General features: G+C 41.5%; 1 protein-coding gene, 1 long non-coding RNA gene and 1 pseudogene across 22 annotated transcripts; 2 read left to right on the top strand and 1 right to left on the bottom strand.

The window, feature by feature from the left end:
- The first annotated feature begins 509 nt into the window (after positions 1 to 509).
- Positions 510 to 101,866, top strand: TLCD4 (TLC domain containing 4). Of its 21 annotated transcripts, none has more exons than XM_051856240.2 (9): positions 510 to 722; positions 16,474 to 16,547; positions 52,976 to 53,035; positions 56,388 to 56,553; positions 64,289 to 64,378; positions 66,984 to 67,042; positions 70,207 to 70,301; positions 88,362 to 88,513; positions 96,116 to 101,866. In XM_051856240.2, exons 4-9 carry the CDS (start codon positions 56,399 to 56,401, stop codon positions 96,432 to 96,434), a joined length of 870 nt encoding a protein of 289 aa, XP_051712200.2. In that variant the 5' UTR covers positions 510 to 722; positions 16,474 to 16,547; positions 52,976 to 53,035; positions 56,388 to 56,398; the 3' UTR covers positions 96,435 to 101,866. The 21 variants fall into 21 exon arrangements, 19 of the variants coding, with proteins under 19 accessions (XP_051712200.2, XP_051712196.2, XP_051712201.2 ...); XR_011390564.1 differs by lacking the exons at positions 510 to 722; positions 16,474 to 16,547; positions 52,976 to 53,035 and adding an exon at positions 32,193 to 32,449 and having other exon boundaries at positions 96,116 to 96,436; positions 97,681 to 97,760; positions 100,565 to 101,866; XM_051856236.2 differs by lacking the exon at positions 52,976 to 53,035 and having other exon boundaries at positions 511 to 722.
- LOC138850596 (uncharacterized) lies at positions 27,854 to 31,846 on the bottom strand. Its single transcript, XR_011390565.1, has 2 exons — positions 31,726 to 31,846; positions 27,854 to 28,178 (listed from the first exon to the last, which is right to left on the bottom strand). It is a non-coding gene; the product is annotated as an uncharacterized lncRNA (long non-coding RNA).
- LOC138850749 (U2 spliceosomal RNA) lies at positions 81,656 to 81,780 on the top strand (annotated as a pseudogene).
- Positions 101,867 to 121,896: the final 20,030 nt, after the last annotated feature.

The following is a 121,896-nucleotide window of genomic DNA, read 5'->3' as shown; positions in this document are numbered from 1 at the left end:
ACAGGGTGGTACAACCACGTGACAAAAACTTCACAGGAACTGGAGTTGATGGTTTGGAGAGGAAGGTCCTCCTTACCTGTTGGGGTGTGACAGCCAAATAACCTCTATTTGAGAGACCTACTAGGGAAGTAAGGGAAAACAGGGCCTCATCCTAAGCAGGGAAGTGGTGAAGACATTCAAAGAGAAGTCAAAGATAACTGGGGAGTTTGCAGGTTATATACTAGGAGGTCCAAAGGGTTTGAAGGATGGTAAGGAAAGGGGATTAGGTTAGACTGGGGGATTAGTAAAAACCATGGAAATAAGAATCAGGACAAAAACAGATGATCTGTGAGGCGTCTGGGGAGTGAAGAACGTGGGGAGGCTCTCAATTCACTTTAGTTCTGCTGACACCTATCATATGCTTCACATTGGGCAGGCCACTGGGGGTCCTGTGATAAGGGAGTAACAGTTAACACCCAAGCAGTGACTTAACAATGAGCCTAACTGTGTGAACTGCAGGCCTCTTGAAAGGGCCTGCTACAGAAAAGCCACCCAACCAATTCTTTCATGGGGCTTCCTGGGAGTGCGGGCCGCTAGGGATCCTAGCAGCTAGGACTCTAACCACCAGAATCCAACCATCTTCAATCCTAATGAGGATTGAAAATTACGGGTAAAGAAGACTGAAGCTTTTCTACAAAAACCAGGAGCCCACTTTAGCCGGCATTATGCTTGTCCATGACAAGGTAGGATAAAGCTGGACAAGAGTTTTAGTCTGGGTCGGAGACGGAACTAGGGCCATGCGATCACCAGGACTAATGATTGCATGCCTTACAATTAAAGCTCTTCTAGAAGGCTAGGCAGGATGGGTAACAGAAATTGCCCCAGTACAATGCAAATAACCTTCCTTTATCAAATACACTGACATATAGGTATATGAGTCACAGCCTTTTCCTGAATGGAACTACTACCTAGGACTCTTTGAATCACTAACCCTTTGAAGGCTAAGGCAGCTATTTAATACTTATAATAATTGGCACTCACTGTGTGCCTACTGCATTCTAGTATTAACTAATTGAATTCATAATAATCCTATGAGGTGAACAGTATTATCATCCCTCTTTTACAAATAAAGACACTGAGGTACAGAGAGATCATGTTATTTGCCCTGGGTCACAAAGCCAAGAATTGATAGATTCAGAACTCAGTCTTAGTCCATTTGAGTATATAGTTCATACTTTTATCTTCTGCACTATCATTAAAACTATTGTATATTTATACCTGCTACTATGCCACATATTTAACAAAGCAAGATAGAAACATGATATTATTCACTATGTCTGACTTTTCACTTATAAAATGAAAACTAAATAGGAGGAAAAGGATGTTTTAAAGTAGTTTAGAACATTTTAGTAAATAATTAATTTTCGGTTTTCTAGATTTTTCTCCAAGTGTATACAAAAGATACTGTAAATCTACATATATAATCTTGATTTAAGACTTGTTTAATGTGAAATAACTAAGACAACATAATTTTATTCTCACATATTCACTTTATATCCATTTATCTCAGTTCCATCTTTTCAGATATGTTTAGAAATTCTGCCCCAACCTATACATATACAATGATTTATCATTTCTGTATTGTTAAATGTTTGTTTATTCATTTTCACTTATTTGAAAGGCAGAGCAGTAGAGAGACAGATCTTCCATCTGCTGGCTCACTTCCCAAATGCCTGAAATAGCCGGGGCTGAGGGCTGCTGAAGCCAGGAATCAGGAACTCCATCTGGGTGTCCCATGTGAGTGTCAGGGACTCAGGACTTGAGCCATCTTCTGCTGCCTCCCAGGCACATCAGCAGGAACCTGTTTCAGAAGCAGAGGCAGGACGCTACCCTGGACACTGCCAAGTGTAACTTAACCCACTGCTCCACAATGTCTGCCCCATGATTTCCATATCTAATGTATTAAAATCTTATTTAAAAATATATGTGCACCCTGGGAAGCAACAGGTTATGGCCCAAGTAGTTGGGTTCCTACCATCCTCATGGGAAACCCAGATTGAGTGACTGGCTCCTAGCTTCAGTCTGTCGCAGCCCCAGCTGTTGCAGGCCTTTGGGGGAGTGAATCAGTGGATAGGAGATTTTTTTTCTCTCTCTCCCTCTCTTTCTCTGTCTCTCAGATAAAATAAATAAGTTATTTTTAAATTAAAAGAAATACAAATTCAGCTTCAGACTATCATAGCATATTGTACTGATTGTTAATGATAGCCTTATTAATAGTAGCATTTTAAATTTCAAAAAGGCCATATTTTCTGGTTTTTGACCTATAAATTTGGAAATAATTACATTTCTGCACTAACAATTGTCTTTGGAATTCATCAAGTTAATTTTCTCCTTATATCAGTCCTCCTTCCCCTAAAACCTGTGACTGGCATCTCCACTGAGCCTTTTATCCTTTATCTTCACTGCTCTTCTGGTCTTTCTTCAGTTCTCTTCTATTGCCAGAGCTCCTTGTCCTTGATAGAAACACATGTGTCTTAACTGTTCTCTAACTATTCATTATTTCCTACCTTTCTATGAGGACAAAGTGCAGCAACTCCCCTGCCCCACTCCATTTCATAAACATATAATATGTGCTGTATACCATTGAGTAAGCATGTACACCTCTCAACTACCATCTTATGAATGTAAGCGCTGTTATTAGCTGCATTTTGTAGGTGAGGAAATGGGAGACTTGGCAATGCTAAATCACACTGCTGGCTCTTTGATCTTGACTTCCTGTGGATGTATTGTCACCTTCCTGGGAACTTCAGGGAGATAGTGATGTTACTTAGGGAAGGAACTTCCTGCAGAAAACATTTTACAGTAGGACGGCATAAGATAAATGAAATTTTACTTACTTAGAGGTTAGCATTATTTTTTTCTTAGAAGTTCTGTGTAAATAATCAACAACTGTACTCCACAACAGTGAATAGGTAGTAGCTTTTGCTGTGCCTGTTAGCCAGGCTTCTGCTCAGTGTCTCCATAGCTTACATAATATCCTGTTCATCATTTATCAGCATTAGGCGGCCTATTAATTGTGAATCCCTTCTCTGTTTGTTACAAAACGGACTTGTTAATTTACTGAAAAACTTTTTTTATATAAATCTCAGGCAACAACCATTTTCCAAAGGTAAGATGGCCTTCTCCTCCATACCAGTACTCAAGTGGGCTCTTTGCTGATATTTATTTTATATAAATGAGAAGGTAAATGAACCAAAGAAAGCCTTAACACTTTTTAATATTTGATTAATATTTGCCAGTGGAAGTGTGGAATAACTGTGTCTTAAATTAAAGCTTAGAAGAATCTAAATTTCCTTTTCTGAAAAGATATTATAAATTAAACAAAACCTTTCATGGTCAGTTTCTTCCAACAATTATCTCCTCTCTTTCCTGTGTTGAACCACTGACTCTCACTGCATCTTTACCCTTAGCTTATAAAACAAGCTCCAGTCTCTCCTATTAAAAAATAAAAGCAAAATCAATAAAAGTTCCCTCAATCAGTCTGGCTCAGCATAACTCCTTTAAACTACGCAACCCAACCGCATTAAAATGGCGATTGGGTCTCTAACCACACCTTTTATCCCTCTGCCAGAGTGCTTTCTTCTCCTGGTTTATTTTAATATTAAGGGTTGATGAATTAGGGTTTAGGTTTGATCCGATTTTGGTGTCTGAATGTGAATCCTTTGGGAAGTGGTTGGATTGGGTTAGGTTGCTAGGGTGGGTCTCCAGGATGGAATCATGATGGTTTTATAAGGAGAGAACAACACATAGAGGGTAGATAAACCATGGGCTCCCTGTGTCTCTGCTTCCTGGCTTTCTATGCACTTGTTCTACCATTGTCAGCCTCCACAAAACATCACATTAATGGGACCACCTGATCTTGATCACTGAGCCTCCAAAATGTAAGCTGAAATAAACCTTCCTTCCTAAATAGTTCCTCTCAAGTATTTGTTACGAACTAATGAAAAACTGACTAATACAGCCTCACAAAGCACACATTCCCTTTACTCCCCTAATGGCCCCTCCCCACCCTTGCATTTCTTTCTTCCAAACTTCTCAGTCTGGTGACTTGTCTCCCTCCTTCAGAAATATTAACCACTTCCCATAAAAGGAGGTTTCATCCTGTGGTTTCTTCTTCCCTGACACAGGCCTCATGTTTCATCTGATTCAGTACTAAGTCATTGGGGCTTCAGCGAATAATAGGGTCAAGTCCCATGAACAATGTAGAAAGTGAATCTTCCAATGGTAGTTAAGCACACATTGCACTAAGAAGCATTTAATTTCCTCAGAGACAGCACAATATTATCTTTTCTCATGAAATGATATTTCCTTTCCTAAAGGAATTTGGATCTATATAAAAATAAAAGATTCTTGATTTCCTTTATACTTTGAAGAAATAGTAGCAACTCCAAGTAAAATACAGTAACTTTATGTCTCTTCTAATGGGAGTTTGGAATGGAAGTTGGTCACATTTCCACTTTAGTCTGCCAAATACCAGTCCTCAGAATTTATAAGTTTCACTATTGCTGACTTATATCCCTCTTTAGATTTAGTGATGCATTGCACCCTCTTTCCCAGTTGATAGTCTAATGAGGTAGAGCTTTGCCCATGCTCCACCTGTGATTAACGTGTTTCACTTCATCTCTACACCTTGCTTGGATTCCTTGACTTTCTGGGAAACAAATCATCCATCTCAAGTGGGAGGGCAATTACAATATGCGAGTGGGTGTCTGGAGGCCCCAGGGCCTTGTGTCTATAGGATAAAACCATCACATCCAAGAGAATTTCTAAATTTTGGGAAAACTTCAACAGCCTAAGATGCAGAGGACTCTTTTGTTCAAATACACATTATATTTACTGAGTAGCTAGAAATGTGGACCACCCTGGTCTTTAAGAGTGGTTCTCCCAAACCAGCCCCTAGAAATGTTACTTATGTTAGTTCACACGCAGATGGAAACAGTCATAAGTAGTTACCATCTTTGTCAGTATTCTTAAAAAGAAAGTCTACTCTTGAAGTTTTCCTTTTCGTTGTTCGTCTTAATTTCTTAATTCATTGAAATATAGCGTTTGTCATAATTCTCCAATAACCTCTGAATTTGAAAGTTCAAGCAACATGTATTATCTTGGGTCATTGGAAAAATATTTTTAAGAATTTTTATCTCATTGACTATCATTTCTCCATTTTTTTCTGATTCTCACTGTTGTTCTATCTTCATATCTTCTTGGATATTTATTTTGCTACATGCTTTCCTTAAAACAAACAAAAAAATCCCCTTTATTCCTAAAATATATTTGCAATGTACTGAAAGTAATAAAATGAGCATTTGCATACCCCCACCAGTTCGATTGTTTTTTAAAAAAGATTTATTTATTTATTTGAAAGGCAGAATTACATGGAGAGAGGGAGATACAGACATCTTCCATCTGCTGGTTCACTCTCCAAATTGCCACAACAGCCAGGGCTGGGCAAGGCTGAAGCCAGGAGACTGGTACTCCATTTGGGTCTCCAGTGTGGGTGGCAGGGGCACAAGCACTTGGGTCTTCTGCCACAGGTTTCCCAGGCGCATTAGCAGGGAGCTGGATTGGAAGTGGAGCAGTCAAGGCTTGAACTAAAATTCAGAGGAGATGCTGGCATCACAGGTGGCTTAACCCACCGCACCACAGTGCCAGTCCCATGCCATATTTTTTTTTCAGACTCATTCTCTTTCCTTCTAAGAAACAAAATTCTTATTCCCTTTTGGTTCTTGTATTTCTAAGGATTTTAAACTGAGTATCTTTTTGCCTTTTGTGACAGAGTAACAGTTGCCATTGCCTGCTTTATCCTTTAGGGGCATGTCTATGACTAGCTTTGACAAACTCTGTCCAGGAATATCAGGAAGACAGTGTAGGAGAGGGAAGAACAAGACAGGAAGAACCTGGGTCCTGAGTGGCTTATGGAACAGAATTGCCTTGTCAGTCTAGGCTCCACTGTTACATGAGAGGGGCATACATTTCTATTTTCTCTATGTCCCTGAATTTTGGACTTTCTTTATAGTAGTAATTTAGCCTTTATTCTAATACAGAAATTGAGGATTTCTAACAAAATCTGAAAATATATAGCATTACCTAAGCAGTCAGACAATTGGTAATGAAGAGACAGGTCTATCATGCTGGAAAATTGGTGATCCTTATGATGTCTTGGCAAGATAGTGGGTAAGAGTTTCACCTGCTCAACATGGAAGGCTGACTCATATTTCTTCTACACCTAAAGTCTGGGAGAAGTGTTTAGAAAGAGCCAGAATACAGATATATAATAATTTCTCCTGGCTGAATTTAGCAGTGTTTTTCAAGAGAGAAATGAGCTTACCTAAGAAATACTGAAGTTGCAAGCAGAAATGGAAAGAAATGAAGAATGTACAGAAAAGTGGGGCTTCACCAGGTTGGCAAATCCAACCATTTCTGTAGTCCAAACAAGAGATAAAGATGTTTAAAGTCTTTCTTAAATTCCTCCCACTTTGATTCTTCAGCCGAAGAAAGAGTCTAACCTTGCAGGGAGAGCAAAGTGTAAACTTTCCCTCTGAAAGTTGATAATTTAAGCCTTTGAAAAAGACATGAAATAGGTCCATGTAAAAGCATACCAACTGTATAAACATATGGGAGCACTGGTGCCAAACACAGAGCGCGTGACTCAAAGAAAAGCTCAGGTGGTTGAAGCTTAAATACCCATTCACAGGGGGAGAGGGACGTGGGATATAGTACCTCCCTCTAAAACTATTTTGTTGGCAGATGATTGGGCCCAGAAAAGCAGAAAAGGGCCTGGGACAAAATTCTTCTCAGCTCAAGATGTGATGTTCGACTTTCGGTCTTCTTGCCATATGAGTTCACTCTTCTCTGGTGATGAAGTTTCAGTAGGAAGATTGAAAGCAATTGTGTTCCTCTGGTGGAACATCAGTCAGCTGGATAACAGAACTTTGGAGAAGGCCTCTCCTTGTGCTGGGAAGGGCTGGGGGAACCCTGAATCAGAGGTGGCGTCTTGAACACCTCAGCCTGTAGAAGTGCCAGTCCATGGCATGTCATTTTCTGAGCCCCAGCACAGCAAAGATCAGATTAAGGATATTGCCTACTTAAAGATTATCTGAAAGTAGCCACACAAAATACTGGAAAGAGGAATGAGTAGGGCATAAATACTGGATAATATGCAAGTTTAAAAGGTGGTTCCAGAGAAGAATTCTGGGTGTGGATCCTGGCTTGTATAAAGATGCTGCTCCACTCACCACTGTGTTAACATCCTGATAAACCTATCATTAGATGAAAATATCCTAAGTCAAAAATGCATTTTAGACACCTGATCTACTGAATGTCATGCTCAGCAACACAAGACCCTGTAGACTCTGGGATGTTTGTCCTCATGATTGTGTGGCTGACCAGAGCTGTGGCTCATTGCTGCTTCACAGTATTGTGAGAGAGGATCATACCACATATTTCTAGCCCTGGAAAAGGTCAAAATTCAAAGTACAATTGCTACTGAATGCATATCATTTTCATATCATTCTAAAACAAAAAGAAATTGTTAATTTGAATTGCTGGAAAGTCAGAGATCATCTGTAGACAAATAGCATACAATCCTATTTACTATTGTGTTGCTGAAGAAATCACAATTAAGACCCACAAGATCATTATTCATCTCCTGAAGCAGTCTTTAGGAAAGCATACTCTCTATCATCCACTTCAATTTTGAACTTGAGGAATAATGGGTAAGAAAGAACTTCCCAGAGGGTAAACCCAGGAACCCTGAGACTGTAGCAAAAAAGTATTCAGATGGGTTCATCAAGAAACTTCTTCCATGATTAGGGGAGAGATTTTTACTAATTGCTGAACATTTCCCATTCTTTTAAAATGGATACTTTTATTGTGGTTAATTCTATTTTTTTCCTACCCTTTCTCCATGAACACCTACCTCCTATGTGGTAGACTGCAATAAATGGTCACCAAAAGGGCATTCAGTAACTTTTTTTTATTGGTTTATAGGCCTTTGGACTATAACAAGTCATATCTGACCACTAGAGAAAAGGCTGCACTTCTCCATGGGTAGTGGACTTTGAGCTGGTTGCAGAGTTTATGGGACAATAGATGGTCTTCCTTGGAGGAGATTGAGGTATATGGGGAGAAGAGTCCACTCTGCTTTTTGAGTGCTCTGAGGGATTGACTGTGTCTCCTTATTAGTACTGACCTTCAATTATGCTGTTTCTGGGAATTCTGATCTGTTTATTCAGTAACTGATCATCTATGTGTTGACAGCTCCCAAATTTGCAGACAATATACGCATGTTGACATCAGCCAGAATTCTTTTTTTCACTCAAGACCCATATTATCCCAGATACTCAATACCTTTGTTTGGAGTTAACTCAACCACAACATGTCCAAAGCTGAAATTATTTCCTTTCTCCATAAACACCTTCCTCCTCTGTGGTAGACTGCAGTAAATGATTGCCAACTGAAATCATTCCCCTATACTCATATATAAATATGCCCCCTTTGCAATATGACTTTCCATTCTTCCCAGAAAGAGGTAGAATTCAAGTTTCCTCTCCTCATTTCTGGGTTGGACTGTGACTTAGTTTGACCAACAAAAGGCAGAAGTGTTGATGTGGGAATTCTAAGCCTAGACTTTTAGACACTTTGCTTTCATACTCTTAGAAAGTTCCTATAATTATGTTAAGAAATCTGAACTGACCTCTTTGAAGATGATAGACTGTATGAAGAAAGATGTCCAACTGACATCCAGCATCAACTGCCAGCAGGACAGGCAACATAATTTGGGAAGCTCAGTGGTTTTATACTTGTACCCTAAGTATTCAGAATTTTGACATGGCAACAGAATAGCAACAAACTAAGCTCAGAGCCCTTCTAAGAGAGGGCCTAGTGCAACTGCACAGGTCATAGTCTCATAAACTGGTACTGACCTCCAGGGACCATCTTGGGTCCTCAAGTCCCCACCAAACTGCCAGTTGACTGTCAACATAAGAGTGAGTACAGGTAAAAGCAGCAGAACCTCCTAGCTAAGTCCAGTCCAAATACTGACTGACATAATTAGTAGCTAATAAACTATTGTTGTTTAAAGCCACTAAATTTTGTAATTTTGATAGGCAGCAATACACAAGTGAGATATATTATCTTGTCTTTTATCCTGGATAACTGAAGCCTAGATCATTCAACTTTGCCCTATGAAGCCTGAGGAATTCTTTAGGCTATCTACTTTCCTGTGTGTTCTCTTTTTAGTCATGTATGGGTAAGAAAAGTATTGGTGTAGACTGCTTGGGTTTAAATTCTGTCTTATTATTTATACCTCTGAATGTCCCTACTTCTTCATATTTAACAGAGAGATAACCTTATCTTTCTTATTAGAGATGAAGCGTGAATGAGAAAGCTCACAGCGTTTAGCACAGGGACTGTGCTCAGTAAACAATGGTTACCAACCTTCCTGTCCATGAGATTCAGACTGAAACTTGCAGGTATACTACAGAAGACTTCTCGAGTGATACAGGAATACTATTCAGAGACATGAAAAGCAGACATGGTCCTGGAGAAACTATAAAGTGGTATGTGGCTACAAACTGGGGCTCTGGAGGCAGACTTTCTTCCTTCACATATCAGCCCTGCCACTTGTTTTGTTTCTTTATCACTCTACTTAATTTTGTCAACTATAAATAGGAATGCAAAAGGAAATCTCTTATTATGATTATAGGATTGAAGACTAAATGATGAAGTCCTGAAGGCCCTGTATATAGAATAATCCTGCTACATGATATTTAAAATGTGAATATTGGTCAGAAAGGCAAGCCAAGATCACTTTGCCAAATATAAAACATAGACTGCAAACAGGATTGACATAGGAGGTCAGGAACCAGAGAGAGGTAGAATAGGTTACATCGGGAGATCAAGGCAGGAGTAAAGCCATTCAAGACTTTGGCACTGCATTAGAAGTCTCGCAGATGTACTATGGGATTCCAAACCCTCTCTGCAAGCCACAATGGCAAAGCAGAAAATACCTTTGGATGAGCAGGAACAGGTCGAGAAATCCCTGTTTATTTTCCACTAGTTTGTCTTTGAGAGCCCACTCCATTTTTAGATTGGTTCTTGTTTTGTTCCTTATTCATGTCAATAATCCATTTATTTGCCAATTCTTTATTAAACAATTTGGAATTCAACAGTAAGTGAAAGACTCCTCTGGTTCTCATGGAAATTCAGACTCACAGGAGATTCAGACAACCGAATTCGCAGTGTCAACATTTTGTGAAAACTTAGAGAATCAAGGAAAGCTTCCTGAAGGAAATTACCTTTCAGGTGATATGGGTTGGGGAGGGGTGGGGTTAATGTGCTTGGTACTAGAGTGGCATATTCCAAGTTAAAACAAGAGCATCTGAAAATGTATAGAATGAGAGAAATAGGAACTTCAAGAATTTAAAGTAGTTCAATATTACTTAAAATGTGACTTAGAAGACAGAAATGGCTAGGGAGGAAGACAATGGAATTACGAATGTTTACCCAATTGAGGAATTTGAACTTTGACTTGAGGACAATGTATCTGAAGGGGGGTGGCATTTAGAGAGAACCCTGACCACTTGTGGAGAACAGAAGAGGTAGGACAAAAGGGACACCACCTGCTTTAGTTAATAAAGTTTTATTGGAATACACCATACCCATTCATTTATGTATTGTCTATAGCTGTTTCCAGGCCTTAAGTATAGAGTTGGGTACCTGTAACAACTGGCCCACACAAAGTCTGAGCTATTTACCCTCTGGCTCTTTAAGAAAATATTTACCAAACTCGAGCAGACGGTAGTAACAACCTGGAATATGACAATGTGGCTAGCTATGAGGAAGGGTTGATCGAGATTTTGGAAATGCAGACCTATGGGGTGTGTCAAATTGTCCATGACTGAGGAAATGTTGACCCAGATATCAGTTAAGATCATCTGTTTTAATTTTTAACTGAATTAAGATGGAATTGAGCCCCTATCACACAACCCTTATAAAGTGCAGAACTTCCTGAAGTATTCTGTCAATTTTCCAGACATCTGATTGTAGCATTATCTAGGGTCTACACTTCTGTTTCTTCCTCTTTCTCTCCCTTCCTTCCTTCCTTCCTTCCTTCCTTCCTTCCTTCCTTTCTTCTTCTTTTTTTTTTTTAAAGATTTTATTTATTTGAGAGGTAGAGTTATAGACAGAGAGAGGCAGAGACAGAAAGTCTTCCATCCACTGGTTCACTCCCCAAATGGCCCCAGTGTCTGGAGCTTGGCCCATCTGAAGCCAGGAGCCAGGAACTTCTTTCAGGTTTCCCATGTGGGTCAGGGGCCCAAAGACTTGGGCCATATTCCACTGCTTTCTCAGGAAATAGCAGAGAACAGAATTGGAAGAGGAGCAGTTGGGACTAGAACCTACCCATTTGGGTTGCCAGAGCTGCAGGTGGAGGCTTAGCCTACTATGCCTCAGCCCTGGCCTCGTGCCTCCGCTTCTGCTGTTGAGTTCAGTTTATCAGCTGTTTCTAACTCATTGGTCTGGATGTGACATTCTGTTCTTGGTTTGCATTCTTCATCTATTTGATCCAGCAGGGCAACTCGGCCCCATTCTATGATTTCTTCACTTACCACATTACCACCTCTCCTCCTGTTGTGTGTTTATTGTGGGGGTATGTTGAATTTAGGGGGAGTGGAAAGCCTATTGAAGATTCAGAGAAATTAGGAGAATTAAATACATAGGGGCAGACATTGTGGCACAGTTAACAGGGTTAAGCTTCTGTTTGGCATGGCTGCAACCCATATCTGAGTGTCTGGGATCAGATCCTGCCTCTGCTTTCAATACAGCTTCCTACTAATGCACACTAATGCAGATAGTCCAAGTACTTGGGTTCATGCTACCAATGTGGGAGATCCAGATGGAGTTCCTGGCTCCTGGCTTTGGCCTGGTTGTTGTGTTCATTTGAGGAGTGAATCATTGGATGGAAGATTCTCTCTCTCAGTTCTGTCACTCTGCCTTTCAAATAAATAAATAAAATCTTTAAAAAGAAATGCCAGTAACTTAGAATAGTACACATTTTTAAAAGTATTTTGGGTATACCATGAAGTTACTCTGCTTTCTATCTCTTTTCTCTTCTCTCTGGTCTCTCTTGATCCCAACTCCTTTCAGACCCCCAAGTTAATTTCTAATGTACAACAGTTCTTTTTGCTATCCATCTCTTATTAACCCAAGTTCCCAAGGCATACCATCTACACCTAATAATTCATCCAGATGTTTTCCTCTGAGAAGAATTCTCAGAGAATTATTTTTATTTCACTATTGCAGCAAGGTGTCTTAGAATCAGGATAGCATACTGAAGGCAGATTTGGAGCAGTCAAAGTGTAATCTGGTTCATCCTGCTGGAGTAGTTAGGAAAGGAGGTAATCCAAAATGGGGATAATGAAGTAGGGAAGTCAAGAAGATTCCCACTGGAGTAATATAAATACTTAAGGGGTGAGTATGATGCTGTAAATTAGAGAGGAGGTCAGGAATAAAGAACACAGAAAATTCACCAGAAGATCTATACTGTAGACTCTTGACTTCTAGATAATGAAAATTATAACTTAATTGTTTTGATACAAATATGTGGCTAGTTCAAAAACTTCATGGAAAGGTGGAATTAAAAAAAATAAATTTATTTTTGATGGAAAATTTTTATATCCATGCAAATTTTTTCATATTAGGCATTTTCGATGAAATTTTTGAAGACCTACTGTATGTACCATCTAATACAGAATTAACAAACAAGAAAAAATAAGAAATATTTAAATATTTAAGAAATGGAACCCTTGGCCGGCGCCGCGGCTCACTAGGCTAATCCTCCACCTTTTGGCGCCGGCACACTGGGTTCTAGTCCCAGTAGGGGCGCCGGATTCTGTCCTGGTTGCCCCTCTTCCAGGCCAGCTCTCTGCTGTGGCCCGGGAGTGCAGTGGAGGATGGCCCAAGTGCTTGGGCCCTGCACCCCATGGGAGACCAGGAGAAGCACCTGGCTCCTGGCTTCGGATCAGCGTGGTGCGCCGGCCGCAGTGGCCATTGGAGGGTGAACCAACGGCAAAGGAAGACCTTTCTCTCTGTCTCTCTCTCTCACTGTCCACTCTGCCTGTCAAAAAAAAAAAAAAAAAAAAAAAAAAAAAGAACTGGAACCCTTAACCTCACATCATTTCTGAAATCTGGTTTTCTTTATGGTTCATGGGATTATGCTGTTTTGACACAGTTCAATCAACTGTGCCTGAATCATTCAAGCAGCATTGGTTTCCTTTTAAAAAAAACTCAAGCATAAAAGAATTAGTAAATGTACTTAATATGTTCTCCAAAAAAAATCAACCAGGAAAGGCTTCAATATATTGGCATCAAAATAAATAACTTAGTATGACCACCATCACATATTGAGTGCCTACTAGATGTGAATTATAATTTCAGATGCTGGAGGGTTCTTTTACTTAAGCCTTATAATAACCCTATTATTATATTCATTTTACTGACGAGAAGGCTCTGGCTCAAAGAAGTTCTCTTTCCTGGGGTCATGATAAGTGCCAATTTGTCTGATTTCAAAACTCAATATTCAGATCATTTGTCCATTTTCTATATTGGGTTGTTTATATTCTGTATATTAATCATTTGTCCAGTGAGTTGTTTGCAAATGTTTCTCCCATTCTATATGTTGTCTCTTCACTCTGATGATTGTTTACTTTGCTGGGTGGAAGCTTCTTAGTCTCCTATAATACCATTTGTCTATTTTTGCTTTTGTTGTCTATGTCTTTGGAGCCTTATCCAGACATTTTTCCCCTATACTTATGTCTTAAAGCATTTACCCTGTTTTATTCTAGCATTTCACAGTTTCAGATCTTCCATTTAAGTCTTTGTTTCATTTTGAGTTCATTTTTCCTCAGGGTGAGAGGTTTGCAGGAATGGTCAAATGTCAGGCTTCTACATGTATGAAAGAGCTGATTTTTGTATGTTGATTTTATACTCTGACACTTAACTGAATTAATTTTTCAGTTCTAATAGTCTTTGATGGAGTCTTTAGATTTTTCTATATGTATCATCATCTCAAACAAGGATAGTTTGACTTCTTCCCTTCCTTTCTGTATGCTTTTTTATTTCTTTCTTTTGCTTAATTGCCCTAGCTAAAACTTCCAGTACCATATTGAATAGCATCAAAAGAAAATGCCTCTCCTTGTGTATGCTGTCACCTGGGTGTTTGTAATAGATGGCCTTTACTATGTTGAGTTATGCTCTATATCTAATTTGTTCAGAGTTTTTATCATGAGTGGATGTTGATTTTCTGCATCTACTTATAAGAGCATATGATTGTTATCTTTCACTCTTTTGGTATGATATATTTATTATAAATATACTATATTATTTAGTATGATATAATAATATTCATTATATTTAATATGATTTATTTAAATATATTTATTTGTGTTTGTCAAGCTATTCTTGCATCCCTGGGATAAAACCAACCTGATCATGATGAATAGTCTTTTTGATGTGGTGTTGGGTTCAATATGTCAGTGCTTTGTTGATAACTTTTGCATCTATGTTCATCAGGGACATTGGTCTACAGACTTTTTTGTTGTATCCTTGTCTGGTTTTGGTATCAAGGTAAAGCGGGCCTCATATGAGTTTAGAAGGGTTTCCTTCTTTTCAGCTTTTTGGAATAGCTTGAGAAGAAGTGATTTTAATTTTTCCTTAAAAGTTTGGTAGAATTTAGCATGAAGCCATCCAGTGCTGGGCTTTTTTTGTTTAGAGATGTTTTATTAGTGATTCAATTTCATTCCTTATTGGACTGATCAGGTTTCCTATGTCTTCATGGCTCAATTTTGGTAGTTATGTGTGACCAGAAATGTGTTTATTTCTTCCAGGTTTTCAATTTTGTTGGTTTATATTTGCTCATAATGGTCCCAAATGATCCACTGTATTTCTGCGGTATCAGTTCTAATATCAGGGAGAACTTTAGTATAAATTGGTATTTAGCAAACACTGCATGATTGATTAAATGGGCACATTCATTAATAAACAAGAATTAGTCTCAAGGGACTCATAGCTAGTAATACTACACTATTAATACCGCTATTACTGCTTAGCATTTATAAATATAATTTGTTTTACTCTGCTCAAAATTCTTAAGACCCATTAGCTCATTTACTTTTCATAACAACTGTATTATATCAGTATTATCCCCATGAAAATTTTTAAAATTATGAAATCTTATCACCATTTTTTAAGATAAAGTAACTGAGGGTCAGAATAGGTAATATTCTCAGACAGTAAGAGGTATTAAAGATTCATATTTCATAGGAAACTCTGCATTTCCTCGAGGACCTTCCAGGTCATTTTATTCCCACATTTCACTTTCTTTGGACCATTTTTCAACTCTGTATAAATGTGTCTTTTTCATATTCTCTTTAAAATAGGCTACAACATTTGCTTGGTTCCCCCAGTACATGAGTTAAATACCATCTTTCACTTTTTTTTTTCTTTTTATCTGTGGCAGAGGCATGTTTTTAGCTTTTTCTGAGAACTGTCTTTTGACAGAGATATAACTGGAATGCAACTTCCATTCTTACTCCAAGGCCCAATTCTGCAGGCCAAATATCTCCAACTTCATGGTGCATTTTATTCTGGAGCTGGCTTTTCAAGCAGTGTTCTGAGTCCTACCACAAAGGACTCTGATTTAGCATAGTTTTTGTTTTATTTAAGATTCTAGTTATTCTGTTGCAGGTGACCTGAAAAGCACTGCTTTGAACAACTTTATTGTAATTCTTTCCTGATAAGAGAAATAACATACATGTATAAAGCAAGTTAAAAACTTGCTCCACTCTCAAAGGAGAAAAGAAGAGAGAAATCCCATCTGTAGGAATCTCTGGGTTTCAGGAAGAAAGTGGCACAGTTATTCAATCTAGACCTTCCTTGTCAAAGGGTTTGGCAAGGAAGATGTAAGGAAAAGATACTGTGTGTTGGCAGCATGAGCAAAGCTGTGGAGACAGGAGAATTTTGAGGGGGTGGGGTGGAGGAATGACTAGTATTTTTATTTGGCTAGACTGAATACAGAGTATGAACCATGAGACAGGAAATGTAGATTCAAGTTAAAAGGGAAGACTTTAATGCTATGTATTTACTTAATAGGCAATAATAAGTACTGTAAAGCTTTTGAAGTGAGAGGATAAAGAAGATAACCAGTAGCATGTCAAAAGAATTCTGAAGAGTTATGAAGTTAGAGAGAGAAAGAGGGAGGTTGGGAGGGAGGGAGGGAAAGAGAGAGAGAGAGAGAGAATTGATGAATGACAAGGAGGGCAAAAATGTGAAGCCACAAGGATTTGTGAGTATTTATTTGGATTCTATTTTATGGGAAACATGTAATACTAAGCAATGGGAGAAGATACTCATTAAATTATTATCCTGGTATGATTCCAGGGAGACAAGACAACAGAAGTAAAAGATAGTGTATGGACCTACACTTGATGAGTGAAAGAGGAAGAACACAGAAGGTAAATAAATGAAAGACATTTAGGGAGTAGAATTGACAGTGTATCTGGATATATAAGGCAAAGAAAAGGGGGAGGGAAATTGAATCTTCTAGGTTGGGTTATTAAAGGTGAAATGGCTCCATAAACTGAGAAAGAAGAGAATGAAGAAAAGGGAAATAATCAGTTATATATTTTATTGCATTTGATTGACCTGAGAAAATATGGTAGGATCTTTGTGATGTAGATCTGGAGCTCAACAGTCTTAGATATATTGTCTGAGTGGAGTTCTGTCAAGTGGATTGCAGAAAGGGGAAGGACAGGGTTAAGGCACAGCAGAGATACAGTCTAAACTGGGTGAAGTTATTACCTGCAGTAGGTGGAAATGAATTGAGCAAAGGTTAATTGCAAAATTTATAGCTAAGAATCAAAACAGAAAAACCCATACATTCTCAGGTTCAAAGAACTATCAAAACCCTGAGATGAAAAGGTCAAGTGCTAGGGGAATGCAGCAAGAGCTTCTTGAGAAATGAGATCAAAGGTGGTAGAACAAGTTGAAGAATGTTTTCTGCAGAACTTCTTTTAGGGGGAGTGTTGTGTTTGGAAGAATTACTTTAGGTAAGCAGTGAAACTCCAATGCATTTAAGCAACAGAAGGTACTCAGTCAACCCCTATGAAGGGAAGAAGGAATAAGTGGAGCACAGAGCAGGTGGCAGGTCTATTCCACTCCTCAACAGCCGCTTAATCTTATGCAACACTGGGGAGAACCATGGAATGCTTGGAGATGATTTTCTACAGAATCCCGAAGAAGAGCTGAATTTTGGATTCAAGGTTATGAAGCAGCAGCAGGGAGGTCGGTGAGCTGTATTTTTATATTGATTTCCTTACAGTCAAAGAATGATTGCCATTACTGTTGTAATGGTCATTACAAACCAAGGAAGACCAAATTTACAAAGCCACATCTAAATTATTTAGAAGATTGATGGTTTTGAGCTTCAGCTCTATTTGTTTGTTCATCCCCTCCTGTCCAAATCAATATAAAAAAATGTCAAATTGAGCAAACTGGTGTTTTTAGCCATTGGTTATAGTTATTTATTTTTAAACATTTCTTGTACGCACAGAAATGAGAACATATGCAGTGGTTTTCAGAGGTTCCCACGATGTTCTTACAGTGTTAAGTCTTTGTTGACTTAATCTGGTTTAAGACAAAGTGAACTGAAATTGAGTTTCTTTCATATCTAGGTTGATAGATTAGGAGGACGACTTTTCCTTTTCGTACTAGTAGAATATTGTGTGTGTGTAACAGTGTTAAAAGCCGAATTTTGATAGCTTTTCAAATGTCCCCTGGTACAAGACTTTATGTACGAACCAGAGGGCTTTTCCTTTGTGGGGGTTCTAAAACGAAAGGCAGAGGCCTTTGCATCACTTGACTCCTTTTTATTAACTTTGGGTAATTGCTCAGGGTAAGAAATGAGGGCAAACATGGCATATTTTGCTCTTCTCTTTTCCAGAATGCAGATGACCATTTAAAACTCTCTCCTAGCCATAGGACTTTGAGGTGTCATAAATGAGATCCTTGACAAGCTGAAAAAAAGGGAGGATAGTACTTGGATAGCACCCACTCTACAAGGTTCATTGTAAGGTGCAAAGGTGTGTAAGACAGAAACTTGGTCACCAAACAACTTAAAATCCAGATGTGTTTAGAGATTTGACTCTCAGGATACAGTTGTGAGACAATCGTGCTTTGGAACCTATCTTACCATAATGTTACTGCCTACCTGGGTGTTAGGCTTTGGTCATTAGGCATTTGTCCAATAAAGCTGGACTTTGGATAAATGTATGATTTCATTTATTTCTAAATTCAGAAAATATTTATCATATTCTTATTGGTGTAGGCAATAGAGATTAATGAGAAGGGATGTGTGTGTGGGAACAAGACTACCGCAAAGGGGCTAGTTTGGAGGCAGTTGCTCTAATACAGACACTGAGTATAGAAATAAGTAAAGGGTGACTCTCAACTTTCTATGGTGGCTTGGTAGATCTCATGGTCATGTAGAGAGAGAGAGAACCACTGAGACAGTTATGCATCTGAAAACTGGTTGTTGCCAATACTTTAAATTCTGAAGACCTCAACTTCTACGTATAAATGTTAGGAGGTAAAGTTAATATTTTTCTGTTTTAAAATGTGTTATTAAATTTTTAATTGAAACATAATAACTGTATATATTTATGGGGCACAATTTGACATTTTAATATGTGTATACAATGTATAACATTTGGATCAGGGTAATTGGTTATATCCATCACTATAAATGATGTTTCTTATTTATATCAAAATAAATAATTCTAATATTCATCTCTAATTCATTTGAATTTGGTATATTTGTGAAATTCTTTATTTGTATTTAATTAGAAAAATAATCAATGGATTAAGTTTAATTTCCTGATCCTGATGTTTCCTGATCCTTTCTATAATATTATAGTTTCTGTTATACACAAACAGGATCAATAGTTAAAATTTTTCCTTACTCTACAATCCATTTTCCCCTCCTTTTTGGCTATTATATTATGTTAGCATTTTAGGGTACTACTTTTATTGGCATGTATTTGACAAAGTATGAGGACATTATTAACAGTATTTCCAAAGTGATTTTGAAAAATTTTTATTTACTAGAGAAATAAAGAGACATAGACATACAGAGAAAACTTATCCACTGGTTCACTTCCCAGTGCCCACTGCAGCCAGGTCTGGGTCAGGGTCACAGCCAGGAGGTTGGACACCATCCAGGATTCCCACATTGGTGGAAGGAACATAAAAATTCCTTGAGTCATCACTGACTTCCATTAGCAGGAAGCTGGAGTCAGGAGCCAAAGCCAAGAATTGAACTCAGGGACTCTGATTTGGGATGTGGGCGTCTTCTTTCTTTAAAAATTCATTTATTTATTTAGAAGTCAAGTTAGAGGGAGAGACAGGGAGAGAGAAAGAAAGATCGTCCATCTGCTGGTTCACTCTCCAAATGGCCACAATGGCCAGGGCTGGGCCAGGCCGAAGCCAGCAGTCAGGAGATTTGTTTAGGTCTCCCATGTGGGTGGCAAGGCCCTAGACACGTGGTGCTCTTTTGCTGCTTTACCCAGGCCATTAGCAGGGAGCTTGATTGGAAGTGGAGGAACAGGGACACAAACTGGGGCCCATATGCCAGTGGGGGCAGGCAGCAGCTTTTCCCAGTATACTACTGGGAATGGCCTCCGGGAATGTGGGTTTCTTAACCATTAGTTTTAACACTTGTGCCCCAAAGTGATCTCTCATCTTGTGTTTTCTACCAAGGAAAATTTTAAAATTTTATGGTTCCTGCTGGAACCATACCTTTCTTTGTAGAAAATAAGTCCCTGTAAGTAATACCTTTTTCACTAAAAACAGGTAGTCTCCTTCAAAAAATATGATTAGGGCAGGCCTTGTGGTGCAGCTGGTTAAGCCACTGCTTGGAAAATCCCCAATCGTAGCAAGGTGCTTGGGATCAAATCCTGCTGTCATTTCCAATTCAGCTTCATGTTAATTCATGTGGGAGGAAGCAAATGATGGTCCAAATGTGAGATACTAGATAGAGCTCTAGTTTCTTGATTTCTGCCCAGCTAGGCCCCTGCTATTGCAGGCTTTTGGGGTGTGAACCAGTAGATGAATGATCTCCTTCTCCCTGTTTCTCCCTCTCTCTGTCATTCTTTCAAATAAATAAATAAATCTTTAAAAATATTAGTATAGCAAAACTGTTTTGAAAAGAGATGTCCATAGGTAATTTCTCAAAACTATTACTTGCTAATGGGCAAAAATATTTTGTTTTTACTAAAATGAACAGAATACAGGCCCAAGGATCAAGAGGGAGATCTGAATACATAATACACATTTTCTATATAAATAGTAGCTATTCTTGGGGCAGGTATTTAACCTAGCAGTTAAAATGCTGGTTAAGATGCCTGCATTCCTTGTTGAGGTACTTGGTTTCATGAGCCAGCTCTGGTTCCTGATTCTAGCTTCCTGAAAATGCAAACCCTGAGAAGCTGCAAGTAATCTCTCAAGTAGTTGGGTCCCTGCCACCCACTTAAGACTCCTGGGATGGGTTCCCATCTCACAAATCCTGTCTTCAGCCTGGCCCAACCCTGACCACTACAGGAATCTGGGGAGTAAAACAGTGTACTGGAGCTCTGTGTGTATGTCTCTGTCTCTCTGCCTGTCAAATAATATTTTATTTTATTTTTTTGTTTTTTTATTTATTTTTTATGTGCAATTATTTTTAATGAAAAATGCCAGAATAGTTCTAAGTCATCATTCTTTTTTTTCTTTTTTTATTTAGTAAATATAAATTTCCAAAGTACAGTTTATGGATTACAATGGCTCCCCCCCCCCCCATAATTTCCCTCCTACTCACACCCCTCCCATCTCCTGCTCCCTCTCCCATTCCATTCACATCAAGATTCATTTTCAATGATCTTTATATACAGAAGATCGATTTAGTATATATTAAGTAAAGATTTCATCAGTTTGCACCCACACAGAAGCACAAAGTGTAAAATACTGTTTCAGTATTAGTTATAGCATTACTTCACATTGGACAACACATTAAGGACAGAGATCCCACGTGAGAAGTAAGTACACAGTGACTCCTGTTGTTGACTTAACAATTTGACACTCTTGTTTATGGCGTCAGTAATCTCCCTAGGCTCTAGTCATGAGTTGCCAAGGCTATGGAAGCCTTTTGAGTTGACTGACTTCGATCTTATTCCAACAGGGTCATAGTCAAAGTGGAAGTTCTCTTCTCCCTTCAGAGAAAGGTACCTCCTTCTTTGATGGCCCCGTTCTTTCCAATGGGATCTCACTCGCAGAGATCTTTCATTTAGGTCTTCTTTTTTTTTTTTTTTTCCAGGGTGTCTTGGCTTTCCATGCCTGAAATACTCTCATGGGCTCTTCAGCCATATCCGAATGCCTTAAGGGCTGGTTCTGAGGCCAGAGTGCTATTTAGGACAGCTGCCATTCTATGAATCTTCTGTGTATCCCGCTTCCCATGATGGATCTTTCTCTCCCTTTTTGATTCTATCAGTATTAGCAGACACTAGTCTTGTTTGTGTGATCCCTTTGACTCTTAGATCTATCAGTGTGATCAATTGTGAACTGAGATTGATCACTTGGACTAGTGAGATGGCATTGGTACATGCCACCTTGATGGGATTGTATTGGAATCCCCTGGCACGTTTCTAACTAAAAAAAATTATTCTTGATGCTTCTGACATCTCATATAGAGCATCTAAAGCAGGGACCTGATGATGAACATGATTCACATGTATAGGGTGGTTTGATTATAGTAAGACTATTGCATGAATAGTAGCTGTAGTGACATTTTGATTGGGAAAAAATAATTTATAAGAGAGATAATGTCTTTGAATGGTAAAGAGATTCTGTAATAAAAATTACTCATTTTCTTTTGTTATATTTAGGATAGTACCTCGTCTATATGACTAGTGAAGTGGTTAATTTATATCACTACAAAAATTTATTATTTTGGAATTGAATAAATTCAGTAGAGGATGGTGGTGAAGAAGGGGATGTTTATACTAGGGAATATTTCTATATTATAAAATTGTGTTTATAAGCTCTATGAACATTACTTATGAATAGTTCATCTCATTTTATGATTTTAAAAGCATATTTGTTATTCAGAATAGGATAGGGATCATATTAATTCTAATTTTTTTCATCTCTGTGCACTGTTTCTCCAAGATGTTTCAAAATGGTAAACATACATTTTACATGTTAATAAATAACATTCCATCTAAAGTAATGTGCCTTACTAACAAGGTATTTTGGACATAGAATTTGTTTTTTAAAAAAAGATAGCTTTCATAAATGTCACTTTTTTTTAAATTAGAGTGGTTAGAATGAATCTGAAAAGAGCATAATGAGACGTGAATGCCTCAGAATTAGAGAGTAGTGTAATGTGGAATAACAATCTGTTCATAGGATGAAATTGGTTGATTTTAACTTGAATGCCTTTTATGAATGAAGGTCATTTATAATGTATAAGGGTAATTAATATATTTTAAAAACTAATTAATTAATTAATTTAAAACTATTTATTTATTTGAAAGGTAAGCTGCAGAGAGGGAGGGAGAGACAGAGGGAGACACAGATCTTCTATCCGCTGGTTCACTCCCCAGATGGCTGCAACAACCAGATCTGGGTCAGGCTGAGCCAGGAACCAGGAATTCCATCCTAGTATCCCATGTGGGCTGCAGGGGCTCAGGTACTTGGGCCAAGCTCAGCTAACCCTTCCCAGGCACATTAGTAGGAAGCTGGATCGGAGTCTGGTATCCCAAGTAGTGGCTTATCCTGATGCATGACAACACAGGCCTCCTAATTTATTTATCTGAGAGCCAGAGAGAGAGAAAGAGAGAGAGAGAGAGAGCAAGAGTGAGAGCGAGAGCGATAGAGAGCTCTCATATGCTGGTTCATTCCCCAAATTCCCACAATGGCCAAGACTTGGCAGGACCAAAGCTGGGCTCTCAAATCAGGTCTCCCAGTGAACTACCACTGTTGCTTCCCGGGGTCTACATGAGCAGGAAGCTGGAGTCAGGAGCTGGAGCTGGGAACCACACCTAGATACTCCAATAAGGGATGTGAGTACCTTAATGGACTTATTAATACTAGGCTAAATGCCTGCCCCATATATTTTTATTCTGTGACATCTTTTAATACTCCTATTTTCTTTTGAGTGGCTGGTCTTTTTTTACATGATTTCTAAAAGCTTCTCATATATTAAGGAGGTTAGCCTTTTATCTGTGATTTGAATATCAAATACTTTTTTCCATTTTTAGTTTGTGCTTCTATTTTTCTTATGTTTTAGTTATATTTTGCTATGTAGTAGTTTTAAATTTTTGATTAGTAAGGTTTGTTAAACTTTTATGAGTTCTAGATTTTGAGTCACAATTAGAAAGGCCTTCCCATTCCAAGGTAAGAAGAAAATTCACCCATATTTTCTTATAGTGCATTTGTGCCTTTGTATTTTATACTTAAATCTTTAACCCATTTGGAATTTATCCTAATGTACTGTATGAGATATGTACTTAACTCTATTTTTTCCAGATGATATTCTTTTCTAAAAAATATATTTATTTATTTATTTATTTTGAAAAAGATACGGAGAGAAGGAGAGAGAGTGAACAGAGAGATAGGGCTAGGTCTTCCATCTGCTGGTTCACTCCCCAAATGGCTGCAATGGCCGAGACTGGGCCAGGCTGACGCCAGGACCCAGGAGCTTCTTCCAAGTCTCTCACATGAGTCAGGGGCCCAAGGACTTGGGCCATCTTCCACTGCTTTCCCATGTGCATTAGCAGAGAGCTGGATCAGAAGTGGAGCAGGTGGGACTCAAACCGATGCCTATATGGAATTCTGACACGGCAGGCAGAGGCTTAACTTTCTGTGCCACAGCACTGGCCTCAATGATATTCACTTTTTACCAAGTCCTTCTTATGCTGCTGATTTGAACTTGTGCTTATTTGGGTCTACTTCTCGACTTCCAATCCAATTCCATTATTTTATCTATTCCTATGGAAACCACAAAGTATTTCATTAGACAGCTTCTATATTATTTTCAATATATAGAAAGTTACACCTTCCTTCTTGACCTGATTGTTCTTGCTTATTTATCTTTCCATAAAATCAGCTTCTCCTATTCCAGAACGCAGCCTTAGTATTTTCATTCTGGTTGCAATAAATTTAGAAATTAAAATTTAGGAAGAATTGACATACATTGACTTTATCCAAGAACAAGGTCTGGCTTTTCATTAGTTCAAGTCTACTTTTTGGTCCAGCAGGTATGTTTTAAAGTTTTCCTCATTTAAGTTTTGCATATTACTTATTAAATTTATTGCTAGGCACTTTTTGTTTCAATTATAAATAGGGCCTTTTATTTGGCAAGGAAATATTGTATATATACACATATATAAACATACATATTACATATAATTTTGGAAAATTTATTTTATATCCTGCTCTCAATCTTAATTTTCTATTTTACATATATATTTTCTCATTGGTTTTCTTTGATATATATATGTTTACATATGTTAATTTAAAAACTGTATGTTTCAGTAATTTTCCAGACATATGATCACATTACCCATAAATACTGACAATTTTACACTCTTTTTCTAATAGTTATTTCTTTGCTTTCTCTCTTGCTTCTAGTTCTCTTGACTGATAACTCCCAGTACCAGTTTAGATTAGTAGTGGAAGAATGGGCATCCCCTTTGTCAATGCAATCTGCTAGTGTTTTCCTATTAAATTTGAAGCTTTGAATCATCAAATTAATTTTTAGTAAGACGCTTCTATTTTGTTTCAGTTAAATAACTGATTTGGTCCAACATAAGATCTCTAAATGTTCAACAATAAAGGGTTGGTGAAGTATGTTATGGTAGATCCATTGAATAGAAAGGTCAGAGTAGTTACAAAATAATATTTTCTGTTTTAACTCATTTTGTTGTTCAAAAACCTGAAGTATATGCAAGAAATATATTAGAAAGTATATTTAATACATGATCTAAAATTTATAAGTATGTAAACTGGTGACAGGTAACATCAACTTTTAATTAATTCATAATTTTTAAAATAAATCCATGATAACATTTTGGTACAATTAAAAAACTTAGAAATTTATTAAAAGTAGAACTGTGTTCTTTCTATTCTTTTCGGATCCCTTCCTGTTTTATTTTTAATTCTTTTTGTAATACAAAAGTAATGCTTTGCTATTTAAATATCACGAAATGATCATAATGTTTATCACTTATTCTTTCTCAAATGGCACTAAAATGATGGTGTAGAAAGAGGTTTGCAGGGAATGGTGCTGTGCACAGCAGTTTAAGCTACCACCTGCAATGCCGGCGTTGACTTCCAATCCAGCTCCCTGTTAATATGCCTCAAAAAGCTGCAGAAGACGGCCCAAGTCCTTGGCCCCTGCACCCATGTGGGAGACCTGAATGAAGCTCCTGGCTCCTGGCTTTAGTCTGGCCTAGCCCTGGCCATTGTGGTCATTTGAGGAATAAACGAGTGGATAGAAGATCTCTCTCTTTCTCTCTCTCTCTTCCTCTCTGTAACTCTGCCTTTCAAATACTTAAAATAGGAGCTGTCATTGTGGTGCAGTGGGTAAAGCCACTACCTGCAACACTGGCATCCCATATGGGCACCAGTTCGAAAACTGGCTGCTCTACTTCTGATGCAGTTCCCTGCTAATACACCTGGGAAAGCTGCAGAAGATGGCCCAAACACTTGGGCCTCAGCACCCAAGTGAGAGACCTGGCTTAGCCTGGCCCAGCTCAGCCATACAAAAGATCTTCCAGTGGATGGAAGATCTCTCTCCTTTTCTCTATAAACTCTGCCTTTCAAATAAATAAATACATCTTTATTAAAAAAAAAAGAAACAAAGAGGCTTGCAAGAAGGCCACAAGGAAAATGAGTACAATTGATTCTATTTGGTGGATTAAAAATTTTGACAACTAGCAACTCATTGAGAAAATTTACTTCATTAAACTTTTTTTTTGGCATTGTTTTCTTCCTTGTTTAAGTGTGCACAAAGTCTACAGCTTCAATAAATTACTGAATCCAGAAAGCAGATGAAGTAGTGATATTTGACTTGGCCAAGGGGAAGAGGGGCTAACTGAAGTGCTTGGATGGGAGTGGCACTTAGTGTTGCAATGCACTGTGCAAGGTGGTGACGGGGAGTAGGGTATAATGTTGAGCAAGGAGGATTGCCTCCAAGTTGTTCACTGACCTGTTGGACCCCTGGGTGCCCTTCCCACCACAGATAGACAACTGAACTGGTGTATTCCACTCTAATGGTGCCGTTAGCGATGCTATTTCTCGGTGAAGTCAAAAGTTACCTCTTTGGAGAAAATGTATTCTTTGATAAAGAGTTCCTATTAAAAAAAAAAAAAAGGAGGGGGGATTAGCCAGAAAATAGAAAAGAGCACTTGGGAATAAAAACTGTGTTTGAAATAGAAACTTGAGTAGAAAATTAGAAGATGAATTTAAAGAATTTTCCTGATCCAGGATTTTTCAATCTTGGCATTATTGACATTTGGAGCTGGAAATTCTTTGTTTGGAGGAGGCTGTTCTGTGTGTAAGATGATTGACAACATCCTTGGCCTCTATTCATTAGATGCCGGTGCAACCCCACTTCCCTGTAGTGAAAGCCAAAAATATCTCCAGATATTGCCACATGACCCTTGGGGCAGAGGAATCAACCCTGCCTCACCACTCCCTGCTTTTTGTACCTGTATCTCAGATAACACAAAAGGTAGAAGCAGACATAATAATCAGGTAAAAAGACAATAGATTTAGAGAATGATATAGATGTTTCAGTATCCTACTAAGAAGAACTCACAAAGAATGAACAAAGAAAATGGAAGGGAGGAAATTAATAGAGAAATCATAAAAATCAATTTGCAGATAAAATCAAAAGACCCCCTTAGTGTACAGCACAATTACTAACAAAAGAACCCATTCTAAGACACATCATCATGTAATTCCAGGCTAGTAGGTATAATGAAAATATTCTGGAAAGAAAAACAGACTAGATACAGAGTGGGAGCTAAAAAGGATTTAGAGGGATTGGCATTGTGGTGCAGTGGGTTAAGCTGCAGCCTTCGATGCTGGCATCCTGTATGGATACTAGTTCCAGTTCTGGCTGGTGCACTTCTGATCCAGCTCCCTGTTAATGTGCCTGGCAGCAGAAGATGACCCAAGTATTTGGGCCCTTGTACCCAGGTGGGAGACCAGAATGGATCGTCAGGCTTCTGCCTGGCCCAGTCCTGGCCATTGCAGTCATTTGACGAGTGAGCAGGTAGATGGAAGGTATCTGTCTCTATGGGCCTCTCCTTTCTTTTTCACTCTGCCTTTCAAATAAATTAGTGAATCCAAAAAAAAAATTAAAAAGGAAAAAGGCATTAAATGTTTCAATAGTAACACTGGAAGAATACTTTTAAAATGTTGAGGGAAAATGATTTTTCAACCACTCTAAGTTATCAAGCAGGAATATAAACAGAATGAAGACATTTTCAGACATGCAATACTCTAAAAATTTATCCCATATACACCCCTCCTGTGTAAGCTACTGGAGTTTGTTTCAGCAAAATAAGAAAGTTAATTGAAAATCATGTGTTTGAGTGTTGGAAGATAACATTGGTGGGCATCTGAAAAAAGTCTTGATGCTTTTGGATAATATTTAGGCTAGATTTTTTTTTAAATGTAAAAAAGCAAGACTATCATTAACTCTAGGGACAAAAGAACATTTTCTTCTTTCTTTTTTAGTATTTATTTATTTATTTGAGAGGCAGAGTTATGGACAAAGAGAGGGAGAAACAGAGAAAGAGGTCTTCTATCCAGTGGTTCATTCCCCAAATGGCAGCGATGGCTGGAACTGGGCTGATCCAAAGCCAAGAATACAGAGTTTCTTCTGGGTCTCCCACGTAGGTGCAGGGGCCCAAGCACTTGGGCCATCTTCCTTTAGCAGGGAATTGGATCAGAAGTAGAACAGCAGGTACTTGAACTGGCACCCACATGGAATGTCAGTGCCACAGGCAGAGGCTTAATCTACTATGCCACAGCACTGGCCCCTAGAACAGGACATATTCAAGAAGAATGTTATCATGAGACATTACTTGATTAAAAATGCATTATATTTATGTTATCACCATGATATAAACCCTAACTACTGATCTGAGTGGCTTTGTTGGAGGAAGGGTGAAGGCCAAGGGGTGGTGGCAGTGATGTGTAAAGAGCTGAATGCTGAAATGCCATGACAAGATGACAGTGAATAATGTCCAACACTGAAAATCAAGGCACATTGGCATATCATTTAGGAAATGAAGACTCCGCAGAAGAGTTGTATGTGGAACACAGGATGAAGATAGGTGAGGAAAAGTGGGGGAGGGGCTGAGAAAACTTATGGGTGGTTTTTTTTATAAGCTTGTAAATACCATGTGAATGTTCACTCATGTCTATTATTGTCATTAAAAACAAAAGCACAAAAAATAGCAATACACACACGTTACAGGAAAAAAGTCACAGAAAATCAGAAGCGATGTCCAGAATTTCACCCAGCAATATTAACTGTTGTTAATATTCCAAAATAGTTCTCTCCAGAAAAACTTTGAAAAAATATGAAAGTAGTTTTAAATATGAATAAAACCTTACAGAAAAAATGTTATTTTTAAAAATTTATTTGAAAGGCAGAGTGACAGAGATAGAGGGAGAAACCTAGAGAGAGAGAAAGAGATCTTCCTTCTATTGTTTCACTCCACATGTGACTGCAATGGCTGGGACTGAGCCAGGCAGAAGACAGGAGCCTGAAACTCCATCTGGGTCTCCCACATTGGTGGTAGGAACCCAATGCTGGTGTCTTATTCTGCTGTGACATTAGCAGGGAGCTAGATTGGAAGCAGAGCAGCTGAAACTCCAGCTGGATTTCTGACAGGAATGCCAGGATCACAGGTGTGTGCCACAATGCCAGCTCCTGAAAATTCTTGATATCTTAACACTATCAACACAGAAAAAAGTATTTCCTTGGGATTAATCTTTTTGATAAAATCAACTTTTCTGATCAAAATGTTTGGCATCATTTGAGTTATATTTCCACCAACAGCACAGTTGAGAATTAAGGCACTTTTGAAAAATACTTTAATTATCTTGTTACTTTAGAAAGAAGCAGCTTTGGGTTTTGATTTTCAAGTAATTGGCTCTATTTAGAAGTTTAAGAATTCTTGGTATTGTGGTGGAATGGGTACAGCTGGTGCCTGTGACGCCGGCATCCCACCAGGGAACTGGTTCGTGTCCCAGTTACTTCACTTTCCATCCAGCTCCCTGCTGATGGCCTGGGAGAGCAGTGGAAGGTGGCACAGGTCCTTGGGCACCTGCACCTGTGTGGAAGACTCGGAAGAAGCTCCTGGCTTCTGGCTTCAGTCTGGCCCAGTCTTGGCTGTTGCGGCCATTTGGGGAGTGACCCAGCAGATGGAAGATCTCTGTCTCTTTCTCTCTCTTTCTTGCCCTCTCTCTCTGTAACTCTGACTTTCAAACAAATAAATAAATCATTAAGAAAGGGAAGAATTCCGAAAACAAATTCATCAGGAACATTTGTAGCTTTTGTAGTTTTTCTCTTTTTAATTGTGGATGAATATTTCTCTGAACTTTTCTTGAACTGCTTCAATGAACAAAAATATAAAAGTACAATTCAGCCTTGATACTTCACATTTAAAATGCAGATAAACTTCAAAAATATAGAATTTGAAGGAAGCATTCTTAAAAAGAGAAAAAGGGGATATTGCTAAAACAAAGTTAAGAAAAATTAAGGATTTAAATGTGAATAATGAAATGGATGTGCTTCAAGAAATTAAACGCCATTAAAGTTTTCAAAAATATAGTTTATAAACCCTTTAACCTTCCAAGATCTCTGAGTGCTAATTAAAAGTTTCAACATTCAATTACTATTTATTGAATTCCTCTCATACCTCAGACCTTTCCTTGAAATAGTCCCTTATATTCTGTTTAATTTCAGAACAATAGGGCTTACTTAGTGAGGTATTTGTAGAGAGGCCTGCTACGAAGGAATGTAGTGGGATATAGTAGAGTGTGGTGGATTTCTGAGGGGTTCCTGGCCTTGGTTACTGCTGCTGGTGGTAGAGAATTATGCCCATGAAAGATAATGACGGTGCATTTATCAGGACAGAACAGAGCAACTGCCAGCCACCAGACAAGCACAGGAGAGTGCCGTGGGAGGTAGTCCTGATGCAGAGTCCTGAGGTGAGAGCTGTGCTTTCTGGGCTGACCTCATGAATGTCCACACATGACCATCTGGCCCACAGAGTTATGAAACAGCTGTGTGTGTGGGAGGCAGCTATAGGACAAAACAAAGTTTTCAGGTACCGTGCACATTATGAAGCAACTATGATGAAACAGACTGTGGTCAAAGAGCACTGGTGTTCTGGTATGCCTGGAGAATCTTGGGAGGAAAAGGGGAACAGGCCCTTGGGGCCAGTCAGATCTCCCTCCCTGCCTGCCTGCAGGCTTCTGTTCCTGCTTATGGCAGGAATAGGCTTTGTCTTCTCCAGGTCGGTCTGAGGTCCTTTTGCCACCACGCGGGTCTTCAGAGGTAACTGTGAATCAGTATTTCTGTCTAGCAGATGAATAAATTGCACTTCTCAGAGGCATGGAGAGCTAAAGTCGGGCTGCTCTAACACACGGACAGAATTCCAGGTTCTGATTTCAGTTCTACTGCTTGCCTCTGAAAGTGGACAGGTTGTGTGAGGGTTTCTGTGTGTGTATCCTGTGGTCCATATATGCAGCAGATACGTGTATATTTGTGTGCATGTTTTATATAAGGTCAAATATGTCAGCCCTGGATATTTATGGATATTTCTTTTTTTTAAGATTTATTTTATTTATCTGAAGACAGAGTTAGAGAGAGAGGTACAGCCAGAGAGAGAGAGAGGACTTCCATCCACTGGTTCACTTCCAAATTGGCCACAATGTTCTGAGCTGAGCTGAGCTGAGCTGATCTGAAGCCAGGAGCCAGGAGCTTCTTCCAGGTCTCCCACACAGGTGCCGGGGCCCAAGAACTTGGGCCATCTTCTGCTTTCCCATGCAATCAGCTGGAAGTTGGATCAGAAGTAGAGCAGTGGGGACTTGAACCCACGCACATATGGGATGCCAGTGATACAGGCCAGGGCTTTAACCCACTGAGTCTCAGCGCTGGCTCGTGGATATTTCTTACAAATAACTGTCCTGCATTATTAATGGTGGTGTTTACAAGTTATTTATTTAGAACTTATCTCTTTCCAAAAAAAAAAAAAGCCTTGTGATTGCTCTTCGCTAATTATGATTGCCTAAAAAAAATACCTTTTCATTATTTTTATTCCATTCAATGCAAGGGGCTCGATCCAGAACCCCTGATAGCTTTTCGAGTCTGTATGTAACAGGTCGGAAGGTGTATTTCGTTTCAAACTTTATGTGCTGGGCATTTTGGGACTCAGCCAGCTCCAAAAAATTTCCAAGTCCCACTTTCACACCCCGACAGCAGAGGGTGATTTTCCGGGATTCCGGACAACGCTGCTCCCGAGAGAGAACACGCCTCTTTCACACACGCCCCCTACCCAGTATGGAACGCACCTGCAGCCCCAAACGGGAACGGGGCGGGGCTCGACTTTGGCCATGTCAGACGTGGCAGGAAAAGTCAGCAGTCGCCCTTTCATCTCGTTTCTGATGATCACACCAGGCAGTGCTTCTATACAGTATTTGGGCATTTAGAGAAGAATGTAAATTCATGATCTAAAAAGGTTTTTGGTTACGTGGCGAGCCCAGGTACGGACGGGTGCGGGGGCTGACTCTCACAGCTCTCCCCACGCGTGAGCTTGCTGAAGGAAAGTCCGGGGGCCGCACGCTGTACCCCAGGAGAGGGTAATCTTCCAGGAGTCCACCGCACACCGCACCTCGAGTGTTCGCGATTTCGAGCCCTTTCCGGAACTCAAGTTCCAGCACCCGAAGGTCGGCCCCGCAGCCCCGCCCACTTTGGCCGGGGGTCGGAGCCGCGCGGAGCCGGAGCCGGAGCCCGAGCGGCCGCGGTCCCTTTAAGGAGCCGCTCTGCGGTAACCCGAGCCCGCAGTCCGGGCGGGCGCGGCGGCCGCGGCGGTAGCTGAATCCTCAGCCACTGCTCCTCCAAGCGGCCCGGAGCCCGCGGCTTCCCTGGCTCCCGCGAGCATCTCGTGGGGGTGGTTCTGGCCGGCGCCAGCCCTCGGGCCGGGCTGGATGACCAGGCGCCTGTAACCACCCGCCGCCCTTACCCGGCCAGGCGCAGCCGCCGCCCGGGCGCGACTCGCCCGGGGACCCTGCACAGGTGACGCCTTTTGCCCGGGGGCTTGGGGAGGAGGGCGGGCTCGCTATGCCCCAAGGTTCCCCAGCGCCTCAGAGCGCAGCCCGGCTGGAAGGGGCGCCGCGGCTTCCCGCCCCCGGCCTAGCGCGGCCGAGGGCTCCTGCTCCTGGAGGCTGGGTGGGCGTCCCGCACGCGGGTGTCGGCCCGGCTCCGGGGCGGGCTCCAGCAGGTGTGCGTGGCGGGCGCAGCATCCTCCCTGCCCGGCGGGCCCCAGCGGTGCTCCCGGAGCAGGTGGTGTCCCGGGCCCGAGGCCCCCGCGTTCCACTCGCGTTTCCCGGCTGCGCGATTGAGCTGTCCTGTCTGGCAGCATCTCGCGGGTCTGAGCTCAAACGGGGTGGGTGCAAGCCTTTGGGCGTCCAGGGAGCGCATTCTTGTTAAGAGACCCGCACACCATCCGGCGCATCAAGTGGGTAAGTCCCCTTCCCCCGCGCCGCTGCCCTCTCAAACAAGTGGCTTTTATTTACCCTTGCAGTTCTCAAGTGGGTCCCATTTTTAGCTATCGAGTGCTGGAGTCTAGTGGGAAAGGGTTTGGGCGAAGAGTCAGGGAGAAATCGGTTTCTATTTCCAGCTCTACCATTGTCACCCCTGGCAAGTTTATGAAACTCAGTGCCTCCGTGTACCCCGCCATGAAATGGGCTGCGTGATGTCAGCGTTTTCCTACTGCCCCCTAAACGAGAGGACAACCTCTGTGGCAGCGTTGTGCGTTGACCAAGTTTATTTCAGAGACACTGGCTGCTCTACATTTTCTTGATGGTACATGCTGGAGTGTTGTGGCACGTTGTGGCGCGTTATGAAATTACAGAGTGATCCTTGACTCTGTAGAAGCTAATCCAGATTCCAGTTTGGGGACGGGATGGAAGAATCTGTGTGGATGTTAACGACTGACGTGCCAAGTAAGAAAACAGTGGTCATTTTCGTGAAGTCTTGTGGAGACAAATGGCCCTTGGGTGGTGGTGGTTTCAAGCCGGAGGCTGCTGTGGGAGCACCTGGTATAAATTGGAGTGCAGCTTCACTTTAGTGTAGCCAGTTACCAGACCCTTGTTCCCTTTGCAGTGTGCTGTGTATCAGGTGGAGAACTTGCTCCCCACACCTCTCCTTGTGAGTGCTTGCATTTTCCTTCAATTGTATGGGTGGCACAGAGTTAGAAACATGTACTCCTACCATCTTGGAAAATTTGAAAGAATGGCTGCAGGGACCTTGGGTTTTAGCGAATTTGTCACCCCGCTCCGTGATTCAGAAAATAGCTTTGAGAGTGTTTTGTTTTCCCTGCTCCTGCAACTCCAGAGTGGGGACCTTTCCCGTGTGATCTTGCGTGAGGTTTACCTGTCTTGGCTGGATGCCTGGGATCCAGCTGCTCAGTCAGTCATTCTTGTTTACACTATTAGCTTTCTGTTTCTGTTCATTTCCCTTTACACTCTCTTGACCCTGGTGGAAGGACTAACAGCTTTTTTGCTTCTAAAGCCACGTGCTTGGTGGTGACTGGGAATGGCTGAACCTGGGTGGGGAACTCTGAGTTTGCCGAATCTTCGTTGAGGTCTGTGGAATAGACCCTCCAGGAGCATGCAAGTCACTCTGTCATCTTCCTTTTTTTGAGATCTCCATTGGAGGAAGAGTCATTTGATTACCAGGGAAGTCTTTGGAGCTGGAGGTGAACTGTCAGAAACCTAGCTCAGTGCTAGGCTGATTAAGAGCATTTCCTGCAAAGGTGTGGAGAGGAGACAGTATGGGTTTGGAGAAGTGGAGAGTTGGCAGGGAGGGGATGTGGGGGTCCCTTCCTGTTGCTAGATAACAAGCAAAACTGTAAGGGGAACCCTGGATCCCTGAATGGAAAAGGGGGAACAGGATGGGTTGCAAAAAGGGAGTGGAGGGCTGGCGCCATGGCTCACTAGGCTAATCCTCCGCCTGCGGCTCTGGCACACCGGGTTCTAGTCCCGGTCAGGGCGCCGGATTCTGTCCCGGTTGCTCCTCTTCCTGTCAAGCTCTCTGCTGTGGCCCGGGAGTGCAGTGGAGGATGGCCCAAGTGTTTGGGCCCTGCACCCCATGGGAGACCAGGAGAAGCACCTGGCTCCTGGCTTTGGATCAGCACCGGCTGCAGCGGCCATTGGGGGGTGAACCAACGGAAAAGGAAGACCTTCCTCTCTGTCTCTCTCTCTCTCACTGTCCACTCTGCCTGTCAAAAAAAAAAAAAAAAAAAAAAAAAAAAGGAAGAAAAGAAAGGGGGGTGGGGGAGTGGTGCAACTTCAGGGCAAATCCTGCAGTGTGGTGGTGTTGGATCAAACCTTCTCTTCCTTTCTGTCTGATTGTTCCTTGCCCCTCATGGCCAACCACAGTTGCCTTGCAGTTAACAGAGCTGCCTGCCTCCAGAGCTCCCAGGGCTTATCTTCCTCTCCCAAAGCTGGCCTCACCTTTGTTACAGGAAACCCTTCAGACCCCAATCCAAACAAACATCCCATATCCTACAGATTAAGAGCTCCTGTAAGCTCCAGGAGCTCTTGGAAGGTTAAAAAGTGAGATACTCAGTTGGCTGAGAAGAGGAGAGCCAACAGTCTACACTGAGATACAGAAAACTGTGGTTTTTCTGTTGTGGAAGATAATGAATGGATTGTGTGGGGGAGGACTGTGGGCACTTGGACAAGGGAGGGCAGGCCTGAGGCTCGCGTTGTGCTGGACAGCTTGTGCCCCTGTCCTTGAGAGAGGAGAGGATGCCACCCAGGGTGTGCAGCCACCTTCTTGCACTTTCCCCCCTTCCCTTTGGCTTGTGAGGGGAAGATAGCCTGATGGAGGCGGGGTAGCCATCTGTTCTCGAGGATGGGAAACAGACTTTAACTGATAGGGATGAGCTGTATTTACCTGGCACCGGCATCAGCCTCTGGGGTGTTACACCAGAGAACGCATTTCATGAAAGTGAGGCTAATTTTGTAAGAGAATTGACTTTTGGTGGCATTTTTTTTTTCTTGTTGGGGATGAAAGATAGCACACAAAGAAATGGAGTCCCACTGTTCTGAGGCTTGTTATTCTTGGTCAGACAGTTAGATGTGCCGATCCCAAGCCTGAGAAGGCAGGGCAAGGCAGGGCTAGCAAAGGGTGTTTCTTTGCTCAGAGCATTGGGCTGTCAAAGGAGAAGGCAGTCCTCTGGATGCCCGAGGAGGAGCTTGTGAATCAGTGCAAAACACCAAGGTTTTTTTGAAAATAGCCGATGGAGAAGACAGCTGGAAGTCTGTTCAGAGCCCGAGCCTGCATGGAGGAAAGGAGTTGCTGAACAATGGGACCAGTATCTTGGGAGAGTTTGACTAGATGAACAAAAGCTTGTCTAAAGCAGTGTTTTCAAATATTTATGGGTTACAACAGGGTGAAATGCACTTTTACACTGAGACCCAGGAAATAAGTAAGTATGTGTGTATCTAAAGCAAGTTTCTATTTCTATTCTATTTCTATTTTGTGTTCTGAAAAACTCTTAACCTATCAGTGGATCACGGTCCACTGTTTGGGATTCTTTATCTAGTGTGTGAAAAAATAGTTTGTAGAGCAGCAGGCTGGACAAGGCATTGGAGCTGCTTGTGGAGGAGGGAGGGGCATAGAATTAATTGTAAGCTGTCTTGGTGGGGACAGAACGGAGCTGTAGGAACTCATTTGGTGTCTGATGGAAGAAGGACTCACTAGATGAAAGACAGCTAGACGGGGCAGATGCAAAAAAGAAAAAAAAATCTATCCACCAGTTCTATCTACTTCAAAGTGGTTTAAGCAAAGGGGAAGTGTGGAAGCTGTGAACTTGGATTTGAAGATTTCTGTGGAGCAGATTTTCCTTTGTAGTTCAAATGAGAAGACAAATGGATGCAGAATAAATTGGCTGGTGGATGTAGGTCACGTCCGCTTTCGTAGGCTGGACAAGGAGCAGAGGCTCATGGTGCAGAATACTCATATCTCCTCTTCCAGCTTGTAGAAATTTGAGCAGAAGTGGATGAAAAATGTTCCTTTGAAACCCCATTTGCTGATCAAGCTCACTAGGAAGTTGGCCACTGGCCTTGCAGAAAATTGGGAAAGTATTGGCATTCCGTTTTATAAAAGGATTAGGCTATCAAGGCTTCCTCACAACTTCTACTTCATCATCTACCATCAATCTCTGGCTTCTTGAGGAAACAGGGGAAGCAGCAGCTTGCATGTATGAGCCAATTCCAGTTGGTGCCCTGCAGCTGATCAATGGCAGAGTCTATCTCTAGGCTTTTGTTTCCTTTTCCTAACAATTAACATCTGTCTCTAACACCTAACAAGTAAAACAAAGCCTGGAGAAAAAATACACAGGTATCAGAGTTCACCCAAGGCGTTGCTTGGTTACTGCTTGCTTCTATCATTGACATTTGACCTGGTTAGAGCCTCCCTTTGACCCATGGAGGCCTTGTCTGGTTTTGTTACTTCAATGGATATTTTTTCCAGTATTTGACTTCACTCTTCCTCACCTGTCATGTGTTTATTTTCAACTCCGATTTCTCTGTTATCTCAGACCTTTGATGAGGTGAGAGATATTCCTAGGGAGCCCAATTCTGGGACTTGGAAAAATTGTCTTAGTCAAGTTAACTATTTGTTTTAATCTATTTGAGAAGCAGAAAGACAGTGACGGAGCTCTTCTGTTCTTTGGTTTACTCACCAGATGTCTGCAACATCAAGGACTGGGAAACCAGGAGCCAGAAACTTGATCCTGGTCCCCCACATGGGTGGCAGGTACCCAAAGTACTTGAGCCATCAACTACTGCCTCCCAGTAGCTGGATCAGAAGTAGGGGTGGTACTGGAAGCTGGGCACTTTGATAAGGCATGCTGGTGTCTCAAGTGCTGCTCCAAATGCCCACCCCCATCAAGTTATTTTATCTAGTTTTATTCAAATAGGCTTGAAAAACCTTTAAAAAATGTATTTTGAAGGCATGGAAAATTTCTTCCTATTTGATATGTATTTATTTAATGGAATGGGAGGAAGAAGAAATTTTCATTGGATGAAAGATTTTGAACAGATTTGAAAGTTCCCTAAGGGGAGCCTTGCACTAAAAAAGTCTAACATTTCAGGGACATGAGTCTTTTTTTTTCTTTAAAGATTGATTTATTTATTTGAAAGTTACAGTTACACAGAGAGAGGAGAGGCAGAGAGAGAGAGAGAGGTCTTCCATCCAATGGAACTGCACCAATCTGAAGCCAGGAGTCAGGAGCTTCTTCCGGGTCACCCATGCAGGTGCAGGGGCCCAAGGACTTGGGCCATCTTCTACTGCTTTCCCAGGCCATAGCAGAGAGCTGGATCGGAAGAGGAGCAGCTGAGTCTGGAACCGGTGCCCATATGGGCAGGCCAGGGTGTAAACCTGCTGCTCCACTTCTGGCCCTGGGGACAGGGGAATCTTAAAACTAGTCTTGGCCACTTAACATGTTTTGCTCTAATATATATATATGTATATATATATATAAAATATTAGATGATTATTGAATTTAAATTAAATGCTTTATAATTTGTTCTGTGCTATTTCAAGGACTTTTTTTTAAAAGATTTATTTATTTATTTGAAAATCAGAATTACAGAGAGAGAGAGAAGGGGAGACAGAGAGAGAGAGAGAGAGAGGTCTTCCTCTCTACATCCACTGGTTCACTCCCCAGTTGGCTGCAACAGCAGGAGCTGTGCTGATCCGAAGCCAGGAGCTTCCTCTGCATCTTCCCATGCGGGTGCAGGAGCCCGAGGACTTGGGCCATCTTCCACTGCCTTCCCAGGCCATAGCAGAGAGCTAGATCAGAAGTGGAGTAGCCAGGACTTGAACCAGCACCCATATAGGATGCCAGCACTGAAGGTGGTAGCTTTAACTGCTATGCCACAGTACTGGCCCCTCAAGGACTTTTAAAAGACTACAGCTATGTTTACATTGAGTAAGATTCCTTGCCTTTTCCTATTTTTCAAACCTGAATGGGCACTACTAAACAAATCAACTTCTTACATGCTTTTCACAAAGTGAAGGAATCCAGGACTAGGCAAAGGTACTAGTGGGGAGACCAGGAGTGGGGCCTGGAGCAGAGGCACCCTAAATATTTTGGCCACCATCCAAGTCATGTCTCCGAACCAAGCCCTTTATGATGGTCTACATTTTGAGGGCTTGAGAATGCTTTGGAGCCTCAAGTCCCTAAGTGTTTTATTTAGTGCTTTGTTTATTACCAAAGTGAAAACAGCTCATTATAAAAGACATTACAGAGAAGCAACACTCAAGAGAATGGGGAACAAGCTTGCTTCTTCTGCATTCTGTGGATCCTCCTTGCCCATGCTTGGCTCCCAAACACAGCCCAGTACCAGTTTTTGGTTTAGAGCCCTCCAGATGTGTTTCTCCACAAATGCCAAGATGTGCCCACTCATTTACTGATGAAAAATGTGTCATTTTGCAGCCTGCCTTCCAGATCACTTTGTTCATTTAAATGTCTGCACTATCTGACAGTCTCCCTGTTGTCAGTGTATTTAACCCTTCCCCTGTCGACAGAACCTAAGTGACTTTTGGTGCTGAAGCGTCAAACACGCTTGTACATGCATCTTTTCAGACTTGTGTTAAAGTTATGTTGAGGCTGAAAGATCAGTTCACTAGTATGCGCCTTGTTTTATGAGTCAAGTAACATAGTGCTCTCAAATTCTGCTCTTTAATTCCCCAAATGTTCACTCAGCAGCAAAGGCACAGCCACGGATTCTGTGGGGATTTCCCAGTGGGGCAGTGTGCAGCCCTTGTTTCCAAGAGCTTACTCTGTAGTAGGAGGATCAGGCATGCACACTGAGTATAGTAGGCTTAGTTTTATTTAGACCCTTCCTTGTTCCACCAAGGATTTGGGTATCTTACCAAGATGCACACAATATCGTAAGATAGTAAACAGTATGGAACAGGAAAATGAGTTGGAAGGATGAGGCTAAATAGCGTGTTTTTGGAGTCTTACCCTCTTGTTGTTGGCAGCCGTGGCCCTAAGCTCTCCAGCAGCAGCCATGTGGTGCATGACAAGCATCAGGGTGTCCAGAAGAGAAACCACATCAGAGGTGCCCACCTTGTCCTAATCCCAGGAGGTGACGATGGTTTCTTCTTGGGGTTTTCGTCAGGACAAGGGCCAGCATTGTCGACAACATTCCCAGTATCGTACAGTAAGACCTAGTGACTTTGTGATGCTGTTTCATATCATGTTCCTCAGTGCTAGCCAGGGGTGTCATACCTTGGCACTGCTCAGGGAAAGGTCAGTAGGATAGGAGGTGTAGGTTCATGGGTTTCATCCAGAAATAGCTGTAAGAGAACCTAAGAGGACACATGACCAGTGAAAACAGCAATGTGATATTGTTCCTGGACAATTTTCCCACAAGGTAGCACAGAACAGGCTAGTGGGATTTCTGTAAGTAAAACCCCAAGAGTACTAGCCTTTTAATTTATGAAGCCAGAAGTGGAGAGATTTTAGATAGTATTGACTTTCCAGACTTACTACAAAGGTGGAGCAAAATATTTTTCCCAAATGTAGAATAAGGAAACTCTGTACTCAGCTCATGCAGAAGTAGTGCTTGTTCACGTTGATTAACTCCAGAAATTAGAGGAGATCACAGAGTCACCATTCCAAGAGGTTCTGCGGTATCTTCCAGCTTAAGAGTTACAAGTTTGGGGCATTTTGTACTTCGTGGAGTTTGGAAAGTCTCACTTCTCATGAGCCACTGGGGTTTGAGCTTCATCAAATTCTTGTCTTAAGACCATTTCCCTAGAACCATTCTTTGTTGCCAAGTCTATGTGCCAGGCTTCAATACCCTTACGCGCCTTACCTTGATTGAATTAAGCATGAGGTGTGTAGTAAGTGTTAAACCTGAAGTTTGTGATGTGATTAAGCCACATCTGATATGTTTGGCATGACACCTTTTGTGAAGTGGTTCAAGGAAACATGCCGTGTGTTTAGATTTTTTTGCCTACCTTTCAAACCAGATACTGCATCAGTAGATAAATACCATGTTTATTGGGAAGTAGTGGGGTTGGCACCAGGCTTTGAAGATGGCAATCGTGTAGGAAGAGGTCATAAGAGAAAGCATCCTCAAAAGTACCTTGGGTGGAGTTCCTCAGGTGACAAGATGAAAGGCCCTTTTTAGATAATTTAGAAAGGACTTGGCTGCCTTCTCATGTTAGCCAGCAAATTCTTGAGTCAGCTCGGAGGTGTAGACAAGCTGCAGGACACTGGGCCCGAGTGGGGCTTCAGATACAGAATATAATTTTCTCCTGTGGTTTGGGGCCATTGGAGAAATTGGTGTAATGCTTCTTGATTAGGAAAGGGCTAGTTTTAACAGCCATTCTTTATTGAGTGATGTTTCGACTTATGAGTGCTAATGAATAACAAGGCTGCTCTAAGTTCTAGTGACTTTACACAGTGATTTCTTATTTCTTGTGATCCTGTGGGTTGGCTGGCAGTTGCTATTCTGGTTGCAGCCTCACTCAAGTGGGTGCTTTCAGCTGGAGGGGCAGCTGGGCTGGGAGATTCGGATGGCTTGCTGGCGTGGCTGCTGCTTGGTGTTGAGTGCTGGCTGTCTTGACAGCTGAGCGGCCTCAGCCTCCTCCTGCCTCCTCCTCCTCCTCCTTCTTCCTTCTTCTAATTTTAAAGATTTATTTATTTATTCGAAAAGAAGAGGTACAGAGAGGAAGAGGCACTGAGACAGAGAGAGAGGGAGAGAGAGAGAGAGAGAGAGAGAGAGAGAGAGAGGAGGATCTTCCATCCACCCACTGATTCACTTCCCAAATGGCTGCAATGGCTGCAATGGCCTGGGCTGGGCCAGGCCGAAGCCAAGAGCCAGGAGCTTCATCTGGGTCTCCCACTTGGGTGGCAGGAGCCCAAGTACTTGGGCCGTCTTCTGTTGCTTTCACAGGCCCTTAGCAGGGAGCTGGATTGGAAGTGGAACAGTCAGGACTTGAACTGGTGTCCATTTGGGGTTCTGGCGCTGCAGGCAGCAGTTTTACCCACTGTGCCACAATGCCGGCCCCTTAGTTTCCTTCTTGTAACCTCTCATCCTCCAGCAGATTTACAGGGGCTTCCTTATGTGGTAGTCTCAGAGAAGCATCCCAAGGGAGTGACAGGTAGATGCTGTAGGTCTTAAAATTTTTAAATAATTTTTTTGACAGGCAGAGTTATAGAGTTAGACAATGAGCGAGAGAGAGAGAAAGAAAAGTCTTCCTTCCGTTGGTTCACCTCCCAAATGGCCATTAAGGCTGGCACACTGTGCTGATCCGAAGCCAGGAGCCAGGTGCTTCCCCCTGGTCTCCCATGCGGGTACAGGGCCCAGGCACTGGGGCCATCCTCCACTGCCCCACCCCGGGCCACAGCAGAGAGCTGGAATGGAAAAGGAGCAACCAAGACAGAATCCAGCACCCCAACTGGGACTAGAACCCGGGGTGCTGGCGCCACAGGCAGAGGATTAGCCAAGTGAGCCGCGGCACCAGCCTAAAAGTAATTTTAAAAATACATTTAAAAGGCAGAGCAGGAGCGGAAGAGGGAGAGGGAGAGGGAGAGGGAGAGGGAGAGGGAGAGGGAGAGGGAGAGGGAGAGGGAGAGGGAGAGGGAGAGGGAGAGGGAGAGGGAGAGGGAGAGGGAGAGGGAGAAAAGAGATTGATTTTCCATCCCTTGGTTCACTCCCCAAATGCCCTCTACATCCAGAGATGGGCAAGGCTGAAACCTGGAGCCCTTAGCTCCATCCAGGTCTCCTATGTGGGTACCAGGGACCCAAGCACTTGAACCATAACCAGTGTCTCCCAGAGTGAACATTAGCAGGAGACTGGAATCAGAAGTGGAGTCAGAACTCAATCGCAGGCACTCTGATATGGGATGAGGGCATCCCAAGCGACGCCTTAACTGCTGTGCCAAATGCCTGCCCCTGCCAGGACTTTCGAAGCGCATCTGTGCTCCAGATGTAGCCTCTCCTGTACTGAATTCAGTTTGTCGCCAGGGAGCAAGGTTGCCAGATTCATGGAGGTGGAGACATAGGGTGCTCCTTTGGATTGGAGGATCGGGGTGGCAGTGTCCTGTTGCATAGGAATTTGGGGCTATTACATGATTTCTCACAGGTGGCTGTATGTGCCAAGCACTGTGCAAGGTGTGTGTTATCTCATATGAGCCAGATAAACTTCTTGCAATTGTTCTTATCCCTGTTCTATAGAGCTTTCAGATCAGAGAGGTCAAATTCTTCTTGCCCAAGGCCACTTGATAATACTGGGGCTAGGATTTGATTCTAGGTCTCTAATTGAATGGAATTCACCTACAGAACCCAACAAGGAGGAGACATTTGCTAAGTTGTTCTTCAGCTCCTCTAACTCATTTCGTACTACCTCTTATTTCTTGTGGGGAGAAGGCAAAAAATAGAAAGAATGAGAAATAAAAGGCAGGAGGCAAAGCCCTATCTTAGCTACTTCCCTGCCATCCTAAGGACTTGCTCAGGGGTAATTGGGCTTTGGAGGTGAGAAGAATCTGCCTGCCTGTCCCCCCCCCCCTTATTTTTTTTTTTTTTAAGATTTATCCATTTATTTGAAAGGCAGAGGCAGAGTTAGAGAGACACACACAGAGAGACAGATCTTCCATCTGTTGGTTCACTCCCCAAATGGCTGCAATGGCCAGAGCTGGGCTGGTCCAAACCTAGGAGCCAGGAATGGCTTCTTGGGTTTCCAAATGGGTGCAGGGGCCCAAGCACTTGGGCTGTCCTCTGCTGCTTTCCCAGGCTTCTAGCAGGGAGCTGGATCGGAAGTGGAGCAGCTGGGACTCCAGTGCCCATGTGGGATGCTGGCACTGCAGGTAGAGGCTTTACCTGCTATGCCACAGTGCTGCCCCCGCCCCCCCTCCCCCCGCCTCCAGTCGCCTGTCTCCTTAAGTTCGGACTTCCTAGGCAGCTTGGCAGGTGCCCCAATGGTCCCTTTAAATAAAAGAGCAAAATACATTTGGAGATAATGGTTCTTTGTCCAGCTTTTCCTTGATTTCACAGTGTTGGCAGAAAGCCAAGAGATGTTGCAAGCCAAGAAGCTCCGTCTGTGCTCCCAGCAGGATGGAAGAGCACTGATAGGGAAATAGCACATTACAAGTCAGACAGAAGAGGCTGGCCCCAGAACTTCTTCCCTCTGCCGAGTCTCCCCTGGGTGACTCAGTGCCACCCAGCCCAGTCCCCACTGCAGCATCAGGTCCGTTCTCTGGCTTGTGTCTAGTGTTGTATTTGAAATGTTGATTTCCTTGAGGAGGAGCCAACAGATTGCATAAGCTTCCAGACCCTGCCTTTGTATGTGGGCCCACACCTTGTCAGCCTGAGCTTCCTGTGACTGGGATCTCCTGGATTAAGACGTTCTGATTTACCCCAAATGCAACAGCTGCAACAAACTCGCAAGTTTACAAGGCTAAGATGTCTTTGTAAAAGTTTTCAGGGGGTGAGGAATAGGAAGCAGCATTTATCAGGTGGATCCTCTGTGCCCTATGTACGCCAAGAGCCTCAGGTGCTGGCCTAGGAGCTCCTGGATTGTCCAGGGGGGACTTATCCCATGGGTTGGGAGGTGAGAACCAGGGTGTGGCAGCAGGGAGAGCTCTGGAAGGGGGGCTTTTGCCTTTGCCAGCATCCTGCAGTCTCACTGCTCATGAAACATTAGAAACACGAGTCCAAGTAAGGGAGCAAGCATGACTCAGAAGAATTTTAAATAAAAGATTTTTTTTTAAGATTGACATGAAATAGATTAATTCTGCTAGATTTTATGTATTATTTAAAAGCTAGAACATATAAAAAGTTAAGGTAAATACACACTAGGAAAATCAGACTACAAGTTTTGGTTGAAATCCTTAAAATGGAAGGGAGTACTGATCAGATACTGTGGGAACCCAGCAGCGGGCGGGGATTATTTTTTCAAAGAGCAGGAATTCTCAAGGAGGGGTCAAGGAGACAGGGTTACTGGTATCAGAATCTCTTGGTGTGGACTCTGGGCTGTTTGAAAAAAATCTACATCATGAAACCCATTTCTTCCCACCCCCTTGTAGAACAAACTATAGAAAGGAAGACTACAAATCTTGACCAGTAGGAATAAAGAGAATATATACTGTGGGGTGTGTGTGTGTGTGTGGTGGGGGCGGCTCAGATGTGAAGAACACTGAATTGGAGGGATCCGAGGAAGAACCTAGAGGGCATTCGGTATGGGACATAGGAGGATAGGCCCATGGCAGATAAAGGGAAATCTTGGATGAAAGAGATTTGTGGCAGAGATGTGAATTCGCAGTCAGAACAGTTCTGTGAGCTGTGGCGCACGGCACAGGCAGCACGCAGCCCTGGAAGCTGGCTGCTTTTTCACTGGGGTGGGTGGTGACGCTTTCAGAGCCCAGTTTGGGGAGCTGGTTTTAGTCTCCTTCCTGCTCTAGCATCCTGTGATTAAGAGTTATTACATGGAAATGTGAGGGAAACAAAGGCAAGTTAGCCTTAAATACTTTATTCTTTGCTATCAAAATAATGATTCAGGGGGCTGGCGCTGTGGCTCACTTGGTTAATCCTCTGCCTGCAGCACTGGCATCCCATGTGGTCACCGTGTTCTAGTCCTCTTCCAGTCCAGCTCTCTGCTGTGGCCCGGGAAGGCAGTGGAGGATGGCCCAAGTGCTTGGGCCCCTGCACCTGCATGGGAGACCAGGGGGAAGCATGTGACTCCTGGCCGTGACGGCCATTTGGGGGGTGAACCAATGGAAGGAAGACCTTTCTCTCTGTCTCTCTCTCACTGTCTAACTCTATCTGTCAACACACACACACACACACACACACACACAATGATCCAGAATGATTTCCATGGGAAGATGTCAGTTGCGAGGGTCTGTGGCAGGGAGACTAGAGCAGTTTCTCTTTAGCTTGAATTCTGTATGGGCTGTTGAAGGAAAAAGGGTTGAAGGATGAGGAAAGGGAGAATAAAAATATGAAAGATACCCTTATTCAGAGTTCAGTGTCTTAACACTGAAAGAATCATAGAGAAGTTGTTTCAACAATCATCAGCATTTTCTTGTTAAACCTGAAGTAGCATTATCTATTTCAGAAGGAGAATGTAACTTAGCGATATTCATATGGGGGTCATAGCCTCTGTTTGTTTAGCCTTCATTTGCTTCCCATTTGTTCAATCTCAAAAACAGTAGTGTGACTGTTAGAGGGTTTGTAGATGCCGTGTTGACTATGTAGTTGGCTTCCTACCATTCTTCACACTAATGCTAATTGTTCTTGAACTTGATGCTCAGAAAAGCAAGAGGTGAAAGGTTTTCTGTACATAATTCTCCTAACTTTTTCCATGTAACTCTCAAAGCACAATCAAAAAACTGCAGCTAGCTGAAACCTTTGGACTTAGATGCTAGACAGTTTTACATAAATGAAAATTTGAAAGTGAGTAGTATGATAGTTACTCCTTACTAAGAGATTTTAATGTTTCTGGTCAGTTTAAACAGATCATTGCAATATATCCCATATGTGAAAATTTAAACAAAAACCAGATGGATGAGAGTGCATATTTTTTTGAAAGGACTTTTTACTTGTTTCTTTGGCTTGGCAGATAACTCATCTTCTGCAGTCATGTGTTCAATTACAAATTATTTACAGTTTACAGGCAAAGACTTTCAATGCTAAAGTATTACGGCAGCTGGTGATGGTAAGTGATTCAGTAAATAAGTACTTATACAGTTGATACAGGTTTGAAAATACAGTGTAGATCATAGTTTTATGTATATATACATATACACATGAAACTTTCAAATACATATCATGTATTACAAGGAGTTTGGGATAGATAAATATAATCAGTATCATTAATAATTCTGGTATTTGCTTTTGACATTTGGAGGTGAGAGTTCTTTTGGAGTTGGTATATTTTGAAATCAAGGTATTGAATTCGGTATATTTTGAAGTCAGTATATTGTGTCTTCAGTTTAGAAAATTATTTTTCCATTACACTGGCAAAATGCAGGACCTGTAACTGATGAGATTCTAGCAGAATGGAAAGCAAATGTAAGAACATTCACACTTATTGAGCACACACTGCATGGCAGGCACTGTGTTAGGCATGGGTCACAGTGGTGAGGGAAAAATGACCATGTTTACCACTCTCGTGGGGCACATACTCCTGGAGGAAGGGGACACTAGTTTATGTTGCAGCTGTAAAGGAGAGGGACATGGTGCCAGCAGTGTGATAACGGGGAAGTTGGCCTGGTAATGGAGCCCAGAGGAGGCGTCTCTGGGGAAGTGAGGATTGACCTGAGAGTGGAGGAAATATGAGAGCTGACTTGGAGTGCAGAGGCACGGAGGAAAGGAGGGGAACAGGGCGTGCAAAGGCCTTGTGGAGGGTGGGGACACAGCTCGTTTAAGGGGCAGAAGGAAGGCCACATTAGCTGGAGTGCAGCAAGTGAGGACAAGTACCAGGTAAGGCTGGAGAAGGTGGGGTCCGTCTCATGAGAAACCAAGGGAGGCCCTGAGTTGAGGATAGGAGACGGGGTGACAATCATGGGAGACAGTTTTTAGAAACAAGGGCCCTGGAGCCCTCCAGTTATTCTTCACAGGAAGAAGGCCTGTTTGCAGATGATCCAGGAAAGTGCTGGTAGTAGCTAGAGAAAAATAGATCTTGTCAGGGGTGACTCCTGGGTCTCTGACTGTCAGATCTGGATGTGTGGTGATAAAGAACCCAGGTGAGAACCAAGTTTAGTGATCAGGTCATGAGCTTGATTTTAGGTACCTTTGAGACTGTGTAGTAAAGTTGCAGTTGGCCATATGCGTGAGGAGTTCAAAGTAAGGATCTGGGATGGATAGTTAAACTTGAGGACTTAGGGCCAGCCTTGTGGCGTAGTGGGTGAAGCCGCTGCCTGAAATGCCGGCATCCCATATGAGTGCCGGTTCGAGTCCTGGCTGCTCCACTTCTGGTCCAGCTCTCTGCTGTGGCCTGGGAAGGCAGTGAAAGATGGTCCAGCTCCTTGGGCCCCTGCTCCCACATTGGGGACCCAGAGTAAGCTCCTGGCTCCAGGCTTTGGATTGGCCTGGCTCCGTCCATTGTGGCCACTTGGGGAGTGAACCAGTGGATGGAAGACTCTCTCTCTCTCTCTTTCTCTGTCTATGTCTCTGTCTCTGTCTCTCTCTCTCTCTCTGCCTCTGCCTCTCTGTGGCTTTGCCTTTCAAATAAATAAATAAATCTTAAAAAAAAAATGAGATCTTTCTGTGTATACCTGGTAATGAGGCCACAGGTATAGGTGATGTCACACTGGAAACGAATAGAAGAAGGTCTGCAGTCTTTGAGGAATCTGTTTTGTAGCTGTGTAGAGGAAGTGTGGTATGACAGAAGCACAGGCAGTGGTTCAAGGGGAGAATGGGCAGTGGTGTCTGCAGTCAGCAGTCAGGCAAAGGCAACACGAAAGCCACATGTGGAAGTCATTGTTGACCTTAGCAATGATGGAGTGGATAAGGAACAGAGTGGGCTGAAGAACGAGGTGGGGAGTAATGACAGAGCACAGAGAGATATTTCTAGGACATTGTTAAGGTGTAGAGAGAAGGAGGGAATGCAGGCATGGAGCAGGAGCCAAAGAGAAAACTATGTGGGAAGGAGGTAGGTTTGAAGAAGAGGTGAAACTGTTGATTTTTTTTTTTCAGGGAATGTGAGCCTGCTTTATTTTAAAGAGATACATTATTTGAAAGGTAGAGTGACAGAGAGAGAGAGAGAGAGAGAGAGAGATCCTCCATCTACTGGTTTACTCCCCAAATGGCCACAATGGCGGGGGCTGCATCAGGCTGAAGCCAGAAGCTGGGAACTTCTTCCAGTTCTCTCACAGAGGAGACAAATATTCCCCAAGAGTGTCACAAGGAATGGATCCACTGTGCACAAGTTAGGCTGGCTTAGGTGGGAGGACTGATGGGTGAGATGCAGGTCGTCAGCACAGTTGATAGTGGGATTATAAGGGTTTTAATAGGTTGGCTTCTGTTTTTATGTAGGTCAGATGAGGGCTTTCTGCTGAGTGTGAGAGTGCATGGTTGGAGGTTTGAGAACAATAGGGACAACGTGAGCATTTTACTGTGGAATGGGAAAGGATTGGGAGGGTCAAGGCAACATGGTTGGAGTGCAAGGTAGACTTAAGGGCTGTTTGATCCCTCTGTAATTTCACCAACCTCAGTCCCTTCTGGTGTATGACTTTCTCCAACAGTGCTCTGATTGTAGGTTGTTAGTAAGAGTGTTAGAGAAATGACGGGCTGTAGGAGCTAAGCTGATTAAAGAGGAAAGTAAGAAAGGGCTAATGGCTTGGGAAAAATCCGAGAGGTCATTGGGCTTGAAAATGTTGCGATACTGAACAAGTTGGAAGGGACAGGGGCTCCAGTCAACAGAGGGAATACCTGAATGTTATTTTGGAGGCATAAAAATGATGGGTAAGGAACAGTAGAGATCTGTAGGTGGGGACAAAGTACCATAGACAAAAGGACTGAGGTTTCAGGGAGCTGCTGAGCCACATACATGGACAGGAAGTTACTGAGGTGTTTCTGGGGCTTGAGGACATCTGTGAGCCGGGGTCAACATCTCTGAATGGAAGGAAGTGTTTGGGAGTTTAGAATATGATGCCAATGAGAAGAGGGTGAGGTTGGTATAACTGAATGGCAGGACCAATAAGGATATGGGTGACGAAAGGGGGTGGAAAAATGGTGGACTAAGGCCTGAAGGGGACCACGAGGAGCAAAGAGGATGTCCTGGCCATGGCCACCCTCTGGCTCCAAGGTGTGCAAGGTGAGGCAGCCACTGCCTGAGAGGCTGCAGGAGAAAAGCTGTCCTCACAGTGCACACAGGACGGCCAAGGATACAGCACTACTTTCTGCCTGTGGAGCAGCAGTTCCAGGTGACCTGATGGGACGGTTCAGGGAGTGAAAGGGGTGATGGGCTGGCTCAGGTGGCTGGGGAAGAACTTTGGAGCATGACAAAAATAAGCAAGTGGAGCAAAGATCTCTGCAGTGGGTGCTGTCCATCCCAGTGTTGACTGATGAAAACAAGGATGAGTTAGGGGTCTAGTGGCCAGAGGATGGTCTGTGTCCCTTAGCTGGAGTGACGACAGGCCTAGAGGTTGCTGGAGACAGATGACTGTGGAAGCAGAAACCAGCTGGGTATGAGCCACGTGTCAAGTGTTGTTCTAAGTGCCCAAATAAGCATCTTGTCATTTATTCTGAGACAGCTGTGTCACATGACTGCTGTTGGTATTTCCATCTTGCATGTAAGAAAACTGAGGTTCAGTTAAGGCAAGTTAAACAATTTTCCCAAGGTCACACGGATAGCCAGTGGTGAACTGAGATTCCAATGCAAGACCTCCACTGAGCCTTCCATGTGAAAATTGTTTTTTTAAAAATGTAAATGATAGACTGTTGAAAAGTGAATGTAGTATGTAATATAAAATTGTTTGTTTAGATACCAAATTAAGTTCAGTTCTAGATCCAGAATCTTCCTTTGAGAAAGCTCTGAAGGTGACCAGTGTCCACCCTTCTACAGACCAAGCCTCCTTATTGTCTTTGTTTTTTAAGATTTATTTATTTATTTGAAAGTCAGAGTTACACAGAGAGAGGAGAGGCAGAGAGAGAGTTCTTCCATCCAATGGTTCACTCCTCAATTGGCTGCAACGGCCAGAGCTGCACGGATCTGAAGACAGGAGCAAGGAGCTTCCTCCGGGTCTCCCACGTGGGTGCAGGGGCCCAAGCACTTGGACCATCCTCTACTGCTTTCCCAGGCCATAGCAGAGAGCTGGATTGGAAATGGAGCAGCTGGGTCTAGAACCGGTGCCCATATGGGATGACGGCGCTTCAGGCCAGGGTGTTAACCCACTGTGCCACAGTGCTGGCCCCACTTACTGTCTTTTTAAGCTTTTCTGTGGTGGATGTTTGGACACTTCTGAATTGCTGCAAGGTTCTTCTTTAAAGTAAACTGAACTTTCCCTTCATGCTATCACCATAATTTTTGTCCACCTGTGCCATTTTGAGTAATGGCAGAGTAAGTTCCTTCCTTCCTCCATTTTTTTCCGCATGATAGTTCTTCAGATATTTCAAGAATGCTCTTAAGTTTTTTCTAAGAAATCTTGTTCCCAAACTGACATTAATCAACCCTTTAACTCTTCATGATATGATAGTTTCCAAAAATCATCATCTTGCTACGCTAAAGGTTCTCTGATATGGGATAAATTCAAGTACAATGGGACTGATAATTTATCTTGACCCAAAGGTTTATTTCCACCCTATCTGATTATAAATGAGCCTGAGATTTTTTTCTTCATTATACATTTGTGTGTTATTGATTTATGTCACTTTTAATGTGAAAGTCTGTGTGTGTGTGTGTGTGTGTGTGATGCTAAGTCCTGTACTTTGCAATTACCTTTTAAAATCTTATTCTTATCCTATGTGTTATTATTTTGCCTTCGTGATTGGAATTCATTATTTCAGCTAATAAAGATAATTTTGAAATCTTTTTTTAAAAAGATTTTTATTTATTTGAGAGGTAGAGTTACAGACAATGAGAGGGAGAGACAGAGAGGAAGGTCTTCCTTCCACTGGTTCACTCCCCAAATGGCCGCAACGGCTAGAGCTGCGCTGATCTGAAGCCAGGAGCCAGGAGATTCTTCCAGGTCTCCCATGTGGGTGCAGAGGCCCAAGCACTTGGGCCATCTTCTACTGCTTTCCCAGGCCATAGCAGAGAGCTGGATGGGAAGTAGAGCAGCCGGGACTAGAACTGCCGCCCATATGGGATGCCGGCACCGCAGGTGGAAGATTAACTTCCTGTGCCACGGTGCCGGCCCCTTGAAATCTTGAATTCAATATATTAACTGTTTTTCCCAGTGTTGTGTTAAATGCAGATTAATTAAACATGGAAATACTTACTGAAATATGAACAAGAAGAGAAAAGCTTACAAAAACCCAAGAGACAGGTCTCATGTTGACTTGGGTCATGGGTCTGCTTCTCGTTTTTCATCTAGCACTGGGTTTACCTAGTTTTTGTTATCCAGCCACACCTGACTGTGTTACTCCAAGGTTCAAGCCTTTGCTGGGGTCAGGTTGTCCTTCATGTGGTATTCTCTTAATCTCCCAGGATTTTCCAGCCAGGTGTTCGTGGGAGTGAGGGGAAAGGAAGGTGTCAAGGATCAGGAACTGCTCTAGGTTGGAAGATGGGGAAATGTTGAGCATGGCAGTGTTGGTCACTGGGACAGACAGCCACGGAGAAAGGACTTATTTGGGGTTGAGTTCAGCTTGGGCCAAGCACAGCCTACCAGAGCCAAGATGCCCACGCAGAACCATCCAGAAGTTGCTGCTCTTCTAGACTGGTGCACCAGGGGAGGGGGCTGGTGTGGCACACAACATGAGCAGTGTTGAAGGTGTAGAGTGCAGAGAAGGTGTGGGGGGTGGGGCAGGTGGTAAACAGTGTCAAGTTGAGGGAGTTCATGCCTGATGGCCTTAATTTCCTTGGTGAAATAAAATAAACCTCATCTATTATAAGACAGTTACAGCTGGTGATCTGAGGGTAGGGACTACTTGGGCTCAAAGTAGGAAGTAGGAAAGGGAAGGGAAAAGGAATGCTAAGAAGGAGTGGGGTGTCCTTCTTGGCTCTCTGCTTCCTTGCTGCCCTTAAAGGCAGACACACAAACCTTTCTGCCCTCTCTTTAGGGGTTTTTCCTCCTAAACACTGCAGCACAATTCTTGCTTGCAAGTGACTTCAGACTGTGGAGGAATGGGGCTATGTGCATGGATAAGTGGTGTTGATGACATCAACATATTCCCTAAGGAACCCCTGTTTATAAAGGGATAAAGAACAGGGGAAATGATAGCACTCATCTTGAGGGGAAGGTGTAGATATTTCTAAATTTGCCTGATAGAACGGAGTCTTTGGGCCTTTAGCCTCAAAGGGTCTTGTTGGGGTTTTAATGGAAGAGGTAGCTTCTTTATTCACCTTGAAAACCTCTGGATGGCTCCTGATTGTTGCTATGTTGTCTCTGCTGGGTGATTAGCCCTGGAAAAGCAGGAACGTCCCCTTAGCACCCTGACCTTCCCATTCTATATGGCGATGACGGCTTTCTTTGCTTCTCTTACTGTAAGGGTTTCTCCCATTTTGCGTGTGAGCACCAGCACAGTGCCTGGCATAGTGGCAGGCAAGTGACAGATGTTGGATAAACCCTGGTGCAGTGAATACTGCATCCGCCCTGGCTGAGCCATTTCCAGGGCCCTGTCTCCGTGAGTCCAGCTGGAAGGGATGGGCTTTCATAGCTGATGGTTGAGAGGTGCACTTGAGAGCTTTTTGTTTTCTTCCTACTAAGAAACCAAGTTCAACTACCATTTGTGTAAATCATGTTGGAGGAAGAGTATAGACATCGCTGAATTCAGCAGGTGTCTGGATGAGCTTCTTTGGGGCCCACAATTCCTGTGAATTAAGATGGACTAATTATATTGTAGAGTTCATGTCTAGACACTCGGAAATTGCCCCAGAAATATTCAGCTGCTTGTTCTTTTCTAGGACAGCCAGCTTCCCAGCCTTCTGCCAGCTACTAGCCACGTGTATGCAGGGGTGTATGAAGTAGGTCTAATGGTTTCCCACTTTTACTGTGTATCCCAGTACTTAATCATCCCCAAACTCGCAAGGGCTTTTATCAGTGTTAGCAATGAGCACCATTTGGTTTTACCCATTGTTACCATTTTCTGGCCTGAGTCAAGCACGTGAAGTGAACTGGGGCAATTGCTTCCTACCAGAAGGCTTGATTTGCTGGGGAAATTTCTAAAAAATCTGTAGCTCAGGTCCTGGATTTGGCATGACTGATTAAGCGAGCAGCTGCTTATTAAGAAGCAAAGCTGGGAGCAGAACAATTTAATTAGGTTCTGTCTGTCAAGCCTTTAATAGAAACCAAAGCTTGAATATATGGAGCTCTTTATTTAGTTTTGAATGAAACATTTTAGCAAAGGGAGACTTTCAACATCCACCCCAAAGACTAAACTGAGAACAAGCCTGTTGAAAATATAAAATATTCATCCAGCCTAACAAAGGCTTAATAAGAAACCTAGATTTGTGAGTAATAAGTTGCTTAATGGGGAACTGTTTGAGTGCTCTTTAATGTATTACTTAAATGAACAGTGTCAAATGGATGATGTTGTATGACATAAATAAGTTTTATGACACTTTTTCAACAAACATTCAGGGCAGAATTGCTCATTGTAGATGCTGAGTTTTAACCGAAGTCTGTGAGCCACCATGCCCGTCCACTGCTCTGGGCCAGCGGGGAGCATCCTCACGCTCTGAGAGCCAGCTGTGCTCACACTTAGGATTGGGTTCTCGCTGCTTTCTGATCCCTCCCTCCATTTTCTTCAATTATCTGTCCACCTGGCCTTCACAGCTCTAGTTGCTGTCATCTTAGAAAAAACATCTTCTCCTTTACATCTCACATAGCAATCTATAATGTTTAATTTATGTCCCAAACTGACTTGTATGTAGTATTTGATTAATATTAAACCTAAAGGACGCCATTTAAACTTTTTTAATACCCAATAAACACATGTTGATTTTTTTTAAAAAAGGAGATGAGCAATAAGGTTAATGGAGTCTCTCACAGACAAGAATTGTAATATCAATAATTTTACCAAGCACACACACTAGAAAAATAGAAGAATGAAGGGAGAATTCATTACAGACATGTGAGTTCTGTTGGAAGGGGCTGGCGGGAGACTGATTCTTGTTAGGATTCCCTGGTCGGGAGGGAGTGGAGTGGGGTTATTGCTGGGCAGTGGATGGCTGTTTTTTCTCAAGCAGATTGGCTTCATAGGTGACTTCGTCTCTTCCCATTAGGCAGCTGGAAATGGGTATTGATTCATTTTCTTTTCATCTGAGGATCAGCTCTGTCAAAGACAGAGCCGTAGAAAGACTCTATTTTCTGTATGTAAGCAAATGCTTTCATGTCTTTTTGTGGTTTGCATGTTCCAAAGATTTTTAGGGGCCCAAATTAAATAGAAGACATTTTTAGGTGTGTGTACATATAATTGTGCATAATTATTGTATGCATATTATTCTTTTTTTTTTTTTTTGAATGGGCAGAGTGGACAGTGAGAGAGAGAGACAGAGAGAAAGGTCTTCCTTTGCCGTTGGTTCACCCTCCAATGGCCGCCGTGACCGGCACACTGCGCTGATCCGATGGCAGGAGCCAGGTGCTTCTCCTGGTCTCCCATGGGGTGCAGGGCCTAAGTACTTGGGCCATCCTCCACTGCACTCCCTGGCCACAGCAGAGAGCTGGCCTGGAAGAGGGGAAACTGGGACAGAATCCAGCGCCCTGACCGGGACTAGAACCCGGTGTGCCGGCGCCGCAAGGCAGAGGATTAGCCTAGTGAGCCTCGGCACCGGCCAATGTATGCATATTATTCTATCTAACTGTGCATAAGACATGAAGCTCTATTATAAAAATCATTTTTTTTACTATTCTTTCTTTTCTCTCTTTTTTTTTTTTCAAATGAGATTTAGAGCCATGGAGGCGTTATGGTCCAAGGATATTGCTGACTTTTTAAAAAAAGTTAAATCCTAATTTCAGCAGTAACAGTGATAAGCTCTTTTATAACACTCTGTTATCTGTCGCTCCCCCTCTTCGTGGAGGAACGACACAGGACCCTGCGCTGTTCTTTCGTCTGCTCGGCCCTCCCCGGGTTTGCTGCTGGTTCTTCCCGGGTTGGCTACTATCCCTTCCACCTCCGTGGAAGGGCAGTTCCCCCTGGCCACATTCCCCACTTCCGCAGGGGAGCGGCACACCGCCGGCCGGCTCTTCTCGGGGGCTGCACAGGTGTTCCCTCAGGTGTTCCCCTTAGATGTTCCCTGGTGCATGCCGTCTCTCTCCTCCTTTATAGTCCTCCTCCGCCAATCCCAACTCGGCTGCCCACACGCCGAGTATGCTGCTCTCCTCCAATCAGTAGCAAGTCCTACAGTTTATTGGTTGAACTGGAGGCAGCTGTGCGGAAGCTGTTTACTTCTCTCCCAGCGCCATATTGTGGGAGAGCAGATGCATAGAATAAGTCTTAATTCCAGTAACTCAGTCCAGTCCGGGCTGCTCCCCACAGTTATCCTTCTGACATTTTTTAATTTCTTTAAAAATTTTTTAAAATTTTTATTTATTTACTTGAAAGTCAGAGTTACAGAGCGAGAGGCTGAGACAGAGAGGGAGATCTTCTTTCCTCTGGTTCACTTGCTAGATGGCTGCAACCGCCAGTGCTAGACCAGGCCAAAACCAGGAGCCTGGACCTTCTTCTAGGTCTATCATGGGGGTGGGAGGGGCTCAAGTACCTGAGCCATCTTCCACTGCTTTCCCAGGCACATTAGCAGATCGCTGAGTTGGAAGTGGAGCAGCCTGGACTTGCACTAGCACCCATATGGGATGCCAGCATTGTAGGTGGCCTTAAATGTTTTTTCTATCTCTGTACAGTTTTTATTATGTAATTTTTTGTTTTGTGATTGCAGGCAGTGTTGTGCTCTGATTTTTGGCTCAGTTAAGCAACTCTTAATAGATACAGAAACTGAGGCATGGAGAAATCAGGTGATTTGTCTTAAATATAATTAAAAATATTTTGAGAGAATACTTTCAGTTATAGTACTTAAAATTTCCCAACAGTAAATTCTAAGACTTAGATAATTTTTAATATCATGATGTTAAAAAATCTTTTAAAATTTATAACATAGAGCTCTTTAAGATAATAGGTTTCTTTTTTAAGTGCAAACATAAAATAAATGACAAACAGACATTAAAGGCACAGAAACACACATAGGGCTAAAATTTTTTTCTTTGAGTTACATTTGTGCTAAATTTAAAAAGTTACTAAAAATCCAAGTACATTATCTTTAACATGAAAAAAGCCAGGTTTGTCATGGGACAGGAATTTATGGTCATTATTTTTCTGAACAGGTTGAAGAAATATGGATACCAACCACAAGTCAACCATCAGCATTGTTTGCACCAGCTTTTTCGTCTTTCAGCTTCTTTTCCACTTTGTAAGTTACTGGTTTTCAGCAAAAGTTTCTCCAGGTTTTAACAGCCTCAGCTTTGAAAAGAAGATTGAATGGAACTCAAGGTAAAGCATATGAACACGTAATGGGCTAATTTAAGAAAAACTTGTTTTGCCGTAAAATTATTTAGAATATTTCAAAAACTCCTTCATTTGGACCTATCAAAACTCAAGGTCAGATGTTTCATTTGACGTTAGGAATCAAAGGAAAGACAAGTAGGTAGAACTCATACAAAAACGTTTGTGGACTCAAGAGGCTTCCATAGCCTTGGCAGCTTATGACAAGAGCCTCGGGTGATCACTGACGTCATAAATAAGAGTGTCAGTTAAATCAACAACAGGAGTCACTGTGCACTTGCTCCCCATGTAGGACCTCTATCCTTAACTGAGTTAATGGTAAAACTAGTCTTCAAACAGTACTTTATACTTTATGTGTCTGTGTGGCTGCAAACTGTTGAAATCTTTACTTAGTATAGAGTTTATCTTCTGTATATAAAGATAATTAAAAATGAATCTTAATGAGGAATGGGATGTGTGAGGGAGTAGGAGGTGGGACAGGAGTGGGGGTGGGAGGGTGGGTATGGGGGTAAGAACCACTATAATCTAAAAGTTGTACTATTTAATAAGTTGTACTTATTTAATAAATTTGTGTTTATTAAATAAAAGCTTTCTATAAAAAATAAATTAAAAAAAGACACTGGGAACCATCTTTCCGGGAAAACGTGGCAAGTTAAATAGACTTGAGCTGCCGGCGCCATGGCTCACTAGGCTAATCCTCCGCCTGGCGGCGCCGGCACACCAAGTTCTAGTCCCGGTTGGGGTGCTGGATTCTGTCCCAGTTTCCCCTCTTCCAGGCCAGCTCTCTGCTGTGGCCAGGGAGTGCAGTGGAGGATGGCCCAAGTGCTTGGGCCCTGCACCCCATGCGAGACCAGGAGAAGCACCTGGTTCCTGCCATCGGATCAGCGCAGTGCGCCGACCACAGCGGCCATTGGAGGGTGAACCAACGGCAAAAATGAAGACCTTTCTCTCTGTCTCTCTCTCACTGTCCACTCTGCCTGTCAAAAAAAAAAAAAAAATACTTGGACTGACTATGGAAGAGTACTATTTTGCACTGTTGTCTGAAATATTTCTGATAAAAGTATATCCTTTGGGAGTGATAAGAGAAGAAATGATCTTTTGGAGTTGGTGAGTAATTTGTGTGTAGTGTTGGCTGGCTTAACTAGACCAGGGCAGTTACATTCTACACACCCCAGGGACATGGCGCACAATCAGCAGTTTCCCATTAGGAGTCCTCCAGAATTTAGTCTTCTGTTATATAATTCCACAGTACAAATTGCTCTCTTTTTTTTTTTTTTTAAAGAAAAGATTATTTATTTATTTGAAAGTCAGAGTTACAGAGAGAGGGAACGAGAGGCAGACAGAGAGAGAGAGAGAGAGAGAGGTAGGTCTTCCATCCAATGGTTCACTCTCCAATTGACTACAGCGGCTGGAGCTGAGCCTATCTGAAGCCAGGAGCCAGGAGCTTCTTCCAGGTTTCCCGCACAGGTGCAGGGACCCAAGTACTTGGGCCATCTTCTAATGCTTTCCCAGCCATAGCAGAGAGCTGGATCGGAAGTGGAGCAGCTGGGTCTGGAACCGGCACCTGTGGGGAGCAACTGGGACTAGACTGTTATTCGAATTGAGACTTATTCTATGCATCTGCTCTCCCACAATATGGCGCTGGGAGAGGAGGAAACAGCTTCTACTCAGCTGCCTCCAGTTCAACCAATAAACAGCAGGACCTGCTCCTGATTGGAGGAGAGCAGCGTACTCGGCGTGTGGGTAGCAGAGTTGGGATTGATGGAAGAGGACTATAAAGGAGGAGAGAGACAACATGCACCAGGAACATCTATCTGAAGGAACACCTGAGCAGCCCCCGAGAGAGCCGGCCGGTGGTGTGCCGCTCCCCCGCGGAAGTGGGGAAAGTGGCAGGGGGAACCACCCTTCCACGGAGGTGGAAGGGACGGTAGCCAACCCGGAAAGAACCAGCAGCAAACCCGGGAAGGGCCGAGCAGACGAAAGAACAGCGCAGGGTCCTGTGTCGTTCCTCCATGAAGAGGGGGAGCGACAGGCACCTACTTGGGATGCTGGCACTGCAGGCAGTGGCTTTACCTGCTACACCATAGCGCCAGCCCCTACAAATTGCCTCTTTTAGCAAAAGATGAGTGGAAAAAAATTAGATCTCTATAGTTGCGTGCAGTTTGTTATCCTCACAAGGTTTCAAACACAATGTGCCTGATGACTCTGATCACTTGCTTTAGAGCACTTCATGTGCCCAAACATCACAGCAGCCATGGTCATTGTTTTTGTGGTTGTTTAGTTGAAGCTAATGCTAACTGTAGAGTACACTCTGCAAATCTCTAAAGCTGCATGCTTTTAACTGAAATCTTTTAAAAGTCAAAGAGCTCTGCCTGTGTCTTATTGAGAATAGTCATTTTTTAAAAAGATGTATTCATTTATTCACTTGTAAAGCAGAGCAACAGAGGGAGAATAACAAGGAGAGGGAGTGATAGAGAGAGAGAGATCGTGATCTTCCATCCTCTGGTTCACTCCCCAAGCAACCATAACAACAGCCAACTCTGGGCCAGATCATAGCCAGGAGCCAGGAACTTCACCCCTGTTTCCCACATGGGCCATCTTTTGCAGCTTTTCTGGACACATAAGCAGAAATTTGGATTCAAAGTGGGGCAGTCAGGACTTGCACAGGCATTCTAATGTGGGATCCAGGCATTACAAGTAGTGGCCCTGAGAATGGTCATATTTGACCTAAAACCTGCTGTCTATCTTGGAGCCAAATTATATGGCAGCATCCACTTTTATAACTCAGATTATGAACAAGTCTTTAGTTGTTTTCTTTTGTGCTGCCTGCTGCTATGTTAGGTTCACGATACTACAGTTTTTTTCATCCAAAAGGCAAGAATTATTTCTCCACATTTTCAAAAAATAAACTAGCACAAAAATATTATTCAAATGCAGTGTAAAAGAGATAGCATTATTTTTTTATTTTGGACAGGCAGAGTGGACAGTGAGAGAGAGAGAGAGAGAGAAAGGTCTTCCTTTTGCCGTTGGTTCACCCTCCAATGGCCGCCGCGGCTGGCGCACTGCGGCCGGCACACTGCGCTGATCCAATGGCAGGAGCCAGGAGCCAGGTGCTTCTCCTGGTCTCCCATGGGGTGCAGGGCCCAAGTACTTGGGCCATCCTCCACTGCACTCCCTGGCCACAGGAGAGAGCTGGCCTGGAAGAGGGGCAACCGGGACAGAATCCGGCGCCCCGACCAGGTCTAGAACCCGGTGTGCCGGCGCCGCTAGGTGGAGGATTAGCCTATTGAGCCGAGGCGCCGGCTGAGATAGCATTATTTTTAAAAACCCTTTCTAATGTGAAGATAGATGGAATGCTGAAAGCAAAGAGGGTGGGCATTATGTTCTCTGATTAAGTTTTGAGTTATTTTTATTTCCTTTTCACTTTGGTTAGGATAGGTAAAGGCATTGAATCTTAGGTAGGTGCAAGCCAGATAAAGAGTGAGATGTAAAAATAAAATGATGAAATTGAAAAATATTTCATATTATTCAGTCTTAACACTACCATTCTGTGATGCAAGAAATTGCTATCTTGGAAATTGAGTTCCTATTTGAAAAAGGAGTCTGGAATTATATAATATTTCTTTAGTTATTCAAATGGTACTTTTTCTCTTGAATGACTCGTGCTTCTGACCTCAGCTTGGTTTACACAGGACTTAAGCTGCGAGGTGGAGTGCAAAAAAGGATAAAGTTAGGCTGTTCCTGAGTGTGTGTGTGTCTTAGAATGTGGCTTCTGGCCTGGAGAAGTGCAAGTCAATACAGCACTCCACAGTTCATCTAGATCAGGAATGTCTCTGAACAATGCTTCATCTAAACCATCTAGTAGGGAAAGATCAGGAGGCTGGAAAAATACACACATGAGAGATTATAGTTAATTATAAGTGAGAAACTGCACTTGTTGCTTATTATGAAAGCATACATACAGGTATTGTGTACATTTTATAATTTAAAAATTGTAATTATATCTACTTGCTTACTAGTGGCATAGAAAGGCCTGTTGTACTGAAGTAGTACTAATTGTTAAGTCTGTTTCACAAATGTATGATTGATTAAATCAGTAACCTTAAATTGCTCTTCCGGGCCGGTGCCGCGTCTCACTAGGCTAATCCTCCGCCTAGCGGCGCCGGCACACCAGGTTCTAGTCCCAGTCGGGGCGCCGGATTCTGTACTGGTTGCCCCTCTTCCAGGCCAGCTCTCTGCTGTGGCCAGGGAGTGCAGTGGAGGATGGCCCAGGTGCTTGGGCCCTGCACCCCATGGGAGACCAGGAAAAGCACTTGGTTCCTGGCTCCTGCCATCGGATCAGTGCGGTGCGCTGGCCGCAGCGCGCTGGCCACGGCGGCCATTGGAGGGTGAACCAACAGCAAAAGGAAGACCTTTCTCTCTGTCTCTCTCTCTCACTGTCCACTCTGCCTGTCAAAAAAAAAAAAAAAAAAATTGCTCTTCCAAAAGTATCATCTCTTCATAAACACAAACATTTCTTTTTAACCCTTAATCTTTGACAAATATTGAAATATGTTTGGTAGCATTTTTCAAAAAATCTACTTATTTATTCGAAAGGTAGAATGACAGAGACAGAGAGGGAGTAGGGAAAAAGAGAGAGAGTGAGAGAACGAGATCTTCCATCCACTGGTTCACTTTCCACATGCCCACATGGCAGGGCTTGGCCAGGCTGAAATGAGGAGCCAGGAACTCCATCTGGGTTTCCCACTTGGTTGGCAGGGACTCAAATAGCTGAGCCATAATCACTGCTTCCCGGGCCACTAGGAAACTGGATTTGAAAGGACTAGCTGGGACTGGAACTGGCACTCCAACATGGAATGTGGGAGTTGCCAGTAGTGGCTTAACCTGCTGTGCCACAATGCCTGCCCCTTGGTAACATTTTCATATTTCCTTTTCGTGTTAAAGAACCTGCATTTTGCTTTGCCAGGAGTCTGATTTTTAAACAATAAACTGGGAAATTTTTACTAACAAGTGTCTGAAAGTATAGATTTTTATGCAGAGTGGTGCATGAGTATAGGATGCTTGCTTTTCCTGCTCATTGCAAAGGGAGCTGTTTACCTGGGTCAAGCAGCATCCAAGTTTTCTCTAAGTCTATGCCATTTCTATCATCTGAGGGCTTATAATGCTTCCCATTTATTATTTAACATTTCAGGAGAGGGGGAACTTGAGGCCTGAGTGTCAGGAATAAGAATTTTTTTTTCCTACAGGGAACTTTATGATTTATGACTACTAAACACTAAAACAGGTTAATGAAAGAGATTATGTTTTTTCCTTTTATAGAATTTTTGACTAGCAACAGAAATATGTGGGTCTGATTAAGATGTAGTGTTTTTCTGATATCAGGGTATTTATAATTCTAAGCTGCTATATGCTCAAATGGTATGAAATTTCCAGTTGTGTAAACCATATACTTTCAATTAATTATTCACACCTCAGAATGATCCTTTGATATTACAAAGAATTCTTTGTCAATGCCTTTCATTTACTGAGGATCTCTATGCATTTTCAATATGATTTGTTTTAGCACAAAGTATCTGTGTAGGAATATGTCACTTGTTAGGTCAAGTAGATTGGTTTTTTTATGTTACAGTGAAATTGTCTATCAAGCTTGATGTTGGTTGAAATATTTCAAATATTTTTAAAGATTTGGAGCATATCATAGAGAGAAATTTATCAAACACTAATAATTTGTAGAGAAAAAAACTGTGCTACTCCTTTTATCTTTTATTCTAATGAAGAGAAAAAGAAGACTGGAACTTGTAAGCTTCTCAATAAAGCTGTCAGAAATCTAAAATTTTGGGGTTAAAAAAACTTCATTGTGTGGATAAATATACACCATACAGTATAGTTCTCTATTTTAAATTTTATGTATTTATTTGAGAAGAGAGAGAGAGAAAGAGAGCACATGCAAGCAAGAGCACTCCCACCTGCTGGTTCACTCCCCAGATACCTGCAACAGCTGGGATTGGGTGAGGCTGAAGCTGGGAACCAGGAACTCACTCGGGGTCTTCCATGTAGGCAGCAGGAACTTAGTTGAAACCATCATAATTGCCTTCCAGTCTGTGTTAGCAGCCAGATGAGTCAGGAACCAGAGCTGAGTGTCAAACCCAGTTACCCTGACGTGGCATGAGGGTGTCTTAACAGCTAGACTGAACACCCACCTGGGTATAGTTCTTTTAGTGGCATATCATACAGGTTGAGTATTGGCCAAGGCATTACATTAGTAGGAGATATGTTCATTATGTTCATAGAAACTGGCTTTTTATCTTCTAAACCTTGTGCTTTCCATAAAAGAAAACACAACATGCATCTTGTGAACTTTCACTTTCACCAGTTGGGTGTTTCTTTCAAAAACAGAACTTCTGTATAAATTCATAGTCCTTAATTTTTCTATTTAGAAATGCTTGCTTGGCCGATGCTGTGGCTCACTAGGCTAATCCTCCTTTGGCGTCAGCACACTGGGTTCTAGTCCCGGTCGGGGCGCCGGATTCTGTCCTGGTTGCTCCTCTTCCAGTCCAGCTCTCTGCTGTGGCCCGGGAGGGCAGTGGAGGATGGCCCAAGTACTTGGGCCCTGCACCCGCGTGGGAGACCCGGAGAAGCACCTGGCTCCTGGCTTTGGATCAGCGCGGTGCGCTGGCCGCAGCGCACTAGCCTCAGGGGCCATTGTCGGGTGAACCAACGGCAAAGGAAGACCTTTCTCTCTCTCTCTCTCTCTCTCTCTCTCTCTCACTGCCCACTCTGCCTGTCAAAAAAAAAAAAAAAAAAAGAAATGCTTGCTTAAGAATGATAAAGGGGCCAGTGCTGAGGCATAGTAGATTCAACCTCCGTGTGTGGTGTCAGCATCCCAGCTACTCCACTTCCAATCCAGGACATTGCTAATGCACCTGGGAAAGCAGTGGAGGATGGTCCAGTGCTTCAGCCCTTGCACCCTCTTGGGAGACCCAGAAAAAACTCCTGGCTCTTGGCTTCAGATTGCCCTAGCTTCTGCTGTTGCAACCATTTTGGGGGGCGGGTGAACCAGCAGATGGAAGACCTCTCTGTCTGTCTCTCCTTCTCTGTAACTCTGCCTCTCAAATAAATAAATTAGTCTTTTGTTTTTTTTTTTTTTTAAAAGAATGGTTAAAAATTAGTAATTGTTACCCTTATCACAAATCTGTTGCATGAATCAAGTGCAATAATGCATATGAATGTACACTTGAAACTGCAGTATCCAACGTAATCGTCATATCCTGATTCACTCTGATTGTTTTAAGGCTGTGGAGTTTGCTAAGGCTGGTATATTTGGATGTTGTTCCTAGCTGACTGGAGCAGGAAACTCTGCCATGATGTAGTGAGCTCGGAGCAGTGTGCAGGGTGGTAGCCTTACCGGTTGCCATCTGTCTGCCCAGAGCTCTGTCTACTGCATTGAATGCTTCTGCTTTAGAACTGCTCACCAACAAGGGGCTTGCCAGTTCTCACTGGAAGTTGTAGTCCTTGACATCCTCCTTGTTATTCATTTCAAAAGTAAATTTGTGGCCTTGGCTTTCTAAATGGCAATTTTGTTTTATACTCTCAGATGTATTCCAGTGCTGTATTTAAATGCTTCAAGCTATAATTTGTCCAGAATGTTAAATGTCTTACCAGAATGAGTTAAAGCTTATTGCAAAGACTCTAAAACCTTTGTATGTATTTTGCTTTATTTCAGGATAGTATCTACATGCCATTCTTTGGTGGTTGGGATTTTTGGCCTATACATTTTCTTATTCGATGAAGCTACTCAGGCTGATCCACTTTGGTAAGTGGTCTCTTTCCAAGCTAGTCAATTTGATTTATGTTTTTCTATTAATTATTAATAAGAACATCACTTTAAAACAGAAAATGCACTGATGATACATGCTTTATTAAAATGCTTGTGTTTAGATTTATTTAGTATTTATTTTGGCTTGTGTTCAGATTTAAAGTGCATTAAAATGATTTATTTTATATTTGAATACAAATAGTAATGACCATTTTGCCTTAGCATTGCAATTGTTATCTAAAACAAGGAGAAATGATGATGTAACATTTATACTGCATTAGTCAGTATAGCCAAGTTATTCTAACTGCTGTTCTGAGCAAAAATGAAATGGTCAACTGGAATAATATCTACTTAAGATTTTGTTTTTGAATTTGTGGTTGACCCATAGTTTGACCTCAGAGAGATGAGATGAGAATTATAGATGACCATGAAGATTTGAAGCACTAATAACAACTATATCTGGCAGTAATATGACAATTTGTAAGAGGATTCTTTTTGAAAGATTTAAAAGTCATTACAAGGCAGAAATTTTGCAAGGTGTATTTCCTGGCATTATATGAGAAGGTTTAGTTCAGCTTAGTTTGAGAGAAGAAGTGCATTTTGAGAAAGCTCTGCATTGAGATAGTTCTGGGCTCTGGGTGGAGGTAGAGGTTTGGTGGGGGTGGGTAGGGAAATTTAACCTTGGCTTTTGACTACCACCATCTGATTGTAAGGATATTGTTTTTCTCCATAAATAGGACATTTTTCCATTAGGGTTATACTGATATTGATAACATTTTTGTGGGGAAGATTTTTCAAAGTAAGCCAATTTAGGAAATTTAATTCTTTGACCAGATTTTTGTATCATTTACTTAAATAATTTCTAGCTTTTATTTTTTCAAAAATTTATTTTTATTTTTTAACAGGATTTTCAGCAGAACCAGTTCTTTGCAGAAGTAAATTTTAGGAAATAGATTTGATTTATTGATCATTTTTTTGCCATATCAAACCTTAAGTAAATATGATTTTCAGTATTTTGCATTTTCTTTTATACCATGATTTATTCTATATCAATTTTCTGGTCATTATTTGCAAATCAGAATCTTTGAATCTTTCTATTTGTAGTTTAGCTGTTTTGAGTTTCATTTTGTGTTAATTTCACAGTTCACATTGTAAGTCGGATATAAAATTGATAATTTGGATTTGTTTCTTGGAGCAAAGAACACTAATAGAGCAAAAGGGTAGCATCTTGATATGTAAATGGGTTGAAACAGAGTGGAACTGGCCTATTCTAAGCATTTCCTAGTTGAGTGATAATAGGCAAATCCCTCTAGTTCTCAGTAGAATGATGTTGATAATATAGATTGAGCATCTCTACTCTGAAAATCCAAAATGCTCCACACTCTGTAGCTTTTTGAGTGCTGACTTGATGCCACAAATGGAAAATTCTACACCATGAAATTTTGTTTCAGGCATCAGATTTTTTAAAATATTATTTAGAATTCAGGCTCTCTATGTAGGAAACATAAATGGATTTTGTTTGAGAGTGGGTCCTAACCCCAAGATAATGTCGTTTCACATATGCAAAAAATCAAAAACCTGTAACACTTCTGGTCCCAAACATTTCCTATAAAGGATATTCAACCTGTACTATGCTGCCTCAAAATCAGAGGTGGGCTGGATGATGTGTTGAGGCAGTTGAGCCTCTGATTTAGAATAAAGAAAGCATCATCAATAACCACCACCACAAGCCAGCATCTAGAGTTCCATTAGAGTCCTCTTGCAGGCGAATGTGAGAACACATTTATAGATCTTATTATCTTTTGGTAAAGCCATTTAAGTGAAACTTTTATATAATATGTATAAGAAACTGTTTACGTAGTTAGAAGTATTCTCATAGCCGACACAATTCTTTGTGCATTGACAGTTTTAAGAGGGGTTGCGGAATTGGAGAGTGAGGCATTCCTTAGGTGACATAATCTCTTTAGAGCATCAACCATAGTGGGCCCTTCGATGTCTTCCAAGCCCACTGTAAATGCCACTGGTTTGTGGGAGCTGCCTCCCAACAGGAAACATAGCAAACCCTAGGAGGAGCCCCTGGCTCTGCAGTTCTGCAGTCTTGGGTTCAGGAAATGCATTGGGTTCTCTTGGCAGCCCTCAGGAAGTCTGTCGCTAATGTTAGGGAGGTTGACCTGGGTTGGCTTAGGGTGTTTTGGAGGATTATAGCTTTGCTGAGAGTCCAAGAGTTGCTCATTTATCGTCCAGCACACTTTGGAAACTGGCTTGGATCTCAAGTGAACTTCATGGAAGGTAGGAGCTGCCCAAGATCTCATGATAAAAACAACTCATTGTGGACAGGAGGACTAGATTGCCTTGATATGGGGGTTGGGGCTGTTGGTTCGGTTTATCCTGGGGACAGCCTATAGCTGCCAGTACCACTCCCACAGGACAGGTCTGTTCAATTGTTATTGTGTGTTTTATAGTCTAAGTTTATAACTGATAGTGTATCATTCCAGAATTTATAGAAAGTATTTTTATCACATTGAAATTTCATTAGAAGAAAAAAGCAGTAGTCTTTTATAAGCCATGTGCTTATGAAGGTGATTTTTTTTTAACATTATAGGGGTGATCCATCACTTGTGAAGGTGAATATTGCTATTGCTTCAGGCTACCTCATGTCTGGTATGTGGTATGTTATTCAGGTCTATTTTTTACCCCCAATACTCATGGAATTATACAAAGAATACACAGTCACTTGCTTTTGGTTTGTTTATTTGAAAGGTAACTTTTAGGACCCATACAGATCCATAAATTACCATGATAAAGTTAGAACATGAAATATACTTTCTTGTTGCCATTCTGGTTCTTACTAAAGATGAGAGTTACCAAGTAGGGCCTCTAACAACCAAGGCATGACTTTTCTTTTTTTTAAAGATTTGTTTTATTTACCTGAAAGTCAGAGATTGCAGAGAGAGTGAGAGGGAGAGACAGAGAGATCTTCCATCCACTAATTCACTCCCTAGATGGCCACAACAGCTGGAGCTGGGCCAGGCCAAAGCCAGGAACAAGGAGCTTCCTCCTTATCTCCCATGTGGATGCAGGGTTCCGAGTACTTAGGCCATCTGCTGCTTTCCCAGGTGCATTAGCAGGGAGCTGGATCAGAAGTAGAGCAGTTGAAACTCAAACCAGTGTCCATATGGGATACCTGCTATGCTACAACACTGGCCCCGACATTTGAAAAAACAAAGATTTATCTTATTTATTTGAAAGGCAGAGTAACAGAGGGAGGGGGAGACAGAGAGAGGATCTTTCATCTTTTGGCTTACTTCCCAAGTGGCTACAACAGCCAGAGCTGGGCCAGGCCACTCTAGGGCCCTGAACTCCCGCTGGGTGTCCCACTAGGGTAGCAGTGGCCCAAGCACTAGGCCATCTTCTGCTGTTTTCACAGGCATGTTAGCAGGGAGCTGGATTTGAAGTGGAGAAGCCAGAACTCAGCCTTCATATGGGATGCTGGTGTTGCAGGTAGTGGCTTGACCAGCTGTGCCATGATATCAGCCCCAACACTTATTAATGATGATCTGTCTTTGGCTTAAAGAATCTCCACTGTAGTTACTGGAAGCTAATGAAGTTGAAGCCTTAGTAATCCTCACAAAGTTCCTTGAAGTGTGTTTCACTAGTTAAGGCTTTGTATCATTTTGGTAAAACTTACAAAAGTAAGTAAATAGATTTATATCACTAACTCTATTACATATTCCCCTCTATTTTATTTTCCTTTATGATGACTGAGATTGGAGTGGCCTTTTTTTTTTCATGAAGCAAAGGGAAAACTGAGAATATTACTATTTTAATAGCCATCGGAAGATATGTTTTTGGATTGTCTTAATAAAACAAGAGAGAAATAACAGATCCCTGATACATTTACATAGGAAACCCTGTCTTTATTTTTAACCTTATTAAATAGATGAAAGAAAATTAAAAAATGATGGAATATGAAACAAAAGTCATAACGGTAAGTGATGAACTCAGTAGAAAATTTTCTGTCATCAAGAAGTGAGGTGTAACAACAACAAAAAGTGGATTCTACCAAAACACAGTAACTCATTTAGAGGAAGAGATAAACTTTGAATAGAAACAGTGAGTAGGCTATTGGATAATTTGATGAACCAATTAAAAGAAGGTGAATCATGAATATATTAAAGATTTGCTAATTTGACACAAAATGTCACTGACAAGGATAACAGAATTCATAACATTCCACAGGTCCTGGTTAGTGAGTATTGTCAATTCAGAGAATAGTCACTTCCCAGGAAATCTTACATTAAAAAAAAAAAAAAACCCAAAAAACAAAAAAATTTGGGCCAGCACCGTGACATAGCAGGTAAAGCCACCACCTGCAGTGCCAGCATTCCATGTGGGCACTGATTCCAGTCCAGGCTGCTCCACTTCTAATTCCAGCTCTCCACTATGGCCTGGGAGAGCAGTCGAAGATGGCCCAAGTCCTTGAGCACCTGCACCCACGTGGGAGACCCCAAGAAGCTTCTGGCTTCAGATGGGCCCAACTCCAGCTATTTGGGGAGTGAAACAGTGGGTGGAAGACCTCTTTCTCTCTGCCTCTGCCTCTCTGTACCTATCTTTCAAATAAATAAATGAATCTTAAAAAAAAAACAAACAAACATGATTAAGCTGTTTTCAAATAGATATCAATCCAAAGCAATTTACCAACAAGAGTTATGAACTGAAACAAGCTTTTCTAAACCAAACTGAACAGAAAGTGAATTCTTTTTTATTCTCCTGTATTGCAAAATCCTTATCATATAAATTGGGTACCAAAGATCATACAGCCAAATTATGTAGGGAAGATAAATGTCTTCACAGAGGTGTATCAGGCAGTTAATTTCTAGTACACTATTAATTATATTACTTTTCCTGATTTGTGTGTTTGTGGTATTTGCTTTCTTTATAAAATATGTAATTTGATGCTTTTCTAAATATTCATCCCTAGTTTTTTAGTCATAATTTTTAGTTTTACAAAAGAAAGTCCTTACATTATCTAAAGTCTTATCCCACAAAACCTGAATCTTCCTCTGATCTACCTCTTTGAAAACAATGTGTTTCTATATCACTTCTTGCATAACCATTTGGTAAAGGAAATAGTTATGTTAACATTTTGAGCAGATTTTATGTTGTTAAGGTAAGCAAATTATCTTCTGAGTCATGATGTTTAGATTTAGAGCCTTTGCAGGAAATTCATGTCTTGACCTTTGTGCATATCTTTTTAATAATCCTAGTGCTTGGTGATTTTACTGTTTTGAATTAATATTTAATTAAAATTTTTAATTTAAAAAATAAATTTGTTGTATTCATGTTATAAATATGAGTTGATCATTTTGTACCTTTCATACCATCATCTTTTCTTGATTTATTTTAGTGACAAAAATCAGTAATTTAAGCTTATTTTAAACTTTGTTTTATTAAGTCGTATTGTCATTGTCTTTAACCCTGGAAACAAGTTATTTAAACTTTCAACAGATGTTACGTTGCACACTTTATCCTGGGCTCTGATGTTATGTGACACACTTTATCCTGGGTCCTGTACTGAATTCTGAAGGTATCAAAATGCCCACAACTTGGCCCTGGTCCTGGAGAAGCCACAGCAGAGGGGATTTTCAGGGACAGAGGAGCAGGTATTTTAAGATAAAGTGAGCAATCAGACCAGCTGAGGGGTGAGCCAGGTGCTGTGGCCTCAGAGTAGACCGTGATAAATTGTCAAGAGAAAGTTAAATGCACTTGAAGAACAATGCAGCTTTCTTCTCATGTAATATGGTATTTATTTTTCCTTCTTACAGATTTGTTGATCCTCATTTTATATTGGAAAATAATTGGTGACAAATTTTTTATAATCCACCATTGTGCAGCAATTTATGCATACTTCTTTGTACTGGTGAGTCCCCAAATTTCCAGTAGCCTAACAAGCAGGCAAGGATGGGATAGTGACTTCAGGCTGAAATAAACCTAGACACTTGATGCTTAATTTATAAAGACCATCTCCAATGCATTTAGGTATCACTCTCGTGATTTCTTATTTTGCTTAATAACTAAAATAATAACTTTCCATGTGTCTGTATTAGTGTTTTTATTAATAACCGAGAGATAGGCAGATAGCCCTAATTCATTGAATTTCCACTTTAAATCTTTAGGATTGTGTAGCCATATATATATATATATATATATATATATATTTTTTTTTTTTTTTTTTTTGACAGGCAGAGTGGATAGTGAGAGAGAGAGACAGAGAGAAAGGTCTTCCTTTGCCGTTGGTTCACCCTCCAATGGCCGCCACGGCTGGCACGCTGCAGCCGGCGCACCGCGCTGATCCGATGGCAGGAGCTAGGTGCTTCTCCTGGTCTCCTGTGGGGTGCAGGGCCCAAGCAGTTGGGCCATCCTCCACTGCCTTCCCAGGCCATAGCAGAGAGCTGGCCTGGAAGAGGGGCAACCAGGACAGAATCCGGCGCCCTGACCAGGACTAGAACCCAGTGTGCCGGCGCCACTAGGTGGAGGATTAGCCTATTGAGCCGTGACGCCGGCCATAGCCATAGATATTAATCCATCCTTATAGATGCATTTCCAATTTAATAGCCAGGGATGTGTATAGGTTCTTGAATAACCAGATAAAGTATTGTTTTCCATTAATTTCCACGTGTAACTTCATGAATATTCATAATTACATTTAAGTAGGGTGGAGCAGTGGAGGAATTTTGCTTAGAGATGTCAGAGTTAATAGAGAGTTCTTGCAATAGATCTCAGGCAATAAAGCACATTAAATTCCAGGTTGGGGTTCTTCAAAAAGCATATTATGAAAAAAATCAAGAACTAAAATATTTTTAGACTAAATAAAATTTGTTTTAATTATATTTTCCATGAACTTTTTGAAGTACCCTCATATATCTAAACTTCTTTTTCTATATGTACATTGCCAGACTCTCAACTTTATATATCCTGTGTATTTGAGTTCTCCACAATCATTATTTTTCAACCTAGATATACCATCAACTTCCAGATAGATATTTACAGGTAACAGATGTAAGTAGACTAGAAGTTTATGAATTTTATATAATAAATATAGTATGCCATTCTATATTTTCCTTATTTTAAAACTTACGTGTAAATTTCTGATTTTTTTTCTTATTTGTTGTCAATAAAATCCTTATATTACTGGATATTTGTGACTATGGGAGGATGTTTTAAAAAGTTAATACAAATGTATTGGCTGGCTCCACTGCTCACTAGGTTAATCCTCCACCTGTGGCGCCAGCACTCCAGGTTCTAGTCCCGGTTGGGCGCTGGATTCTGTCCCGGTTGCTCCTCTTCCAGTCCAGCTCTCTGCTGTGGCCCAGGAGGGCAGTGGAGGATGGCCCAAGTGCTTGGGCCCTGTACCCACATGGGAGACCAGGAGGAAGCACCTGGCTCCTGGCTTCGGATCAGCGCAGTGTACCGGCTGTGGTGGCCATTTGGGAGGTGAACCAACAGAAGGAAGACCTTTCTTTCTCTCTCTCTCACTGTCTAACTCTGCCTGTCAAAAAAAAAAAATCCATTTTCCTTTTAGTGACTCATGCAAAGATAGCTGGTGAGTTAAGATGATTTGGCATAATTTCTGCAAGAATCAAATATATCAAAATATATCTCTCCATATCACCTATTTAAAGTCACAAATTTAAATAATTAGTATGCATATATTTAAAGCTGTGCTTCTTTTAGTGTATAAATATATGCTTATGTAACAAAAGGTACCCATAATCACTTCATTTTTCTGAAAATACAGGTCATTTATACTGTACTTTCCTATTGTTTCTCCCTTAGTCCTTTAAAAAAACGAATAGTCTATGCATAGCTATAAAACATATATATCTGCCTTTACAGAGCTCAGAGATTTGACATACAGGCAGTTTGTTGCCTAACGAAGTTAGATCAAAGTTTCAATAGATTATAACTTAATAGTTATAAAGTATAGATGTCTACTTTTTACAGATCTTCAGGCACTTTGTTTCCTAAGCTTTTTTGCTATAGGACAGACATGCTGCCTAACGAAGGATGTTAACTTTGGGTGCACATGCGAGTTTAATAGCATACTTAGTTTTGAAGTTTATTCTTTGATCATGAGTTGCATTCAGTGCTATAAAAATAATTTGAGCTGGTCAAAGATAACAGGTCATTTACATGCACTAAATGTGAGTGTTCTGAACTGCTGCTCTCTCTCGGCCGCTGGCATCACAGGCTTGGCAAATGGCAGTCGCATGGACTGGCAGGTTGAGTAGTTAATATGTAGGATGAACACTGTTTTTCTCTTTGGTTTTCAATAAAATGCATACTGGCATTAAGAAATTAGTGGTAGTCTTAATAAGTTGGTAAATAAAGGAAATCAACCACAGCTCTTTCTCTAAAAACGGTTGCTTTTTTGATATGTCTTCCTATGTTCTTTTGTTTTAATATGAAATAAACTTATTGAATTCAAGTGAATTTATTCATAGGGAAACAAGATTTTAAAAATTAGATGAAGTAGTGAATGTTTATAGATACAATTATGTGTATTAGAGATCTTCAACTTACCCGTTGAATATAAGAAGATATTTTCTGTGCAGTGAATTCTCAGGTCATTCTGTGTGTTATTCTAATCAATATGTGTGTTATTAGTAATCAGTTTATTACTAATTTGTTTAATGTGAATGGTCGTGAAATTTTTATCGCTTATGTAACAAGAACTGGCATTTGGAAAGCACTTTAACTTGATAGTTAGGCAACTGTTTCAGCTATTTGCAGTTAAGCTTTTTTCTTAAATGACTTTGTTATTGGAACAAAATGAAACTTCAAGTGATGAAGAGAAGCAAATTACATGTAGATATTCAATTTATTTCCTACTGAAAGAAATAGTTGAAAAGCAAGTTTTTTTTTAATTTAAAATATTTAGGTTCTATATAGATTATAATATCTTGGCCACTATTTTTGTACCTCTGCTATATTTGCTACAGTTCTAAAATTACTTGGCAGAGTGATTTAGAGCTTAAAGATTCTTACTCTGTCTATGTAGAGGTAAAAATCCTACAGTTTGTTTTTCTTGATATTCAGCCTGTACTCCTGGGGTAGCAGGGAAATACAGCAATCTGATCTCTTATTATAAGGGAAATACCATATTTAAGCTTTAATGCCTTATTTTAAGGCTAAGCCACCATCCGTTATATACCCTTCCTGTTCTCTTTGGTAAACTTAGGTTGTATTTGTTCCTGATGAATCACCTTCTTTTCCCAGTCAAACCATACCTTCACAAAAAGAGTTATGATGCCTTTGAAACATTTAAGCTTGAAAATCACCAAGTGTGCATCCTTTCCTAACTCTTCTGCGTATCGCACTGTATTGAAATCGAATCATTAAGTTACTCTACTGTCATTTAGGGAGAAAATTTGGTTTTCATAGGTCTTCAGGATATTATGTACAGTATGATGCCGTAAGAGTAAGAATTTGTTTCCTGCTTAATGCTTTATCCCAGTGTCTACATTTTAAAAGCATTTTGTAAGCAAATATGTATGCAGTGTTATTGGAAATGAAAGAAATGTTTTGTCAGATTCAGTAAAGTTGTGATTTACAGTATTAGAGTAGGAGACAAGAATGTGAAAATTTTTGCCTTGTGTTTAGTCTGAGGAAAAATCTGCCTGGCAGTGCCTGAAACAAATGCTGTGGCTCACCAACATTTTATTGTTAGCAGGGTTGAAACAGAAAAGCCCTCATTTTAAAAGGATTTTAATAGAATTACCTATTCTCAATCATACACGATTCCTGTATTTCCCCTTCTTCTCCCATTAGTGTAGCCTTAAAGAATTTTAGGTAACTATGGTAACTGTTATGGCTACATTTCAAGATACCAAAATTTCAAAAATTAGCTAGGAAGGTATTAAAAATAGCCACCTAATATAGCTTACTAAAGCAAGATTCAGTAGCAGGGTCTGTGTAATTTCTTCACATTTTCCAATTTGCTTTCAGTAAAACATGTTAAATATTTAAGCAATGAAAAGTGTTTTTAAAACTTCAATAACATGTTAAATAATTTTTTCTAAGGAAATATTTTCAACTTTCTTATAATAATGAATAAAAGACTGTCAGAGATAAGTCTTGGAGATTGTTTAATAGAATTTCTGTAGCCATTTAGGAAACTATATAGAAGCACAAAGTAAGTTTATTATTCTAATTGAGGGATTGACTGTAGCAAAATTAAGTGGTCAGTTTAAGAAATATGTTATAGATTTTCATATACAGAAATATGTTATATGCTTGCATACACATGTATATACTTGTGTGTTTTCTACCTTGAAATTTGCAAGGACATTCACTTTTTAAATATTTATTTATTTATTTGAAAGCAGAGTTACAGAGAGACAGAGGCAGAGAGAGAGAGTGTGTGAGTTCTTCATCTGCTGGTTCACTCCCCAGATGGCTGCAGTGGCCAGAGCTGCGCCGATCTGAAGCCAGGAGCTTCCTCCGGGTCCCCCATGTGGGTGCAAGGGTCCAAGGACTTGGGCCATCCTCTATTGCTTTCCTAGGCCATGACAGAGAGCTGGATTGGAAATGGAGCAGCCAGAACTCCAACCAGTGCCCATATGGGATGCCGGCACTGCAGGTGGCAGCTTTACCTGCTACACCATAGCACTGGCCCGGGAAATTCACTTTTTAATGTAAAGCGTCTCAAGTGACCACTCCCACAATTTGCTAACATAAATAGTGCTCCTGTGAGAGTTCCTCAGTCTTGGTCGAACAGGAGTTTCAGTCCAGTCTACCTACCTTTCTTGTCCTGAGATTACCCTTTCATGCTCGTTTCTGGACGCTAAGTGTAGCTCTGATTGGTGTAGTGGAGTTTCCCCACAGAGACGGCTCCCTTTCTTTCTCTAAGCTTGCTTGATTTCTGAATTCTGTTTTCATTTCAGTGCCAACAAAGAAAACAGTTGATAGAGATTATCATACCTACTCTAGTCAATATTTTGCTCTTAATTAGATTTGTTTAAAGCAAATTTAAAATATGATACTACTTCTATAAGGCATCTAGAACAGTCAAATTCAAAGAGACAGGAAATAGGACAGTGGTTACCAAGGGCTAGGTGGAGAAGATCATAGGAAGCTATTATTTAATACATGTTAAGAGTTTTGTTTAGGACTGTGAAAAGGTTCTAGAGGTGAATAGTGACGGTGCATGACCACCAGTGTGGATGTACTTAATGCCACTGAGATGTATATTTTTAGTTGAAAGGAAGATAAGAGAGAGAGAGCAAGAGAGCGAGTGAGAGAGAGAAATCTTCCATCTGCTAGTTCACTCCAGATAGCTGTAACTTGCCTTAGTCAGGAGCCTGGTACTCCCTCTAGTTCTCTTGGGCTATCTTCCACTGCCTTCCCAGGCACATTAGCAGGGAGCTGGATCAGAAGTGGGACAGTGGGCCTGCACTGTGGCACAATGGATTAAGCTACTGTCTGTAGGGCCAACATCCCGTATTGGCGTGAATTGCATCCTGGATGCCCAACTTCCCATCCAGCTCCCTGCTAATGTGCCTGGGAAAGCAGCAGAGGATGGCCCGGGTGCTTGGGCCCCTGTACCCATGAGGGAGACCTGGAAGAACCTCCTGGCCCCTGGCTTCAGCCTGTTGTGGAAATTTGGGGAGTAAACCAGTGAATGGAAGATCCATCTCTCTCTCTCTCTCTAATTTTGACTTTTTTAAAAAAGTGGATCAGCTGGGACTCAAACCAGTGCTCATATGGGATGCCAGCATCACAGGTGTCAGCTTAACCTGCTGTGTCACAGTGCTGGCCATGTGATCTGTATACTTAACAATTGTCAAAATAGTAAATTTTTTGTTATGTGTATTTAATTATAAACTTAAAAAGCAGTACTATCAAATGACTGAAACAAAGTTATGAAGGAGAACTAATATAGTTTGGACAATGCTTTCATTTTTTTAAAAAAAACCTGCATACTAGACATACGTAACAGACAAAACAAACATAAAGAAGTTAATACTGATAAATGTTAAGTTTAACCATGTGCAAGAAGGGAGAAAGCTGGAAGCAGTAGATGACAACAGTTGAGTTGCATCAGTACTATCTCACATGCTGAAAATGAAAGCTGTTTTCAAATTGAGACTATTAAAGGAGGCACAGTATCCAATTTAAACACAATTTTACTTTGCCTTGTCAAACCACACCCTAGAACATCATCCTCTGAAGTTCCTAATCTCATGTACGTTGGGGCAGAAGCCATTGGGGAGAACTACCAGTTAACTGTGGAGGGGAGATTAGATTAGGCAGCTGTTGCCTTAACAGCAGACAATTAAAGAACCCAGAGATGTCAGCCTAGAAAAGACGAGAAGTTGGAGAGCATGGGGGCTTCAGAGTGTCCCTGGAAGAATGAAAGGATGAGGTGGAAGGTGGTGGAGTTATTTTGGATTAATTCAGAAATTAAGATGAGGACCAATGAGGGTAGTGAAGATAGGTAGGGGAGACTTCTCTTGTACAAAGGAAAGACATCCCCGATGTTTGGCATGTTCTAACAATGAAATGGTCTTTTAAAGTAGCTTGTCTTCCATAAGATACCTTCAAACAGATAGAGACTTTAAGTATCCTTAAAGTTCCATTCTGATTCTGAGATTCTGTGATTCAGCTGTCCTGCTGAAATGATAATTTAGTTCTTTTTAAAAAAAGATTTATTTATTTATTTATTTATTTGAAAGTCAGAGATACACAGAGAGAGGAGAGGCAGAGAGAGAGAGAGAATGGATGAATGAATGAGGTCTTCCATCTGCATCTGCTGGCTCACTCCCCAATTGGCCACAACGGCGGGAGCTGTGCCAGTCTGAAGCCAGGAGCTTCCTCCGGGTCCCCCAAGTGGGTGCAGGGGCCCAAGGACTTGGGCCATCTTCTACTGCATTCCCAGGCCACAGCAGAGAGCTGGATGGGAAGTGGAGTAGCCGGGTGTGGAACTGGCACTCATATGGGATGCTGGTACTGTAGGCAGTGGCTTTACCCACTAGGATAATTTAGTTCTTTTTTTTTTTTTTTTTGACAGGCAGAGTTAGACAGTGAGAGAGAGACAGAGAGAAAGGTCTTTTTCCATTGGTTCACCCTCCAAGTGGCTGCTATGGCCGGCGCTCTGCACCGATCCGAAGCCAGGAGCCAAGAGTCTCCTCCTGGTCTCCCATGCGGGTGCAGGGCCCAAGGACCTGGGCCATCCTCCACTGCCCTCCCGGGCCACAGCAGAGAGCTGGACTGGAAGAGGAGCATCTGGGACGGAATCCGGCGCCCCAACCAAGACTAGAACCCGGAGTGCCGGCGCCACAGGCGGATGATTAGCCTAGTGAGCCACGGCGCTGGCCAGATAATTTAGTTCTAATACTAACTAAACAATGGAAGGTAAACACTATGGTATGTTGAGTTCTTCAATAAGCCCTGAAGAAGGGGTGAAAGCAGCTGATATGTCTCTCCATTCACTTCTGGGAGAGAGAAGAGGAAATCATGAAGCCGTTGACCCAGTCTCATCTTGTCAATAGAACTTTTGGGTAAATGGAACACTGATATTGGTTGGAAGGAGGAAACCTGAATTCTAAAATGCCCTTAACAGAATGTCACTGGATGAAGACTGCCTATTTTAGAGACCCCAGGATCTATAGGCACAGGAGACTGTCCAGATTTCTGGGGGTATAACATGGCATTTCTAAGTTAAAACCTCCCTCCTATGTAAAGAACTACTTGAACTTCACTTAGTTCTGGGCCAGGTCCTAATGTTAAACACAGCAAGGAGGGACCCGGGTTGCCAACTGCCCTTGATGGTCCCAGACCTGCTTCATCTGAATTAGTGATGGCTTCTATCCATGTATCATTTAGTAAAGATTAGACTCTGTTTCACATGGATCTGATTTGGCAGTCCAATCCTGTGTCTTCACTCAAATCTTCAACTCTGTCTTGTGAGTGAATAATCAAAAACCTGAAATGATTAAAGTAGACAGTTACTAAATATGGACATGGATTTTTGTCCCCAAATCTCAATTCTTGATTAATGGTACTCTTGAAAGGTTTCCCATGAAAATATTCTAAGGCTCTATGTCAGTCTCTAGACTTAAGAAAGGTGCCCCATTACTGCTACTGCAGAATATAGTCACGTTTTTATATGGGATTCCAATTTGAGATGCCAGAATTGATTTCCTGCCAGTTTACTGTCCTAGTGGAGCGTAGTGGGGAAGGGTGCCCATCAGTATCTAAACCAATGGTGGTGGCACAGTATTTAGCACCATACTAGTAGTAGTATGTATCTGCTAACATTGATTATCATTCTCTCCTGCCTTCTGAACCTCTGGTCCTACCGGTTCTTAGCTAGTAGACACTTAAATTTCTCATGGTAAAAAATGCAGATCCTTATAGTCACTTTCTGAAAAGGTAATTTTCTTTGATGCTATGGAAGGGATCAGACAGGCCCTGCTTTGTTTTCATAGTCACGCAGAGGCTGTGTCAAGTGTGGGTTTTGCTACAGTATGTGCAAAACCCCTTAAAAGTGCTTAGGGAGGTGGAAACAGCATATCACTTTTGAATTCTGCCTTAATTTACTAACAGTGAAGTAAAAACATTTATCATTTATTTTAAAAATTAGGGCAGATTTAAATCTAGTCTTTTAATAGCATCTATCTCACTTTTATTTCAGTAGGTTTTCTTGAATAGGAGAGAGGAGGATAAGGCAGCAAGGCATTGCACATAACCTGGAGTTTGTCTTACGGCTACCTATGCCTGTGGAAGGATGTGTCACACATGCTGCTGTCTCTCGGGGTGTTTGGATTAAATGGGTTGCGAGTCACTGATGTATTGATATATGGGATAAAAGAATAAAGAAGTAAGATTACTGAAGTGTATTTCTGTACCTCAGTGTGGCTCACAGAAGTTTTGAATTAAGGGTAGAGGATAAGGATGGGGGTTAAGAATATGATAGAACATGTGGTTTCAATTAGAATTTTGCGTATGAATGTACTATATGTTACAAAGATGGGATCAAAACTAAAATTTAAATTTTGTTTTGCATATTGAAGTATTATGTAACAACAGATTCACTACTGTGTTAGAATCTTGTGTTAGAAAACGTAGTGGATGAGCCGGCGCTGTTGCGTAGCAGGTAGAGCCGCTGCTTGTGGTGCCAGCACCCCATATGGGCACCTGTTCACGTTCTGGCTGCTCCACTTCTGAACCACCTTTCTGCTGATGGCCTGGTACAGCAGTGGAAGATGGCCCCTGTGGTTGGGCCTCTGCGCCCTCACGGGAGACTTGGAGGAAGCTCCTCTTCCTGGCTTTGGATGGGCCCAGCTCCTGCCTTTGCTGTCATTTGGGGAGTGAACCAGCAGATGGAAGATCTCTCTCTTTCTCTCTCTGACTCTGCCTTTCAGATAAATAGATCTTCAAAACAAAAAAGAAAAACTATTGAAGATTAATGTGATTGTGTCAGTAGGGCGCAAAGTCCAACACAAAGGTCCTCCTATTGACTAACAATATGACATTTTGATCATCAACTAGAATACTGACTGGTTGATTAAAACCCATTGACTCATGAGTTGTTAATGTTATAAAACAAAATCAGGACATTCAGGTGGGAAGTTCCTGCTTGAGGTCTCATGCCAATGCTGTTAGATGGCTGTTGGGGCTGGAGTCATCTAAGGACTCAGCAGGCTTGGATGTCATAGAGGGGCTGATACACGTGGCTGGCCGTTCCTGCTGGCTCTGTGCTCCGAGGGTGGGATGTTGATCAGAGCATCTATCTGTGGCCCCACAGTGTAGCTTGGGCTTCATGTGTTCGGAAAGGGAGCATTTCAAGGGGAATTATTCCAAGAGACCTAGGAGGAAGCTGCAAGGCTTCTTATAACTTCAGATGACTCAGAACACTATTTCCACTGCATTCTGTTGATCAAATGAGTCACTAAGGGTAGCCTAGACTCGTGGGGAGAGAAAAAAGCCTTTACCTCTTGAAGTAAGGAACATGCACACAGAGTGAGAGAAGGAACTGATGAATTGATGGCGGCCCTTCTTAGAGACGGTCCACATCTTAATTTGTTAATGCTAAATAATATCATGCAATGATGGGTAATAATTTAGCTCTCATGCCTCTTTTTGCCTTCCCTTGTTTAGAGGTGAATGTGGTTTTGATTTTAAAGGTGATGTGTGTACCAGTGCATGCTGCTTAGCAAGCAACGTTCACCTCAGGGAACATGGGCCTGGCGCTCAGCTAGGCTTTACGGGTAGAATAATGAACAAAGCCCAGGCAACACAGGTTTTTGCAAGAGGCTGTGTGCTCTTCACAGACAAGCAGCCAGTTGTGTGGAGACACTGGACCCAGCTGAGAGGAAGAGCTTTTTTAGAGGAATGTAGCAGGTTGTGGTGGGACCTGGTGAGGGTGATTGGAACCTTCACAAACCACAGCTTCAGAGAAGGGGGAGAGCTAGCTCCTCAAGCTTAGACACCCCAAGATTTCTCTAGGCTGGGACTGCAGTCCTCTCACATTAGTATTCAATAGGATTTCTTGGTAGTGGTAGTGGTGGTGGTGGGGCTATTAAAATACAGAATTCTGGACCCATTTCAGTATGTCTGTGATGGGGCCCCAAAATATGTGTCTCTAGCAAGTACCTGAGTGCTGCTGCTGCTGCTGCCACCACTGACTAGCAATGAGAGAACTAGCCATTCTCTTTGGGGACAGGAGAGAGAAATGATGAGAAGGGTTGGGATGTTATGCTCATTGTTTTTTTAAAGGCTATGTTTATTTATTTATTTGAAAGTCAGAGTTAGAGAGATCAAGATCATCTGCTGGTTTACTCCCCAGATAGCTGCAATGGTCCAGGATGGGTTAGGGCTGAAGCCAGGAGTCAGAAGCTTCATCCAGGTCTCCCACATGGGTAACAGGAGCCCAAGCACTTATATCGTCTTCTGTTACTTTCCCAGGCCTTTAGCAGGGAGCTGGATTGGAAGCGGAACAGCAGAACATGAACTAGTGCCTATATAGGATGCCAGTATCACAGGCAGCAGCTCTTTACCCGCTATGCTACAACACTGGCCCCAATACTTAATTTTAATTTTTTTCTAAGAATTCAATACAATTTTTTTTTTTTTTTTTTTTTTTTTTTTTTTTTTTTTTTTTACAAAGAGACAGTTTCCTCAAAGTGTAGAGTATTTGAGTAATTTGTACTTTGGCCAAAGTTGTTTAGTTGAAAGCTTGTCAGATTTGCCACTTAAAGACTGATTTGAATCGCTTCTCGGCCTTTTGGCTAAGATCAAGTGTAGTAAGACTGATTTGATATTCTTTGGTACTTTGGTTAATAGTTACGTTTAATTCTATGTCAATATGAAAGGAGTTGGAAGAAGTAATCTTTTTAAACTATCAAATGTCTTGGACATAGTGTATTTCATGAAAGTATTTTTGTATTTTTTAAGGATTTACTTATTTGAGAGGCAGAGTTACAGAGAGGGAGAGACAGAGAGAAGTCTTTGGGTTCACTCCCCAAATGGCTGCAATGGTTGGAGCAGGGCCTATCCAGAGCCAGGATCCAGGAGCTTCCTCTGGTTCTCCCACGTGGGTGCAGGGGCCCTAGTACTTGGGCCATCATCTACTGATTTTCCAGGCTTTTAGCAGGGAGCTGGATCAGAAGTGGAATAGCTGGGACTCAAACCAGTGCTGCGGGTGGAGGCTTAACCCACTGCACCACAGTGCGGGCTCCCTGATTTTTGTATTTTTAAAGTTAATATTAGCTGGAGATAAATTTAAAAATTTTTTTTAAAGTTTAAAGTTATTGCTACTGTATTTACTATCTTATATGACCTTGGGGTGTCTGAAATAATTTAGAGATCAAACAAGAAGTATTTTAGAGGTCAAACAAATTTCAGTAATGGTTCTCATTGTTGGAGGAACTATTTGAAGGATACAGTAAGCAATTTATCAAGGACTTTGGCTGACATTGGGAACACATGAACTCATAATGTTTTGTAGACTCTGGTCTGTCATGCTCTCTAAACACTGGACAGAGCTATAGAGTCCACAGACTTAGAACAACTGACCAAAAGAAGACTGTTACTAAAACACAGACTGGTAGAATCACTGTCTTTTTAGTTGAGGGAGAAAGGCAATGTTATCGATGAGAGAACTTATGATTAAGAAACCAGAGCATATGTTTATTGCACATATGAATCCAATATAATGACGGATTATACTAATAAAAAGATTCTTAATATTTCTAGTGTGGTATAAGTAAGAATGGCAGTAAAATCACTCTTTTCCTCCCCCAGAGTAACCAAATAAAAAGAACAACAAGAAAATAGCTTTTTGTTTCTCTGGTCTTGTTCTGCTTGTGCATTGTTTTCAAAGTTCTCCCTTGTCCTACTTCACTTCAGGATTTAAAGGAGGAGCAAAGCAGAACATTTCAGCTTATTTTATTTGGATTATCCACAATTGAACACAATTACTTATTCTTCTAATCTCTTCTTAACTCAAATATTTTGAATGAATTGTTTTGAACAAACTCACCGAAACTTGGAACAAGTCAGCAAAAAAAAATTTTTTTTTTTTTTAATTACAATAGCACTTGTAGGGCAGGCATTGTGGTGCAGCAGTTTAAGCCACTGCCCAGGATGCCTGTGCCCCATATTGGTGGGCCTGGGATCGAGTCCAGTGCTGTGTCCCATCCAACCTCCTACTAATGCACGTCCTGGGAGGCAGCAGTGACGGCTTAAGTACTTGGGTCCTCGCCACCTGTGGAGACCCTGATTGAGTTCCTGGCTCTTAGCTTAGGCCTGGCCCAGCCCCAACTATTGCAGGCATTTGGGAAGTGAACTGGAGGATGGACGATCTCTCTCTCTCCTTCTCCTTCACTCTGCATTTCAGATAAAAATAAATTTAAAAATTTTTTAAAAGCCAGAAAGATGGCATTAAAAAAAATAAGTGCACAAAATATCCAGGAATTTGGAGTGTGAATAGTAATTTGTTTCCTCTTTAAAGTGCCTCTTTTATGCTGGGTGAGTTAGAGGTGTCAGATGTTTGTTATTTCCTCATCCTACTATTTCTTAGCTGCAAATATAATTTCTATTATGTATTAAAATCAATTTATAATAAAACAAATATGGGAGTGGCTTGCCTGTCCTGAGTGTGCCATTTTATAGGAAAAATCCTACACCCTACGAAATCACTTTCCATTATGCAAAAAAAAAATCATGGCATCCATGATTTGTGTTTCCAGTAATAGGTCATCCATTATCAAGTATGTTTTAATCATGGCCATTACCGTACATCTAGACTTTTCCAGTTAGAAGTCATGATCTGTATTGAGACAGCTAGTTTAATCTGTAACACTGTGGGTACTTATAACTCTATTTTCTAAGAGTTCAGATAATGAAAATGGTTATGGTGCTAATCCCAGAATGCCCCAGATATTATTGATACAGAAGGTTATTATTTCATATGGAAACACACACACACACATATGTAATATTAGCATAGTATTATATACAGATAATCTAAAGAGTGTATACTGTAAAAGGATTTGGGGTTGGGCATTGTATGGGTCAAATTGTGCTCCTTCCAAAATTCATATTTGGAGGTGCTAACTTCCAGACCTCAGAATGTGACCTTACCTGGAAATGGAGTTGTTGCAGCAGTAGTTAGTTGCGATCGTACTGGAGGAGAGTGGGCCCCTCATCCATTATAACTGGTATACTTAACAGAAAGGGCCAATTTGGACACAGACCTGCACATAGGGTGAAAACTATGCAAAGATTGGTATGAGGCTTCCAAAAGCCAAGGAGCTATAGCAGCTAGCATAGAACCGTGTGACACATCCTTTCCAAGAGTCTTTCGAGGGGACATGGTCCTGTGGACACCTTTGATTTTGGGTTTCCAGCCTCCAGCACTATGAGACAATAGTTTTCTGTTGTTTACACCAAGCAGTGACCACAGCCCTAGGAAACTAATGCAGGCGTGGTGGAGCACCTAGTGGGTCTGAGTCTTGCAGATGAGGGTGAGGCAGGCAAGCACATCAAAATTCATCTGTACTTTTTGAAAACAGTGAGCATTGCTTTAGCTGGGACATACCATAGGAAAATGTACACTGTCCCCTTGATTGCTCTGTGAAGCTGAATGAAGTTGGATTTCCTGATTCAGGGATTGCAACTACAATATCCTGTAGCTGAAAAAAAGGGAACATTATGTTATGATATGTTGGCCTCTTAGAAAATAGCTGATTCCGTCAGATCTTACCAGTGACCAGACTTTTTACAGTGTATCATGTGATATGTCAAATCACAGTAACAACAAAATGTTTTCCTCGTTTTTTTTTTTCATACTTTGGTTTAAAAAATGGAGTTTCAACAGAATTTTGATCTCTATAAAGATTTTAAGGAAACCACAAAAAAACTTGTTGTTCCAGTACAAATTAGATTTTGTTAATCTATCTGCATATTTGGCAGACAGTGTAAATGTAAATTTGGCAAACTCCATTCAGTCTGTAAACTTCTTACCAAGGAGAATAAAAATATATTACCTTGCATACCTTATACCCAGTACTGCTAAAAAAGGAATGTAATGTACTTGCTTCTCATAGATACTGGGGCTTTCATAATGAAATTTGTTGATTACTTTTCAGTTACCCTAAAAACCTACAGAAACACTTAATGAGGTTTCTTAACTTTATGGAAATTGAGGAAGTGACCTACTGAGATATGTGTCCACAGGATAGCTGTCATTTGTTGCTAGCCATGGAAAGATGTTAAATGTTGTTGTCCTAGGCCGGCGCTGTGGCTCACTAGGCTAATCCTCCTCCTGCGGCACCGGCACTCCGGGTTCTAGTCCCAGTTGGGGCGCCTGTTCTGTCCTGGTTGCTCCTCTTCCAGTCCAGTTCTCTGCTGTAGCCCGGGAAGGCAGTGGAGGATGGCCCAAGTGCTTGGGCCCTGCACCCGTGTGAGAGACCAGAAGGAAGTACCTGGCTTCGGATCAGCGCAGCGCGCCAGCTGTAACGGCCATTTGGGAGGTGAACCAATGGAAGGAAGGCATTTCTCTCTCTGTCTCTCTCTCACTGTCTAACTGCCTGTCAAAAAAAAAAAAAAAAAAAAAAAAAAGACAGGGGGCTGAGATCCAGATCCTGTCCTCAGCACTGGCCCCGGGTCAGGGCCCCTTTAAAAAAAATGTTGTTGTGCTATAAAATGGTGTTTTTAGAGTGTGGAACATAAAGAATTTCCTTATTTAATTTGGAAATAAGTTGATGAAGAGAACACAAAAGAGTATTATAGCAAAGCAAGTATCTATGTCCTGTTTATTCAAAACTGTCTGATGATCTTTGAGGAGTATAGCAGTGAGCTGTCTGTACCTGAGTTGTTTGCTGTGTGTCTGTTGTGACAAAAATTCATCCAATGAAAACAGTTACTCATTTTTGGAAAATAAGATGGCTTCAGAACTAACCAGAGAAAGGTAGCCACAGTAAATAGGACTTTCTTTACCAAAACTTATTTGGAATCTATCCAGTTTGGTTTGGAGAGTATAAAAACTATGGGAATTGTAGGCATGAATAGCCACCTTTATGATCAGTTTATATATCCAAATAACCTTTTAATGGATCTAACCAACAAGCCTGTAGATAGAAAGTTCATAGACATTACTGGAGAGCTGGAAACTTCGTATGATTCTAAAAGCCTTCTGTTGCTAGAAGTAAAATCTTAAATATTATATGCCCAAGCTTCTTTGTTGGAGGAGTGTTTTGCTTGAGGTCATTATATTGGACTCACACCAGGATTCAGTGTAATGTGGGATTAAGAGCTGAGCTGCATGCCAAAGTAAATTATGTGTTTGACCATAGTCACTTTGCCACTATATTAGAAGAAAGATGTTCTAAAAGCTGCAGGCAGTTTAGAGAAGTATTAATGGAAAAAGAAATAGAGTAAAAATATCCTGCTGTATTACTTGGTAGAAATGTCATTTTAAAAATAAAATATAGAAAAAAATGAAATATAGGCAATAACCTTACTTAGTCCTGTTATATTCTCTTTTTAAAGATGTATCCCATTTATTATCTTAAAAACGTGCAATAATATAGCCTACCTAATTTAAATACTTGACAGGAAAATAAAAGAGCAAAAACATAAAAACAATTATCTGTTGTACAACTCTTATTCATTTGATAAGTCTCAATTTCTACTAATTGCCACTGTTAACAAGCTCTATTATTTTGTTTAAATAAAAGGATTTACTGTAGAAGAACAGTAAATTGTACAGAATGACATAATTTCAATAAATGACTATTCACATTCCTGTGTTGAAGTAGTAAAATCTGGTGCATGCATTTCTCATACTTGGGATCGGCCTGGCTGTGTAAGGTGCTGGCAGCCCTCCTGTGCACACCGTACTCACTGTGCTTGCCGCTTTTGTCTTTTAGGCCATCACTCCCCCCCTTCTTCCTCATCACACGTTCTAGTATCACTAAGGACAATGAATTTGAGATTTACAAAGTTTTAGGTTGGCCTTGGAAAAGCTGATTTTTATAATCCAGTTCTGAATTCTAAATCCGTGAAATAATTTACATGAATAAGTCTGAAAATCATATTATTCTCACTTGAAAAGCAGCATGGTACATAACCAGAAGAAAAATAGTTTCTGAAGTTTGGCATATATCTAATGTCTCAGGGATGAGTATGTGCTTTTCTTTGGCATGTTGTCTTAATTCTGATATAATTTAGATGCATTGGAGTGACTCCATTTACCTAGTAGGAATTTTGAAAATATATTAAAATTCTCGGCTGAGGAGAGGTTGGGTGTTGTGAACCAGTAGGAGAAGCTGCTCTTTGCAATGCCCGTATCTCACATTGGAGTGCTTATTCCAGGGCAGGATATTTGCTTATTATCCAGATTTCTGCTGATACATCCCCTGGGAGGCACCAGATGATGCCTCAAGTGCTTGGGGCCATGCCACCCGCGTAGGAGACCTAGATGGGATTCTAGCCTTCACCCTGGCCCTGCCCTGCCTGTTTCCAGCATTTGGGATTGAGCTGGTAGATGGAAGATCCCTCCCTCTTCTCTCTGTTGCCGTGCCTTTCAAATAAAAAAGTAAATAAACATTAAAAAAAATTCTTGGACTATTTAAAAGGGTACTTCAAAAGTTTTATGGAAAATGGCATTAAAGGATCTTTATTTTGGTATAAAGATTTTGAAATTCATGGATATCATGGGTCTTCCAACAGTTTATGGAAAATGTCTGTTATGAAAAAAAACCCTGCATGGATTTCAAGATTTTCTTGCACCAAAATAAACTTACCATTTAATTCCACTTTTCCACAAATTTTTTGTAGAACCCTTGTATTTTTGGTTTTCTGTTTATTTATTGATTTTGCTACACTTTTCATATCATGACATGGGTAGAATGTACTGGAAACTGTATCTAAATTTAGAAAGGTCCTAAAGGTGTTTTTGTTCTAGGATCTTCAGTTTGACAGATTTATTTTAGACAAGGTTTGGAGTTTGTCATTTTATTTGGCAAATATGCACTTGCTCACTGGTTTATAGGAAAATACAGTTAGTAGGATAAGTATACATTTCAGATTTTTAAGGTGCTTCTGCTTAATAATGGTTATACAAATGAGTTCCTAGTAGGTGTTTAGTTGCAGTAAAACCCCTCAACCTGTGAAGTTCATACAACTTTGTGATTTTTTTTCCTACCGTAATTTGACAATGCCATTACTAATGGTTATTTACAGAATTCATTAGTTCAGGGTGAGAGAACTGCTTGAAATCTGTTTTCCTAAGTAAACAATAGCTGTATAAATGAGCGTAAATGTACAATATACTATCTTTTCAATATAGTGGAATTATAAGGACATTTCTAAATTCTCACAAAGAAGAGAATCTCCTAAGAAACTGGGCAGGAAAAGGTAGAAAGTCTGTTGGTGTGTTTGGTATTGATTGTCACGTTATGCCGAGAAGCTATGCAGTGTTCCTTCAGAACTTGGGACCTGGGAGAACGCTGTCCTGACATGCTGCTGTTCTGTGTTGACCATCCAGAGAGACGGAGTGCTGGCCTACGTTGGGAATTTTCGCCTGCTCGCGGAGCTTTCCAGCCCTTTTGTGAATCAGCGGTAGGTGACTGACATCATTGGTGATTTTTAAGTTGTGCCGTTTAGTTTCAGTTTGGGGAAGCTTCTGTCACCATGACACAGTTCAAGGAAAGGGAGCCTTGGAAAGGGCAGACTAACTTACCCCAGGTCCCAGGCTGGGCCTTGACAGTGCCAGCTCCCAGCCCGGCTCTCGCTGCCGCAGGAGATGCTGTGTGACACCTGGTGTCAGGGCATTCTTTCATCTTCCGAATGTGCACTGAATCTCAGAATTCTGGAGGCTTCTTGGAAAAGAACACACACTACTCTCTTTCATGCTGGGTCCAGTTTGTATTCCTGACACTATCTCCTGTCCCCGAATCGTGATATCGACATTATCTTAGTCTTCCTCATTTAGAGAAAGCATCATGTTATTTCTATTTTTTTAAATTTAACAGACTACTTTTATTTCAAGTACACAGTATATAAGTAACTAAACTAAAACTACATAATATTGATTGCCAACACTGGGGGAATTTTTAAACCATCTTAAGCATTTTTAAGAATATAGTTCAGTAGTGTTAAGTGTGCTCTCATCGTTGTGCCTTAGATCTCTAGAATCATGTCATCTTGCAAAACTGAAACTCTTATATCCATTAAATACTAACTTCCCCTCCCCCAAACCTCAACAGTCACTTTTCCATTTTCTGATTTTAGGATTTTGAATATTTTAGATACTTCATATGAATGGAATCATACAGTATCTGACTTCTGGGGACTCACTTATTTCACATAGCGTAATGTCTTCAACATTTTGATTGCTCGTACCTCTTAGCTATTGTGAATCATGCTGCAGTGAACCTGGGTCTGCAAATTATCTGTTAAAGATTCTGGTTTGAATTCTTTTGGATATGTAGGGTACTTCCAATAGCTTCTGGAAAAATATATTTTAGAAAGTTTAAGAAATTATTTATTTATTATTTATTTATTTATTTGAGAGGCAGACAAATAGAGACAGCTCGCATCTGCTTGTTCACTTCCCAAATGCCTGCAGTGCCTGGGGTCAGGCTGAAGCGGGGTAGCTGGGTTGTCCATGTGGATGACAAGGACCCAACTATTTGAACCATTACCTCACAGGATAAGAATTAGGAGGGAGCTGGAGTCAGGGGCTAGAGCTAGGAATAAAGTAGTAAGTTGTTCCTCGACAGTCAGGACAAGGGCTGATCAAGTCATTGTTTCTCATGGTGTCCATTTCACTTCAACAGGTTTCCTTTTAGGTGCTCAGTTAGTTGTCACTGATCAGGGAGAACATGTGATATTTGTCCCTTTGGGACTGACTTATTTTAGCATGATGTTTTCTAGATTCCTCCATTTTGTTGCAAATGACCGGATTTCATTGTTTTTTACTGCTGTATAGTATTCTATAGAGTACATGTCCCAAAATTTCTTTATCCATTCTTCTGTCGATGGGCATTTAGGTTGACTCCATGTCTCAGCTATTGTGAATTGTAAACATTAAGGTGCAGACAGCTCTTTTATTTGCCAATTTAATTTCCTTTGGGCAAATTCCAAAGAGTGGGATGGCTGGGTTGTATGGTAGGGTTATATTCAGGTTTCTGAGGAATCTCCAAGCTGACTTCCATAGTGGCTTTACCAGTTTGCATTCCCACCAACAGTGGGTTAGTATCCCTTTTCCCCACATCCTCTCCAGCATCTATTGTTGGTAGATTTCTGTATGTAAGTCATTCTAACCGGGGTGAGGTGAAACCTCGTTGTGGTTTTGATTTGCATTTCCCTGATTGCTAGTGATCCTGAACATTTTTTTATGTGTCTGTTGGCCATTTGGATTTCCTCTTTTGAAAAATGTCTATTTAAGCCCTTGGCCCATGTCTTAAGTGGGTTGTTTGTTTTGTTGTTGTGGAATTTCTTGATCTCTTTGTAGGTTCTGGTTATTAATCATTTATCAGTTCCATAATTTGCAAATATTTTTTCCCATTCTGTTGGTTGCCTTTTCACTTTCTTGACTGTTTCTTTTGAAGTACAGAAACTTCTCAATTTGATGTAATCCCAAGTGTTAATTCTGGCTTTGACTGCCTGTGCCTCTGGGGTCTTTTCCAAGTAATCTTTGCTTGTGCCTATATCTTGCAGGGTTTCTCCAGTGTTCTCTAATAATTTGATGGTGTTGGGTCATAGGTTTAGATCTTTAATTCATGTTGAGTGGATTTTTGAGTAAGGTGTAAGGTAAGGGTCTTGCCTCATGCTTCTGCATGTGGAAATCCAGTTTTTCCAGCACTATTTGTTGAATAGACTGTCCTTGCTCCAGGAATTGGTTTTAGATCCTTGATCAAATAGAAGCTGGCTGTAGATGTTTGGATTGATTTCTGGTGTGTCTATTCTGTTCCATTGGTCTATCCATCTGTTTCTGTACCAGTACCATGCTGTTTTGATTATAACTGCCCTATAGTATGTCTTGAAATCTGGTATTGTGATGCCTCCAGCTTTGTTTTTGTTGTACAAGATTGCTTTAGTTATTCAAGGTCTCCTGTGCCTCCATATGAATTTCAGCATCATTTTTTCCAGATCTGAGAAGAAGGTCTTCGGTATCTTGATTGGTATTGCATTGAATCTATAAATTGCTTTTGGGAGAATGGACATTTTGATGATATTGATTCTTCCAATCCATGAACATGGAAGATGTTTCCATTTTTTGGTATCCTCTTCTATTTCTTTCTTTAATACTTTGTAACTCTCATCATAGAGATCTTTAACGTCCTTGGTTAAGTTTATTCCAAGGTATTTGATTGTTTTTGTAGCTATTGTGAATGGGATTGATCTTAGAAGTTCTTCCTCAGCCAAGGCATTGCCTGTGTATACAAAGGCTGTTGATTTTTGTGCATTGATTTTATATCCTGCTAATTTGCCAAACTCTTCTATGAGTTCCAATAGTCTCTTAGTAGAGTTCTTTGGATCCCCTAAATAAAGAATCATATCATCTACAAAGAGGGATAGTTTGAGTTCTTCCTTCCCAATTTGTATCCCTTTAATTTCTTTTTCTTGCCTAATGGCTCTGGCTAAAACTTCCAGTGGTGAGAGTGGGCATTCCTGTCTGGTACCAGATCTCAGTGGAAATGCTTCCAACTTTTCCCCATTCAATAGGATGCTGGCCGTGGGTTTTTCATAAATTGCTTTGATTGTATTGAGGAATGTTCCTTCTATACCCAATTTGCTTAGAGTGTTCATCATGAAAGGGTGTTGTATTTTATCAAACGCTTTCTCTGCATCTACTGAGATAATCATATGGTTTTTCTTATCAGTTTGTTAATGTGGTGTATCACATTGATTGATTTGCGAACATTGAACCATCCCTGCGTACCAGGGATAAATCCCACTTGGTCTGGGTGGATGATCTTTCTGATGTGTTGTTGCATTCTATTGGCCAGAATTTTATTGAGGATTTTTGCATCTATGTTCTTCAGGCCCTATTTTTCTTACATTCTACCTGAGTGCCTTGTTTTCTTAGTCTTCTTGTTTACACTTTCTCTCTGGCTTTTGAAGGTCTCTGTGATATGCTTCGCGTCTCCAGCCTTACATCTTTTGAATCATTAGAATCCATTTTGTGTCCTTTTGGCTCATGTACCTGTGAGTGGTTCTCACTTTTCTTCCTTTATTCATAGTTTGCATTGCCCAACCCTGTTTGAACATTTTACCCACCTTCAAGTCTAGGTCAAAATCCAAGAGCCAGGCAAGGCTTTAGTGCTGAAATGTCCAGTTGGCCTCTGTATCCCTGGGTTCTGCATCTGTAGATTCAAGCAACTGCAGATCAAAAATATTTGAGGTGCCAGTATTGTGGCTTAGCAGGTAAAGCTGCCACCTGTGACACTGGCATCCCATATGGGCACTGGTTCAAGTTTTTCCTGGAGAAAGCAGTATTAGATGGCCCACGTCCTTGGGCCCCTGCATCCACGTGGGAGACCAGAAGGAAGCTCTTGGTTCCTGCCTTCAGACCAGAGACTGGCCCAGCTCCAGCCATTGCAGCCATTTAGGGAATGAACCAGAAGATGGAAGGTTCTCTCTTTTTCTCTCTCTCTCTCTCTTTCTTTCTGTAAACTCTGCCTTTCAAATACATCAATAAATCTTTAAAAAAAAAATTGAAAAAAGTTTGCATTGGTACTGAATGTGCCACAGACTTTTCTTTGTCATTATTCCCTAAGCATATATCTTTTTTTGCTATTTAATCCATTATAATTAGGGACTTTTCATCTGCCATTTTTGCTTCTCCCTGGGGGAGTTCTTCCCTCTCAAGGCTTTAGCTATTTCCTATTTACTCACCTTGGTGTAATGAACTGTGTATGCATCTTGGAATGATGTTGAGATTCAACATCACTTCTTATTTGCTATGAACTTGAACAGGTTACTTAATATCCTTGTATTGTAGTTCCTATATATAAAAACATATTTTAAACATTAAATTACATTTAATTATTAAATTATTTGCTTCTTCATATTATAGTGTTTTTTCCTTTCAGGTGGATTACCAAATTCAACCTGTAATGCAACACATTTCCCTCTGCATTCTTTCATGCACCAAATTACCCAGCTGTCTGCTCCCACCTGGCAGTGCATAGACACATGGGAGTCATCACTGAGTGTTCCTCACTCACCTACATTTGGTCTACACCAGTTCCTACTATATCACTTTCTATCTTTCTTACCTTTTGCCACCTCTTCTCCTCCACTGTCAGTGCCCTAGTTGATCATCTCTTGCCTGTAGCTCTGCACTGTCCAGTAGAGTAACCACAAGACACATACAGGTTGAGTAGTCCTTATCTCAAACACTTAGGACAAGAGGTGTTTCAGATTTTGGAACATTTACATGTAATGAGATACCTTGGGAATGGAGAACCCAAGTCTAAGTTTTGTTTTACATACATCTTATATACACAGCCTGAAGATAATTTTATATAATATTTTTAGGGGCCTGATTTTGACTGGGACCCATCATCTGAGGTTAGTTGTGGAATTTAACACTTGTGGCAAAATGTCATTGTTCAAAAAGTGTTGGATTTTGGAGCATTTTGTATTTTCAGGTTAGGGATGCTTAAGCTGTATGCCTGTTTACTTTGAAATTGCTTAAATAAAATTTTAAAAACAAAACATTTCAAATACTTCATAGCCCCATGTGACTAGTAGTGGTACTGAATTGGGTAACATGCTTATAGAGCATTTTCATTGTTGCAGAGAGTTCTTTGGACCATGCTACGTAGAGCAGGGTGGCAAACCATAACTTTGTGAGCCGAACCTGCTGCCTGTTTTTGTAAATAAAGTTTTATTGGAGCACGGCCATGTTCTTTTGTTTACCATAACTGCACTCACTGGTCACCGTGACAGAGAACATATGACTTCCAAAGGCTGCTGCGTTATATTCACTACCTGGCTTTTTATGGAAATGTTTACTGATCCTGCTCTGAACCATCTGCCTGCAGCCCTGTTCCCCTTTCTTCTCTCTTCTGTCTACTGTCTCCCACAATGAAGGTAATGTGCAGGTTGAATGCTCGGTGCCTCCTGCTGCTTACAGGATAAAACATGATCTCTTCAGTGTGACACAGAAAACTCTCCACGGAGAACTATCTTATCTCCTTCTGCCACACTGTTCCTTAAACTCTCATCTCATGCCAGCTTGTCCATTTGCTGGCAAGGCCTCCTGTTGTCTTACTCATTATTCAAGACTCAACCCATGGAACATTTTCATTAATAAATCCCATCTCTTTCCAGGTGTGTTGGCTGCACCTTACTTGTGCTTCCCAAAAACAATATATGGTTATTAGTTCTAAAACCATTTGAGGAAATACCTAGGAATATAGTTGCTGGATTTTTTATATGAATATGTTTAGCTTTATAGCTGCTAAAATATCTCCTTATGTGCTTGTGCCAGTTTTTAATTCCCCCTGGCAATGAATGAGTGTTCCCGTTACTCCACATCCTTGTCAGTAATTGTCATTGTCAGTGTTTTGGGTTCCAACCATTTCATAGGTGTATAGCACTATCTCATTTTAATTTTTCCGCATACGATACACAGTTTGTTGAAAAAATATTCTTTCTCCATTGTGCTACCTTTTTGCCTTTGTCAAAAATCAGTTGAATATATTGTGTAGGTCTATTTCTGAGCCTTCTGTTCCATTCCACTGACTTGTCTATTTTTCACCAAAATCATGCTGTCTTGATTTCTGTAGCTTCATAGTAAGCTCTGGAGATGGGAAGTGTGAGCTCCCCAAACTTTTTTTCATTATTGTGTTGACTGTTCTAGGCCCTTTGCCTCTCACTGTAAATCCCGAGAATGTTTACCAGGTTTTTTTTTTTCAACTTTTATTTAATAAATATAAATTTCCAAAGTACAACTTTTAAATTATAGCAGCTTCCCCCCCCCCATAACCTCCCTCCCACCCGCAACCATCCCATCTCCCACTCCCTCTCCCATCCCATCCCATTCTTTTTTTTTTTTTTTTTTGACAGGCAGAGTTAGACAGTGAGAGAGAGACAGAGAGAAAGGTCTTCCTTCCAGTGGTTCACTCTCCAAATGGCCACCATGGCCGGCACGCTGTGCCGATCCGAAGCCAGGGTCAGGTGCTTCCTCCTGGTCTCCCACACGGGTGTAGGGCCCAAGCATTTAGGCCATCCTCCACTGCCGTCCCAGGCCACAGCAGAGAGCTGGACTGGAAGAGGAGCAACCGAGACAGAATCTGGCGCCCCAACTGGGACTAGAATCCAGAGTGCCAGTGCCACAGGTGGAGGATTAGCCTAGTGAGCCGCTGCGCTGGCCTCCCATCCCATTCTTCATCAAGATTCATTTTCAATTATCTTTATATACAGATGATCAACTTAGTATATACTAAGTAAAGATTTCAACAGTTTGCACCCACAAAGACACACAAAGTATAGAGTACTGTTTGAGTGGTAGTTTTACCATTAATTCGCATAGTACAACACATTAAGGGCAGAGGTCCTACATGGGGAGCAGGTGCACAGTGACTCCCATTGTTGATTTAACATTTGACACTCTTATTTATGATGTCAGTAATCACCCGAGGCTCTTGTCATGAGCTGCCAAGGTTATGGAAGCCTCTTGAGTTCACCAACTCCAATCTTATTTAGGCAAGGTCATATTCAAAGTAGAAGTTCTCTCCTCCCTTCAGAGAAAGGTACCTCCTTCTTTGATGGCCTGTTCATTCCACTGGGATCTCACTCAGAGATCTTTCATTTAGGTCATTTTATCAGGTTTTAAAAACAGACAAGGCCGGCGCTGTGGCTCACTTGGTTAATCCTCCACCTGCAGCGCTGGCATCCCATATGGGTGCTGGGTTCTAGTCCCGGTTGCCCTTCTTCCAGTCCAGCTCTCTGCTGTGGCCCAGGAGGGCAGTGGACCCGCTTGGGAGACCAGGAGGAAGCACCTGGCTCCTGGCTTCGGATTGGCGTAGCTCCAGTCATAGCGGCCATTTGGAGAGTGAACCAGTGGAAGGAAGACCTTTCTCTCTGTCTCTCTCACTATCTATAACTCTACCTGTCAAAAACAAAACAAAACCGAACCAAGATGAAAATGTTTAATCCTCAGGCATGCAGAGTGAACATGATGTTTCTTTCGCTCTTTTTCAGGTGGTTCTTTGAGGTCCTGAAGTATCCTAAGTTTTCCAAAGCTAACGTCATCAATGGAATACTCATGACTCTGGTGTTCTTCTTCGTACGCATTGCCACGATACCACCTATGTATGGCTTCATGTATTCCGTGTATGGAACAGAACCCTACGAAAGACTTGGAGCATTAATACAGTTCACTTGGATCTCTACTTGTCTTGTTTTGGATGTGATGAATGTCATGTGGATGATCAAAATTTCAAAAGGCTGCATCAAAGTCATCTCTCTTATCAGACAAGAGAAAGCCAGAAATAATCTTCAGAATGGAAAACTCGACTAAAGGTGTGCTTTCTCGGGCACCTTTGTTTAGATAAGCAGTTCTTATTACTGCCCAGCCTTATCTCTGCTGATAGGATGAATTCTTGGCATGTTCTTAATGCTTCTTTATTAATATAAGTGTTATTCAGGGTTTCAGTGTCTTTTTTCTTTTTTACCTTTAGAAAAGAGAAACTAACATTTAGTTTTCATTCCAAGGTAATTTTTTTTTCTTTTCTCCTGTATTAGCATGGATAAAACCTTAAAGGTTTAAATAAAAATTATATAGTGGTGAAGCTTTTCAGAAATCTCTTAACCCATATTGGTATTTTTCTCTGTGGAAAGATAACTTGGTGTACTTGGTGTGTGTCACCAGTTTTCCTGAAAGAATGAGAATTTCTTTTAAATCTACAAATAGTTGTTAACATTTGCTTACTGCAGTCTTTTCTTACTCTGGCTGTCAACACCTATAGAGGGGTTAATTTTTAAATTGTTGACATGTCCTTTTCCTAGGCTATTTCAAGTGATACATTTTTTTTTTTCATTTCAGATATGCAATCATCCATTAGTCATGAAGTATTTTACTTGGGAATATTTCATTAGTTTAGTCATGGAAAAAACTTTCTGTGTTCAAGATTTTTCAGATGTCATTTTCTTATTTATGTTTTTAGCTTCTTAAGAAATTATTGCATTTTTTTTCTTTTGTAAGGCTTAAGCCATCCATGGACCTCCTTAAAAGATGGATTTCTTCCTCTAAAAACGCATGCTGTTAGATGATGATGTAGGCTAACAGGAGGAATCATTAAGAAAAAAGCTTTAACACTGCTGTCCTTATACGCTTCCCTTGCACTCTTTCTATGAGAAGTATTTTGATTTGCAAAATCTCTCTTATGTTCAGATCTAACATCATCAGTATCAGAGTCTTATGAAGTACGTATTCATCATGCTCCTATGCCTCTTGGTGAGACCAAACTACAAAAAAGAAAAATCAGTGTTCATATTTTACTCAGAGTTTACACCCAATCTTGCTTGGCCTTTTGAGTACTTTGAATAACAGAAATAGGTAATCCAAGTATTCTTATCAAAATTATTGTCGGTATATGAAGGTAAATGGTAACTCTGGTTTGAGGTGTGTGTGTGTGTGTGTGTGTGCGTGTGTGTGTGTTTACTTTAGTTCCTGCAATCCAATAGATAACTATATATTAAGTTATTATCACCTTTATTTATTTTTCTCAAATACTTGACCTTATTGATTGTTCTTATCTAAGAAGAAAAGAAATTTAAATCGGTCACTGGTGAATACTTGAACCCAGACCAAAAGATCTGATCCATTGAGTTGCTCAGTCTGAAGGTGAGTGTTTGACTCATGTTCAGGGTTGGGTTGTGCTGTGGTGATGAAGGGAAGCTAGCCAAATCTGAGAGGACTTCAGAAGTTCACATAAACCCAATGAAAATATGTTCATTTTTGTGTAAACACTTTTGAAATCCAGTCATAGTTTTTTCATCCTCCACATTTTCCCCAAGTCTCTTGAAGCCCTCATGCATGAGGATGGCTTTGGATTTGATTTGATTGTCCAGTACAGATAGAGCCTATTAAGTTTTAGAACATTTAAAGATGGGAATTAAAATCTTAGTCAATAAATGGTAAAATGAGATTGATTGATTTGCCCTAGGTACATTTATTTTTGAAGGACTTCATTAAAGTAATGTAAAGTAGAGATATTTGTCTTGAAAGCAGATAGTGTTACATTGATAATTTGTTATTAAATTTAGTGTTGTCTCCATCAGAAGTACTTAAATACGTATTGGTTGTCTAGAGAGGGGAGGAAAGCAAGTTATTTTATCTTGTTCTTGCTCTTTTGCAAGAAAAAGGTGGATTTATAAAAAAAGGAAAACATTTATATTATAAAAGTATTTTGAAAATTCACTCCTTTAGAAAGAAATAAACCTTGAAATAAATATTTTTGACTCTTCAGATATTTCTATAGTTTTGGACACAGATTTTAAACCCACCATCAATGTTATGAAAATATACAGCTGTGATAATAGTGTCTTCATATAGCAGTTCCAGAAGTTGCTGTTTCATGTTTCAAACTTCAGTTTGACTTTTATTGACATTACCTTTCATTGGCATAACTGCTCATTATCAAGTATATTTAGAACATCAGAGTTTTGAGCTAAGGTTTGTTATTCCCTAACTCAGCAATCTTTATGTTGGCTACATGACAGTTAATGCAACATCCAGATTTGTATCCAAAAGTAGGTTCTGTGTACTTCCTTATACAACAGACATGAAATGCAAACGCCAGCGTGACCTGCCATGCTTCTTGAAGTCAGATCTCTGAAGGAGCGACGCTTTGGTGTCTGTGATTGTCTCCTCCTAACTAAAATACAAATGAACACATGACATATCATTGTTAAATGATGCATTTTTCATTTATTAAATGACAAACTTTTTGCTAGACATTTTCGAGATTAAGTATTTTGACTACATGGATATTTAAATGATTCTATTAGGCATTCTGATACTTAGATCTATCAAAATATTTATAGAAAACAAAAGCAAATTGATATAAATTTTTAAGCAATTCTATTTTTGTACAAAAGATTAGTGACAACCTGTAATTATAAAAATGTTCTTTGAATGTGTAGTATTCTAGAAAAATAAAATTTCTTGGGAAATTTAAAAATTGAATGAAAACCAGGCATGCAAGATCACAGATCCTGCTTTAAATATTTTGGGAGAATTTAAAAATTATGGGCTTGAGCTTATAGAGTTTGCATTCTTGAGTAGGGAATCTCTTATAGGATGGTTTTCATTCACTTAAAACTCAAAAAGAGGTTATATGTGAGTACAAAGAAATTAATGCCTGCCTACTTTGTTTCGATACCTTATAGTAAGTTGGAATTAAGTTTTTATTCCTACTGTTTAATTTTGTTATTTCATGGATGAGCTCTATGTTACGAGATGTTATCATCCCTGAAGGACTCATATCTATCATAGATGGCCCAGTACAGTCTTACAGTTCTAGTTTTAGAAGCCGCCTAGTGTATAGGTGTTTGAATCAAATTCTCTTAAGTTCAGTGATCTGTTTGGCTGACATGTGTGCTCATGTGTCAGTTATTAAATTGTAGATTTTCTCTGAGGTGCGCAGGGCATCTGGAGGAAGATTCCCTGGTGTGAAGAACTGGCTGTACTGTTGGTGGCGTCATGTGTTATGCATTTGGAGAAGTGCAGGGGAAGATACTGTCGTACATGTTTCTTCTGTTGCGTCTTTCAGTAGACATGTTTCAAAAGATGCAATTAAAATAAATATTTGAACAAATTTCTGTTTCTAGGTTGCATTTGAATTGGCTTTCAGGGGTTTAGTCTGTTGGATGAAATTGCCATAATCCATATATTCCTTGACATATCCTCAAGCATACTTCATAACAGTTTATGAGTTTCTATGTGTTTTGGATTCCCTAAGAAACAAACTCGTGTAATTTTATCAGAAGAGTGGCCCTGTGTTTCTCAGCAGCTCCAGGCCAGCTCAGCAGTGAGACTCCTGTCCTCAGAGCTCCAGTGTGCACGCACCGCCCCAGCATAACCACAGCTGGCTGACAGCAGGCACACTTGGCTAACGCAAGTGAATTCTGATGCAAAACACATGTGAGGGGTGTAGGCGCCAGAAAAGCCCGCAGAACCTGGAGTTGGAGAAGACACGGAGACTGCTTTCCCCTTCAAAGCCATGATTGTCCTCCCTCGATCTCGAAATCTTCTTTCTGAATCCTTCCAGCCCTTCCATCTATCCCCTGATACCGCAGAGGCTTCATCAGCTCCGCCCCCCTCACTTTTGGCAAAACTTTTCTTTTGTGACAGCTTTTGAGACCTCCCATGCATCTGTAAGTTTTCTCATCTCTAGTGCAAAGTTGAAGTTTACAAACAGGTTCTCCCATTGGAAAAAAAGCAATGTAGTAAATTTATGTAGAGACGAGACCATAATTTATTAAGAGGCTACAGGAAGCCATTCAGGAAGCCATTTAATAATGCCCTTGCACAGCATGAAGCAAAGCTAATTATGATTTTATTAAGAAACATCTGTAACCTCTTTTTCTTAAACTGGTTTAGCAATAAGAGCTTTGTAATGTGTTTCAGCTGAGAATTTATTGTAGGCATCTACATTATGTAAACGTCCTTGGACACCTTGACCGTGGAGAGGAACTCTGGGGTGCTGGCTTGTGGCAGAGTTATTTGAGAGTCCTGATCTTTATAATAGAGCAAACTTGATTATGGTGACACTTTGGAAACCAGCTTACCAGCAAATGGATTACTTGGTGTTTTCCAAAGTACAACATCCAAAGACTTGACCCTCCACTTTTCTAGCCCAGACTTCAAACAACCTCTACTCACTTTGATGATAAAGAACACCTTTTTTGGAAGATATTTTGGATAGCAATGAAGAGTTGAAGGCAGCTGCTGAAGGCTGGCTTGTTTGCTTTGAAAATGTTTGCACTTGACTTTAAGCAGCAGCCGGTTTTAAGAGCAGATTCTGTACCCAAGACCAAAAACAATGAGAAATATTTCTAAATCTCGAAAGACTTACAAATACAATACCTCTGGCTGAAAACTCGTTAAACATCATCTGCATATTTTCTTTCTGTAATGAAGTGTACGTTATGGTTACTTACTACTCTTTAGTTAATGAGGCCTGAACATATAGATATAAATAAAAAGTACTATATATTTTCTGTTTCTTACTTGGTTTGTTTCTAGTATCATTATGTCTAATTTTTCCTAAGAAATTTTTTGTGTAGCTAATATTGGCTTGTAAGTAGGATAAGTTATAAGTTTCTTGGAATTAAAATGTGCAATAATGATATTAAACATAGATTTTATTTGAAAAATCTACTTGAAACCTGTAGTAAATGTGATAGTTATAGTGATATATACAGCTTTTTTTCTGAGGGTATATAACAATTGTCATAAAGAATTTTGGAAGTTTTTCAAAGTACACTTAACTTTTTGAGAACATACCTTCTAATTTATTTCTTTAAGTCAGCACAACTTTTATTTACATAGTGGAAGACTATATCATTTATAAATCAGTGTTACTGAAACTTATCAGTAATTTTGTAGCTGTTTAGTATTTATTTTGGTTTCTTATGTTTTATTTGGAAGGATAATGAATGTCTTGAGGCATTTTCATTAACATTTTCAAATGTTTGAATACTTTGTGTGACGTTTTAAAGCATATGCCAATTCTCAGCAATAATCCACATGTCATACCAGGTCGGCATATTTTGTCATGATAATTTAGTATTAATTTTTAAAATATAAGCATCCTATCAATCCATACCCCGCCCCCCCCCCCCCCCCCATGAAAACTGAAAGTTTCTTGTGCCAGAACACACTGTGTGGTACAAAACTTTGCATTTTGTGAAAAAAAGAATTAATAAAATCGCAATGACTTAGTGCCCAAGTGTGCAAGGTGTGTACTTGCGTGACATGAACGAATAGATTGATGAGAGCGTTGCTTTCCTCAATCTTCCAGCAGCACCTGGATCCTAAAGGTAAGTATTCCTCAGGCTGCTTGCAGAGCTTGTTTATCCCCTTTCTCACCCTGAGGGCCCAGCCATATAGCAAACCAGGAGTTGGGAACATTTTAGTCATGCTTGCTAATGGAAGGAATGGTGCTGTCTGAACAATGGGCTCCTTTAGGTGAAGTAAAACTTTGGCAGTTAGGTTTCTGATCTCCTCCTCTTGGTGCCTGGGGCCTCTCATGTGGTCTCTAGTTTTCTGCCAAATGTCTTGGCTGGAATTCCCACCTTCTCAGATTGCCGTGGTCCTGAACTTGCATCTTGGTTGGAGAACATTCAGTGGGTCAGGAAGCACACACCAATTGCATTGAGTACGGAAGTGGTTTGGCCTCTGCAGAGTACCATGAGTCACGCTTCAGAACATGCCTAAAACGTTGTGGTGGAGGAACAGTTGAATTTCCAAATGAAAACAGCAGCCCCAGCTGTCAGGGGAGACAGGCCACAAGTGGAATAACGAGGATTCAGAACCACTTAAAGCAAGTGTAGACGAGGTCTGCCTTCCCACACGTCAGGCTATGTCAGACGTGACTCACTCCTTGTTTTCTAGTGTTTGCCAAGTCTACTGACTGCATCCCCTCCCTTTGGATGGTCCTCACACATGCACAAAATGAGTGATTTGGCCAACGTGCAACTTTTCCCCGTTCATAACAGATAATCTGACAGATGTTCCTGGTTGTGCCCCATGCTGAACTCTGTGAAGGGCTGTGCACAGCCCCTTCTGCCTGCAGAGCTGGGCTCACTGTCAGGTATGGCCGGGTGCTCTGAGGTCCTCCCTGCCGTTGCTGCGTAGCCCCTTCCTCTTCTGTCTTCCTCTCCCTGAGCTCCATTAACCACATCCAGTCTTGCCATCTTTCCAGATCATGGCTTATATTTCCAGCAGGAAATACCTGAGCAGAGCTTTCAAAGGGGACTCATAGGGAGAACTCAGGGTCATAGGGATGATGAGCTGTATTTCTGTTGAGGGTAAAGATCAAGGTTGGATAGAGATTTGGAAAGAGGGGCCGGGGGCCTGCGCTGTGGTGTAGTGGTTAAAGCCGCTGTCTGCAGTGCCAGCATCCCATATGGGAGCTGTTTCAAGTCCCAGCTGCTCCATTTCTAATCCAGCTCTCTGTTATGGCCTGGAAAAGCAGTAGAAGATGGCCCAAGTCCTTGGGCCCCTGCACCCAGAGGAAGCTCCTGGCTCCTGGCTTCGGATTGGTGCAGCTCCAGCCATTGCAGCCAACTGGGGAGTGAACCAGCAGATGGAAGATCGCTCTATCTCTCTGCCTCTCCTTCTCTCTATGTGTAACTCTGACTGTCAAATAAATAAATAAATAAATAAGGGTGTTGCAGGTAAAGCTGCTGCCAGCAGTGCCACCATCCCATAGGGGTTCTGGTTTGAGTCCCAGCTGCTCCACTTTGCATCCAGCTCTTTGCTAATGGCCTGGGAAAGTAGTGGAGAATGGGAGATGGTCCAAGTGTTTCAGCCCCTACACCCACTGGTGAGAGACCAGAGAAGAAGCTCCTGGCTCCTGGCTTTGGTCTGACCCAACCCTGGCTGTTGCAGCCATTTGGGGGAATGAACCAGCAGATGGGAGATCTCTCTCTCTGTCTCTCCCTCTCTCATGGTAACTCTGACTTTCAAATAAATAGATTAATTTAAAAATTAGGAAAGAATGACACAACAGGAAGGAGGAAAGGACTTCAGGAGTAGGAAAAAAGTGACAGGACGTCATGGATCAAAGTGAACACAATAGAATTCCCAAAGATGGTATCAGTGTAAAGGGTGTTATGAGTTTGCTATATTAAAATGAAATCTGAACATATTTGTGATACAAGGATACTTCAATAGCATCAAGGAAAATAGAATTGAAAGATAAGTTTATTTTGGTGAGTAAATATTGAAATATAGGCATAGTTTTTTTCCATAATACCCACTTCTGTGAACTTTTTGAAGATTGTACCCCCACTCCCATATGTGTCTTTGAACATGTATGTGTGTATGAACACGTATGTGTGTATGGACATATACATATGTACACACACTTAATCATTTGTAGCTGAGCAAGAGCATATTTTACCAGTGTTTTACCCACTGCCAAATCACTGTCTCCATTCCAAGGCCAGAAGGAGAAGGCTTGGTATTGTTATCTGTAAAATAATACTGGTGGTATCTGTGTCTCTGATGTTCCAACTCTCCCATCTTTTTTTTTTTTTTTTAAGATTTATTTATTTATTTGAAAGGCAGAGTTACAGAGAGGCAGAGAGAGAGAGAGAGGTCTTCCATCCACTAGTTCACTCCCCAAATGGTTACAACAGCTGGAGCTGGGCTGATCCGAAACTGGGAGCCAAGAGCTTCTTATGGGTCTCCCACATGGATACAGGGTCCCAAGGACTTGGGCCATCTTCTACTGCTTTCTCAGGCCACAGCAGAGAGCTAGATCAGAAGTGGAGCAGCCGGGACTTGAACTGGCGTCCATGTGGGATGCTGGCGCTGCAAGCAGTGGCTTTACCCGTTTTTCTAGAGCTCCAGCCCCACAACTCTCCCATTCTATTAGAAAGCCTTTCCATTTGAAGCAAGACAGTTAGGAAGGGACAAGTGTACCTTTGGAGGCCTTGCCGTATGATTTAAATGACATGTGAGGGAGAGTCTCAATGTCAAGTTAGATGAGTGAGAGTACAGATATCAGGGAAGCCTGATGCTGGCCAGGGACAAGGATGATAAATTAGTGGGCCAAGTCCTGTAAATATTGCGGAGAGAGCCAAGGGGATTGAGAAGACCTGAGCATGACTCAGGAGTGAGGTTGTGGAGGTGCCGTCCACGTGTGGGGACAGAGGAGGTAGACAAGTTGGAAGAGCAGCATGCAGCCCACAGCAGGCTTCTGATGGAAAGGCATTGTGTAGAATCCAGTCTCGGAGGGAGAAAAGCTCCCCAAAAGTGCCAGCCTCTTGTGGTTTGGCTTGCTTTTCTGATTTCTGACCATGGCCTTGCCTTGACCCCTGGAGTATGTGTATCCCAAGATCCTGACGGTCACTGACCCATGCTTTCCTCACAACCCTTTTGGGTGCCCCACCCTATTCCCGTGATGTGTGGCTGCCCATCATGTCAGTCTGACCTGGCCAAGTCAAAGAGCATCAGAAGCTCCAGAGATCAAAGAGGCTCAACAATGAAGGCCCCTTCTGTGGCGTTCCAGCTGTGGGGCCAGGAGCTGCTGCTGTGGGCCAGGGAGACTCCATCTGGAGAGTCTAGGTGAGGTGGTCTTTAGCTGGTGAGGAAGTGGCCAAGGTCACTGATGAGCCAAGTGGAGTCTACAGTGACCTTGTCAGGTTTCTAGTTCTTTATGAATTGTTGAGAGATGAAATAGATACTTTTTAAAAAATTAATGTACTTTTTAAAAAAAATCTTTTTGGGGCTGACACTATAATACAGTGGGTTAAAGCCCCAGCCTGCAGTGCCAGCAACCCATATGAATGCTGATTCGAGTCCCAGCTGCTCCACTTCTGATCCAGCTCTCTGCTATGGCCTGAGAAAGCAGTAGAAGATGGCTCAGGTCCTCGGGCCCCTACACCCACATAGGAAACCCAGAAGAAGCTCCTGGCTTCTGGCTTTGGATCAGCGAAGCTCTGGTCATTGCGGCCATCTGGGGAGTGAACCAGAGAATGGAAGACTCTCTCTCTCTCTCTACCTCTACCTCTCTGTAACTTTGCCTTTCAAATAAATAAATCTTAAAAAAATTTCTTTTTGTTTGAAAGAGAGCGAGAGAAGGCACTACCATCTGCTAATTTCACTCCTGCAACAGCCAGGGGTGGGCCAGGCCAAAGCCAGGAGCCTGGAACTCAATCCAGGTCTCCTACACGGGTGACAAGAATCTGCATAATTGGGCCATTGCCTCTTGCCTCTTAGATTGTACATAATCGGGAGCTGGAGTTGGAGGCTGAGCCAGGACTTGAACTCAAGAACTCTGATATGATATGTGAGCATTCCAGCCAGTGTGGTTAACTGCTGTGCAAAACACCCTCCATTACAGACACTCTGAATGTGCCCCTCTTGAACTACCAGCCAATCTGTTAACTGGTATCTCCAACATGCTGTCTCCCAACCCCATCACACATGCCATTGCTGTAGCACACATCTTTAATTTTTGTCACAGTCCTACTTGAAACTTCTACTACCACACTCCCAAGCCTGAATTCCTAAACATAAATTCAAGGTTTTGAGAATGTAACATGACCCTAGCTGCTCAACCTCATGGTCCACCTGGAGGTTCTTCCTGGAGGGCGCGACTGCTTATGACTTGCTCATCCAGCTCCAAGCACTTGAACTTGCTGTGCCCCAGCCTGCAGGCCTTTTCCTCTCTTACTGGTCTGTATCCGCTATCCTCAAGACCAAATATGGAGGGAAATTATTTTTTCCACTAAAAGCAGAAAAACATTCAGGTAGGGTGAACAGGAATAAAGTCATGAGATTCTTTTAACATTTCCTGGGGAGTTTCTTGTTTGTCAAGTGAGTTCTTGGGACAGCCAGGATAAATGAACTCATTCTTGATTGACACCTGCATTTTGCAACTTCCTGTGCTAAAGCTGCTGGTTTCTTTCGACCTAGGGGCCAAAGATGTTAGTTCATCCACTCACACTGACTGGGGCAAGAAGTGGGAGTACAACCCTCTTCAGTCTTGAGCGCAGACTCTGATACTTGGAATAACATGGTGGAGAGATTTTCCAGCTGGGAGTCTGGAAGCCTGGATTCCAGTTCTGGCTTTACCACCCATGGATAACCATTTCAAGCAAGTGCTTTCACCTGGCCGGCATTTATTTTTTTCCTCTTCAATGTGAAGAGTTGAACTGGGCAAATTGAAGGCTGCCTTCTTTCTAAAACCATCATTCTATGATTATGTAATTAAGATCAAGGCTAGGGTATAGCTCAGGGTATGACAGGCTAGGAGTATAATCTCTATTGGACAACACTTCTAGAGTATTGGTCTCAGTTGTGTAAGGTGGCCTCATGTCGAATTTGATCATGACCGTGTGCCCTTGAATGAAGCCACTTGATTCTAACTCCCACCTCCCTTGTAAGAGGAGATGGTATCACTTGCAATCGATGAATCTAGCCAAAAAGGCTAAGTGTATTTGCTGAGTGTTCCAACATTCTTAGGGGAAAGAGATAAAGCTGTAATGATGTACTTTCCCACTATGCTTGCAGCCAAGTTGACTTTTTATAAATATTCTCCCTTATATTAACCTTTGGAAGATACAAACATCTTAACCATAGTATCCAAATATGGAACCCATTTTCTTTGTTTTCCACAATAAATATAATCATCATAAATGAAAATAGGTGACTAATGAAAATGTAAGTAGCAAATTATTTATTCCTCTCTCACCAAAACAAAAAACAATCTGGTTTGCCAGTCTATCACTAATGGATGAATTACCTTGGTTGTCTCAGTACCAGGTAATCAAAACTTTTCATAAGATTTCTGTGTTCTTAATTGACTCCAACCTAGGTTTGGTGATTTGTGGCCTCTGTGCAGGATTGAAACTGGAATGATTTGGGATGAGTGAATTATTATGACAATGTTTATTGTCCGTGACTTGGCTGGATAACACATTAATTTATTTCCTGCAACTTGATTAGTCTTGGGCTGACTGGTGATAAAAATTATCCATAGTAAATCCATTCCAGTTTCTTTAAAATGTATATTTAACTTTACAAGAAACTAGCAGCCTATTTCTTTCTCCCTCTCTCTTTTTTTTTAAAGATTTATTTATTTATGTGAAAGGCAGAGTTACAGTGAGAGAGAGGGAGAGACAAAGAGAGATATCTTCCATTTGTTGGTTCATACCCCAAGTGATTTTAACAGCTAGGGCTGAGTCAGGCCAAAGGCAGAAGCCAGGAGCTTTTTCCAGGTCTCCCAGATAGGTGCAGTGGGCATAAGCACTTGGGCTACCTGCTGCTTTCCCAGCCCAAAGCAGAGAGCTGGACTGGAAATGGAGCAGCCGAGACTCAAATTGGGATGGGATGCTGGCACTACAGGTGGCAGCTTAACCTGCTATGCCAAAGTGCCACCCCGACTCCAGACTTTATAGTTAGTAGATGGACTCTTTCAGACACTATATCATAAAGAAAATTAATGTAAGAAGCAAATTTTCATTTTCTAAGAAAAATGTGGATGATACTTTAGCACCATAATGAGCAAAATTAAATACTAATCAGAATTTATGTTCTAGAGAATGGAGTAAGAAAATAAGTGTGTCTTTTTTTATGACTACTTTAAAAAATAAGAGAAAAACTTTTTATAACTTTGGGCTGTTGTTTTTTAAAGGCATCTAAGCTGTTTATTTTTATAGTGAAGCCAGAAGAAGTCTCTACTTCATCATCCAATGTGACTTCCTAACCAACTACTTCAGTTTCTAAATATCCTCATCCTGGATCAAACCAAATGTTTACATATTCTATGCTTAACCCAGGCTGCTGAGAGACCTCCTGGAAAATTACTCATCCCCGTATATTGGAGCCAACACAAATTCAAGATCTTATTCACTAACTTAGAAACGTTTATCCATGGCCCCATTCAAGGCAGAGACTATAAACAGTGGGCAGACTGGCAGGATCCTTTCCCATTGGACACTTAGAGGTTGCAGTGGCTGGAGTGTTTGATATTAGGGGTGGGGTTTTGGGGAGAAGGTGGGGTTATGAGGATGAAGTCTTCAGGAGTGGTAGTGATCCTTACAAAAGAGACCTCTGGGATTTCCCACACCCCCTCCTTCATGTGAAGATGTAGCGAGAAGATCTCCATCCATGAGAAGACAAGATTCCACCAGACAGTGAGTCTGCCCGTGTTTTCATCTTGGGCTCCAGACTGTGACAAAATAAAATTCTATTCTTTGCAAAACCAGCTTATGTTGCTTTGTGATAATAGCTTGAACAGGCTAAGACAGAGGCAAGGAACAGGGGAGAGCATATAACATGTTGAGTAAATCCATGGCTGTGACTTTTGCCTTTGGTCTGCAGAGCCAGCATGGTTGGTGTAGGAAGTCACACACGCTACACACCACGTGCAGGGCTCTGCTCTCTCGGAGTGCACAGTCTGGTCAACAGGGATGTGCTGCAAGCAATCTGAAAAAGAAATCAACAGACAATATAGTTTAAGTAACAGGTGCCATGAAAGAAAGAGAGGGAGATTGGGGGGCATTTTAAACATTATTTTTTTATTTGAAAGGCAGTGTGACAGAGAGGTGGTGGAAGGAGAGATAAAAAAAGAGTAAAGGAGAGAAGAGGAGAGAGGAAAGGAGAGGAGAGGATGGGAGAGGAGAAAAGAGATATTCTTTCTGCTGGTTCCACTTCCCAGGGATGGGCCTTCCACGTCCAAGGGATGGGCCAGGCTGAAGCCAGGAACCAGGGACTCCATCCACGTCCCTTCTCCTTCTCCTTCTCCTTCTCCTTCTTCAGACTTTTATTTATTTCTTTGAGAGGCAGAATTACAGAGATAGGGAGAGACAGAGAGAAAGTTCTTTTATCCACTGGTTCACTCGTCAAATGACTGCGACTGCCAGAGCTGGATCTGAAGCCAGGAGCCAGGCGATTCCTCCAGGTCTCTCTCATGGGTACAGGGGCCCAAGCATTGGGCCATCTTTCACTGCTTTCTCAAGCCATAAGCAGAGAGCTGGATTAGAAGAGAAGCAGCCGGGACATGAACTGGTGCCCACATGGGTTGCCGGCGCTGCATGTGGAGGCTTAGCCTGCTACACCACAGTCCCAGCCTTGGAACTCAACTTCTTGAGCCATCACCTGCTGCCTCCTAGGATCACCTGAGCAGGAATCTGGATCAGAAGTGGAGTAACTGGGACTCGAATGAGGAACTCTGATATGGGATGTGGGCATCCAAGCAGTGGCTTAATCTTCTGGGCCACGATGCCCTGGGGAGAATTTTAGAAAGGCCACATTGTGCAGGTCATGCTTGCACTAAGACTGGAAGCAATCTACAAGAGCTGTGAAGAGCATTCTATGCAAAGAAAACACCCAATGCAATGCCCCTATATGGGAAACTTTGGTGTATTCAACACAAACGAGGAGTGTGATTGGAGCATGGTTACTGAGGGGGATTAGAGAAAGATGTCATCAGAGGGGTAGGCCCCAGATCATGTTGGTCTAGTAGGCCTTGGTAATGCAGTTGGTTTCTGATCATACTTAAAATGGACCCTTTAAGCAGTCCGTGTCAAACAATGATGTAGGCTTAAGTCTAGGCTTTCAACTGTTTTTCATCAAAATCCATAGGAAGAGAGGTATGTTGTGTGGTGACTCAGCACATAAACACACATACATAAATAAGAACATCGTAAGACCATATTCTTTTTTTTAAAGATTTATTATTTTTATTTGAAAGGCAGAACTACAGAGAGGCAGAGGGAGAAAGAGAGAGAGAGAGAGAGAGAGAGAGAGAAGAGAGGTCTTCCATCCACCAGTTCACTCCCCAAATGGCCGCAACAGCCAGAGCTGATCTGATCCAAAGCCAGGAGCCAGGAGCTTCTTCTGGGTCTCCCATGAGGGTGCAGGGGCCCAAGCACTTGGGCCATCTTCTGCTGCTTTCCCGGACCACTGTAGGGAGCTGGATCAGAAGTGGAGCAGCCAGGACTCGGACCAGCGCCCATATGGGATGCTGGCACTGCAGGTGCGGGCTTTGCCTGCTACACCACAGCGCTGGCCCTGAGACCATACTCAACATGACAGATGCCCTCTGAGATTTTTCTGTTCTCTTTCACTGTAAGAGAAAAAACTGCAGATTGTCATCCACTACACTGATTTCATAACTCTTCAATGAATTACAATTCACAGCTTGTAAAACATTGATTCAGACTAAAGCGGTGACACGAGATTGGAAATAAATGGATTCCAGCTATATTTTAGAGGTAGGGTCAACAGTAGTTTTGACATACTGCTTATGCAAAGGTGAGGGGAGAAACTGGTTTAATGATGGCTTTCTATGATTTGGATTGAGCAAATAGGAGGATGGTGGTCCTATGTCCCAAGATGGTGAAGGCCAAGAAGCAGCAGGTATGAAGGGAGACATGGAGGGGAATTAATAAATGTTCTCCAAGTAAATTTTTCTATAGTCTTACAATGGAATTCCACCCAGTATTGAAAATGTATGAGCTACAAATACCAGCAGTAATATGGATGAATCACTTGAATTCATATTATTGTTACTGGAAAGAAACCAGATATGAAAGAGTTAACGCCATGTGATTCTATTCATATAAGGTTCAAAAATAGGCAAAATTAGCCCATGATGTTAAAAGTTACATTGGAGGGGGTGGAAAGCTGGGGGTGTGGGTGGCACGACAGAGACTTACGGGGTTCTGGCTCTCTTGATCTCCGTGCTGGTTAATGAGTGCATTCACTTTGTGAAAATTCATATGATTTGTACAAGCTTCTGCATGTCATTCAGCAATAAAATGGGTACTAGCAATTAAATTATGTGAATATGTGTGGTCCTGATGGTTGTTGTTATAGTACCTTGATCTAAAGAATATGAACTTTTAGAGGGAAGACAATGAGCATAATCCCCTGCTAGGCCTTTCCGAGGTTCATTGCCAGAAAGGAGTATCTGCAAACCTCGGTGGCTTCAGAATATCAGGTTGGAAACTTCCTAAAGCATGTTTGTGACACTTGCTCTCTGTTCTACTTACTAACCTCTCCCTCCCTCAGGACACGATATTTCTAAGCTGGTATTTAAAAATGTTATTGGATTATGGACAAATAATCCAGGCTGGGAAAAAAGTCTTTAGTAAGGTAAAGATAAGTGACGATTGCTTATTTATAACTGTGTGGAAGAATGAGGCTTTGTGGTGTATTTGGGATGATGTCTACTCAGGGCACGCTTCCTTTCCAGCAGGCTGCACAGGTGGGCAGCTAAGCCCCCGGTGTGACTCAGGAGACTCTTCCCACCAATGTTTGCTGGGATCAGAATCATTGTACATATCTGAGGAGCTCCTTTCTAGAAAGCAGAACAACTCATCTATTAAACAGTCTTTAGCTCATATGGTTTTTTTAAAAAAAGATTTATTTATTTATTTATTTGAAAGTCAGAGTTACACAGAGAAAGAAGGAGAGGTCTTCCATCTGCTGGTTCACTTCTCAATTGGCTACAATGGCCAGAGCTGTGCCGACCCGAAGCCAGGAGCCAGGAGATTCCTTCCGGGTCTCCCCACACGGGTGCAGGGGCCCAAGGACTTGGGCCATTTTCCACTTCTTTCCCAGGCCATAGCAGAGAGCTGGATCAGAAGTGGAGCAGCTGGGACTTGAACCGGTGCCCATATGAGATGCTGGCACTGCAGTTGGCGGCTTTACCTGCTTCGCCACAGTGTCAACCCCAATCATATGGTTTAAATAATAAACTTTAAATAGCTTATAGTATATTTTAAAAGATGTATAATTCTCACGTAACTTTTGACTTCCTGTAAACAAAAAAAGATTACACTTCAAAGTTGAATATCTTGGAGAACTTTTTGCTCTTCAGCAAACATTAAAGGGAATTTCAATTAAATTTAAATAAGTTCTTTACCCTTCCAGGCTCAGGCTCTTTGTTTATCATGTTTTTGAGGTCGCTGGGTTGTGAGTACTTCCAACTTCTCTTATCTTCACTGAGAAAGATAAGAGCCAGGGCAGTACTGAGAATTTTCAAGGCACTCATATCAACAAGATTATTTCTGCACCAGGCTCCTTGTCAAATATTATTGTGACCTCTAGCTTTTCCTCAAGTTTACCTAAGGCTGAAGAAATTCTGAAGGGTGCTTATTATTTCATTTAGCAATGTTCATAAAGAAGCAAAACTTGTGAGGTTGAATATTCACTTAGTAAAGTTTAGTTTTCTATCAAATCAAAATGAATGAAAGTAAGTGTTCTACTTAATACTATTGGTTGGATTCTGTAATTAACACACAGTTATTCTTAGGTGTTTAAATTTAACTGAAAAGTGATCTCTGTTAAATATAAGAGTGGGAATAAGAGAGGGAGGAGATGTACAATTTGGGACATGCTCAATCGGACTTGCCCCAAATGGTAAAGTTAGAAATGTGCCAGGGGATTCCAATTCAATCCCATCAAGGTGGCATGTACCAGTGCCATCTCACTAGTCAAAGTGATCAATTTCCGTTCACAATTGATCATAATGATAGGTCTAAGAGTCAAAGGGATCACATAAGCAAGACTAGTGTCTGAAAATACTAACCGATAGAATAAAAAAGGGAGAGAATGATCCAATATGGGATACACAGCAGACTCATAGAATGGCAGATGTCCTAAACAGCACTCTGGCCTCAGAGTCAGCCCTTAAGACATGCGGATCCAGCTGAAAAGCCCATGAGAGTATTTTAGGCATGGAAAGCCAAGACACTCTAGCAAAAAATAAATAAATAAATAAATAAATAAATAAAAGGACCTAAATGAAAGATCTCTGCGAGTGAGATCCCAGTGGAAAGAACAGGCCATCAAAGAAGGAGGTACCTTTCTCTGAAGGGAGGAGAGAACTTCCACTTTGACTATGACCTTGTCTAAATAAGATCGATGTCCACAAACTCAAAAGGCTTCCATAGCCTTGGCAACTCATGACAAGAGCCTAGGGTGATTACTGACGCCGTAAACAAGAGTGTTAATTTGTTAATCAACAACAGGAGTCCCTGTGCACTTACTTCTCATGAACGATCTCTGTCCTTAATGTGCTGTCCAATGTGAAGTAATGCTATAGCTAGTACTCAAACAGTATTTTACACTTTATGTTTCTGTATGGGTGCAAACTATTGAAATCTTTACTTAATATATACTAAACTGATATTCTGTGTATAAAGAGAATTGAAAATGAATCTTGATGTGAATGGAAGGGGAGAGGGAGTGGGAGTTGGGAGGGTTGTGGGCGGGAGGGAAGTTATGGGGGAGGAAAAAGCCATTGTAATCCATAAGCTGTACTTTGGAAATCTATATTTACTAAATAAAAGTTAAAAAATAAAATAATAATGAAAGAAAAAAGAATAAAAAAATAAAAAGAAAGTAAGTGTTCAGCTGTGGTGGAAAATATTAATAACAACAGAAACGTTAAAAACAGAAATGAATCAAAGGAGAATAACACAGTCACCTCTGTACCTAGGGGTTGCACTTCCACAGATTTCACTAATGTTGGAATATTAGTGGGGGAGATGCGTCTGCACTGAAAATGTGCAGACTTTTTGTCTTACTATTATTCTTGAAGTAACACAATATAGTGGCTATTTACATAGCCTTTATGTTGCAGTAGATATTATATGGGAGGACTGTGCAGGTCAAAGGCAAATACTACTCTACTTCATTTTATTTAAGAGATTGAACATTTACTGATTTTGGTGCCTATCAGGTGGGGGCAGGGGTCCTGGAACCAATTCCCCTGCAGGTAGTGAAAGATGACTGTGCATAAACCCGGCAGTACTGCCTGAGTAACTAATACAGAGAAAATATCAATTTCCTTATTTTAGGTCAAAGCTGATAGCATTTTTGCATCCAATTAAGTAATAGCAAGGATGATTTCCTATACTACTATATACTTAGGTTAAAAAATTAGTTGGGAGAAATTTTGTGGCAATGATACATTAGAGAATAAACAACAAAAAGGAAAATCATGGACACCTAAAATAGTTTTCTGATCTCATTTATAAAGTTCTAAAAATGTTTATTGACTAGCATAAGAATTTTCAAGATAAAGTTCCTTCCTCCCTCCCTCCCTCCCTCCCTCCCTTCCTGCCTTCCTTGCTCCCTTCCTTCCCTTCCTTCCCTTCCTTCCTTCCTTCCTTCCTTCCTTCCTTCCTTCCTTCCTTCCTTCCTTCCTTCCTTCTTTCCTTCCTTCTTTCCTTCCTTCCTTCCTTCCTTCCTTCCTTCCTTCCTTCCTTCCTTCCTTTTTTCCTTCCTTCCTTCCTTTCTTTTTTCCTTCCTTTCTCCCTCCCTCCCTCCCTCCTTCCCTCTCAGCCTCCCTTCCTGTCTTACTCTCCTTCAGCAGAGAAGGTGTGGTCCCAGGTGCAGGCTCACAAGGTTTCTCGTTGTGCATGCAAAGCATCAGGATTTCCCTTGGATGCAGATTCGCACTCAGTAGGTCTGAGATTGACCCTGAGGAGCTGTGTTTCTCCCATACTTCCCCGTGCCTCCACAGGAGACGCCAATGCTCTTGCCCTTTGGATCACACCTTGATGAGCAATGACCGGAAAGAACAGTCTCTCCTCAGTGTTCAGTCTAGTCACAGCCACTTCCATGCTCTGCCTTGGATCACAGAATGTCAGTTTGTTCCTCTGATGATGCGCAGAGCCAGGTGCAAACAGGGAGTTTCTCCTGCCTCGGAAGATCTAAACAGAATTGGATCAAAACCCATTCCTCATTCTACAGCCCGTGAAATTCCAGAGACTTCCCCCACAACTCACTGAGTGAACCAGGGGTGAGACTTGGTCCTTTTCCAGTTTCCATCTGCACAAAGGTGGTATGTATTTGTAGATCTTACTGAGATGGGAGAAGACAAAGAAAGGAGACCACCAGAGCAGACAGTTCTAGAAGGGACCACGGGGCTCCTTCTTGCACAGTTGGCGTCAGTATCTGGATCTTCCTGCTCTCTGAAGTCCTGTCTCCACACGGTACTATGTGCTATGAATGTGGCCTGTAAGCTCAAACTTCCCAAAGGTGATGGGGGTAGCCAGCCATGGAGCTGCATCCAGACCTCTAATGTAGAACTTCATTCGGGAGAATCCTTTCTTTAGCATAAATGTTTAATAGGTAATAAAATTAAGTACTATCAAAACGCATGGTGAGATGAACAGAAGGGCTAGTGGAGAACATAGAGCAAACTTGGCTTGGTTAAGTACTGGCCATGTGCCTATGTAGAGGTCAAACAACTCATGTTCATGTGACCTCCCCTCATTCTTCTTAAAGCCACTCAGCCATGTAAGCAATGGTAGAAATGTGCTTACTATTTAATTACCAAACCATTTTACTTCTGTATAGGACAAAATACTGCCAGTGCTGTCCAGCCAAAGTCCATCAGGAAGACACTTGCAAAGGAGTGAGTTGTGTTTATGAATCTGGCAGCAAGGGAGATGCTGGGGCGTCTCAGTAAGGTGGTGTCAGACAGGTATATTACAGGACTTGGATGGGTGTTAAGTAATTTAGGGGAGCATTTAAGATATGAGAAGTTGGCTTAGGCATGGACATTGTCAAGAAATGGGGTTAATTCTATGATTGAATGTCTTAATAAATCTTATCTAGAAAAAGAGATGACTAGAGAGAGGCTAACCTGTAATTGGTAAAGAGGCAACAGTCACTCAAATTAGCCAGGACAGCAAGGTATTTGGTCATTTCTGCGGCTTAGACAAGGGTCATGTCATGGCTGTGTTCAGCTGTGATTAGGGATTGGGAATTTTGTCCTGACACACGTCAGTCATGGAGGGGCCTTGTCTGATATTGTTCTGTGAAGCTGTGGATGTTCCGCAGAATTCTGAGGCCTGGCTGATGGTGCCAGGCCAGCTCCTGGACGTCAAGGGCTGCTTTGCTCTTTCTTAAGACTGTCGCCTCTCCTTATTTGTGATTTCACTTTCTGCAGTTTCAGTTACCCATGGTCAACTGTGGTCTGGAAACAAAGCACAGTGCATCAAATTATTTTGAGAGAGAGACCACATTCACATAAATTTTATTACAGTATATTGTTAAGATTGTTTTTATTATCATTAATCTCTACTGTAACTTAAAAATTAAACTGTGTCCTAGGCATATTTGTAAAGAAAAAATATGGCATATACAGAATTTGGTCACAGTTTCAGATACTCACTGAGGGTCTTAGAACATACGCCATACAAACGAGGTGCAGCTATTGTACATTTCTTAAGAAAATATCACACTAGCCTTAGTTTTTTTTCTTGGAGTAGAATAACATGGAATACTACTTGGGAAATAATTCTGTGAAATATAGGAATACAAAGGATGAGTTTAAGAATTTTTTTTTATGTGTATGAGGGGCAGATGATGAATTTTAAGTTGTAGAGTAATGTGAGTTATTTTCGAATTATGCATGGTCAAGAGATTGAAGGGGGACAGACTGGAACGAAGGACTAAATTCTTAATCTACAACTATTCTGTGCCAGGCACTGTGCTAGACTGTGGTGCTGCAGTGGTGAATGAGATACCCTCCCTTACAGAGCCCATGGTTTAACAAAGAAGAAAAACCAGATCCAGGCATGGCATAACCAGCACTGTGGTCAGGTTAGAGAGGCCTCTAAAAGTGAAGAAAGCCTCCAGAAGAAACCAGACAGGATCTGGAAAAGGCTGATGTAAGGAGAGGGGAAATGGAGAGCAGGTGTCTGTTAGAGGGAATGCCACGCCTAGGGACCTGGGCTTGAACAAAGGCAGTGCTGAAGGGTAGGTTAGATACAGTCATTGGTGGAATAGGTGCTCGTACTTCTGTCTTAGTTAATGCCATTGTTCAGAGGAGAATTGGTCTTTGTGGATGAGGGCTGTTTTTGGGGAAGAGACAATTGTTTTCATACAGGCTGGGTTTGAGGCTTTGTGGAAGAGCCGTGTGAAGTAGGAAAGCAGTTAGAGATAATGGAGCGGAGTCCAGAATTGTTTCCTGTGGACAGGTATGGGAGACACTGGATTATAGGAGCCAAGAAAAACAGAGATTAGGTAGGAATTACACATGGGGAGCCCCTAATATTCAAAATTAGCAGTACTTTGGAGAGTTATGTTGAGTGAGAAGAACTTGTAGGATTGGTATAACTTTCTCAAATTTGGGGAAAGTTGATTGCATCATTTTAAAAATAAATTGACTGAGTTTGCACTTGCTATATTAGCAAGGAGTTTCCACATGTTACTTCCTGAAACAGCTCTAAGAATGGCAAGTACTGATTTAACCCAGCAGTAATTAGGTAGGCCAATCCTCCTCCAGGCAGCAAGTGGAGTGAGTGGTGGAGTCTAATGCGTCAGTTGGCTTTGGTTCTCAAATCCATGGGCTATCAGCACTGACGCGGGGTCCTGCAGTTTGGAGGATGATATTGTTGGGTTGCTCTTGCTGATCTAGGCTGACTGCAGACCGCAGTGGTGCCTCAGGATGGGCCTTAGGGCAATGGCTACTTTAAATCCTGGCTTAGTCTCAGTGATTTTTCCCAAGGTACAACTGCCACAGTCGATGGACTCAGCTCACCACCTGCCCGGGTTCGGAAGTCCTTGTGCTGAGTGACACCTCTTACCTACACTCCACTCTTGGAACCCTTGCATGTTCTCCTTGTGGCAACTCTGGTCAAGACTCCTTGATAAACCTTTCCTGGCTTAGAAAAATCATGGTGAGTGTAGTCAGGGGGTTTGGTTTTTCTCTCCAAGAAGTTCCTGAGTTTTCTATCGGGACTGAGTTCCCTCCTTTTCAATGACCATCTCTGCCCACCAAGAGGAGAGCCGATTATCCCCAAAACAAAAGAGCACTCCCCTATTCCAGGACGATGAGTGAGAGCTCACCCTGTTTGCATTCTTAAGAGGGTGACTCTAAATGCCCATCAACGGTAGACTGGATAAAGAAATTATGGGATATGTACTCTTTAGAATACTATACCGCAGTAAGAAACAACGAAATCCAGTCATTTGCAACAAAATGGAGGAATCTGGAACACATCATGCTGAGTGAAGTAAGCCAGTCCCAAAGGGACACATACCATATGTTCTCCCTGATCAGTGACAACTGACTGAACACCAAAAAGGAAACCTCCTGAAGTGAAATGGACACTATGAGAAATGGTGACTTGATCAGCATAGCCCTGACTGCTAATGGACAACTTAATACATTATCCCTCTTAGTATTTTTTTGTCTGTTCTACTTAATATGACTGGTTTAATTCTGTAATTATCACACAGTTATTCTTAAGTGTTGAAAATTAACTGAAATGTGATCCCTGTTAAACATAAGAGTGGGAATAAGAGAGGGAAGAGATGTATAATTTGGGGCATGCTCGGGCTGACTTGCCCCAATTGGTAGAGTTGGAAACATACCAGGGGATTCCAGTTCAATCCCATCAAGGTGGCAAGTGCTAATGCCATCTCACTATTCCAAGTGATCAATTTCAGTTCACAATTGATCATAATGAAAGGACTAAGAGTCAAAGGGAGCACATAAACAAGACTAGTACCTGCTAACACTAACCGATAGAATTAATAAAGGGGAGAGTGATCCAACATGGGAAGTGAGATACTCAGCAGACTCATAGAATGGCAGATGACCTAAATAGCACTCTGGCCTCAGAATCAGCCCTAAAGGCACTCGGATCTGGCTGAAAAGCCCATGAGAGTATTTCAGGCATGGAAAGCCAAGACACTCTGGCAAAAAGATCTCTGTGAGATCCCAGTGGAAAGAACAGGTCTTCAAAGAGGGAGGTGCCTTTCTCTGAAGGGAGGAGAGAACCTCCACTTTGACTATGACCTTGTCTAAACAAGATAAGAGTCGGAGAACTCAAGGGGCTTCCATAGCCTTGGAAACTCATGACTGGTGCATAGGGAGATTACTGATGCCATAAACAGGAGTGTCAATTTGTAAAGTCAACAACAGGAGTCACTGTGCACTTGCTCCTCATGTAGGATCTCTGTCCTTAATGCACTGTACATTGAAGCTTAATGCTATAATGAGTACGCAAACAGTATATTTCACTTTGTGTTTCCATGGGGGTGCAAACAATTGAAATCTTTACTTAACGTACACTAAACTGATCTTCTGTTAAAAAAAAAAAAAGAAGAAGAAATTGTCAATTCCCAACTTGACTCTCACTGGGATTAAACATGACAATAGGTCTGATCTGATTTCATCATCATTTAAAAAAAATCATCTATTATTTTTCACTTTATGTTTCTGTGTGGGAGCAAACTGTTGAAATCCTTACTTAAGGTATACTAAGCTGATCTTCTGTATATTAAGATAATCGAAAATGAATCTTGATGTGAATGGAAGGGGAGAGGGAGTGGGAAAGGGGAGGGTTGTGGGTGGGAGGGACGGTATGGGGGGAAAGCCATTGTAACCCATGAGTCGTACTTTGGAAATTTATATTCATTAAATAAAAGATAAAAAAAAAGAGGGTGACTCAAATAACTCTTCTGCTGACAAAGAAGCCCGAGTTACATACATTTGATAAAAGGAAAAATAAAACATGGTGGGGGCAACTTGATGTATCAGCAAAGGAGAAGAAAAATTGAAAGAACAGGGAGCCTGGAGCAAGGAAATTGAGAGTTTTCAAGCAGTCAGGGAACAACCCTTTCCATCCCCATGGGGTAAAATGAGATGGAGGCTGGGAAGAACCACCTGGATTTGGACTTGGAGGCCTTGCTTGGTAGACACAAGGTCTCAGTGGTTTGACAAGGGAATGAGAAGTGGAGACTGATCCACATTCATCTTATGAGAACCTTGGCTGTGAACGGGAAGCTAGAGGGGAACCAGTAAGGATGGCGTGGATGCCGAGGTCGGCTTCCTGGGACCTGGAAAGTGTGCTTCTGAGAATTCCAGCCTCAACCATATGACCTGCTTCTTTAGGAATTTTGAGTTAACCGAAAGCTTAATATAGCATGGTTAACAGGGACATGTCAAAATGACAAATGAATTATTTTTAAAATAAACTTTCTTTTTAGAACAATTTTAGATTTGCAGAAAAACTGCAAAGAGAGAGCAGAGCTTTTCAATACACCTTGCATCAAGTTTCTATAAGTAATTATATGTCACAATTAATGATACACTGATTGTAATGAACTGATATTGACACATTATTATGAGCTCTTTTCAGATTTGTTTGTTTTTCCTTAGCTTTTACCTGAGGCCCTTTAATCGCTACAGGACCCCTTGCAGGGTACATAACATTTAGTCAAGGTTAGAAAAATGAATGACTGGGAAACCATTAGGCTGTGATGGCTCTCATGGTCTGCGTTCCCACATGGGTATGCAACCTAAAACCAACTCAGGGTAACTTTACCCGTCAAACACTGCCAACTAATCTCTAACTAGGGACTCTAAGGCTACTGTTCCAAACTCATGTTTTCTCTCTGTTGCTTCTGTGAGCATCTTATAAAAGTTTCCCCTCTGTGTGGAACCCAAACTGCTTATGGTTTGGTGTTACCTGACTCATGAATCACTGTTTTCCCAAATAAACTTGAATAACAATTTAAGCTACCTAAGTTTATCTTTTATTTTTCTTTTCTTTTTTTTTTTTTTTTTTTATTTGACAGCTAGAGTTAGACAGTGAGAGAGAGAGACAGAGAGAAAGGTCTTCCCACTGTTGGTTCACCCCCTAAATGGCCGCCACGGCTGGCACTCGCCAATCTGAAGCCAGGAGCCAGGTGCTTCCTCCTGGTCTCCCATGTGGGTGCAGGGCCCAGGCACTTGGGCCATCCTTCACTGCCTTCCTGGGCCACAGCAGAGAGCTGGACTGGAAGAAGAGCAATCAGGACTATAACCTAGTGCCTATATGGGATGCCGGTGCCACAGGCAGAGGATTAACCAAGTGAGCCATGGCGCCAGCCCCCCTAAGTTTACTTTCTAACCATCTCCTCTTGGCTGTGGCAACTTCTCAGACTTTCCTTGCTTTTGGTGACCTCGACAGCTTTGGGGAGCACTGGGTCGGTAGGTGTAGCATGTGCCTTAATTGATATCTGTCTGCTGTGCTCACGATTAGAGTGGGGTTACATGTTGTGGGGAGGGAAAGCACAGAGGCAAAGTGCCATTTTAATCACACAGCACGTCAAGGGTACATGTTATCAACATGACGCATCGCTGTTGGTGCTAACCTTCTCATGTGACTCCAGCAGTATCTGTCAGGTTTCTCCATTGTGCAGTTGCTCTCCCTAACCCGCCTGCCCTCCCATACTGTGCTCGATGGGTGGGTGTCACTATGGACAGCCCATGCTTAAG

This window comes from Oryctolagus cuniculus, chromosome 7 (assembly GCF_964237555.1).
Source record: "Oryctolagus cuniculus chromosome 7, mOryCun1.1, whole genome shotgun sequence".
Taxonomy (NCBI): Eukaryota; Metazoa; Chordata; class Mammalia; order Lagomorpha; family Leporidae; genus Oryctolagus; species Oryctolagus cuniculus.
This window is presented reverse-complemented; position numbering and strand designations above follow the sequence as displayed.

Bases quoted from the DNA above. Each gene is read 5' to 3' on its own strand.
- TLCD4 (XM_051856240.2), top strand. From the start codon at position 56,399: ATGGATACCAACCACAAGTCAACCATCAGCATTGTTTGCACCAGCTTT. The intron at 56,554-64,288 runs GTAAAGCATATG...GCTTTATTTCAG, and splicing joins AAGATTGAATGGAACTCAAG to GATAGTATCTACATGCCATT. The intron at 70,302-88,361 runs GTGAGTCCCCAA...TATGCCGAGAAG, and splicing joins ATGCATACTTCTTTGTACTG to CTATGCAGTGTTCCTTCAGA.